A 134,218-nucleotide genomic window follows, 5' to 3' on the forward strand; every position below is an offset into this window, starting at 1 on the left:
ACAATGACAACCATGAGAAGACGGGAAAAGCGACTGCCCAGGAGTCAAGGGTCAGACACATCCCACCCACCCTCACCCCAGCGTCTCCAAGTCTTGAACTTGGGCTGATAACCGGGTAGCCTGACTCCCAGACACTGCTGCCATTCTAGACAGACTGAGCTGTGAGGCCGGCGACAGTGCCCAGTGTTGGGGTACGTGAAGAGACAAAAACACATCCCCCCAAGTTTTTGAAAATCACGCTTTCACTCTGATCAAAAGTTACTCATAAAATACGATGGTCTTAAAATTTTATTTTGCATGGTTGTATACAGTCTGAATGACTAGCTTGCAACCCAAGGCAGTTTTTACAAGCTTTGCTCTTCAAAATAGTGTTAGTGTTGTTGCAGGGCAAAAGTCCTGACACATTACATTCAGGAAACAGAATCGAGGAAGCCAAGTGGGGACCACAGATCACAAAGAGGCTCTAAGCAAGCCATGCCCCTACTTCCCACAGCAACGAGGATCAAGAGCTAAAAATATCTCAGAAAAATCAAGTGGCGCCTGCAGCACCCTCTTATATAAAGGTCAAGCTTGTAAATTATTAATCCACGGTGCTCAAAAGTGAGAGAATTAAATATAAGGCTAAGATCTGGCAAATCTTCTCACTTCCTCCTCTTCGTGGAATACAGCTTCTCTTCAAGTGGGACTGGGACGATCCCTTCACACTTTTTCACTTCCTGAGTCAGAGGGTGTTTTACAATATTCGGTCTAATCACATCAGTGTCTCGAGACAGATACTCCATTATGCCGTCAACAGTTGTTGTTGGCGCATAAAAATCCACCAAGAAATACCTGCAATAAAATAAAAATTTGTGAATATCCTGCATTCTGAAACACAGCGGTTTCACTACTTTGGTCAGTGTTTTCACTTTACTCCTCCCCAGATAAAGACATCAACCACACACACACACACAACACATCTCTGTCAAAACAGAAACCGCCGGCGGACCCGCTGACCCCCAGTGCCGCAGCGCGCCCACCTCCCTTTGTGACGGCCTTCCCCCTTACACTCTTGTGAAAATCTGGACCCAAACAAGCTCAGTGGTAGAAAAAAAGCAACGTGACGTTACATGCAGTAGGAAATACTAGAAAGATGGTAAAATTATGGTACAAGAACAGAATTTGCTATTCAGCAAAGCCTGAATTTTCTAAACCATTAGCTGATTTTTTTGAGTGTGGAAACACCTACTAATCTTCTAATTTTCCAAAGGATTTTACAAGTGACTAAATGCACCAAAGAGATACAGAAGGAACCACCGGCCGTACTTCACAAACAAGGAAAAAGAAAAGGCCTGGGACTTGTCTAAGACTACCTTGCATGGTCAAGAACTGACAGAAAACAACAACAAAATTACCTGAGTTTTGGGTAAGAGAAAGAATTTCATATTCATCCACCCAGACCAGACTAGTACAGACAGGCACCTCATACAGCTCCCTGGTCTTAAAAAAGGAAAACAACTTCACAGCGGTCTGCGGGAGGACGGCACAAAGGAGGAAGCATCTCTGGTCCCTGCCCCCACTCCGCTCAGTTCTGAAAGTTTAAGCCTCCCTTGTCCTGTTTAGTTTGGACAACAGTGCTGTTAAAGGACAGTTTTCAGTGCAGTATTTCAGAATTCTACAACGTTCCAGCTGGTTAGGATGACCTCTGACACCCCTCATTTTGTTCCAGCCACACTCTTCTCCCAAGCCTAGTCCCATCCTCGGTCTTCACTGTGCCTCTGCCGGAAGTGGTCTTTACCCACGTCCACACAGCTCCTCCCTCGCTTCCATCACGTCTCCGTCCAAAAGTCAACTGGTGAGAGAGGCCTTCTGTCCCACCCACCCAGCCATCACTCTTATCTCCCTTACTTACGCTTTGCTTTTCTCCCCCACAGCACTTTATCACCCCTGACACAGCACACGCTTGTTTACAGTCTGTCTCGCTCCACTAACAGATAGCTGCCCTAGGAAGGGCCGTGTCGCTACAGCCCCAGCACCCTGCGCAGAGGCTGACGTCCCTCCATCAGGCCCGCAGTAAATACCTGACAGCGGTGGTGCAGCATAAAAGGCGGGATTCTCATAGAAAGTAGGAAAGACAAGCTTAAAATGGACAAATTCAGCAAGAAAGTTACGACAAAAAGTACGGCATTTTGTTAATTCCATACAAAGAGGGTTCAAAACTTGAAAGAAAATTTGCCGTGCGACCATTCATAAGCCTAGTGGGAAACTCAATCTAGTAAAAATAATTAAAAGGATAGAAAAACATGTATCACGCAAAAATACCAATCAAAAGACAGTCCCAGTGGCTACAGTAATACCAGACAAAGTAGACTTTTGAGCAAAGAGAATTATCAGGGGAAAAAGAAACACTACATAGTGATGAGTTCACCAAGAAGACACAACAACCCTGACTGTGTGTGACAGATAGCAGAGTTTCAACACACAGGAAGTACACGCCAACAGAACTGAAAAGAGAAAGACACAAATCCACAATTAGAGTTGGAAACCTTCAACATTCCTTTCAGTAATCAACAGACCTGGTACACAGAAAATCAGCAAGGCTATGGAAAAAGCAAACACCACCTTCAACCATCTGGATCTGATACTTGTAGAACCCTCCACCCAAGAACAGCAGGATACGTATTTGTTCTCAGGGGCACGTAGAACATTTGCCAAGGTTGACCATATTCTGGGCTATAAAACGAGTCACAATAAATCTAAAAGGGATTCGAGCCACACAGAAAAATCTTGGGAAAATCACCAAATACTTAGAAATTAAACATACATCTCAACAACCTATGGGTCAAAGAAGAAATCAAAAGAGAAATTACAAAATACTTTAAATTGAATAAAAATGAAAACAAATCAAAATTTGAAGAATGCCACTAAAGCAGGACTTAGCAGTAAATTTACAACACTAAACGTCTATGGAAAAAAAAGAAAAAAGGCCTCAAATAAATTACCTCAGCCTCCACCCTAAGAAACCAGAAAAAGGAGAGAAAATTAAATGTAAAGTAAGACAAAAGAAAATAATAAAATCAGAGCAGAAATCCCCGAAGCAGGATACAGAAAAACAGAGCACATCAATGAAACCAAACACTAGTTCACTGAGAAGACCAACAAAAGTGATACACCTCTAATCAGACTGACCAGTAAAGAGAGAAAAAACAGAAATCACCGATACTGGGGACAAGACAGGTGCAATGACTACAAAAGTTTACAGATATTAAAAGGATAGTAAGGGAATATTATACAAAGTTTTTGCAATATATTTGACAACATAGCTGTAATTCCCTGAAAAACACAAACTGTCAAAACTCACTCAAGAAGAAACAGATAACCTGAACAGCCCTATATCTATCAAAGAAATTAAATCTGTAGCTAAAAAATCTTCCCACAAAGAGAACTACAGGCCCAGTCAGCTTCACTGGGGAACTCTACTAACTGCTTATGAAAAAAAAAGCCAATTCTGATACAAACTGGTCTGAAAAATAGGAAAACACTTTTCAACTTGTTCTATGAGGTCAGCGTTACCCTGATACCAAGACAAGACAAAGACACTACAAGAAGAAAGACCTATATCCCCCATAAACATAAATGAAAAAATTCTAAGCAAAATTTTAGCAAACTGACTATTATAATATATAAAAAGGACAGTATATCCTGACCAAGTAAGATTTAGTCCAAGAATGCAAGATTTGTTTAACATTTGAAAATCAATGAAAATCCACCATATTGACACACTAAAAAAAAAAATCTTTTGATCATTCCAGTGGATGCAAAAAGAAGCATTTAGCAAAATCTCACATCCAATCTTGATTAAAAAAAAATCTTAGCAAACTATAGAAAGAAGGAATCTTCTTCAATCTTATAAAGACCGTATTGGAAAAACCCACAACAGCATACTAACCGACCAAAGTCCGAATGCTTTCCCCCTAAGAGTGGGAACAAACAAGAATGCCTGTTCTCACCACTTCCACTCAGCATTTTACTGAAGTGTCTTCCCAGTGCGGTAAGTATGAAAAAAAGAAATAAAAGGCATCCAGATAGGTAAGGAAAAAGTAAAACTGTCTTTATTTTACAGATGTCACCATCATGTACACAAAAAAATATGAAGAAACTTATAAGATACTAGGACTCTTTAAGTTTAGCAAGGTTGCAAGATACAAGGTCAACAAAAATTAACTGTATTTCTATACACTAGCAACAAATAATCAGACCTTGAAATTGAATATGAAATACTTAAAGATAAATCTGACAAAAGATGTGTAAGACTTGTACGCTAAAAACTACAAAACATTGTTGAAGGAAACTACAGAAAACCTACATAAATGAAGAGGTATACCTTGTTCACAGGGAGGAAGATTCAATTTATTTAGATGTCAGTTCTCTCAAATTGATCTATAAATTCAAGAGAATCCCAATCAAAATCCTAACAGACCTTTTTGCCAGAAACTGACAAACTGATTCTTAAGTTCATATGGAAAGTCAAAGGATGAAGAACAGCCAAGACAATTTTGATAAAGTTGAAGGACTAATACTACCTGATTTCAAGACTTATTGTAAAGGTATGGTAATCGAGGTAGTACAGTACTTGTATAAAGATACACAAGTAGATCTACAGAACAGAATAGAGTTCAGAAATGGATCCATACACATTCGCACAACTGATTTTTGACAAAGGTACAAAGACAATTCAGTGGAGAAAGGATACTTCTTTTAACGAATGGTGTTGAAACAATTTGATATCCATATGCAAAAAAAATGAACTTTGATCCATATTTGTACTATATACAAAAATTAACTCAAACTGGAACATGAATCTAAACATAAAACATAAAGCTATAAACGTAGAATAAAACACAGGAGAAAATCTTTGTGACCTTGAGTTAATTAGGCGAAGGTTCCTTAGACATGACACCAGAAGCACAATCCGTAAAAGAAAAATCTGATCATTTAGACTTCATCAAAACCAAAAACTGCTCTTTGAAAGATATTGTTAAGATAACAAAAAGACAAGCCATATACTGGGCCTCGCACATCTCATATTTGATAAAGGACTTATTCCTGGAATATTAACAACTCAAAATTTAATTAAAAACAATTTTTTAAATGGGCATAAAATTTGAAAAGGTATTTCCTGAAGATATACAATGGTGAAGAAGCAGGTGATGAGATGCTTAATACTGTTAGTCATTAGAGAAATGTGAATTAAAACCAGAGATGTCTACTAGAATGGCTAAACAATGACCATACCAAATGTTGGTGAGGATAGAGAGGAAATGACACTTCCACACACTGCTAGGAAATGCAAGATGACACCACAACTTTGGAAAACAGTTTGGCATTCTCTTAAAAAGTTAAACATATACCTGCCATTATGATCAAGCCATCCCATTCCTAGATTTACTCCCAAAACCAAAGTATATGCCCATAAACAACTTGCACATCAATGTCGACAGCAGCTTTCCTTGTAACAACCCAAAACTGAAAGTAGCACAAATATCCATTAACATGTAAACTAATAAGCAAACTATGGTACGTCAACTAAACAGCATACTACTCAGGAATAAAAGGGAAAAAACTATTAATACAGACCACTAATGAATCTCATAATAATAATTTTGCTGAGTGAAAGACACTAGAGCAAAAAAGAGTGCATACTACTTCTATCCAAATAAGACTTTAGAAAATATAAGCTAATCTAGAGTGAAAGAAGGCAGATCAGTGGTTGCTAGGTGTGGGAACAAGTGGAAGGAAGGCTCAGAAGAGGCAGGAGGAAACTTTGGGGGTGACCAATTTGTTTCTCATCTTGACTTGGGTTTATACATCTGTGCAGTTTATTGTGTGGCACATATCTCTGTAAAGCTGTTGATTTTTAAATGCTCTATAGGAAGCTGAGAGGCCAGGACTTGGTAAATGACTTGCTGTGGGCGGTGGTGATGAGGGAGCAAGTACAGCTTGATGAAGACCCCCAGGGTTTTCCAAGAAATGAAATAAAAATGATATAAATCCCTCCACTAACTGGCAAACTTCTTGAGGGAGTGACTTGTACCTCTGCTCAAGGATGAGACCACTGTTTGGGCTTACTCTGAAAATTACGCACCAACCGGGCCAAATTTTCCTAGGTTTCATTCTACTTGTTTATTTCTACTCCACGTAGCCCATGCTAGGATTGCAACCACCCAACTTAAGAACCGCTCGTTTGTTCAACATTTAATTATTGATTACTTATCCTGAGTAAGGCTCTGGAACAGAACCTAAAAAGTAAGTGTAATCGACCTTAAATTATCTTCTCCTTGCCAACCCCCAGCCCTTTACCCACTCCTCCAGCCCCCAAATAATTATGGCCACCTGGTGGCCAGAGCACGGAACTCTCACTCAACATAGCCTCCAGTGTCCTTCTTCCCTTTTTATCCATTTGTTTTTTCATCATATTTTCGTCATTCATCAAATGTATTGCCCGGCTACTGTGGACAAGTTATGACCTCACCCTCTGTCGGCCAACATCCCACCATACTTAATTCTATAGCAGGTAGTGGTTCCTTAAACATATGCACATCCTCTCTGAGCTCCTTCCTCCTCCCTTGCCTTTGGCTAGTTTCCCAAGAAGAGTCTTCCTATTTGCCTTATTACACTTAAAGCCCTGTGCTGACGGCTGGAGGGAGGGAACATGAAATGCCATCTATTAACAGAGGGTAAGATGGAGGGAAATGCTGAGGCCCGACACGCTCAGGGCACTCAGCAACCCAGGCCACTACCACTGCCAGCCCTGGAAGTGCTCCAAGTCCCCTCCCTCCAGAAAGTCCACAGGTGTCACCTGCTCTAGTGAGGTAAGCCTGCCCTTCTTTATACTCAAGTATTCAGGTTACTCAAGTATTGTATCTGGGGTTCAGCGAGCATTGTTTCCTTTCATTTTCCATTCAACCACACCACAGAGGCATTTTTGTGGGCTAGCCTCCAAGTCTAAACATATTTCTAAGAGAGAGGGTGCTTACGGTAGCCAACAACCAGCTCAACTGCCCACAAACCAACTTCCCTTCAGTCTTCCTGAGCAGCAGCAGCCTCTCTACACTGGCTCTCACGAAACGATGCTAAGAAATACACCCAAGGCTTCTGGATATCATTTTCTGATAAGGGTAAAAAGGATACTCAAGGATGGAAACTAGAGGCCAGATATACCAGAAACCTCTTATTTCAGAAATTAAAAGAGAGTGTCTTGGAAATCTCTTTTAAACAGCTCCTGAGGAAGAGAACGAAGAGGTGGAAGCCCCACACCACGCGGCAACCCAGCAAATGGAAGCGGAGGAAGCGGGGCTGGGTGCAGGGCTGGGTCCAGCAGCCCTCTCCCCAGCAACTACTACTGTTCTAGCAGCTTTCAAAGTGGCTTCCTGCACATTACCTCCTCTGACTTTTATAATAATTAAGTCACTGATTCAAGGTCACTCAGCTACAAAGTGGTCAGTTAGGATTCTAACAGAGTGGTCTTTGACTCCAAGACAATAGAAGCCACAGAGAGCTCTGGGGCCAAAGGCTTACAGAATCACAGCATGCAAGTGCTGGAGCGGACCATGAAGACGACACAGTCCAGCTGATCTGCAACGGGCCACAAGTGAGAGGCAGGCTCCAGACCCCACAGATCCCCACTCCGTCAACCACATCTCTTGCTACTTAGCAGCCAGCATTCTGGAGGTTTCTCAAGGATAAAGAGAAGTCCTAGACAAAGGCCTGAAAAGGCCTCCCGGAGATTCTCTGTTACCATCACCCCCCTTCCCCCCGACCCCGCTAGCCTTTACCTTCTTTTACCTACCCTGCCTTCCCTGTACCGTGATGCTCATCTGGCAACCAAACCCAAACAGGACCACTGGCCAAAATGCAAATGGGCTTGTACTCACAGCCACAGCTGCGACAGTCATTTCATGCTTATCACCCTGCTGATCTATGCCTGGGGCTCGTGTGGGCAAAGACTGCTTCTACTCCCAGGCTCCTTATTACACTGTGGAAATTTCCACAAAAAGGAAGTACCATCAAAACAGAGGAGAGGAGCAGCTCAGAGGAGGGCAGCTCTTGCTGTATTCGACACTCCTGGTTGAGAGCTGAACCTCCTTCCTCTGCCTTAGTGACCCAAGCACACAGGTCAGTACCCCTTTACAGCTTTCCCACACAGGAATGCCATGACCAACTCCTGGCTGCTGCCAGCACCTACTCTTTTTCTCACCTACATATCTCAGGCAAACCCAGTCAATCAATGAACATCTACTGTGGGCAAACCTCAGAAGGAGGCTAAAAATATGAGGTACACAGAGCCTTGATCTCCTGGAACTTCAGTCCAGCTAGGGAGAGGAAGTTACCAGGGCTGCTGTGCTAGCAGAAACCGGCGTCCAGGACCTGCACACACCTCCCAGTCCTGAAGGAGACGGTGGGACTGACGTGGTGGCTGTGGACACCCGATTCCTAGCTGCGGACACCCGATTCCTAGCTGCTGGGCTTTTCTAACCACAGGTGACCTGAGGAAGGATGATGACGCTTTTTACAGATGTGAGAGACTGAATGGGGCACATCCCTGCGTCTCCATCTGAACCAGTGAAGACATGAGGCTTAGAGCAGCCTACTTGGAGCTGTAGGCTGGAGCAGCTTCAGAGGCCTGCAAGGATCCCTTTCCCTTGACAGCACAGGTCCGTGACAGACCTGGAAAAACTGGGAATTAGGTTGACAGAATGACCTTGGAATGCCCTACATCCCACTGAAAGCTGCCATGGAGAAGCCATTCTGAAATTCAGAAGAGCTGCTGTTCAAAGGAAGGGGGCCAGAAGAGGGGCTCAACGCCCCAGAGGGATCTGCCCCACTTTCGCCCCAGCCCTGAGCGAGGCGAGGACCGAGAGGATTCAACAGCCACAGTGAGGTACCAGCGTTTGCTTCTTGCCCCAACCTAGCTAGGGAGAATCCAAACACAAGCCCCAAAGTCACAACACACGTAGACGATTTCTTATCTTCATCCTCATGACAAGCTCCTCACTCAAGGTAGAAGAGTTTAGGGTTATGACTATAATCGCTACTGCCTAGCCATGGCCAAAAGCTGACATTCCAATAAAAAGTAACCAAGTTCTCCAAATAGCTAGTTTCCACTCTCCACTTTTACTCTAATCAACGATCAAATCAGTAAATGGGCAGATCATTTTGGAAAAATCCAGTTTAGCAATCTGAACTCTAATTATAGTATACACTCCCAGCCTCTTCAGCCACGTGTTTGCTGGCACCAGTGAGATGGTTCTGCACACCAGGTAGCCAGGGTTGAATGTAAGCACTGTCATCGCCTTCAACACAAAACCCAGTGGTGGTGACATTTCAAGGTGTGTTTTCCCACACGTGGTTCTAATTATAGAATCACTTCATCCACAAGGCAGACACCAGCTTCACCCAAGCATCTCTCTTTTCTATAGAAAAGCACTCAGGTTTTATGCAGCCCCAACTGTGCACAAGCAGAAGTAAGGAGATGACTGATACCAGGGAAAGAGAGAAACAAAAAAAGCTCAGCACACTAATACATTTCTCATCACAGAGTCCCATGTTCAAAAGTTGGAGGAACAGGGAACCATCTCATACGCAGAACTGCCCACGTGGTCTTGAAGGTGATAATTAACCCTCCTTTGTATTTCTTAAGACATTCACTACAAACTCTCCACTACCATGACTGAAACCCCACAGAGATTTGAGAAGACCCAGAGAAAGGGCTTCCCCAGGACAGACCGAGCCCAGTGTCACCAGGACCACACCATCCCCAGCGCGGGCTCCCGTGGGAGCCAGCAGCCCTCAGCGTCCTTTCTGCTCCTCCTCTCTCGGGCCCGAGCCTCAGTACCACTCAGTCCCCTCCTGGCACAAGGCTACGCGGGCTGCCAGCCCCCACCCCACCTGAGTGGCTGAGGGAGGAAACATGTCTTCTTGCAGCACTCCTAAATGTAAAGGCTGTATTTGGTTTTTATTCCACTTTTGTCTTAACCCTGTATTTACAAGTTTTCCATAAAAAGTGCTTGGCTGAATTTGAGTTATATTCTTTGTCTGTCTCTCTCAGACACAGTCACACACTCACTCACAGCCTCCCCTTCCCCCTAGCAGACGAGTGGAAATTTCCACTGAAGCGCTCAGTGGCTCCAGTGAGCAGGGTGGGGGAGGGGGAGAAGAGGGATTTGCAGCCATGAAGCATCTTCAAGCCTTTTTGAAGACAGGAAACAGATCCGTCTGAATGCCAGTTCCTAGCCTGTATCGGTTAAATCTTGCTGGATTCAGGCTTCGCTGAGGCAGTGAATTATTCCCCTTAAAACGAAGACACCCTCTGCATGGAAAAGCCCCATTTCTTTTTATATCTGTTGGGTCTCATACATTTTAAAAACCACTAAACCTGCTGCAGAATCCTTACAAATCTTGGGACACTGCCACCAAAAAGAAACCTGCAAGGCCATGGCAGCCTTGCCTTGAAACCCTGTCACGAAGCACCTACACACAAGAATGGGGTCAGGATGCTGGCCTGGCCTTAACGCTGGCAGGAAAGCACAAGAACATGGAAATGTTAGCTAACGGGAAAACCACAGAGGAGAATCAGTCTCCTCTAGAGAGGGTGCCAGCGCTCCCGGAGTGAGCTGCAGACACACTCGGGGAGCGAGTCAGTAAAATTCCACTGATTCACCACAGAGCCAGTTATTTTTATCATTCTGCTTACCCGTAAATAGAAGGGCATCTTATATGTAGGCCAGCAGATCTCTGCTATAAGTACCTATCCACATTTTAAAGCAGATGAGAAAAGAGAAAGAAGGGACAAAACAGGCAAGAAAAACCTCCCTCATGTCTTAAGAGCTCTTATACACACGCATTCTGAAGTCAGCCCAGTCTCACTGCAGTAAAATCAGGCGTGGTAAAAATAGTCAAAGCCAATCTGGGGCATCCTTTTACAAACAAGCACAAGCCCAACACTGAAATATGGACCACGGTTTCTTTTATAGTTCCCTCCCCTGCACCAGAAATCACTCTCAGTCTCAGTCCAGCCCCATCTAGTGGAAAGAGAGCCTTAAACCAGCCTGTGCAGCCCTGGAGGAAGACAAAGACGCCGACATAGTTCTGGCAGAATCTGCTACTATGATTCAGTAAACTGCCCATCCCTTTTTAGCAAGGGTCTAAATGAGCACTTACTCCTGCTGCTCCCTTCTGCACATGTGACACTGTCCCCTTTTAGACTCCAAGGAATACAGTAAGAATCTTCCAAGACACCAACCTTCCCTTTCCCACAGAGTCAATCAAGGTGCCAAGATGAGCATGTGACTATACAAAGGAAAGCTAATTGGGGGCCCCCAAGAGACTAGAGCAAATCCAGAGCTGAGAATGAATCCCAGGCCTTCTAAGACCACACCACTCCCCCTCCCCTCAGCTCCAAATAACGCTCCAGCGGTTGCCAGGCGCTGCCTGGTGAAAGGGGTGGCGAGTGAGGCCAGAAGCCTCCACCTGGAAAGCTGGTCTAGAGGATCCAAACTTCTCAACCAGCCCAGCCTGGCCCAGACAGCAACAGGGGCATCTGGTCAGCTCCTCCCTGTTCCTAAATGCACATCACCGGAGGGACAACTGACAAGGGAACTGACTTCCCCTGGAAAAATACTCTTAATAAGTTACAGGTATCTGAGATACTATCCCCACCCCTGATAAATAAAGGTGACTCAACCCAGGCTCTACTCTGCTGCCAGAAGGAATTCAGAGCAGCATTTTAAATCTAAGTTTTAGAAAGGTGCTCCAGCTGTACATATATAACTTCTCCAGTTCTACTGACCCTCAGAGATTCTGAGCTCAAGCAAGTTTCTGTGGATCAAAACTTAACCATTAAGTTTTTCTGATGGGAAAATAGGTTCCCAGTTATAAACATCAAACTTACAAATCCCGTATGTAACCTGGAATGTAACCTGTTTCCAAAGTCAGGACTGACCAAGTTAATATCTGGACTATAATGATTGTATTTTGGGGGCATAAACCAGTAACAGACTTGATATAATAAACACTAGGTACCACTTTCAAGGTACCCCCTCCTCTTTCTGGAAGACTTCCCAAATAACCCTAAAGTAACAGGATCTCTCCTACCTAAGCATTTTTCTACCCTCATCCTTCATTCAGGCCTACTTGCCATGTGTGTAGCCAGGGAACGGATCTGGGGGGAGGAGGTGAGGTGGTCAGCCTGGGGGGTGCTGAGCTCCAGCCTGTATACCCCCTTGGCTGCTGCCCCGGTGCCTGGGTTAGTCATACACATGCAAGCCCCTGATTCAAGTGAAAACTTCTTGAGATCAGGAACCACAATAATCACGAGAACCATCCTGAGACCTAGGAGTACCACTGGGATATGCCATTTCTTCCTGTAAAATGTAAAAGCAACAAATATGTATGACCAACAGCACCACAACGCAACGTGGGTTCTTAGAGGGCATCTCGAGCCCACTAGTTAGCCAGCTGAAAAGTTGGCTCTCACACACCAACCTAAGGATTCAAGTCAGTGCCCCACCAAAATTACAGACACCTGTCATGGCCTCCACGGCTGTTCAAAAGAGTCAAAACCTTCCAAATGCTAATAAATGCATGACAAACAAGTCCACTCTGCTTCTTCTCAACCACTTTGTAAAAGTGAGCCTTCCCAGCACCTGGCACACGCTGGGCACATCTGCTTAATACATGTTTGTAATGCCTTCTGTGGCTACATCAGTGCACAAAAAGAGCTAGCCATGTGAACAAAAGGCCTAGCACAAATGTCACTGGGGTTAGTGACTATGGGAGGACTAGTGGCAGCCAATATCAGAGTAAACTTAAGCTCCACACTGCAGACATCCGACACACCACTCAACTCTAAATCTCCAACCCCCGGAGGTAACTCCCAACTACCCTAGCCCCTCACCTCCTCATTGACCAAAAGCCACTGTGAGGAATATTAGTGAGTGTTACAAAACTAAAAGTTACATGGTCAAAGGACACTGACAAACAAAGGCATCTTACTGCAGGGTGTCTCACCATTTACACTCTACAGCGTGCGGTGAATCTCTAAAAGGAGCAGAACGTGCAAGGCTTCCCACATCTAACTGATCACAAGCACATCCCAGTTTTCGGTGGAGTATCACCACACTTTGGAAAACATTATCTCAAACAAATAAATACCAGATATTGATTTATCCCCAGAAAAGCAAGCTTAAAACATGAACCTCCCAGCCTGGGACTGGGAATTGCCTTTCTGTGTCAATGCACAATATACACAACATAATGCACTTTAACAATGTGGCTTCTCCTTTGCTGAGAAGTCTGAAAGTAAAAACAACAACACAACAAAAATAAAATCCTTAGCTACGGAGGAACTAAGTGCCTACAACACAGTCTTTGGTGGGGCACAGGTACCTTGTCAGGAATCCAGGACGTAGGGCCAGCGTTGTCAGCAGTTCTGCCTTAATTCCAGGTGGGCACTTCCTGGATCTGAATTTATTCTCTCCGTAAGAGAGAAAGAGCACCACTCCACCCCAGCATATGCACACAGAGGCCTGAAAACTAGATGAATTAACGCAGCAGTTCTCCAAGTGTGGGCCTCAGACAGCAGGAGCAGCGGCACTGCCCACACCGTGAGAAGCGGTAAGTTCTAGGATGCTGGTCACACCAGCCGCCAATAAGGTCAAATCCTGTACTTGGAAAGAGGGCAGAAGAAAGCACTCCTACTGACCTCCCTGAAAGCTGACTTCTCTCCCTGTTCAGTGCCTTACATCACGGAACCTGGCTAATAATTCTTGGCCAAATTTTACATACTCCTCTTTAAAAAAGAAAAAGAGGCAAAAGGATTCATAGCCTTGCTATTATAACCAAACCTCTTTGTGGTTAAGTTAAAAAAAAAATGTTACACACACAATCGGCATGGCTCACTGTTGTTATGATTGTGGAGAGGGAAAAAGCCACCGTGCATTTCATGTTGCCTAGCAACACCTCAGGCACGCTCTGCAGAGGTGCTCTCAAGAAGCTGAACACTAGCACAAAACAAGGTGAAGCAATCAAAAGATGCAATGTGCAGTCTGTGCCACACCTCAGCAGAAGGTTTACAGGCAGTAAGAAAGCCCAGTGTGACGCAGGACTTCACTTGAGTGCATCACTTGTATCAAAACTGCATAAGAGTGCTCGCTCCGTGTGCCTAAAAGCAGCTCACACAACACCCAGTGCTGTCCACAGAGCACATCTTCAGAGAACATCTCATTTGATCTCTGTGACAAAGCGGATGGGAGGTCATCTGAGTTCAGTACCCAAGGAAGCGGGAAACAGAGAAGCTAAGTGACTTGGTCTAGGCCACACAGCTGGGAACACAAGAGGGAGAATCCAGTCTCCGAGTCCGGGCCTCTCCCACTATGCTAAAAACTGATTCCCATCTTCCCTGTCACCTACTTCTAAGGAAGCCTAACAATGTAAGATTCTTCCTCCAAACCAGAAACGATGGGGTAAGCAAGCTACCATGAGAGCTTACAAAGCTTCAAATCAACTTGACAAACTGGCCTCAAAGAATTTCTACAAGGATAATTATCTACAAGGTACTATAAAAATCAAACCTTTGACAAATGTGAGAAAAAAAATCCCACTACAGAAATTTTGATTAAAATTGATTGGAGCAGATAAAAACATTTTCTATTATGGGTTTTAGGCTCTGGTTGTATACGGCTGTAAAAGAAGTACATTCGGCTTATTATCTCAACCTACATTCTTAAAAGGATGCACTGAGTAGGCGGACAATACATTGCTCAATGAGGTGTTTAAAGGCAAAAGTGAAAGAAATGCCAGGAGAAAACAGTGCTTAAGTTGACAAGAAACGTTTCCCACAATCAAAAGCTTATAAATGTGTTGCTCCTGGCATGACCAGTTTTTGTACCCTGATTACAGATGATTACGGGTCAGCACAAATGCATCCCATTTGCAACACAACACTGCTGGGGTACATACCTGCACACCACCTGGTAGGATGGGGATCTGACTGTTAAGAGTACAGTAACTTCTGAGCTGAAATACACAGTGTTCCCCACTGAGCCCATCAAAGGCAGCTGTCAAGTGACTCATGAAGAGACTTACCCTCCTCGGGTGTGCCGCTGACTATGCGAGGACATCTTGTAAGGAAGCGCCTGTTCGCCCAGGTTCTCCAGGTTCCTCACTACTGCCCCTCTGTCCATCAGGGCTTCTAGAGTACGTTTCAAAGCAGCAGCAGTCTCTGGCTGTTTGGCGGGTTTTGTTTTTAAAAAGAAGAAAAAACAGATCAGAATCATTATTAGAACTGGAATGATTAAGTGTGGTCAGTTCCAATCATAACAGCTCTATTGGGAGGGATCTTTGGGGAAAAACAACAGAAATTATCTTTGGCTAAGAAAGTTTAAAAAAGAGAGAGAGGTATTTATTGTAAGGATATGAGATAGCTCACAGATACGAAGGAAAATCTGAAGAAGCAGGCCTCGGAGAGTCCAGGGACCAGAGCAGCTCCAGGGATCTGGGAGGCAGGAACTAACTGAGTGGCTTCTTCAGAGCACCTTGGCCAGGATGAATCAGCGCCAGTCACTGCCAGTTCTTGTAGCCCAGGGCTCAAAATTCAAATTCCAGGGGAAGAGCATCCTATTGGCAGGACACTTTGATTGACCATCTCACCAAAACCATATACAGACAGTGGGAAAAGGGGTTGTCCCCCAAAGAAAAATTGGGAGATTGTAGCCAAAAGGGGGAAAGGATGAGTAAGACCCAACCTCTGCCCTCATGGGGCTTACAATCTAATAAAGACATGAACACAAAAACTCATGTAAGAAGACCAGAAGGCAGAGTGCAGGAAGTGACACAGGGACCAGAGAGCTCATGAAAAGAGAAAGCAGATTCAGTTGGAAGAAGGGTTTCATTAGGAGAGCCGACTTATAAGGAGCCCTGGAAAATGACAATGGGAGATGCAAAGAACAAATGAGCCAGGCGCTGAGTAAAGAAGCAAAGACAAGAAAGTATTGAGGAAATAGCTAGGAGTCCCATCGGTGACGTTCAGGACAAGGGAGGACTGAGAAGTAAGACTATAGGTTGGGTGCAAGTATATAAATAATAAATATCTGTTATGAAAAACAAAATTCAAACAAAATAGAGTCCCATCATCCAGAGATAAAATTCGTTAAACATTCTGATGAACTGCTTTCCAGATATCTCTCTATGCATATGTTTACACCAAAAACTTTAGGAAGAAAAGACACTTTACAATGGTAAACAGGAAGACACAACTAATGAAATGTAGAAAATGAGGAAGAGGTGTGGCAAAGGGGGCACTAAATATGGGGTTGTTATTAACAGCTAAAAAGAAATCTGGAGTAGCTGGCCAGGGACCACAGAAGATGAATCTGGTTTAGGACATGCTGAGTCTGAGATACCCACAGCTTCTCCAAGTTAACCTCTCAAGATGTAAACCTTAAGCTCAAAACAACAGGGCAGGTTAGTCATCTGCCGAGAGGGGCTATCTGAAACCTTGGCAGTAGGTGAGATCACTGAGGGGAATGTAGAGATCACTGAGGATGAGATCCACAGAAGCTTGGGGAGCACAAACACTTGGCGGACTGACAAGAGGACTTGAAGTAAGAGAAGCAAACAGCAGAAGGTAAATCAGATCTGCCCTGTCACAGAAACTAAGGGAAGAGGCAGCCTCCAAAACGACAGGATACAGGGTGGAGATGAAGAAAAAGCCACAGCGTGGTGACCACATGGTCACTTAGCAAGATAGGGCTAGAAGTCAGATTGCAAAGACATCCATGGTAGAGGTGTGATGGCAACGACGACCAAAAGAAAGTTCCAGAGCCTGAGGGGCAAACATATTCAAGCAAAGTGTTTGAGGAGAGAGAAAACTTAAGCAAGTTACTAGTTAAAGGGGGAATGAATCAGTCAGAAGATAAAATGTAAGATGCTTTAAACAACGTCATCAATGGCCAACATGATTTGCTGCGTGACTGCTATATGCCCAATGCTAGTCTAGTGTTCTAATGTCACATAGTTAATCTTCACACACACACACACACACACACACACAAAACAGAGTAAAGAAGGTTTACAGATTTGGAAACTGGGACCCTGAGAGATGCCATAACTTTGAGATCACGTGGCAGTTAGCAGGTGGTAGGGCCTGAGGCAAAAAAAAAAGGAACACTGACAAAAGTCAAGTCAGGGAAAGGAGGCCAGAGGACACCTGGGCAAGCAAAAGGGAACTTCTCAAAGACATAAATGAAGAAATGCAAGTAAAGAAATCGTGAAGTGCAGGGGTGAACTTATGAAAAGCCTACCTTCCAGTGGCTCATTTTAGATCAAATGAAAAGAAAACTGCAGAACAAATTTTAAGTATGCATTCCAGTAGCCCAAGAAGAATCCACAATATAGCTGTATATTTTCTTTCTGACAAATACTGCTGAAATGCTGTGAATATACTAAGTATTAGTTTAAGGTTCAGAAATAAAATTTCTCCTTTCATTCCTATTGTAGCCCACCATAGACTTCAAAAATACCTAATGAAAATTATGTGAATTTATATATTTAATCACCCTTATGATAAACGGAAATTTCATGAAAATAAAAACAGGAGCCAACTATCTCTTTGCATTAACACTAACTAGGTAAAAGTCTACAGCAATTTCTCCTTATGATTGCAAACAAACATTCTTATATAGTTCCAACAAAATGGAGACTAAATTCTCCTCATATTTCACTAGCAGGTATTTACAAATTTTGCAGAAACCTCATTCCTAACAACAGTTAATATTTCATTTCATTTAAAATACTATTTACTGATACAATTAACTGATAAGGTGGATGAACAGTCTATCCAAATAAAGAATGGGTAAAAAAAAAATACTTTGATTGATTATAGTCTTCTGATTAGCTACTCAAAGCATTAATTTTAATTTCAGTTTTGCCTGATTAAAAAGGAATATATCTCAATACCTCTTGTTTAAATTCCAAGTGAAGTGTTAACAGTGTGAAAAATGGAGCACCCTCTTCTGAAGTAAGAGCTTGTAAAATAAAAGATTTTCTTCCGTCCAAAAAAGGGTAAAGGCTACCTAACAAGAATGCAACTTAGGAAAATATCAGAACACATTTCGACCTCAGTAATGTCAAGGTCAAACTGTAGACTGCTTGAATGACCAAATTCATTTCACTGTAGCTTCAGAATACCCAGAAGTGTAAAAAGAAGAAGGGGCTAAAAGAGTCCCTGTTTATTAAGGGAGCTCAACTTGTACCTTACACCATATACCTCACCTCATCACTCTAAATCAAGGGTCAGCAAACAAAGCCTGTGGCCCAAATCTCGCTCACAACTTGTTTCTGCAAATAAAGTTTGATTGGAGCGCAGCCAGCTTATGCATTTATGTAGTGTCCGCGGCAGCTCTCGTGGTAAAAGCAGACCTGCAGTTACAGCAGAGACTGTATGGCCCACAAGCCTGAATTACTTACTATCTGGCCAGCTTCTGCTCTACCTTCTAACGGGCTGAGGGAAGCTGGCAAAGCCTCAATCCACTCACCTTAAAATGCACCATGTGAACCTGGGCCCCTGGGGTACAGACAGTGCACTCCCATGGGATCAGTCCTCAGGGAGACACGCAGGGCACCAGCCTAATAAGGAATATCAGCCTGACTGTTCAGATCATCACAGGACTCAGAAGGGATTCTGCAAAATCAGCGCTCCATCCACCAAGCTCCTAATATATCAATACAGGATTTCAAATTGCCTCATTTGGTGAAACCTACATATTTATTAATATAAAATTTTAGGCTTCAAAAAAAAAAAGTTCTGCTCAATACAGCACAATGTTCAATTTGTAAAAACATATGGTCTACAGGAAGCACATGATCTTGCTGCCGTAATTCTCATTTACAAGGTCTCTGAACCACTTAATTCCAACTATTCTAAGAGAGGTTGTGCACACGCGCTCCTTATAGGCTTCTCTCACCCCATCTGAAAGCAGCTCCCTCAGACTTTCCTCCAATCCACCATATGTCAATGAAACACAATTTTGTTACAGCACAGATTGGAGGGCGGAAATCGCTCACTTGAAAAAAATATGGAAAAGAAACAGTGAATGAATGTGAATGGGAGCTAGGAAAACTGGACTGCAGTCCCTGCTCCTCCACTAATGTCAGACAACCCTGGATAAACTATTAAAATTTATCCATTTTAAATTGTGCCTCACTTTCCTCGTGTGCTACATTAGTGATTCTCAACAAATTTTCTGTTTCTGTAAGCTTCACGTATACATTTATGTCACAATTCTCAAAATATCCTGGAGTCACCCAATGTTTTTTAAAAGTCTCTCTTTTCTTTCTGTGTTCCTCATTCTGACCTCCTCATCACCCAGAAGTGCCCCAAACCCCAACCCCAGGGACTCCTTGTGTCACCCCGTTTACTTCCACACAGCAACACTCTTTCATCACTAGAATGGAAGCTTCAGGAGAGCAAGGACTTTTGTCTATCTGGTACACAACTGTACTCCTTAAGTCCACATCACGAAGCTGGCACTAGAAATGGTTGTTGAATAAATTAATGCATCAATTGTACCTCCCAAAGAGGGTCTCTTGCTTACGTACTCCAGTTTCCCTGCTCCACCAGGAATCTGAAGCTTCCTCCTTTCTCTAATACAATTTGAAGCTACTTTTCATAAACACAAAGCTCACTATCAGGGTAGTGACTGCAATACTGAAGCAAAATTATAGTACTAGTGTTTTTATGTTTACTTCACGTAGCGCCAAAATGTTTTTTTTTTTTAAATACAAATTTGCAGTTTAAAAGAATCTAACAGAAGGAGCTCAGTGGCAGAGTGCATGCTTAGCATGCACGAGGTCTTGGGTTCAATCCTTGGTACCGACATTAAATAAATAAATAAGCCCAATTACCTACCCCCAAAAAACTTAAAAATATGTATGTATAACTAAATCACTATGCTGCACACCAGAAATTAACAAAACATTGTAAACCAACTATACTTCAATTAAAAAAAAAGAATCCAGAATTCATCCAATAGAAGTGAAACTAAATATATTTCAAAAATATAAAGTTCAAATATATATAAACATAAATGTTAAACTTAGATTGTTCTGATTATTTGCTGATAACATAAGAATTTACACTAAACAATACTTCAAGAAAATTCACCCTAAGAGAAAATTAAAACCAAATTTTGATCTTATTATTAATGATTACTCAAACTACTGGTATCCAGGCCACAAAAGCCCACCTTAGGGAAACCTCAACAGCTGACTTCAAATACTTTCAGGGCTACTATGCAAACGACAGATATGTCTTATTTTGATTGGACCCTGAGAGTTTGACTGGAATCAATGGGTAAAAATTACAGAGAAACAGAGCCTTGACATATAAAGGACACATTTCTGAAAATGACAGCTCCATGGACGTGAAATAGGCTGCCCTGTGAAGCAATGACCTTTCCGTCACTCGAAGTGCAAAGACTGGGATGACCATCGGATCAATCTTTCCACTGGGTGGGAGGTTAGACTTGCCAACTTCTAAAGCCCCTGCCAAGATTAAATTCTAATACTATTCCGGCACCATTCTGAAGGACGTTCTGAAGTGAAACTGCCTTTTAAAAAACACTACGATTGCATGGTGGTGAGAAATACACTGACTACTAATAAAGTTTGGTGCTGGTGCCTAGATTTATACTAAGACACCAGCTGTTTTACCCACTACTGCTTTTGCAGTGATCCCCTAAAAAGGTCTCTGAGAAGTCCAAGGCTTTTCAGGTCACTTTTTATTTTAATTGAAGTATAGCCAGCTTACAATGTTGTGTTAGTTTCTGGTATAGAGCAGAGTGATTCAGTTATACATATATATATTCTTTTCATATTCTTTTTCATTACAGGTTATTACAAGTTTTGAATGTAGTTCCCTGTGCTGCACAGTAGGACCTTGTTTTTCATCTATTCTATATACAGTAGTTGGAATCTGCTAATCCCACTCAGATCACATTTTGAAAACTGCAGTTCTAGGAATTCTAATGGGCAAAGTTTCTATGACAACAAGGAGACAAGGAAAATAAAAGGAAGTACATCTCCCCTTGCCCCCCAAATAAAATTCCCAATTCAGTAAGGTTATTACTAAGCTAATAATTCACAGAAGTACCACAAACATCACCATAGGTCAATGACCAGTATTTAATCTAATTCAACATATTTTCATCCCAGAAGAGAAGCATGTCAACAAAATTATCTTGTAAATTAGATTCTCTGGCCAAGACAGTTTTGAGCCAGTGGCCCTAGGGTGCACCTGGGTATCACTACAAAACCGTCACAGCCTACCAGGAAATGAAAATGACACAGAATCCACAACACATAGTGGCATGTAGCATCTACCTACCTACACCCTGCCTTTCTCATGTTACAAAGGGCCGTGCAGCAACCAGGAGCAAGTCTAAGATTTAGGAAAGCAGGAGCCAGGTCATAAAACTGTTAAAATCTGTGAAAATGTAAATGTAAAAGCCTTTCCCACTCTTTGTTGCATCTTAATTCCAAGGTTTAGCTCCTTAAGAAAATATCCTTGAAATTTGCATTTCCAAATACAGAGAAAGTCCCAGGAAAGTCTGCATTGAGATTCTCACAGCAGTTTGGAAGAGAAAATCTGTGAGTATCTTTCAACAGTAGTATTAGCTTCCAGGGAAGTTCTGTCACTAGCAGACCTTGGTGGGAAGAACAGAATGGACACCACCTACCTCAAAATGTGTGAAGTGCCGGCCCTGCCTAACACCATCTACGGTGCCCAACTCTGAGAATGATTCCATGGGAACTGTTTTATCAAATATTTTTATGACTCAAGAGAACCCCTTTACCCCACAATTTATTGAATCAAGAGCTGTAGTTCTCCTGGTAATTAAGGGCAAAAATTACTAAGTACAGAAGCTATTTTAAAAATTAGAATAAAATTCACTAAGGGCAAGTCTAGAACAGTAAAAAAAAAAAAAAACCACAAAGCTAAACAAATACATGCTGGAACATGATTATACTTACCTACAGTGGACTATTATACACTCTGTAACTTGTAGGTAAGTGACTAGAAGAGTAACTTACAGACTCTTTGAAGGTAAAAGATAGAAAACACTTTTAAGAACTAACTGCTATACTACTTTGCCCATGAATCATATTTAACAGATCATTTACCAGAAAGAGAGAATAATCATGAACAAAGACTTTACAGACTTTAAAAAGCGGGGGAGAGAATGAGGGAAGAAGAGAAGGGAACCCATCAATACACATCAAGTGTACTAGGAAAGTAACAAATACTGTAATTCAGTGAAAAACTGCTTCTTTTTATAAGCCACTGCTGTGTGCTCTGCAAAATGAAAAATACCTCAAAAATTTTAAATAATGCTAAATACTGCAGATTTACAGCTCAGATATATCAAGTGGTCATTTAACCATTAAAGCAACAGAGCTCTAAGAGTTCCTTAAGTATGTACTAAGTGAAAAGCACTCATGAATATGATATTCAACTTACACAATCACCTTTTTGAGACACAGTTATGGGAGGGGGGCACCTATAAATCCCCACTGGGGAATGATTTTAAAATAATCTTAATGGCATAAATCAGCTGTAAAAAAGAAGGTGCATACATCCACACCTGGAAATGGAGTGACAGCAAACTGAATGATCTCTTATAAACACACCAAACTCTGTGGGTATCAGAAATATAGGTTGTACTTTAAGAAACTGCCATTTGGGGGGATCAAGAACAGTCCAAATATTGACCATTTCTTAAGGCTTAACCTAATATTTATCCACAAACATTCCTTTCAAAGTGTGTCCCTCAAGACAAGTATTTCCAAGTTTCTCACTATGAAATCCACCTCTAATAGGGTAGCCATGGGGATATGAAATACAAATTCCCTGCCCTTTAGAAGTCTGTGATGTAGATATGCAGACACACGTAAGTCACTAATAAAAAGGAGGGTGAAATATTTCTGACTGGTGAGTTAGAGATGGCAGACTTCAGCCAGATCCAAAAGACTGAGCATCTCTGTAAGAGGTGGAAGGACAGTCAGTCAGCATCCTCTCAGAACAGGTTGCACTAACAGGATGACAGGAAGACGGTTCTGATAGAATTTATATTTGGGGTGGAATCGATGTGGGCACTGTGCTGGGTATAGGTAGAATCCACTGCTTTTTTCCACTCATGGCAATTTTTTGCCTACATTAAGATTTCAGTGTCTTCAAACACACTTTTGGTAAAAATGTCAACTTTCTGGAGATCAAATACGGCAATCTATATTAGTTTAAAATGTGTATACCTTCAATCTATGGCCATTTTTAGGAAATTAAGAAAACGGCCATACCGAAGTATAAGGATTTAGCTATGAAAACATTCACCACAAAGCTACCAGGACAGTGAATAGATGGAAAAGTATTTGTCCACTAACAGGAGTCTGGTTCAATAAAGTATTTTCACTGATTGAACAACTACTATGCAGCCATTAAAAAACAAGATGTTGATCCTTATACATGGACATGAAAATATTTTAAAAATAAAATTAAAAAAAATCAGCATGTAGGGTCAATCCAGTTTTTTTCTAAAAGAAAAAAAAGTACTAACGTACATGTACATTTAGAAAGTCTACATGAACATACAGCTGAATGACATTAGTTTTCCACAGGTAGTAAGATGAGAGGTGTATTCTTTCTCCTCTTTGCTTTATTATCTGATTTCTCTTACAATGAGCAATGAAAGATGTTTTAAAAATTAAACCTGGGGAGGGGGAGGGCGGATTCAGTTTTATTTTGTTTTAAGAATTTCTTCCCCTAAGTCTATGACAATATGCCATAATTTGTGAATTCTGTGTCAAAGCCCTGAAACTATGCCTCAACGTTTACAACTCATTCACTGACTCCACATCATTTACGTTTTAAATAATGTAATAAGCAGAGAGGTACAGATGGAAAGCTTTCAGTGGTTCCTGAAAGAGCCGTGCAAGCTATACTTCCAGCATCATGAGCTATTACAACTGGCTGCTCTGCCCCTTGGGAATCAGAGGGAAAACGAATCTAGTCGAAGACAGAAGCCCAGAGATCTCTGTTTCTAGAATCAGGGCAACCAAAGAGATGTTATGGGACAGGGCCAAGTTTGGCCTTGAGAACACAGCAGCCAATAAAAGCAAGATGGTAAGAAAAACAAGAAAGAGGAGCCTGCCTATTCTATGGTCATGCAACCAGGACTGAGGTTCTGGCGATCTGGGAAATGTAACAGAAAAACGTATTCTCTGAACAATGTGATGAAAATAAAAACAACCCAGGGAAGAATGCAAGAAAAGAAATCAGAGGAGTAAGGATCCAACAATTACCAAGTTTGGCAAAGATCAACGCCATGCCAAAAGCAAAGTGCAAGAAATAAAACAGAGTCATAGTTCACAGCATTGCTGAATTTGTAACTAGAAAAGCGGTAGGATGGTTGGTAAAGCACTTCAGCTGCAAGGCAGGTGGAATGCCTTTAAATCATAAACTGGACTTACTTTAAATGTAGTGGGCATCCAAGGGACCCCCTGAAACTAGTCTGTGCTGAGACATCAATATCAGTATTGATATCAAAAGATTACAAATGAATAAATTTAAATCCACTGGTTTTCAAGGTCTCAAGTCAAAGAATGTCATTCAGAGGCCATTTAAGGCCATTTAAGGGGGCTCGTCAAGGCGTTCCTCTAGAGTACATTAGAATCACCTAGGGAGTTTTAAAAGTGAGATGTCTATGTCTCACCCTCAGATATTTTTATTCAGTTGGCCTGGGGATTCATCAATCTTGGGCACTAGGATTTTTTTAAAGCTCCCCAGGTGTGGACGAAGGTGAGAACCACATTCTAGTAGGAAGTTGGCTGGCTTCTTTCTTATCACCCCTAAGATGAATGATTCTGGCTGAACTGCAGTTTATAAAGGATTTTCAGCAATGATCTCCTCCAACTCTAATTTAAGGAACATAAAAGCTCCACTTTTCTCACAGTAATAATGTAGCCCCCCGAATATGAAATGACAGTCCCCAAAGGTCACTACTTGTGGTTAATTCTACCTGAACAGCTGGAAAAATACCAAAAATAAGGTACCCAGGTTCACTGTTCTGAGAACATTCCAAAATTCACAGTCTTTTTACTGGGAAATTTCCATTTCTATCCTCCTCATTCCCTTCCAGATGCACTTACGGATGAATAAAAGATGGGAAACAGGAAGACTGGCAGGAGTCCTGGTTACTATGGCAGCAAGTGAATGAAATGCCACAGCTCATGAAACTGATAGTGAGAGCAGGCATCAGGTAGACATCATCAAGCCGTGCCTGTCCTGCTGATCGCTCTCCTTCATGCACAATTCAGTTCCCTGCCTTCACCTTATATTTCAACCTGTTCAGAGAGGAGGGGTGGAATGGAATGACAGGAAGATCAGGAAAGGTGAGAATCAGCAAAGGATTCTGATGTAGAGACAAAAGGGTTAGAAGAAATCTCTATTTAGATCATGTGAATCTTCTAAGCATTGGTGTACGGGTTTAGCAAAAGTATCAGTAAGTTGACTGGGTTAAGAGAAATTTTTTAAAACATGCCTTGATACAGTCAGAAACTTGGGCTTTGGCAAGAGAGTCAGATTTGCATACCTTGCTGAACAACAGACCAAAAGTGTGTCCACCACCAAGCCACTACAGTGGTGCTCAGTGCAAGTGATAGGATGAAGGTACCACTCTGAAAAGCAGGGAGGAGAAAGGGTATAAAAGCACAGAGGAATTAAAGGAATAAGACATCCTTCAAGATTCAGCTACCTCCTAGGAAAGTGTGCCTTTCCTCCATAACCCCATGTGTATCTCTCTCAATCCACATACATCTTGCAAGTGTAATTACGTAGAAGTACATCCCCTTCCCTAACTAAGCCTCTTCAAGGTTGCTTCTTACTCATCTTAGTAAAGATGCTGGAGATGCAAAGAATCTGGCACATACTCAATAAATGTTTGATGAACATGTATGTCAAAAGAATAAATGGAAAGATGAGAGATGGAAGTTGCCAGCTGTACTTTATTCAACTGAAAAGAGGATTAAACCAAGTAATAAAATTCAAGGAGAAATAAGACCTTCATTGCAAAAAGGAAAACAGCACCTTACATGTAAATTTTTTTCTTTTAAAGGCGAAGATGCCTAACAAATTTAAGCATATCCTGTTAGTCAAACACAGAGATGTACGATGTACAGTCAAGGAGCTAGGAGCAGGAGAAAGATGGAAACAAAGATCCAGTCAGAAACTCAAAAAGGTGCCTCCAAACTTCTAAAGATTCTTGGGACATAATTAAAAACAAAAACAAAAACAAAAACAAAAACAAAAACAAAAACAAAAAACAATGGACATTAGACTCCTACTGTGTACAGAAAATATCAAAGCAAAACTCAGACTATAAAAACCTCTGGAAGTGGAGCCAGCAAGTCCCATATAGATACAACAGTATTTTAGAGGGTATGACAATAAAAATTCATATTAGAATTGGAAGAAGAATAAAACCCAAAGGAATGGTAGCTCCCATTCTGTTTTATTTATTTCTCATTCCAGTCTTACATCAGTAACATCTCCCCTGGTGTACTGTATTCAACATGGAGGCCACACATAAAAAGGGACATCAATTGCCTCAAAGTTGCCCAGGAGAAAAAAAAAAAAAGATGGTAAAGTATCTGAAATCCATGTCCTGTGATGCACACACCAGAGAATGGAGATTAAGCCTGATTCTGAGACTGAAAATTGAAGACTGTATTTATCTTGAATATTTATCATCAGATACTCAAAGAGAAAGAAAGCTACACTTCAGGGGCATAACTTGGACTACCGAATGAAAGTCAGAGGCGAATTTGAGGTCATAAGAAAACTCTTTAAAATCAGAACTTTTACAAAATGAAATGAACATTCAGGAGTGGGGACTGATAAAGTTCTAGTTCTCATGGGTGGTGGCTGCATAGATGTCTGCTTCACAGTTACAGTGGATGCTCATTATTCGTGGATTTCAAATATGCCAATTCACCTACCAAAATGTCTGTAACCTCCAAACCAACACTCCCACTGCAGAGTGGTGAACAGTACGCACATTCCCAGCTCAGGTCCAACGTGATGCTCTCTCTTCTTGTTTCAGCCCCCACTATGAATAAGAGTTCTTTTCACGGTCTATGTAGTGCCATGTTTTTCACACTTTTCTGCTTTTTTTGCTGATTTCACTGTTTAAAGTGGCCCAAGTGCAGTACTGAAGTACTTACTGTCTAGTGTTTCCAAATGCAATAATATATGATGTCCCTTATGGAGGAAATACGTGTATTAAGTAAGCTTTGTTCAGGCATGAGTTAGGGTGCTGCTGGCCTTGAGATCAATGTTTATGAACCAACAATATATTTTAAATATGATGTCTTTAAACCAAGACACATGAAACACAATTATGTACTGACTGGTTGACCAAAATGTGGTGACCAGCCAGAGACTGGCAGGAACCTAACCATGCATTTCCCCAAGGGGCAACGACTTCATATTCACTAATTCAAGTGTTAGGCGCAACTTTATGGACTGTAACTACCACAAATAACAATAATCAATCGCATTCACTACTTTGTACACCTGTTCATGTTTCATGGACTGAGAATGTATGCCAAATTTCACAAAAATATTTTGATAGGTGGGATTTGTGCTTGGTACAGAAAAATCAAATAGACAACTTCTAAGGCCCCTTCAAAATGGGAGTAACCATTAACTTTGCACTTAAAGAGATAAACAGAATTTTGAAACTCCCGTTGTGCTTCTGGTTGTCAACATGTTCTTTTAAGATAAGACAGAAATGGGCAATAGACTCTGAAATATCAAGTTTCAAATGCTAAGTGGAGAATGGATGTCAGGATTTCCTAGTAAGTTAGAGGATTCAACACAAGCATATACAAAAGAGTTGGAGGTCTTAAAAATTAAAAACCTGATAGAAATTTAAAAGAAATTCTTTTTCAACAGAAGGGTTGGAAAATAAAGTTTAGACACACCTCTACAAAAACCAAATAAACAAAGATGTAAATTAAAAGACAAAAGACTGAAACCAACTGGACCAGTCCAGAAAGTCCAAGAGCTGGACAAAGGAGGTTCCAAAAGGGAGAAAACAGAAGAGAAAAATTATGCCAAGACTGAAGGACACAGGAATATCAAGCTGAAAGAGGCCACTGACAGCCCATACAATGAAAGAAAAGCTTTCATCAAGGCACATAATCGTGAAATTTGAGAACACAGGAATTAGAAGTGAAAAGGTGTTATGCTTAACAAATTTCTGAAGGAAAATACTCCTCAATCCAGAATTTTATATTCAGCCAACTTTCAAACAAATGAGTAGAATAAACATTTTTAGACACACAAAACTTTTTGATTCTAAGAGACTATGAAATTGTTAAAAATGAGTAACAGTGTTAGTACTATCAGATTTCTTGCTGTTGGACAAAGGAGATACCAACACAGAAGGGGGAAGGCCAAAAAGAAATCTCTAGTGCTGGTTTACAATTGGAAGCATTAGTAGATGTGCACACTGAAAAGGGCCCAGAAGTAGTGAACATGTTTACCTCTAAGAATGAGCACACCCAGACCTTGGTTTCTAAATACCATTCCCTAAGTAAATGCCTGATCCTGAATGGGGCAAGGAAATTCCATGTGAGCCTAGAACCCCTTGTTGTGCTGGAAAATAAGAAGTACTCAAAAAATAATGGAAACATGTTACAAAGAACACAAACTAGCCAGAAGGGAGACCTGCTAGATAAATCTGGAAATGTTTGAGCAAAATAATGACAGTAATGAATTATAGCCCACTAAATAAAATAATACATGAGTTCAAACTAACATATAAATGGGGAAGTGGGGAAACTCATTTCAGTAAAGTTAGAAAAAAAAAGTTAGAAAAATCACTGCTATACACCACTGTAGTAATAACTTACTCAAGCAAGAATTATCAATGGATGCTAAAAGTAGGGGTTCAAGTCTGATGAGGAATAAGTTACTTACGTAGTCTCAAATTATCTCCCCACAAATTACTTATTACCAAAGGGGCAAGTGTTAACAATACAGTGGAGAAACCTGGTATATACCACTTCAATCAAGTATCAAAGTTAATGTCAACAATTATGGGACAACACAACATCACAGGCCTCCCAACGTGAAGTTCTGGGGACATATTATTGCTTAATGTTGTAGTCCCGCCAAAAACACAGTGTGAATCTAATCACAAGGAAACAGATAACAGTAAATTGTGGAGGGGCATTCACAAAATGACTGGCCTCTAAACTTCAAAAATGTCAATACCACAAAAGACAAAGAAAAGCTGAGGAACTATTTCAGATTAAAGGAAACAGACAGAAAAGCTAAATGCAATGGACTGGGTTCTGAACTTTAAAAAAAAGAGAGAGAATGGTTGCCATAAAAGAACATTTTGGAACAGCAACATTTGAATAAAGACTTTAGATTAAAATATTGCACTACTGTTACCTTCCAGATTTTGATAATCATATTGTGATTATATGGGTGATTGTCTTTGTCTTAAGAAATATACCTCTAAGTACTAAAAGAGTAAAGAAGAATAACGCATGCAACTTAGGTTTTCAAATGGCTCAGGAAAGCATCTGATAAGAGAGAATGCCAAAGCCAACATGACAAACTGTTAACTACCATGAATCTGGGTGAAGGTGATTTCTGGGTTCATACTATTCTTACAACTTTCCTACAATTTGAAATTATTTCAAAAGTAGAAGTGAAAAAACTTAAGGATATTTTTATTTATCAATGTTATATATACAACTCAATTCTCAGTCATTACCTGCTAGTCCATGTTAACCAAGGTAAATAACAATAATCAGCAGGGTTCTCATTGGAACTATTCATGAGATGAGAGAAAAGAAACAGATACAATCTCTTGTGGGTAGACGTGTTCATACTGAAAATACTTAGTCACAGAAATGTAAATTTTTCCTTTTATTCAAAGTTGGTACAGAAGTGCTAACATTTCCATAAAATAATTAACTATACTTCAATTACAGGACAAAATACCACAGAAAGGAATATACTTTGCAAGAAATGTAGTTCATCTTAAGTTTCCAAATACTTGTAAAGGCTAATGCAGCAGCTGGCAAAATAACACACAGTACACAAAGAACAGTGTATTTTACAGAGTCAGTAATGAAAACTGACAGCTCTTTAGCAGATTTGCTTCATTTTTTTTTTCATTTTTTAAACAATAACACTTTTAAAAACACATTAAACCAAGATCATACATGTCTACAATTTTAAAAATCAGGTTGTATACAATAGGTTAGAATAGTCAAGTTAGAATTGTCACGTATGGTTAACAATCTTAAATCTACAATTTCAACTGTACTCCTTTCAATATGGAAGTAACTTGGTTTATATTCTACTTTCTGCTTGCAACTAAAACATTGTACAATGAGATGGACCTGATCAAACCTTAAAAAAAAAAAAAAAGCCGTGGACAATGAAGAGTACACCAGAAATTAGTTTACAATTCAAAAAACTCACCAATAACGCAACAACTTCATTTATAATCACATTTGGTCTACAAGGCATAACTGACAAAACGATCCATGTACACAATACAAACCCCCAGTGCACAGACTGGTCTCTCACAGAGCATCTGAACAAGCTTAAGAGGCAGGACACTGGGAGGAACATTTTTCAATGTAGACATCTTTTAAAAATGCTTTAATACATACATATCAAAATTACTAGATAAAAGCAGCAGTACTCTGCTGACATTTGGCTTAAAAATAAAGAAATGAATGAAGCAATTTCACAGGATATTAGAAAAGGAATTGATTTTCTTCTTGAAGAAGACTACTAACTTTTGCACAGCAACTATTTTTGATATCCACCTTATTAAAAAAAAAAAGAAGAAGAAGAAGCACGGAGAAGCATAACATAGTTCATATGTGATTGCCAACACAGGTCTGAGTAACAGAAAACGGGATGTCCAAGCAAAGAATGGGTAAATCCCCGCTCTATTTCTGAACTCTGTTGGCAATCTATAAACTAAAGCAATATTGGTGGGGGAAAGAAGGGCAACAGATTCCACACCATCATCTGACACTAATGTAATATGTCATTATTAAAAAAAATAAAGCTTTTGCATTTTAACAACCCCACAGAAAAGTCCATGAGCAAAAAGACTTTGTTGATCTGTTTGCCACTCAAGTTAGAGATCTCACAGTGAAATTAGAAAATTCTAATTATACATATTTACATTACTAGGACTACTTTCACCTAGACTAATTAAAGCAATTTTCCGTGGAATTATAGATGAAAGATACTCTGCCAAAGGAATCTTGAAAAGCGTTCTTTAAGGTCTTAAAAACTATTTTAAATTTAAAAACAACATTTAAAGGTACAGAACACATTCTATACAGGCCTAACAGGTTACACGGCTTTGCTTTATCACATATTGCTAAGTCAAAGATGTTCCTCAAACCTCTCCATTTTCCGGCATGTCTGGTACTCCCCTCTCCCCTCGTCCTGCCAAAGCCTGAGGTTTCACATTCTAAAAGAATGCCGTAGGTACACACCTGGTGACTTCTTGCTAGAGCGGGGAATCTCTCCCTCCAAGTGCTCAGATTAATTCTTCTAAACCATGTCCCATTAGTCTACACCAGCTATAATCTTCATTCCATATATTATTAAGAGTTGATTATCCCTACGAAGATAAATATACAAAACAGAGGAGAGTGGGAACAAAGGTTCTTCTCTCCCATTTTGAGAGTTCTATCTTTCGACATATGGGCAAAATTCAAGACACAGATACACTTATTCCTTGTTGATAAACAGGGACTATACAGGTGAAGAAAAGTGGGGAGTAAAATAAAGGCAATGCTGAGTACAAGAAAACACATTATGTCCTTCTTTTGCACTCACATTCACAGACTTCATCTAACCTAGTCTCGAAGTGGGTATTGGGACAGGCAAACGAATCCTTTAGGCTCTTACGATCATTGTGGAATGCAAAGTATAGATCATTCGGCAGATCTGTCTCAATTAGTTAGATACTCAGTACGCTTGGATCAAATTCTGCTCTATTAAAAATGAAGGGCAATCAAGCATATGAAAAAAATAACTTCATTAAGTTTAGATTTACACAAAGATTAAAGATTAGTATTTGCTCTATTAAAAAGTGAGATTTCTCCATATTTACAGGATACTACTGACAAGAGGTAAAGTTTCCTAAAGATTTAAGATTAAAAAAACAACTACAGATTCCAATGGCCCTACAGCTTAAAACAGGAGCTTGTCACAACGTCCCACCCACCAAAGCCTCGAAGTCTGCTCCTGCTTCTTTAGTTCCAGCCCACAGACCCCGTCATAGCCAGTCACCCCCTACTATGACTGCAGCATTCTTGACACTGGTGTTCTCTCCTCCATCAAAGCAACACAAATGTACTCGGATTAGCACACTGAATCACTTAGGATTTAGGACCCCCATCCTGGGTACCTCGCTGTCTGGGGATCTTACTACTGCGGTCCTCAGCCTAACAACTCCGGAGACAAACACGTGGTGGGCTTTCTATGCCTGGCACTTGTGGGATACTGAGAATACTGTTAGTCTTGTGCTTTCTACATGTGGAGACACACACATGAGGGAACACGGTTTTGTGCTTTCTACAGGCCTTTAAGCTTTTTCCTTATCATGGAATGTGAAACGGTTGTCACATATATGTTCTCAGATATGCCTATCAAACCTACACTGGAAAAATGATAAAGTTAAAACATACTCACAGAATAAGCAACCTTATACTTTTAATTAAAGATAAAAAAGAAACAAATACAGATGAATAAATAACATTTAAGCTGCAACACAAAGTAGAACTACCTGGTTTCCTTGACCCTAAATAAAGGCTGCATATAAAGTATGTAAATATAAATGTATTTTCTTCACTAGTTATAACAAAATTTAAAAAGAGAAATTGTAACAAGTAAGAGTTATCTATCAAGAAAGGGAAAGGTGTAAACTAGCATATTCAATATTGGCAACAGGAAGGCACTAATCAAAACATAAATTTCAGAAGCTGATTATATTATGGAACACCCTATAAAATGGCCTTTGCTAATTTGGGATTTCAGTAATATAGATAGCAATGAGCTTAGTTTCAGTTTCCAACTATTATAACAAAAAAGTAAGCTATTAAGGAACATTCCACTTATAGACGTTTAAGCTACTTTGATATATTGAAAAATTATCCAGACTGGTTTGTCCAGAGGCAATTTAAAAAAGTAAACACTCCTTTATCCAGCAGCACTAGCACTAGGGTACAAGGTGAATTTACCAAGATAAACATGTCTCCAATAAAGGTGTTGGTATCTACTATCAACTTGTGCTGTTGCTGAAGTCACTGCAAAATGTATTTCCCTTATCAATAAAGTTCACTGACTGTAAACTGTTTTGAACTGGGGGCGGGGCTCCATTATCCCGGGCAACAATTACATACAGTACAGTGCTTCTCCTCTGAGGACAGCGAAGCCACTGCTCCTACACTAACAAGAAACCGAGACCACTGTGCTTTGTCTTGACTTGCTCTCCAGTTGCTTATTTATTCTCACATCACTTTCTTCAAACATGCTATAAATCTAGGTAACCAAACCAAACTTTAAAAGTCATTACATAAATTAAGGTTATTGGTTAAGTCAACAGTCTCAGATTACGTCCTCCCCAAAAAAGTAAAGTGCAAGAGATGAGTAATGATCCAGATACAACCAACCATTTTTGTTTACTTTTGAGTAAAAGACTATAATGCTAATGTTTAGGGCTGTTAGTTATCAGATAAATGGGGTGCTTAACACAAAACAAAAAGCTAAATCCTATCTTTTATAAAGGATTTGAGATGGAAACAGAAACATAAATTATATCAATTCTCACAACATTCCTTTAAAGGTGAATCAGTAGTTTAAAGCCTTAATTCCCAGCTCTGGAGAGAATTTTAAATAAAAACATTTATATGACTGTGAATAATGGTGTGGGACTCAGCACTGGTAAAGCCTATTAATTATTTTGAACCTTAGCTAAATCCTGTTCTGGAGTCAAAGTAGCTGAATATCTATCTACTCTTCCAAGAGAGGTGAGTGTGACAAAAAGCATGCCAAATTAAGAGAAGTTACCTTAATGGAGGCAAAGGGGTTTGCAGCCCTGAGTTATGTCAACCAAGTCTAACCAACTGTAGTAATCAAAAGATCACTTTGTAACTTAATCCAGCTTCATATCTAACTAGTACAAAGGATTTCTCTAAATGCCAACTGACTAGTTCCAACTTTTTACCTTTAATTACTGCGAGAACAAGGCTTTTTGGCATCAAAACAAACTCCATTCCTCTCTGCACTGTGATATCATCATTTCAAAGGGGCTGGTGTGAATTTTAATTATTGTTGCCTCCTCTCTAATTTTGAAAAAGGAGTTTTGAGAATAAAATATTAATGAATTATTAGGGCTCTTATCATTAGTGAAAACAAAGTCTGAGAAAATAATTCTGGAGAATAAATGGTTTAAACTAATAGAAATTTAGTATATTTAAACACAACTATATTTAATGAATCATTATTTGGATCCAAGTCTTCAAAACTGAGGCAAAGCAGCACTTTCGCACACCATGGCAGTAAGTCTGAAAGTGAATTAAGCTGACAAAAGATCAAAATGGGAATTTGATAAGTATTGAAAGACAGAACAGGTGAATAATTAAAGCAATGTTTGAGGGCAGACAAATAAAGGGGAAGACCAGTCTCTCTGAATAGCAGGTGGACATACATACAAATAGGAATATATCGTATTTGTAAAGTCTGCTCAGGCTAACATCAACACTGAAATGACTTAAGCAATTTAAAACCTAGCTAATAAGAAATTTTATTAGCTAAAGTATCAGTATGGAATATTGTCATTTTAACCTCAAATATGTTAATAAACTCATACTTTACAATATTTAATATCAAACCAGGGTTTAACAGGCTGGATCTTATTCATTGGTACCCTAGTCTATACGGGGAGGGGTTTAAACTAGCTGATAGCAAAGATACTTCAAGTTCTAGAGTTCAATGAATATGATTCTACATCTAACACATATTAAGCTAATTTTGTCCTTTACCAACTTGTTAAGTGTGTATCACCCAGGTACTTCTCAGTATCTCTCTTAATAGTTTTTATGACTTTTTAGGACAGTTTTGTCCTGGCAAGTCTCTGTAATCACATAATTTAACGGGACTGGTACTTATATATCTCTCAACCCAAACTCAGGGAATGGTGAGGTGTAACTACTAGATACCCACGTGGTCATTTCCAGCCATCATACCTCAGAGAAAAACAATATAAGGGAGTAAAGTATAAGAAAAGCAAGTAAGGGGGGAGAGTTTAGCTCAAGTGGTAGAGTGCATGCTTAATATACACAAGGTCCTGGGTTCAATCCCCAGTGTCTCCTCTAAAAATAAATAAGTAAACCTAATTTACTGCCCCCCATAATACAAAAACAAAAACAAACCAAAAAAATTAGAAAAGCAAGTAAGCCGAACACTGCCAAATGGGAACATTGATGGGTCTAACCTTTTAGTAGCTAATAATACAGCCAGTCTACAGGGTAGCAAAAGAATGAGAATAACCTATACGCTGCATTAAATTATATGTAAAGAGAAAGGGAAAGATCCACACACCCCAAGCAGGGAAGACAGCAATGGACTGAGAAATGTAGAGGCTAACCACCCTGCCCTGGACTTTCAAGCTCTGCCTTAGGCTCAGGTTAGAGAATTGAGTAACAATCTTCCCACTCAATTCTTAAAATGTGAAGTTTCATGAAGTGATAGGTCCCTGCAAATTACTTAAAGTGCCATTCCTAAGAGCTAGGATTTTGTGACCCTGGCCAGCCTTTTTTATTCAAAAAGACAAATGATCCTTTGAGCCAAGTGAAAAGGAAGCCTTGGGGATCAAATCTGCTGGATTTAGGCCAAAGGACACAGCACCATTCCTACTGCTTGATGCTTCTCCAACCTGAAGATAAGAGTGATAACCTCACCATGAAAGAAAGGCTGGGAGGAAAGATTGGCTCAGCCGTTTCAAAAGCACTTACTATCCCAGGGTGGGAGGACAAAATATTCTACATGAACAGGGAAATTAAAGGTCCCACAAAGGAATCAATAATCATTCTGCATGTCAGGGTAATAATCTCTTCTCATCAGTTCTTAGGACAAAGATTGCCTAACAGGACAAAAATTTAAGTCCTAGGGATACCACTAACAGCAGGTAAGAATGTATTTCTCCACTTCTGAACACCAGTGTCCCCACTTCATTTTGACTCTTTTCATCAATATTATTCTTAGCCAATTCTGAACCTTAACTTGAGCCAATATGTAAATATATACATGTTAATGTCTAGATATCAATGTCATCATCTAGGACCCATTTATTGATGTAAAGTATCACTACTTTGCTAGCTTTAAGACAGATCATGTATCATTCCATGAACAATCATTCTTATGAAACACGGACTTCAGAATGGTCCCCTGAAATTAAGTTGCAATCAGGAATTCACATACTTATTCAAGCACATTATCTATTACTGGAAAGCAGTAAAAGGGCAAGCTTCAGGGACTTCAGTCTAAATAAAGTGATGTTTATACTGGCAAGAATAAACAATCCTAATGGATATGCTAATAATCATTCCTTATTTACAAACATTAGTGCTCTAAACTTGACCTAATGCTATATACACACAAATAGACATGAGATGACGTATTTTATGCATCATACTAAACAAGAGCAGAGAGAAGGCAGGGGGACGCTAGCGCTCCAAACTATTAGGGCTCAACATTAAATAAAGGGGGGGAAAATCCACTTAAACACCACCTACTTTTTTATGCTTTTAATAGAAGGGGTAAGAAAGCTGCCCAGTCATTATGTCAATTCTCCCTGTTGAGTTACACAGCAATGTGTTCAGAGTCAAAGGAAATTTTAATTCCTATAACTTAACGCCAATTTGAAAAGTCTAAGATCCTATTATTTCCCCAAATACCAAAGGTTGCCTCAAAGGAAGGACAGTTCCTTTGAGAAAAGAAGAGGACAAACCAGGAGTCCAGATTTGGACACCTGATTTTCTGCTCTTCCCAATAACCTTGTAGCCTTGGATATGTCACAGCTTCAGCCTCCACACAAGAAAAGGATGGTCCCTATTTATTTGGCCCCCAGCTTATAAACCTTAAGAATGAAACTGAGAAAAAAAATTCTACAAGGCACTCACTCTAAGCTCTCAGAAATCATGCTATTCATATATGAATTTTTAATTTTTTTTCATATACAGACTCAGTCCATCAGAAAGCCTCCTGGAGATGGGAAGACATTATGCTACCTGATAATTTCTAAAATCAACTTTGGACAAATCAAGTCTATCATAATGAAACTAGTTTACAGAATACAAAAAAAATGTAAAGTCATTAGGACTGAGTTTTGATTCAAAATCTACAAAAGTATCTAAAAAAGTAATAATTTTCCCTAAAGAATACAAGATTAATAAAATCATGCAATTTAAAAAAATATCAGAGATTATGGAAAAGTCAAAGAAAGTAGATACACAAATAGTTTCCTTCATCTGTCATGGAGGAAGGACAGTGAAGAGCACACACAAAGAACTACATATCTGTTGCGCTTTTCTCAAACATCTTTTGTACGTACCCTGTCCTCACAAAGGGGAATCAGTCTGTGAAAAACAGACTCTCATCCACAAAGGCTGCAACTGGGTACCAAGCCATGTCAAGACAGAGGGTCTTACAATTACACAAGTCCTGTAATCTCCACAAGACACACTACTAAACCCAGAAGTTCTTGTTCATGGCACCTTCTGAACATACTATCCATTCTACAGAAAGACCATCTGACAAGCTACCAATGGCAAAGCATGCACTCTTGAGTTTTCTGCTACTAATGGCCAGTTTGCACTGAAATATCCTCATGTTCTATGTCACTAGGTTTTTAAACAAAAATGTAGAGGCTGTGTACAGATGGCAAGCCTTTTGAAAAAAAGTAAATTAGGGAAAAATAACTCATCAAGGATACAATATGATCTTAAAATTAAATTTTCACTCTAAAAACTCAACCTCAATATATCATCATACAATTAAGTAGGGCAACCCAGCCAAAGGGCAGCGTTAATTTTTCTTCAAATTTCTGTACACATCTTCCAAATGGATCCACTTGGGAAAGTACCTGGCTAGTAAAGTATGTAAGTATGTTACCAATGACAAGAACAAAGCTAGAGAATTAATGGAGTATGAGTAATCACCTGTTCAGCTTAAGCTGCCTGAACACTGCTTAGGGGCTGCTAATTCCCAAACTATATAAACAATCTTAATTTGGTCAGTATTTTAAATTTGGGGGTCATCAGCAACGCTTACTTCATTTTCTCCCCCATAATCATTTCACAATACAGTCATGACACATAACTTTATAAAGACAGACTTGGTGGTCATTTGGGTATGGTTCACTTAAACTTCAAAGAAAAAAGAAAAACAAAATAACCGGAACAAAACTGTTTCCCAACATTCTATACACTGGTGGTACAAGAATAGCTACAGGAAAACATTCTTCTTTTCTTTCAGCATTCCGAATCCATAGGCTCATGCTAACAAAATAAACCTGGCAAACTAACTTGTCCTGAAACAAGTTCCCCACAAGCACATGTTAGATTTTCAGTACATAATTGATTATACAATGTCTACAAATTCACTTTTTTTGTTTTTAATGATAGTAGGGATTATAGAGACAGAAAAAACTTCAAAATGAGCAAGTCTTCTACTTCAGGGTAAGAAGGTCTACCAAGATTTGGCAGTGCAGACAGTATACCTTATTCATGACATCTTAGCATATATTCTGCTCTAAGTGATCTATGAGAATAATTGGTCTCTCCTTACTTTGGTATGAAAAATTTTAAACCACATGTGCACAATTCAGTCTGTTAAACAAGTTTTACTTCATTTAAGCTGAAATTTTACTTTCATCCATCTCTGGGAAAATAAAGTCTTGCAAATAGATGATTTTCTGCTAAGTAAAATTTGGCTAAAACCTACAGCGTAAACAATGCCTGAGAGATGCAACAGTTACATAAGGTGTTTTTTTTTTCAAAGACCAGTATTTTCTTTAAGTTAGTGTCTCATCATATCCTTTAAAGTTCATAAGGAAAAATAAACAAACATGAAAATTCCAAGGGAACACACAGCAAAAAGTCCAATATTTAGTATTAGTTTAACTTGTGGAGGTTCTTCCAACATTTGTAAACAAACAGCCTCCTCCTCCATCAGGTCTCTGAGACTCCTCTTGCTGAGGCTCTTACTCTTAAAGCCACAGAACCAATCTATGAACTTCCAGTACCGGCCTCCATCCTCTGTTTCTTTCTTTCTTTCTTTCTCACCCATGAGAGCTGCTTGCCCATTGGAATAAGCATCAACTGGTGTTTCCGCTTCTGAATGACCTAAGGAAGCCACTGGGTTGCCCTCCTCTCTGCAAGTCACCAACAGATTAACATCTTCAGGCTGCAGGCCCTTAATACTATCTTCAGATTTCCCATTGGGAATGACATTGTTGATGGCCTCACTATTCTCACTGCATCTCAGAATGCTCTTCTCTTGCATTTTGTATGGTTCGTCTTTCGGGGAGCAGCTCTCCTTCGTCACCAGGATCTTCTTAGACCAAAAGGTGGTGGTACGAATCTGTTCCTTCGTGGGAGGTGGTGTGAGAAGGCTAACAATTACAGTAATAAGTCCTGTGACCCAAAACAATGCTGTGGCCACATACATGTAATGGATGTCTTTGATGAAGCCTGGCCTGTTATCAGGTTGGTCACATTCTGGGGCACGGTAGGCAAAGGCCAGTGTCAAACGGACTGCTCCAAGAATAAAGCCAGCCATTCCACCATAGAAAGCCCCTTGTTCATTGCAGCGCTTCCAGAAAATCGCCAGAAGGAACAGGGCCGCAACTGGGGGCGTCAGGTAATCTGCTACCTCCTGAATATAAAGGTACATCTGGCCTCCTTGCATCTCCACGATGATGGGCACCCACGCAATGCTGATCACCACCATAAAAGCTACAAATATCCTCCCCACAATCATTAGTTCTCGGGAGCTTGCGCTTTTGCGTATGAGTTTGTACACATCGAGGGTGAATATGGTACTGGCACTGTTAAAGATAGAGTCCAAGTCACTCATCAGAGCTGCAATCATCACTGCCATCATTAAGCCCCGCAGGCCCACAGGAACCAGCTTCATCACCAGACGTGGGTAAGCAATATTAGAGCACCCAGCTCTGCTTCCACACACTTGCATGCAGTGCTCTGGGTTGATGCAAGCTATATCATCAGCAAACAGTATCCTGGAAATCATTCCTGGGACAACTATGATAAACATTGGCAGAAGCTTCAAGAAGCCAGCCATTAGAGTAGAGCCTTTGGCATGAGCAATGTTTTTAGCCGCTAGGACCCTTTGCACGATGACTTGGTCAGCACACCAGTACCATACTGAAGCTGGGGTCTGTCCAAGAATGAATCCAGGCCAAGGAACATCTTCATCTGTTGGATTCCGCAACATTTTCAGTGCATCTTTCTTAGGGTGGACATTACAAGAATTTGTGTTGGAAAGGTTGTACGTCAACAAGATGGAGGTGACATTGGGTGAAGCCAACATGTACCTTCTCTTAACTTCCTCAAACCCGCCAATCTCCATCATGCTAATAATCATAAGTGTGAGTGCCCCCACGATCATGAGCAGAGCCTGCAGAGTGTCTGTGTAGATTACTGCAACAAGGCCTCCGGTGACAGTCAGCAAAGCAGTCATGCCAATGAGCAGGATGACAGACACATAAAGGTTCCAACCCAAAGACTCCTGGATAAAGAGGGCACCCGAATACAAATCCACTGAGAGCTTGGTGAAGATATAGAGAATCAGAGACAAGGCTGCAAAATATACCTGAATCCTATGGCCACCAAATCGCTTGGACAAGTATTCAGGCATGGTGTATACCCCTGACCGGATGTAAATCGGGATAAAAACCCATCCCAGAAGTTGCAAAAGCAGTAAGGCATTGAATTCCCATGCGCCCACTGCAAATCCACTTGCAGCTCCAGATCCTGCCAGACCAATGAAGTGCTCACTCCCAATATTGCTCACAAACAGAGAGGCACCAATTGCTACCCAGGTCATAGAGCGCCCCGCCAGGAAGTATCCACTCACGGTGCTTCTATTAGATTTCCACATGGCAAAAAAACCAATGCACATGACCAGGATAAAATACAGGGCCACTATGGCAATGTCTGCCGTCTCCAGCACAGCCCTCATTTTGGAAACTTTGTGAATAAAAGTGTCCAATGACAGAAGTGTCCAACTTTTTATTTACTCATTAGTAACCCCAGTCAAGTCCGTAAACCATACGTGAACCGGACTATACAGAGTGACACAGCAGGTCAAAGTCTTTGTCCTTTGGTTTGCTGTCTTGATGGTGGTGGTTGTGATAAACTTTGAAGGAGACAGTTTAAATTTTCCTCCGCTTCTTAATTGGGATTGAGAACTTAGCTCGTACTCTTAATCCACTCTCCACAAGACCATCAGCATTTACTCAGGTGCTGGAGGAGAAATTCTGAGTTGCAGCTAAGTCTAGTGAAGCCTACTGTACCAACCCTGCAAGGCAGCAAAGACAAAAGACAAAGATTGAATTAGCGGAGGGGCTCACCAGGCGATGAGGAAACTTTCAGTCTAGCAAAACGGCGCAACAAGACATTCTTTATAAAAAGAAAAAAAATTTAAAAACATACGTACTTTAGTTCCACAGGAAAGAGCAATCTATACCATCACATCTGATACTTAAAGTCAGTGAGAATACTTAATATTTTTAACTAAGAACAAAAATTCATCAACCTCCTAACTAAGTGGCCTAACTTCTCTAGCAACTAAGAACCCACCATGACATTGCCCTTTCTTGTCTTACTGTGGTAGTCTCAGACTGGGGGTGGGAAAAGGGAGCGGCGACACTAATCATTCATAATAAGGGCACCAAAACGAATCTTCAAGTACTGTGACTCCTAAGAGTAATGCACTTTATAGCCAGTTAGGGGCCTGGATAGATACCAGGACAGTGGTATTCTCAGGTGTTATCATTTACCCCCAAACACAACACCAAGTTATCACTTGGTCTATGCAGACCACTGCTACAAAATTTTCCTAAATTCCTACTACAAATGTCCATCTGTGTTAGTCATTGTACAGCAACCTAGAAATTGTGAAATGACTCTTGGCCTAAAGGGAAACGAGATTCCACACAAAAAAACTAGGAACATACAACTTATAAACAATCCTAAAATTTTATTCTATTAGCTTGAAGTAAGACATTGAAAAAAAGATTTTTTAGTGTTAAAAAAAGTAACTTCCTTCCTTTCCTTTTCATCAGCCATTATTTCCAAAAGACTCCCCAAGAGGATAAAGGCACTGACTCAAGGTTTGATTTTGTTGAATATTTTTTCCTTTTAATACTTTCTTGTTGAAGGGTACATATAAAGCAAGGAGAGAGAGGAGAAAAATTTTCTGGAAGACTGAAAAATAATGTGATTATTATCACATCTTCCAAAATTAAATGAAACAGACATTTGTAAGCCATTAGATAATAAATTATCTTCAATAAATCAATCAGATTGTTTCAGTCCTAGATTAAGAAAATCAGTGACAAACAGACATTTAAATTTACCTAAAACTGAGTTTATGAATATGACAGTTTTTCTCCTGGAAGAAGACAAATTCTGAATCTTCAAAGTTAATTGTAATTGTAGCTGGAAGATCAATATGAAAAACACTTTGTTACTCAACCTAATGCCTTCCACATGGTAACTTCTAAAGCGATTTCTCCTTTTATAAGGCATCCTCAGAGTGCAATGTTTTCTATGCTTGGCAAAGCAGATGCTTTTTGATGAATCCAGACATTTTCCTTTGAGAATTAGGAGCAAACTTTTTAAGTCCTACAAATGATACTAAAAGTTACCTCTTTTCAAAACTGTTCAAAATGGACCACAGTACTAATCTCACTGGCAAAGAGCTAAAAGTAATGCCTAAAGATAAATGCTCTACCGAATGAGGTTATTAGGTCTACGTAACAATGCTATCATGTAGAAGTGACTCGAACCCATCTTTATGTCTTTTTCAAGTGTAAAGAGCTACAACAATTATACTAAAAAAGCTAAAATCCTTTCTCTTAAAAGCCAGTGTCAGTAATAACTGGCTTGAGTAAAACTGCCGCACACAAAAGCATAAAATACACTGAAAGCTGGGATTTGTATCACTTCCTATTTGCCAAATACTGAAGCTGGTCATATGTCTATGACTACTTTCCCTGCCCTCCAAAACATTCAAGTTATTAAAGAAATACTTTGGACATTATTTAGGAAGAATTGCCTAAATTTTTTATAAAATCTAATCAGATGATTAATAAACATTATTTTAAAGGATGTTTTTAATCTTTCAGTATAAGAGTCAGGTCCTCAACTACAAAGAAACCTGTACTTGGCAGTTAACGTGAGCCCTGCCTTCAACAGAGCTCTCTGCCATCCAGCACCCAAGCCATACTCTTGCCATTTTGTTCCAATTTACACAGATCTAGCTGTGTAAGCCAAGCTCAATGGTCTGAAGGACCATTTCAGGTTTCACTCTTCCCACTGGCAGTAGTTGACTATGTGTGTCCTCAAGAAGGGACAAATATGGAGTGTTTTTGTTTCTGTGTGGAGAGAAGGTGAAGTGGGATATGTGTTGTAGCGGCTGCTGCAGCAGCTTATTTGTTCAAAGAACAAAGTGCTCAGAAACAAAACCAGCCCTCCTTTCTCCAATCACTAGGAGGCACTGCCAAAATCAGTAACATTGCTCTTCATTGTCAAATACGATGCAAGTCAGATACCTAAGCCATATCCTGCTCCCGGATGAACACGCAGAGTGGTCTAACCCCTAACTTCTCTAAAACAGCAGGCAAGCTTGAGAGAAAAGATGTTCTGCCCACAGGAAAGGTAGCAGAGAGTGGCCAAAAACTAGCTCAAGGCCAAGTTCTCAACTCTTTCTGCCTCTTCAGACCCTTCAAAAGCCACTGCTGGCAATCCCCATGTCTCACTGGATACCATACCAGTCTGTGGGCAGATTTAAGATTTTTTTTCAATTTAAACAAAAAATATCCAGAGACCAGCACCTGGTAAAGACTGGAAAAGGAAAAAAAAAAACAAAACAAAACCAAAAATAGGTCAAATTAGTTTGCAGAAAGACATAAAAACACAATTCAGCCAAATTTCACATTCTAGTCATTAGTAGATTTGTCACAGCTTTGAACTTTAAGGAGAAAAACTGTGTGATTCCTAAAAATGGTTCCAAATAAAATATACAATATAAGTTTGGCATATTTTTCCTCATTTTTCTATAGAAGTAAACATTTTGACAACAAAAATAAAATGAACATTATCCAGTTTATTTTTAGGAAGAATATACATGGGAAAAATTTTTCTTCAGCTAAAAATGAAGCTTTTTAATTTATGTTTTTGTATTTCTAGGACTAAGCTGGTTCAAGTTAATGAGTGAGAAATGTGGGACAAGTAATAAAGTAGGCATAGTAATGATAAGTATGTGACTCAGTTCCACAGTAGTGTATTTTTAAGAAAACAATTATTTCTACAATGAGAATAATACCTGTAGAATGTATAAAGAAATGGTGCCCTGGTTGTGATGGCTAGTGTAATAAATTTAGCCAATTTCAAACACAAGGATGGTGAAACAGAGAGACTCCCCCAACAGGAAAGGTCTTCCTTCTCAGAAAGTAATGTTTTGTTGATAGTTCTGCACAAAATTAGAATACAATTTTGGTACCATTTGCATGTACTTGGATGAATTAAATTACAACTGTAGAATTAATCCAAACTGTAGAAGTGTACATGAATATTGGCTGTGTTTGAACAACTAGAAAGAGTAAAATAGAAGACCAAATTTAAATCAGCTATTAAACTCCTTCAGGTAATATAATCAAAATATAATTAGTTATAATCACTAAATCTAACATCTCTCTTCTATTATCTAGGGAAGTAACTAGGAAGTTACTCTGGGACAATCTGTAACATCCAGCATCACTCTAAAAAGAAGTCATCTGCCATTAAAATTCAAAAAAAAGGACAAGAAAAACAATCCCTAAAGCCATCAGGGCTCCAAGTCATAATTCACTCTATGAAGGCACGTGGACTAACAAAGGGTAGAACACAGTGACCCTCATAAAGTGACCAAACCATAATGTTTTTAGCTTTGGGGTCGACTTAGAGACCACACGACCACACACTCAAAAGGACAAGCTGAACAGGCAGAGCTTAGTACTGTCAATAGTAGGCTTGCCAAGTCTTGCTCATTTTCTGATCCAATGGAAAATACTCCCTTTACCAACTAACAATTTAAGGGTTACAGAACATACGGACACCTCCGAAAACTTATTTGGGTAGGTGATGTGATCAAGAAAGCAGACAAGCCTTGAAGGGCTGGGATCCAAGCTCTGTCACTTGTTAGCTTCAGAATCTTAGGCAAGTAACAATCTCTATGAGCCTCAATTCTCTCATTTGTAATATGAAACCACCACCTAGCTCTTAATGATTTATTAAGGAACAACACACAGTGTGTAATATTGCCTACTGCTACAGGCAGGTGCTCAGTAAATGTCACTTTACCTTCCACAACTTGGATAGACCGGAAGTCAAGGTACTGGCTTCTTTCAAATTAAACTGTCAACTATACACCAGGCATTTTAGGATCCTCATAAATGTTATTTATAGATAAAAGAACTAAAAAAAATACTGTATTAAATACGCAGTTCTCTCACAAATATTTTAAACAGGCTCCCAACCACCTCATCAACCATTAGCTTCAATTTACATCACTTCAAGTACAATACAACCCTTTCTCCAGCCCCAAGTTCACAGAAAATTCTACTTACAGACTTTTCATACTCATTTTTACTTTTGTCATCTTGATTCAAGATTCGGTAAAGCAAATTCCACTAATGGAATAGGTTGATGGTGCTTGGTATGTAGTATATACATACTCATATAAGACCTTCCTCAAACCTCACTTTAAAAATGTAGAGCTTGGTTATGCTAGCAGTGTATCAGTGACACCTGAAAGTGTTTCTAATACAACTGATATGAATTCCAGCCAATTTTAAATTACAAGCGGGCTGAAAACAACATTGTATATAATCATATGAGAAAGCAATCCTTAAAACATTTCAAGGAGTTTGCCCTTAAATCTCTTTGGCAAAATATTTCTATTATACCTCCAACCTCGACTATTCAAGTTTTCAAAAGTACGTAAGAAATGTATGAAACCTTAATTGAACTCAAACGGCATCCAAACTATATTCTGAGGGTTTCTAGTCCCCATGTACCATCACAGGGGTGAGAGTCAAGGCAGAGTGGGCAGGATAACTCCAGCATCACCCTACCAACCAGAACAGTTCTACTTTTAGCAAATCATTGCAGCAGGTGGTTGGGAGGGATAGTTTCCCATGTAAGCAAACCAGATAAAATCTTATTCACCTAGAAAAGTTCATAAACCACCAGATTTATTTTATATATATACACACACACATATATATGTGTGTGTGTATATATATATTCCCCAAGATATCTTCACTTTAATTTGTTTCTATGAATGTAGAAGTGTGGCTCACAATGTTGTGTTTTTGTTTTCTTTGTTTCATTTTTTACTTTTTAAAGATGTCTCAGAGAATGAAGACCCTTTGGCTATGGGGGCAACTTTGGAACTCCCACTGGTTTCAACCTTCATGTGGGTATCAAAACATGTGCGTGGAGCAAACTCCAATTATCTATTTTTTTGAGAGAGGTGAAAATGTGAAATAATAGAACAGTAATGCCTATGATACCGTATATTGTAATCCCAATGACTAAACATTTGTGTTAACTTTTAACGAGAAGAATTTAAGAGGCTCAGCTTCTTGAACTTTATTTGCTTCCAAAAGACTGATTATCAAAGATAAGTGAGTTACAGATAATGGAGATTAAAAAATAAAAACCTGACAGTAACCAGATCCTAACATCCTGTAGGTACTGTCCCTAGAGTGTAGAGTGCATTAATTTAATCTTCACAACAATTATGGAGTAAGTACAGTTATTATGATCATTTTACAGATGAGAAAAGTGAAACCAAGGAGGTAGTATAAGGTCCTGGACACAGTTATTTGCATTATATCAGGATTTGTACTCCCATCTATTTCTAAATAGCTTCTCTCCTTAATTGCTAGGCAATACTACCTTCCATGAAAAGGAAGTTTATTGATAGAAACATAAACAATACTAACTAATAAAGGACCATGCAACATCATCCATGTTTCAAATGTCTGTGCTTGCAGAGAAAACACCTGAGATGTATATATAACAAATTTTAACAAAACAGACTGCAAACAGTGCATGTGCATAGGATAAAATCCAACTGAAGTATTTACATATGATTATATGTGAAGAATATATTTAAGAAGAATATGAAGAGATTTAAAAGAAAAGTCCCAGGCACAGGCTTCTTAAGTAAGTGAAAACACATAGAGCAGAAAATTCAGGGCTTAGCCAGCTTCTCACCATCCAAGTCCAAGCCTTTTGCCTTCATTCTCTTTATCAGTGTGAATTAGCCCTCCCAGAGATTAAAAAAAAAAAGTCTCAAAGTCTGTTCTACACCTGACCTTGTTACCATGGGCTATATGAATCTTAGTCAATCTTCCTTCATCTGCTAACTCTCACATCTTTTTAAGACATTAGCTAAAAGAATCGGCTGTATGATGTACAGATACGAATTATAGTAAAATCCATAGACCACTGTTCTTACTGAATCAAGTGTTTGTAACCACCTATCCTTTTCTTTGAGAGTATGAGTAATTTGGCTCATCCCCCTTAAAGCTGTTCTACGCTCAATCTTTGTCGTCTCAGAGAATGGCAACTCCATCCTCACTATTGCTCAGGCCAAAAATGATCAGTCATCCTTGAAGGCTTGTTCACTTTTTCTCTCAACCCACACAGAATCAATTCATTAGCAAAGTCTGTTGGCTTTACCTCAAAAACAGATCCAGAATCAGACCCCTTAACATCTCAACTGCTAGCACCCTGGTCCAAATCACCATTCCATCTTGTCCAGTTAACTGCCCCAGCCTATCAACTTGTTTCCTAGCTCTGGCCCTTGGCGCACTACAGGGCAATAACACAGTAAGCAATCACCTCTTCACTCACAACACACAACATACCAAACACGCCTCTGGGCCTTGACACTGCCACTCCCTAGGCAGGGTACACCCTGCACCCCCAGACTTTCCCAAGACTTGCTCTCCTCTCATTGCTATCTTTGCTCAAAAGTAATTTTCCTAGCCATCTCAATCCTTCCATATCCTGTTTTACTTTTTTCCATACCACACAACAGCTTGTAACATACTACAAAACTCCCTCATGTTTACTGTCCCCTCACTACCAGAATGTAAACTCCATGAGGGCAAAGACTCTTGTCTGTGTTATTCACTGATGTGGTCTGTGTCTAGAACCCTGTCTTGAACATTTCAGAAGCTCAAGTGTTTGTTAAACGAATGAATATTAATGACTAAGTACCTGATTAAGAGTGTTAAATTTCCAATATCCTATATAATCATCAATAAAAAAGTCAGGGTTTTTTAAGCAATAAGAGATGGCAGATGAAAAGGCCAAGAAGGAGTAGAGCATTTCCTCCCCTGCCACAGTGATTAGGAGTCCCCATCAGCTCTAATTGAGAGTGTGCAGAATAGCAAAAGGCAAATCAGACTAGGCAAGAATGCTGCCCTTTATTCAGATAAAAATCTCAATCGGTCACAACACAGTAAAAACCTGTGTCTGGAGTCACTTCATCCTACCTACCAAACTACTTCCCTTCACTGTACTAATTCCATTCCAGAATGTGCTCCAGATTTTACCTCTACAATTGTGAACATCCAGTTCACAATGTGCAGTGTTACACACAGACGGTCCATACACAAGTGCTTCTTGTACTATGGCTGTTCCCATGCAGACAGAAAAGGAAAGGCTGTTTTGGGCAAGCAGCACTACCCTTCGGTTCACTCTAAACAAGTCCAAGACTCCTGCTGATGTCAACACAGGAAGACCCTCTCTCATCTCTGTCCCTCTACTACACTTGAAGAGTTAAATGTTTCCACAAAACTGAAAACATTATATTAATAACTAGCACTTACCAACACGAGTGCCAGGTACCATTTTTACACTACATGTACCAGCTCATTTAATCCTCACAAAAATCCAAAAGGTAGGCATGATAATCATCCTCAATTTACAGATAAGAAAGTTGAGGACATATCAGAGTTACTAAGAGAGTCCAGAAACATCGTCTGTGAAGTAAAGATGAAAAATGTTATCGTTTACAACACTCCCTAGGAAGAGATACATTAAAAAGTAGAAATAAATGTAAGTCAGAAAAAAATCTAGCTCATCAATACAGAAGGAATGATGCAATTAGAAAATCACCATTTGTAATCCCTACAAAAAGAAATAACATCCCCAGGCAATGATATAGTGGATGCTAGAACTCTTAGGTGAAAGGTTGATGGGGGAACTTTAGAATGGATGGATGAGGCTGACAATATTTGCACCCACCAAGACTTACTCTTATCTCTAGAAGGCAGACATATGTGTCTCCTCATGTGATGCTACACCCAGGAACACTTGTAAAACAAAATACAACCTGAATTTAATCAAATGTCTACCTGCCAGTTCACAGAAAATACCCGCAACAGAACCACACATAAAACATCAGAAAGTGATCAACCAAATTCAAAGGGAGGAAGGGTAGAAAAGCTATTATAGAGTAAGACTTAAGAGGTCATCAAGTGATTATAACCTGTGAACCTGATCTGCATTCAGATTCAAGCAAACCAAATGCAGAGAAACATGTGAGACAATTCAAGGCACTTGAACATGGATATTAGATGTTCAGGAATTACAGTTAGAGTTAGGTGTCATAAAGGCATTGTGGTTGTTTTTAAAGCCCTTACCTTTTAGGTACATACTAAATATTTACAGGTGAATTTTTATATTTGCATTTGCTTTAAAGTACTTCAGCAATTACTGATTCAGAAATATCAACAGATGCCAAAACCAGTGGAAGACTGCTGGAGAAAATATTCGGTCTCAAGTTTGTCACTCCATAAATCACTTAATAATTACTAAAGGAAAAAAGGTACATTTATAATGGAGCAATCTGGTGGATATCACCTAAACCAAATGACTACCTGACATTCCCAACAGTGGGACAAATCAACATGCCTCCTGACATGGGATACTGACATCCTTATTTAACATTCCGGCCAACAATGTTTAACCTATCTTTAATCATGAGAAAGCAACCAGACAAATCCAAATTGAGGGATGCTGCAAAGCAGCAGGACTGAACACTTCAAAGTGCCACTGTCGTTAATGACAATGGCTTGAAAACTGCTCTAGATCAAGGAGACTAAACAACTAAATGCAGGATCCTTGATTGAATACTGGATTAAAGAACTAAAGAATATCACTGGAATAACAAAGGTAAATTTGAACACAAGTTGAACATTCCATAATTATACTGTATTGATGTCAAATGCGTGTAATGGTTATGCATGCTGTAGTTAGGAACAAAGCCTTTATTCCTAAGAAAGGCACATCAACCATGCCTGCAACTCCCAAATGGTACAGATTTTTTAAAAAGAACCAAAAGGGGGGGGGGGGCACAAGTAAATTCAAACAATTAGTAATCTAGGTGAAAAGTATACAGGTGTTAACTGAACAGTTCTTATAACTCTTCTTAAGGTTTAAAATTTTAAGTTAAAGTTAATATAAAATACTCCAGCATAAATAAATGAACGAATGAATGAGAAAGGTGGTGGAGATAAAGGAAGAGTGGTAAATGTTCATTAACTGTTGAAGCTGGGTGATGGGTACAATACAGAGATTCACTAAACTAGTCAGTTTTATGTATGCTCAAGTCCATGTCTAATTCTCACTTCTACAAAATGGGAAAAACGCATACTTCAAGTCATCATCATCAAAGTAAGATTATTAAATAAAAGTCCTGTAGGAAAAAAGGAGGCATTAAACAACTGTCATATACTGCCAATTCTTTCAGGCAAGACTTGAAGACGACCTATAAAACAAAAGCCTGCTGAACTGAATGCATGTTAATTTAACTGCTCCAAGACATCTGCACCGGTCCTGCCCTTCTGCCCCCAGTTAACAGCCGTGGCACAGTCCCTCACTGAAGTCTCAGCCTTGCCTGAACACTATAACGAAAACAGAATTTGCAGTTTTGTCCCCTTATCCTGCTGTTTTTCTCTTCAGAGCATTGCCAGTGTGTCTCCCTTACTCGAATGTAAGCCCCACAAAAGCTGGAACTGTCCTAGTTTACCACTGTATTCCCCAAACACATGGTAGTGCTGGTACCTAGTAGGCACTCAAAATAGATGTGAAATACTTCCTTCAGTCTAAAGGGATCATTAGCTCCACTACCAGTATTCTGTGCACTCTTTTTCACAGATGCAGTGATCAGTTTGAGACTGCCTTTAGACTTGGCCACTTGCTGAACCGTGTGGTCCCAGGTACCTTTCTGCTTCAGTTTTTTCATATGTAAAGTGGAGATCACACTATCTACACTTCAGATGGCTGCATGTTCAAGGAAGGAAAAAATACACACACACACACCCTGCTTATTAAACCAGCCACTAAAAATTAGGTATTACAAACCGTAAGATTTATAGAGGTAGAATATCTAACCAGGTCAACTTGGTGGTTTACCTTCATGTTTTCTGTTCTCATCCTACTTGGTTTCAATTTTATGTTCCTAGAAAAACTGTTCCTAGAAGAACAGATGCCAAAAAAGTTTTTCATTTTCCCATGTGACTGAGGCCAGAAAATGTAAACACAAGAGTCTTCCTGGTAGACCAGATTCTAATTCTCCCAAGAGGCCAAGTCATAAATTAGAAGATTCTGAAATTGGGATGTTTCCTCAGGCAGATATTTTTTAGAAAATTTTAAAACTGTCTAATTTTCCTTAAGGTTGGGGAGTATAAGATTTTCAAGAAGTGAAAAATAAGACCATAAACAGGATAACTTAATAAAATTTTGAAGGACTGGTAGAAATTATGTCCTGAATTGAACCTAAGAAGTGAACATAAAACTGAGGCATGGTGCTGTAGATTCCAAATGCAGCTGGATTGTTCTCTTGCATTTCCAAGAGAGAACAAGTAGACTGGTATGAAAATCCAGAGAAGTAAGATCAGAACTACTTTCCTTGCATGTCAGAAAGTGGAAGATCTTGAAATTACAAGTGGCTTCCAATTATTTCATCCTAATCAGATAAAACATTTAATTAAGGAAATGACATTAGGAGGGATTTTTCACTTTAATCTTACACTGAATTTGCACAAACTCCTGGCCCTCAGGCCATATAAAGAATGGCATTCCTGAGACCAACAGCACTGCTAGAGTCTGTTGGACTAAAGACCATCCCTGATGGAAATCTGGTGTCTAAGGTTTTCAAGATACTATACTTCACATAACTGCTTTCTCATATAACTGCTAACAAAACAGAAGGCAAGTAGTACACCAGCAGCAAAAGGATGACAATCAAGGCAACCTATAACTGGATCATAAGTTTGCTTAATAACAGTTGAAAAGATTTTTAAAAAGGACACAAGTATAACTTCTCTGTAACATATGCCTAGCAAAGATCTTACCCTCAAATTCAGCTTTTCATTCAGCAGCAGAAACTCACCTTAAATCCTAATCAAAACCAGTACTGAACAATGTCTTATATTCATAATTTGCACATAAGATATCTGAACACAAACTGAAAACAAAGCAGGTATCTGGGACTCTGGTCCACCATCCTTCCAACAGAAGCAAATACTGCCTACTGGTTCCACACAAGGACCCTCCCAGCACCTGAAATCCAAACTGAGCTAAGGCCTGACCACCAGGCAGTGTACTTTTCATACAGAACTACATCCACAGCACTCTGGCTGTTATAGTGGCACCTGGGTTTCTTCACCTGACAAAATTAAAACATTTTAACAGCCAAGGTAGGTGTCAAGAAGACGTTTTAAACACTGAAGTCTAAACAAAGACAAAACCAGGAATTCCTGAGGCTGGGGCAGAAGCAGGCAAATGCCAGTCTATGAGCACTGAGAACTCCAGGTTGAGGTTTTGTTAGTAAGTCCCTGCTTTCACTTGCAATCCCATTTTTAAACTCTCATCAACACCAACCTCTACTGAAGTATTCCCAAAGTGGGTAGGACTCCCTTAACTAGGGCACTGTAATTATAGCAAAAATGATGGGTGGGGAGTTGGGGGAGGATGGTAGTGTACCAAACCAGATCAACTGTACCCTGGACTTGAAAGCTAGGGAAGAACAAACTGGACCTGAGTTTATTTCCAATTTGCTGTTAGATCTGGAGTGGGAGTGGGGAAGTAACAAAGACAAAAAGGGAAAGTCAGTCAAGGTAATAACTTGGCTTCCATTCTATGGAAACATGAAGCCTGGCCAAAAATAAAAATATTGTATCATCCTCTTACTCCATACTCTGACTAGAAGAGCAACTAGTTTTTTTCATAGTAATATTATATTCCAAGGATTATAGGTCATATAAGCTCATGTGAACTTCATAGACATACCCTGAGCAAAAATGTCATTTTCTAGATAAAAGTAGTCTTTTCCAGGAAGCAGTATTTCATACCTCTAAGACTTCAGTACAATGGGTATAAACCAAGCTACACTAATGCCTGCTTAAAGTGAGCAATCACCCAGACACGCAAAGTGGACTATGAAGACCAATTTCCGACAGCTTACACCAAGTCATGCTTCAGTCTTTGTGCAACTCTCTGAAATCTACACGTGTACTTTAGCCTAAATGGGCATACATAGTCCACTAGTCCAAAGCTAGAAATTGATACCACTTTTAAGAATTAAACATGTTTACAATTTACTAAGTAATTACCAGTCATATTGTAAATCAATGGCCAATTAACAAGGTGGGTTTTGTCAATGTGTAAGCAGCAATTTTTGAAACCTAAAATGCTAAAGGAGGGGTCTAAAGGTAACTAAGCATGTCTTTAAAGAACCTCAAAAGCCCTGCATCTAAATGAGAAATTACAAGATGATAGCCATATCTGACCAACAGATACATTTCATTAGGTCCATGGTGCTTAAATATTTTTAGTTACCAACATCTTAAAAATTAGACTTCTTGTAAAATCTGGATTTCTGGCTAGGAACAGAATAAGAAAAGGACAAGCTGGCAAAAACCAGGCCCACACTCCCCATGGCAATTGGACTGTAGCAGCAAGCACCAGTACCACCAGCACACACAGGCACCCTCAGCAGCTCTTCCATTTTGCCACAGGCCCACTCAACCCCTTCCAATCTTGAATTACAATACTCCAAACAATGACACAGTTATCTAAGGCTGATTCATACTTACCCATAGTATAAGAATTCAACATACAACCTGTCTATTCCTTAGACAACTTTATTAAACAGCTTGTATTAACCTATGAATACAATCATACTTCACACTGCCATCTCCAAACACAATGAAAATGATTTAAAAAGTTACCACCATTACTATTCTTCTTGGTCACATTCTTGTTTCTTCATTATACAGTCACACACACTTTTCTCAACTCTGCTTCATACAGTGCCCAATACCCTATACCACCCAGTATCTCATTATGGAGCTTCAGAGTAAAATAATCAGGTACCAAAAAAGTCACAAATTAAGTCTGAAACAAAGTTGGTTTAAAAGACTAACAGTTACATACACATGAAAAAAAATGTCTCTTTTAAATGGTCTTACTTTGGACTTGGTCACAAGTACCCCTGGCTTATAAAACAATTACTAAAAAAACAATCAAGCATGTTAATGACATATATACATTCCAGCCAACATTTGCTATAATGCAAAATAATACTATTTTATTTTAATTCTAGGAATGGAAAGAATCTTAAAATCAATTAAAAGAAAGATATAATGTTTCAATACATTGCTGCATCAAAAAATGAAAAGTAAAATACTAACTGAAAATACCCTGTAGCAGCAGAAATCGATGGGCTATAATCCATCTGCTCCATGTGTTGATTCTATCGAGAAGGGGTCATCCCTAAAGCTTCAGCAGTTTGGCAGTTAGCAATCAAACATTTACTGAATAGATTAAAATACTAAGTTTTCCCCCTACTTGCCTCAAATCACCTTGATACAGCCTATCAAAAGTAATTCTTTTTAGAGTCTTCCCATTCTTCACTTTTCCCAATCATCTCACTTAAATAATACACTAAGTCTTAACTAAGTACTACTTACACAGGGTCAGATAGGAAATGAACACAAAGCCCAGATGCAAAGAGTTTAGTTCCTGATGAGGAATCCCAGTGCACACAGCCTGGCAAAGGCTGGTAGCTGCTGAATAAACACTACTTTTCTGTCTAACAGAGAATCTGTTCTAAGAGGTGAGTTCATGGGATCCCTCACAAATACATTCTACATCTCACAGTTGCAAAACCTCGACCTTGTTCATTACTGTGCAAGTTATTATGCAGTATGCCTCCTGTCCACTGATTCAAAAATTTTTAAGCAAGCACTGTATTCCAGGTTTGACTCAGTCTTGGATTCTGGCAACTTACATGTAGTAAATTTCTTTTGGAGTCTCTTCATCAATAAAGTGGGAATAATGGAAAACTGGACCAAAAAGTTTGATAACTTGCCTGAGATCACAAAGCTACTTTAATGACATACTGAACACCTACTACTTCCAAGATCATGTTACCATTTTATCTTCAAACACTCCCCAACTGAGGAATTGCTCCCATTTTACAGATAAAGAAATGAGGATCCAGAAGTGTTAAGATTCCTAGGAGGTAGGTGCCAGGAACCAAAACCAGGTTCACTGTCTCTAAAGCTCTTTCTACTCTCCCAGTGCCAGTTCTTTGTTTATTCCAACGTAACACAGCCAGTATCTTCATTTCAGATCTTATGTTCTTCTATTCATTAAAAAAACAAAAATCAGAGCATGTACTGAAGCAGAAGCCTGTGTAGCCAAAACAATCATATCCAAAAGTAATAAGTAAAAAGGGATTAAAGCTAAAGTAAGAAATCAAGAAAATCATACATACATACCTTAAACATTTTATTTAAGTTAAACACATAAATGTATATTCATCTGCCAATCATAACATTGGGTCAAGCACTTGGAGAATGGGGTCGATGATGTGGCGCTCCTTGCTGACTGACGTTCCTTCTGCTTGATCTAAACCATATCTAAAAATGCATCATCTACAATCTCCATTCCAGCTTCATTAGAGTGGAAAGCTTTAAGAAATCCTTGTAAAGCAGTTTACATGTAGAATCATCCTGGACTACTGTTGTTATTCTTCCTCCAAAACTTTTAGTTATTGCAGCCATATCTAATTCTACAGCCATTATTTTAGTGACTCACCTTTATCAAGGTTTTCCAGAGAATCCAACTCAGTTTTCAGGGGAAAAAAAAAGTTTGCACTCATTTCTTCAGTTTACATGATATTTAAGTTATTATGAAAGCGAAATGACCTGCCATGAAATAGTCTTGGAAACCAACATAACTTCTGGTAAGCACACAACTCCCCCAAAGGGCACTGACTTGAAAGCAACTTACTAACACAAGAGACCAGCAGGCTACCTCGTATCTGAGAACTGTCTGAGAGAGATAAGAATAGTGACCCCCGTAAGGCAGGTAAGTGAGCATTGACCTATGTGCAAAGCAGAACAGAGGACAGAAATGAAAGACCTGACCCTCAAGAATATGTAACCTTGCAAAAGGAGATACGGAACATTCACTGATTAACTGTAATATAAAATAGAAAGTGGTCCCTGTGATCAGACACAGAAACACACCATGCAAGTCCAAAGGAAAGATGATGCTCCTAACAGTGCAAGTCCTCAATATTTGTTTCATGTACTAAATAGTTAAAACATGAACTTGAGGCACATTATCATGGAGATGATGGGGTAACACTGGAAAGCATTCCAAGAAAAGCAGTGTGACACAGGCAGCAAATAAAAGGGAATGGTATTTACAGGGATCTGCAGCAGCTTTCTTTACTCAGTACTATATGAAATGGAGAATGAAACAGATAGGGTTTAATAAAAAAAAAAAAAAAGGTTGGCATCATATTACAGGTGGCCTTGGATGCCATACTTTGATCTGAATTATCTTTGAAAAAGAGCATTATTTCTGAATGTGCTGTAATTTGGCAATGATGTTGACACAATCAAGTGATAGGAGAAAGTAATGAAATAATCAGAAATGGTCGCTATACAATGCTTTGTATTACTTCCTTACTAAAAACACATCCCAATTCAATAAATCAAGAACTTATATTTTTGCACCCTAAAAAGTATATTTACAGACATTAATTATCCTCCCCCTCAGCAGTATGTTAGAGAGACCAGCTAAGAAACTGCAAGAATCCAAGAAACATGAGTGGTTCAACTAGGGCAGAGAAGAGACTATACGGTATTGAGAGGGCAGCAATAAAAGAGCTGGATTTGTTCAGCCCCAGGTACCAGAAAACAGAGAAGCCATAAACAGAAGTAAGTTAGATGAAGTTTTGGAGTAGGCCACTCATTCAGTTTGAACCGCACTAAGTTTGCAGTGCCAAGGGAACATCCCGGAAGCTACCGGCAGCACAGGCGAGTACAAAGTGCCAGAGTTCTTGGCTTATTACCAAAAAAAGGCAAATCACGTGAAGGTCAAACTATATGAAGGTCAAAGGCATAGGTACTACATAAAGAAGAGTGAAAGAAGGAATCAAAGCAGCAATCTCAGAAAACAGCAGCATAAGAAGCTAAGAGAAATACTGAACCTGAGAAACCATGTGTCTCTATATACTAAATCAGGGGTCAGCAAATTTCCTCTGTAAAGGACCAGATAGTAAATACAAATAAATGAACAGGGTTATGTTCTGACACATCTATATTTATGGACTCTGATATCTGAATTGCATATAATTATCATATCATAAAATATTACTCTTCTTTTAATTTTTTTTCCTGACTAGAAGTGTAAAATCCTTAAGTTCACAGGCCATACAAATGCAGGTGACAGGTTGGATCTGGCCTATGGACCATATAGTTTGCCAACCTGTCCAAGTTAAAGTAACAACAAGGAAATAGGACTGAATTAACTGTCTTTTTCCAAATTTCTAAGGGTATTTTTTTTTTAGCTAAATTGACAACATACCACATTCGTTAAAGTTGAATGATTTCCTTAAATCTAACTAATTCCTTAAATGTGATTCCCCTAAGAGATTAATTACATGTGTTGATAACAATCCCTGTTGGTTTAGAATTGCCTTCCACTAAAAAATATGAAAACAAATATATGTATGTATATGCATGACTGTGACATTGTGCTGTACACCAGAGATTGACACATTGTAATTGACTGTACTTCAGTAAAATAATAATAAGTAAAAGAATTGCTTTCCACTAAAAAGATGTATACCGTATTTTGAACAGAAATTCTACCTGTACTATAAATACAATGAAGGTACTAGATGAAAAACATTACTTTAGAATTCCCTAATTGCTTTCAAACTCTTAGTTTTCTTTTAAATTATTTTATAATCTAAAGGTGAGAAGATTCAATATCAATCTGCATATGAAACATCTAGATTTTAAAAACCAATAAACACTGTTTTGAATGTGTGAGTTACGATTAACAGGAAAAAATATTTAGTGCAGAATGTCAAACTTCTGACAAGCAGTCTTCATACATACAAACCATGTCTGGTAAGGAAGGACTCCTTACCCCCAAGCCACTCCTGGTACCTTAGCTGTAGCTCAGGGGCAGGAACAGGACTCCTTCTTCAACCACTTGCTGCGGCAATAAGCTGTAACCCAAGAAAACTTTAGTACCAAGTGAAAGTACAACAAGGCTCAAGTCTTTCATTTCAGGATAACTATTTTAAGTTGCCTGATTTCAAGCAGACAAAACACAAAGGGTGACTACTAAAGATACAAGCTAAGCTGTTAAGGGAGGGCCCACGAGAAGGGAAAAAAAGACTAACTTAGCCAGCTGACAGCTAGAACAAAGACGTCTCCATTTGAACTTTTGTCTGCCACCACCTGAACAGAAATATCACTGGTTCCTAGTTATCGAATGTTGCCAAGCAAGCCGAGCTACATCACCTAAGGGTGGCCAGTCCCATACCTGAGTTCATTAGCGCTCTATGCCTCCGAAGAGTATCTAAAATGCAAACTTTTTTTGGTATTTCTTCCACAAGATTGTAAACTTGGATACAACTCTAGAATACACAACTATTGCCAGTTTATCTAAACAAAATGGCTTCACTGAGAAGAAATAGAAAAGACTCTTCACTGCATAATCAGAAAACCTACTGCTTTGTACGTTTTTAGGAACTAGAACTACACTTCTATTTCTAAACGTATAAAACCCAACTCATAAATTATGCTCAGTACATCGTAAAACTCTTTACTTACAAAAAACTATTTCAATGAATTAGAATTAAAAATATGATTTTCAGTGAAATTAATAATTAGAGATACTGAACATAAAATAACTTGTGAGATCTGTTTTAATGAGAAAGAATTTAAGATGTGCGAAGTAGCTATCTACTTTTATTTCTATTACAAAAATATATACAAGATATATAAATGGTATTTTATTTTATACACCTGCATTCACTTAGAATGAAACTATTATTTACATCATTAACCTTTAATTCTTCACGTAAAAATTCCTGAGTAACAATGAGAAGATTTCAGGAAAAAAATATCTTCCCAGGGCTTTCACAACTCTAAATATGCCAACTGTGATCATCCTCTGGGCAAACATAAGACATGATAATTAAAGTGCTCCTAAAGTGAGTAACCAAAGAATATAAATGTTCTGCATAAATCTTTTTTTATCCTCAAAATTCCTCTTCCTGATCCCATCCCAAACGTAAAAATTTTCTACAACGTTTACACAGCTTTTTCTAGGCTTCTCAACACAGTATGTGGCTTTAAAATTCATAAATTGGCAATTCAGTTCTATCTTCTACCTTGATAAACTAAATATCAATCTTTCAAATCTAACTTCAGAGTGAAATCAATGGACTATAAGCCATTTCTCAGACTCTGGAGAGAAGGAACCTCAGTAATCAGTGTCAGATCCTACCCCTCAAATGCATGACCCTTCCTCTATCTACCAGAACATTCTCACTGCACGAGGTCAAGAGGTGGAGAGAAAACTCGCCATCTCACAGGCAACTGGCTTAGTTTTCAGCTGTTAGGAAAGGTCTACCAACGCTGAATTGACGCCGCCTGGAACCTGCAGCTTGTGGTCTCTCCTCTGTAGCCTATGTCCTTCCATACTACAGCATTGAATACTGTGTTTGCCAGAGTGAATAAAACTCTTCTGATACAGGCACAAGACTTCCAAAATCTTTTTAATCTGGAAACTCTTCTATAAATGGTCTAAGACTGGTCTAAGCAACCACCTTTTCAAATGGCTTTAGTCATCACCTTTAAAGGCCTAATTTTGCAACATCCACTACTTCATTGAATCAATTTTCAGAATTTAACCTCATTTTTACCTACTTTTCATGCTAAATTACAAGAAGGGGGAATACCAAAATAAGACAACTGTATATATACACATTACAATAAAAGTCAAGCTAAATGGTACCTGCAAATAAATTTCTTTTTGGGAGGACTGATATCTACACTCATAAGAGCACAAACTTGAAAGTGCAACAAAAGCAGATACCCATTATAACTGACTCCCAGTTGTAAACCGAGAAAGAAATAGCACTGGAACTTCTCAGTGACTAACACACAACTGTATAGTTCAATAAGGACTCATTCTACATACTATACCCTGAAGTCTTTCAGTAGGGACTCCCACACGAGACGCTGGTACAACACAGTGGGTCTCCAACACGAAACGCTGTGAGAGCCTCAAAACAGCATCTGCATCTTAAACTTTAATACTCTTGTATGCTCAATGTTAAAGAATCAAGCTTGGAGTCAAATAAAATAAAACAGTAGGGAAGGGGAAATAATACACTTTAAAGAGACTAGAAATGCTCTTCAGGCTTATAGAGTATCACAGGAAAAAAAGACAGGAAAACCTTTCCGGAAATCCAAGAAAAGGCTGCAAAAACTACCATCTCTCAATTTCTCAATGTCTGTTCTAAAGCTGTCTAACATAGTGCATTTCCTCAATTCCAAGATACATAAATGATTTGGGAGAGGAGGAAAAGGACAATAAGCCCTTAAAGGGGTAAACTTTAAGAGGTAACACATTTTAGAATCTAAAAATATAAAAAATATGCGATGTGAAATTGAGGAGTTATGTACAATAGGCAACCTGCAGCAGAGCTACAAACCGCCGCATATTAGAAGGGAGAGGCTTCCCTAGCGCCTGCCAAAGCTCATGGTGGCATTTTTCATTCATTTTCCCTAAAGTATTGATCTTACTTTAGAATCCAATTTTCCTAAATTGAAAGCAACCAAAACTATTCAAAACCAAGTCTTTGTGATTGTTACACATTGACAACCTACTCAAAAACAAGTTTTGTCAACAATAAATTAAAAAAAAAAGTTTATTTGTTGTTTAGTCTTACTTTATTTAGGTCAAGGGGCTCTTCAACACAACTTCATCGTTGTTACAATGTTCTATCTGCAGCCATGGAGGCCTCTGCCTCCAGGGAGGATTTCACCTTGATTATCTGTAAAGGTTTCTTTTTTCCCCCTGCCCTCTTGCCAGGATTTCAAGGAAAATGAATTGAATTATTATTTTAACCAAACCGCATTTCTGTGGCTTATCTTAATTCGAGTAAAAAGTATATGCTCCACACCAAAGTTTGTGAATCCTACTTGTAACAGGATAAAAAAACAAAAACAAGAAACATAGTGGAAATACATGTAACTAATACACTTAAAGCCTTGTTAACAAATGTACAGTACTTGGCAGCTATGCTAAACACAAAGAAGAGTTCAGAGTCTTCATTTAAAAGGTTCATGGATACACTGACTCTTCAATGATACCTGTTTCATCCCTAAAACAAGGTGAAACAAAAGAAATTTCAAAAACTGCATTTCCCAGATTCTGGTATCTCCTAAAAAGTGTAAGTTAAAGGGAGGGCTTAAACAATTACCACGTAATTTAAACTGTTTCCTTTTTAGTAACGTGCACTACTTCTCTTCATTGTTCCTATTCTTTCTAAGCAGTGTCCTAACATAGAGAAGAAGGGCCAAGCTGGGGGTAATACTCAAGAGGCTAAACAATGCAGTCTTCTCCTAAATTAGAGGAGAAACAAGCTTGAGGACACAGTGGCATACCAGACCAGACTCCCAAACCTGATCAAGAGGCACTGGTGTCCTCTCCCACAACACAATGTACAAAAAAGTAAGGATTTTCCAATGTTCTGTGATTGTTAGTTTCTCAACAGCGCTTGAACCGAGACCCTAGGCTTAAGTTCAACCAAACTTCCTACACAGCTCTTCTTCAGAATTGACCCAAAGTATAAAATGTGTCCAAGCCTCTGGCGCTGTAGGAAGCCATGCATCCAAAGTTCGAACATAGGTTTTTTTGTTTTTGTTTTTAATACCTGCAAGAGGAGTTAAAAAATAAAATAAAATAAAATCATACACCACGCTCTACGTTACCCAATTCACGGAAGAACGGGGATTTCGGCGACGGCTTGAGGAGTACCTGACCCAGAATAGAGAACGAAGGGCTGCCTCCGGGCCGCGGGTCCCTGTCCTCGGCCACACCATTACCTGAAGTGAAAGGGCTGCAGGATCGCTTATCATCCCTCCAAACCTGAAATCCCCTACCTCAAGAGCAATCAAAAGCAGGGGGAGCAAAGTTTCTTCCGGAAGGCGCAAAAAAGGCCACAACTTGGATGAATGAAACTGGGCTAAGGGCACTCGGAGCAGGATTTTCGCTGAAGTCAGAAAAAGAGAAGTCAAAGATTTTTTTAACGTGAGCCGGTTATACGCGGCGGTGGTCCAGACAACTGCACAAACACGCTTGGAAGAAGGTTTTATTGAGCGCGGACGGTTCCGGAGCGGCCGGCGGGCGCTAGAGTGGAGGCGGGCGGCGGAGGCGGAGGCGGGTGGGCGGCGGAGCGGGGCCGGAGCGGGCGGCGGCGGCGGCGGCGGGGCCGGCGACGAGGCAGCTTCGCGACGGCAGAGACGGGGCCGGGGCCGGGCGCTGGCGCGTGTCCTCCCGCGGACCTTCCACTGGACTCCCGCGGGCCGCCCCGCCCCCCGTCCCCCGCCCGCCCGCCCGCCCGGCGGCCGCGTGCGAGGCACACCCTCCCGCGGCCGCGCTCCCGCGCCGGCACACCCCCGCCTCCCGCGCGCACGCGGCCTCGCCGGGCCAGCCGGCCCCACGCGCGCCCCCTCAGCCCGGACGCCCGCCGCCCGCCCGCCCGCGACCCCGGCTCCCTCCCGGCCGCGCGGGGAGGGCGGGAGGCGGCGGCCTAGAGGCTTCGGGAGCGCCCGCGCGGGAAGGCGGGCTCTGAGGGGAAGGTCACTTACCCGCTGCATGGCTTTCAGAATCAAAGCCAGCTCGTAGCGGGGCATACCCGAATGCACAGCGCGCAGCTCCGAACCGAGCCGGCTCCGGGGACGTACGAGGTCGGGGACCGCGGGGACCAGGCGGGGGACTGCGCCGGAAGGCTCCCAAGCGGCGAAAGCACGCTCCGGCCGCGCGAGCCCGGGCTTAAAGGCTCTGGCAGCTGCGCAGACGGCCCGCCACGCCCCCTCGGCTAGCCACGCCCCCGCGCCCCACGCCACGCCCCCTCCTTAAGGCGGCAGTGCCGCGCCCCCTCGACAGCCCTGCCGCCCCCGCCGGGACCCCAAGCTCTGCCCAACCCGGTAGCCACTGCGTGTGGGAGGCAATGTGGGTTCGGGCGGGAGGGAGGCCAGCCGGAGCTACACGCCCCCTCCGACCCCACCGCCGCCGCCCCTGCCGCTGCGCTACGTACGGTTCTCGAACCAGCTGGAACTTTCCATGCCTTCCGTTTCATCCTGGGCGGCGGGCGAGCGTGCGCCCCCATGTGCGCGTGCGCTGCGGTGCGGTCTGGTCTGTGCGCGCACCCCTACCCCGCGATTCCGCGGCGGTGGGGGATTTCTAGGCGGCCGAGCTGCTGGGTGCGGGGTCTCGGCCGGACTGGGGGCTCTCTCCGCCTACCACTGCACACCAGGATTTCGGAACGTTCTCGCTTGGGTCTACGCCCCCCGCGCTGGGGAGTCAGGGCTGGCGGGGGATACCCGGGACGGCCTAACCCTCGCGCCCCCAGCCCACAGCTCGTCGTCTTAGCGCGGCCGCGGGCGCAGCTGCCGGGTGCCCCCTCCCTAGCGAAGTGGGCTCAAGGCGAAGGCTGTGGGCCGCTACGTGCAGATCGGGTTGTGCCCCATCCCTGGCTGGCTGCCTGACCTTGGGCAGCCTCCCGCGAAAAGAATGTGAAGGGCACCTACTTCCCAGTGATGTGATGTCTTTGAGTGAGCTGATGCTCATAAACCGCTGAGAACGATGCCTGCACGGACGTAATGAGGGCGCAGCATGGGCATTTGTTGTACGAGCTGGGCCTTACCCACGTGTTGTTGCCAAGGGTAGGCTAATACTTTGGCTCAAACCAATATTCTTTAAATGTTTACTGGGCATTCATTTAGAGGATCAGCTGAATGCTTGGAAAGTCATTTAATAACCGTCTGGGATCGTGCGCGTGCCCTGGAAGGAGGGTAGTCTCGTCCTGCCTTTTCCTGACTCACCCGCACCCCTCGCGCGCCCTCCCCAAACATGCACACAGGGCTCACCTCTCCCTCCAGCCTTTGGCTGTACTCTCCCTGACAGTTGTACTAAATGCATTTTTCTCCAACTCCACTCTTGAAACTGTCGCCCCTGCCCATGCTTAGCCCATTCAAAGGGTCTGTAGGTGAAATGTTTGTCAGCTTTAAAGTGCTTTAATAATAGATAAAACTTACTGAGCACTTACTGTGTATCGGGCACCACGCTCCAGCTTTTACATGTGTCTCGTAAAAATCTCACAACAGCGCTATGAGGCAAGAACTATTATTAACCCCACTTTAGGGATTTAGAAATACAGGCACGCAGAGGTTATGTAACTAGCCCCAGGTCAAATAGTAATAGGACAAAATTTGGATCCAGACTATATGGAGGCTGAGCTCACACTCTTAAGTAGATTTACCATATACTCTATGTAAACCAAGAATAAAGAGTCCCTTTGTCACCTTATCCGGACACCTTACTATTTTTCATTCCTTACCACCCAGCCACCACCAAGGATAAGGATGGTTTGAACACCACCCCTTCTGTGATATCTGGGTTTTGATATTTTCTATTCTTGGACTTCTCCACCACCCGTATCGTTTCAAAGAAAGCTATACAGATATTAACACAAATTACCTGGTTAGTGTAATTTCACCTTTGGTTAAAAAGTGTAGAATATTATAAATAAATAACAGAAAGAAAAAGGAATTTCTGGACTTTCAGAAGTGAGCTACAGGTTTTCCAGGACGATCCCTACTTCAGCTGTCCCTCCTGTCATCAACCACATTTCCCAGGTTGGGAATGAGAACATAAGGACCTGGAAAAAATATGCCGAAGACCAGAGCAATATCAGGAGCTGACATCAACTTTTAGCATTTCCTCTTGGAAGTGCCATAGTTCCCCCTAATGCCCAGGGGTTAGTGAGAATCTGGCTTCTTCCTCTACTTCTAACCTGACATGTAGTGTAAGGAAATTAGCCTGATTGCACAATGCCTCAACACAGCGCGTGTGTGCGTGAGCATGTGCGCGCGCACATGCTCTCACACACACACACACACACACACACACACACACACACACACACACACACACCTCTTCCAGTCTGGTGACTGCCCTTGGGCTCATTCCATTTCTTATAAAAAGGAGAAAAAGGAAAATTATACTCCTTTAATTATTTGAAATTCTGATTAAAACATGTCACCTGCAATGAAACTTGCAAGTAACGAACTAGCCCGTATTCAGTAGCTGTTTACTGTTCCACATTTTGGGGCAAGGGGTGAGGGGGGAAGGTTGTTAATAAACCTTATACCCTTTCAATTTTTTTTTAAAACACAGCAACAAAATACTGGTGGGTTCATGAAAACATAATAATAAAGTCATAAAGAATGCTGCTGCAAATTTAGTGTCTTCCTACTATAACTACAAATCTATATTCACCGAAAAGGTTTTTTGAATTTTGTACTATGTATGGTCAGCATTTAGAATTATAAAACATTTTTGTGGCATTAATGTATTAATTTGTAAAAATTACTCTGATACTTAGGAATGTTTAACCAAGGAGTGAAATATCTGTATACTGAAAACTACAAAAATAAATAAATAAATAAATAAATAAATAAATAAATAAATAAATAAATAAATAAATAAAAATTAAAGCAGAGACAAATTAATGGATGGATATTCATGTTCACAAATTGGAAGAATTAATATTGTTTAAATGCCAGTATTACCCAAAGTAATCTACAGATTCATTGCTAACCCCTATCAAAATCCCAATGACATTTTTTAGAGAAACAGAAAAAAAATCCTAAGATTCATATGGAATTACAAAAAACCTAAATAGCCAAAGGAATTTTAAGCAAGAAAACAAAGCTGAAGGCATCATACGTTGTGATTTCAAACTATATTACAAAGTTATAATAATCAAAACAGTATGGTACTGGCATAAAAACTGACATATAGACCACAGGAACAGAACAGAAAACCCAGAAACAAACCCACACATATAAGGTCAACAGATGATCAGCTGATCTTTGACAAATGTCCGAGAATACAGAATGGAGAAAGGATAGTCTCTTTAATATATGATGTGAGGGAAACTGGATATTTACTTACAAATGAATGAAACTGGACTCTTACAACACATACACAAATCAACTTAAAATGGATTAAAGACTTATAAGACTTGAAACCATAAAACTCCTAGAAGAAAACCGCTGGGGGAAGAAGGGAAGAAGCTTAACATTGGCCTTGGTAATAATTTCTGATATGACACCAAAAGCACAGGCAACAAAAGCAAAAATAGACAAAGGGGATTGCATCAAACTAAAATCCAAAGCAAAGGAAATAATGAACAAAATGAAAAGACAACCTATGGGATGGGAGCAAATATTTGCAAACTATATATCTGATAAGGGGTTAGTATGCAAAATATATAAGGAATTCATACAACTCAATAACAATAAACAAACAAACAAACAGATTTACCCATGGGCAAAGGACCTAAACAGACATTTCTCCAAAGAAGACGTACAAATAACCAACAGATGCATGAAAAGGTGCTCAGCATCACTAATTTTCTGGGAAATTCAAATCAAAGGCACAATGAGCTATCACCTCTCACACCTGTTAGAATGACTATTACCAAAAAGTCAAGGGATAATGAGTGTTGGCAAAGATGTGGAGAAAAGGCAACCCTGTACGATATGGATGAGAATGTAAATTGGTGCAGCCACTATGGAAAACAGGATGAAGGCTCCTCAAAAAATTAAAAATAGAACTACCATATGATCCAGTAATTCTTCTTCTGGTTATATATCTAAAGGAATTAGAATCAAAATCTTGAAGAGATTAGCCAAGACATGAAAGCAATCTGAATGTCCATGACTGGATAAAGAAAATGTGGTAAATGGAACATTATTTAGCCTTTCAAAAAGGAAATTTTGCCATTTATGACAACATGGATAAACGTAAAGGGCATTCTGTTAGTGAAATAAACCAGACACAGAAAGACAAATACTATATGATACCACTTATATGAGGCATCAAAAAATAGTCAAACTCATAGAAGCAGAGAGTCGAATGGTGGTTGCGAGGAGCTGGGAGGAGGGGGAAACAGTCAAAGAGCACAAAGTCTCAGTTCTACAAGAAAAAAAATTACTCTGGAACTTTGGGTTTTTAAAACATACAATATGGTACGTGTAAGATTTGATTAACCTGAAATTGTAATTCATTTTTAAGTAAGTGTTTATGAGAGAGAATAGAAAAGTAAAAATAAGAACAGAAGTCGAAATATAATCCTATTTCAAGTAACGTCAGTGTATGCCCTGGGTCAGTTTGATCACAATTACCTTCTTATTTTATATTACTGTAAATGTGACTTGACCTTGAGCTCACACAAGATCATCAATTCTCAAAGATATCTCAAAGATAGACCTGTGTCTCTAATTACAGCCCTCAGAAAGTGAATAAGCATGAATGTTTTCAATGAACAGAGAAAATAATCTTAGGGTTGAAAGAAGTAGTATTTAGAGCTGTCAATCATCACTCTCACCAGCCTATCATCTTCTCCCTGATGAAATGAGCTACCATTTCTGGCAAATGTGAGCTCCTGGTCCTAAATCCCACCTCACAAAGACCTGGGATTGTGCCACAGCTAATTGCTCCCAGAACTTGGACCTGTGAAATCCTGTGTCTCTGCCTGGCTGCTCAGTATGTGCCTTTGTTCCTCAGCTGGTGGCGCACATCTAAGTCACATTCCAAACTTCTTTTGTTTTTCAATGTTTTACCAGTGAACCAGTGGTATTTCTTAATACCCCTACACACACCCTTGCCCCCATCTTAGATCCTTTTGACCATGTTGATTTGCCTGTGATTCTTTCTGTCTTCTCAGCAAGTCTCCAGGAAATATCTAGCCTAAGCATTACCCCCTCACTCTGTCAGTCTGTGGGTGCCGTTGGTTGTGCGTCTTGCAGAAGGATATACTAGACGCAGTATATATTATTAATTCAGGATTTGGGGAGCTCCTTAAACATTTTCTTTTCTTTTAATCTACCAATTTCAAATTATTTTTTTTAATTTTGAATAAGTAAGTTTTTGGGGTTTTTTTTGTTTGTTTTTCAGTGAGTGGGGTTCAAATTTGGGCTCCACTTATAGGGAAAAAAGAAGATAAAGCAAAGTTTGCTTAAATGAGATGTTCCCTTCCTTTCACCCCTGACTCCCCCGCAAATAAATTACGGGATGTTTGTGGGAGATGTTCTCCTGACTATAGTATCTTTTTTCAGGAAAGAAATGCTTAATGTATTTTTTAATGTTATGACTTTAAAAAGACAAAATATTTCCTGCATCTCCACTTATTGAAGCAGTTAGGTTTTCTTCTAGCATTATTATAAAGTGTCCCCGTCTGCCTATTGCGGGCCCACAACAGTTCTTAACTGTTCAATGTCTATAATGTTGGTGGTATTAAATAGCTTTGTGTTCTTTCTGCACAAGTGCAAAGTCCAGAAGAACACACTTGGAAGGATCTTAGATTTAGAAAAACGAACAAAGGCCATGAGCTGGAGAAGGTCCCCATCTACAGGGGTCTTGGAGGGACGAAGCTCCCTGGGCGTAGCGCTAAGCAAAGGCCGGCTGGAGCACCTGACAGGTAAACCAGAGGGCAGTCACTCAGGGTGAGGCTTAGGAGTTTTAAGGCTGGAGGTGAAAGGGCACAATGTCATCAGAGCCGAAAGGATTCAAAGGGGGCAAGTGTGCCCATGGCAAGCGGGGACAAGCTCAGAGGGCATGGTGCAGGGCAAAAAGGGGGCGGGGGGCTGGTGGAGGTCGTAGGAAGGAGTGTTAGGGATAGAATCTGTAGGATCTGGAGACTGGATATTTGAAGGGCAGCTAGAGAGTCAAGTGTCAACAGTGCAACAAACATTCTGGACTGACTGTCCTTTGTTCTGGTCACACCCATGTGTGGTATTTCCTCAGCTCCTAACTCATAAAGCTTGTATTACAATTCAATGTATTGGTACTTTTTTTTACCGATGTCTTATCTTCATAAGTTTTCATAGCAAGATTGTAATCTTCTGAAGAACCTAGGTGATATCTTTTATTGCTCTAAATAGTCTCCCTATTCTGGACTTTAACCAAAAGAAGGAAGGTGACAGTCCTGAAGCCTGCATAAGATGCACCACTGAAATGATCTGGCCACCCAAGGGATGCTGAAAGGTGGGTGTAATGACACCACCAGTCAACACTTCCTAGTAAGAAGGTCAACATACAAGTATCATCTCAAAGTCCAGGCGTCTATGAGGACCATCCCATGTGTTGCTGGCGCTCTGCTGATGCACATGGGGGAGAATGTCCACATTATCATCAGACAGAGTCGAATAGAGATTTAGTAATAGGAGCAAATCCCATAGGCACGAGATTACGCCCAATACCTTTGCAGCCCCACCTTGACTCAGGGTCAAGTTTGCCTTGGCAAAACAGTGTTGTGCCCTTGATCAGAATTCCATTAACTTTCCTTTTATGAAGAAAAAAGATGACAGGTAGGTAAAAGAGTTTCAGAGGCAGAGGGGATTCCGACAGAGAATATATTCAGGAGGTAAATATTTTCACTGGAGAAGCTATCTAGTAGGTAACCAAATTCCTCAAAGCAGCTATAAGATTTTATACTTAAATACATCAAATTTAGGTATAATATTTTAGTATCAGTATCCATTTTTTCAAATTGCCCATATTTTAAAAAACATAGTGGCAACAATAGCAGCTATCTAGTAGGTAACCAAATTCCTCAAAGCAGCTATAAGATTTTATACTTAAATACATCAAATTTAGGTATAATATTTTAGTATCAGTATCCATTTTTTCAAATTGTCCATATTTTAAAAAACATAGTGGCAACAATAGCAGCTATCTAGAAAGAAGGAAAAAATTGTCCTTACATGCAATTGAAATTACAAGATAATTGGGAGCCCTCAAGTGGTTCCTCCCACAATAAATCATCTTGAACTTTCAACCTACGTTTTCTGAGACCTTAGGAGAACTTGCAGGAAGTATCTTGGGAAATTGGTTCCTGAACTGAATAAAGAAGTCCACAACTGACCTTAATATTAAATACATAATCACTAAGAACACTTTAAATAACCATGTTAACCAAATGTTCATCTATAGTATTATTGCAAAGGGAACAAGTCATTTTAGTGATATAGAATCACTACGTATAGTGCTATAATTAAGTGACTTCTACAAAGGGTTAACTTTTGCAATGATCAGTTATTTACAAATCCTTTTGTTTTTTTCTTTTCCCTTCTGCACCAAAAAGTTTAGGATCTAAAAGTTCATAATTACCTAAATGAGATGGCCTTTGGGAACAAAAATGACACTTTCACCTCAATCAGTAATATGCCTGGTTGACATTAGAGGGCAACCAGATAGCAGAATCTCTTCTGGTTACTAATGAATGCTTCAGTGATTAAGAAATGACAAGTTCCCAGATGCAGCATAGCAGGGCAGTTAGTCTGATGGTGAGGAAGACCAGCCACGGGCAACACCTAGGACCAGGAACCCTTCCTCCCCCTACCTCACTGCCACTCACCTGGGTACTGAAAGGCAGATGCTCACACTGGGGCTGGTGGAAGGCTCTTTCTGAAAATGCAAATCTGATTCAGCCTCTTCACAGCTTAAATATTTCAGTGGCTCCTTATTGCCCTCAGGATAAAGTCCAAACTCCTCAACGGGGGTTTATGAGGCTCTTCCTTCTGTAGGGGCCTCCTGTATGCCTCCATCACCCTCGCCACTCCTCACCACGTCACTCCATTGCGTTTGCAAGTCCCTGAGCTCTTCATGCACTTCCCCTCCTGTCCTTTGCCCTCTGCCTGGAACACACTCCACTCCATCCACTCCCACTCCTATCCCCACCGCCTTTTTAAAAGTTATGAGATATACAGAGATTGCATGAAACACGTAAGGAGAATTTAAAGAAAAATTATTTAACAAGCATCCCAGCATCCCAGATCCCAGAATCCTCTTCTATGCCTCTCCAGAAACACAACCCCACTGCTCCCCTACTTTCCTTGCTTTTCATTATGGCCTTAGCATCTACATACGCATTCCCTAAGCTGTAGCTTATTTCTGCCTGTTCTTGAATTGTATGAGTGTCTTGATTTTCCCCCTCAACATTGTGTTTATGAGATTCAGCCAAGTCATTGAGTGTAGCTGTAAATGTATTTATTTTCGTCATTGATACTATCCCACTGTACCACAATTCATCTATTCTGTGGATGGACATGGGTTATTGCCTCTGTGGGTGGCTATTACAAGTAATACTGCTGGGAACATGTGCATATCAGTACATATATGTACGTGTGCAAAGAGTCCCTCTAAGAGCTGTCCCTATGAGTGGAATGCAAAACTTCAGCTTTTCTACATAATGCCAAATGGTTTTCCACAGTGGTAGTACCAGTTTGTGCCTCCATCAGCAGCATGTGTAAATTTGCTAATTCCCCTTCTCTGCTCAGCTCTCAGTCTTGACCACTGTGCTGTAGAATGCCTGCCGGAACCCTGAAAGTCTGGATTAGGTGCATCTCATTTGTATTCCTTTAGCATCACACTAATCATACCTTGTAGCAGGCACATGACAGATGTGAAATGACACTGCTCAGATCCACAGCTGCTGTCCCTCTGGATCCACTGCTCCATTAGTGCTGTGGCCACATGTCCCTCAGGCTGCTCCTAGTCAAGGACTGAGCACAGTGGAGGTACAAATCCAGGCTCACTTCTATGACACACAGGACTCCTCTGATGGGAGACTTGGGCTCAAGGACTTCCCAGTGACCTAGAAAATTATTTCTTGGAATTGCACTGCAATGTAAAACTCTCCCTACCCACCCCTCCTGCACAAATGTCAGATCCGTAATACAGTCTGAAATCTCTCCCCATCTTCTCTGGTTCCCTCCCTTTGTCCTTCATAGGCATTTCTTCCAAGAAATCTCTTGCATATCTAATCCTATCTTGGTAACTGCTTCTTCGAGAACATGAATTAACACAACGTAATTTCCTCTTTGTTTTGTGACCTTAGCAATTAATACATAAATTATGAGAAAATAACTCTTTTGCCCCCATTGCCTGACAGAGAAACTGGCACATGGTAGATGCTGAGTAAATACAGGTGAATGAACATTTACTTAGGAGATGCCCACTTCTGTGCTTCATATGAACATGTTCCTAGTGTCATCTCAAAGGCAGAAGAAAACTGCTTAGCCCAACCTTGAAATCTCCTTGATTTCCATGGGCCTGGCCTCAGAGTATACTTCCTGCTTAAAAGGTGTGGCCAGTGTGCGATGGTGAACAAAGGAGCTAAGATTCACTTTCTTTCCATGAGGGAAAGGCAAAGTCTCCTGTTAGGTCATTGGCTCAGGAATACTCTCCCTGGCTTCACATCCCATACTTCAGAAGCCTCTGATCACGACTCCTCTTGTGAGAGTCCTAGAAAAGGGAAGGGTTTGTCATAAGTAGCTTCTCAGATGGTCTCTTATGATCCCCACCTACTGGTATTATACTTTATACGATTCCTTGTTCTCGAGTGTGAACTGGATTTAAAGACCAGCTTCTAAGGTATTGAATACAGCAGAAATAGCAGAAATGATAGATGATAACTTCAGAGATTAGGTTAAAAAAGACTTGGGCTTCCATGATAGTCTCAGAGTTGGAGTGGAGAAGACACAGGGTTTAAAGTCAGAAGACCTTGTATAGTCTTTATCTGTGTGATGTTGGCCAAGTCATTGAATCTCTTTTCATCTTAAGTTCTCTATCTGTTAAAAGGGAATGGTAATATCTAACTAACACCTATGATTGTTATATACAGGAAATTATATGAGACAACTTTTACTGAGTGTTGCTCTACATACTTTTTTTTTTGTATCAACACGATGCTGGCAGCAATCCAATGAGTCATCATCCCCATTTTATAGATGAGTAAACTGAGGCACATAAATATCAAAAAACTTGTCCAAAGTAATACATCTAACAAGTGATAGAGCCAGGATTTGCACACAAGCAATCTGGCTCCAGAGCCTACATCATGAACACAATTCTGTTTCTATGGGTAAAAGCACTTTCTCCAAAATATTATAGGACTATAAATCATGCAGTGATATATTGGTGTAAAGACAGACACAACAATCATTAGAGCAGAATAGACAGTCTATAAATAGACTGACACACATGTGGTCAACTGATTTGCAAAAAAGTTGCAAAAGCAATCCAGTGGAGAAAGGATAGTCTTTTCAACAAATGAATCTGGAACAACTTAATGTCTCTATGAGAAAAAATGAACCTTGACCAATATCTCACATCATGCGCAAAAATTAACTCAAAATCTATCATAAACCTATTTAGGTAAGACATAAAGCTATAAAACTTTTAGAAGAAGAAAATCTCTGCTACCTGTAGTTAAAGATTGCTTAGTCGCAATACCAAAAGCACAATTCATAGAAGAAAATGTGGATAAATTGGACCTCATCAAAATTAAAACTTCTACTCTTGAAAAGACACAGTTAAGAAACAAGTCAGAGACTGTGAGAAAATATTTATAAATCATGTATCTGATGAATAATTTGTGTCCAGAATATATAGAGAAAATTGAAATTCAAAACTTGACAATAAGAAGACAACTCAATTTTAAGAAGGGGGAAAGGATATAAACAGACACTTCATCAAAGAAAATGACAAATAAGCACATGAAAAGATGCTCAACATCATTAGTCATTAGGAAAATTCAGCTTAAAACCACAGTGAGATACCACTAGATTAGAATGGTTAAAATGAAAAAGACGAGAGCAAATATTGGTGAGGAGATGGAGCAACTGCAACTCTTATACACTTCTGATGGGAATGTAAAATGGTACAATCATTTGGTAATTCCTCAAAATGATATACATAGCCTACCATATGACCCAGTCATTCCACTGCTAGGTAATTACCTAAGATAAATTAAAGCACATGTCCATACAAAGTCTTGTACACAGATGTTCATAACAGCTTAATTTGTAATAGTCAAAAACTGGAAATGACTCAAGTGAGCATCAACAGATAAACGAAATGTGATAAGTCCATGCAGAGGAATACTACTCAGCAATAAAAAGGAGTAAATGATTGGCATATTCAACAATGTGGGTGAATCTCAAAAAAATTATGCTGAGTGAAAGAAGCCAGAAGCAAAACAAAAAAAGAAAGAAAGAAAAAAGAAAAAATATACACTGAATGATTCCACTCACACAAAATTCTAGAAAATTCAAACTCTAGTGACAGAAAAAGAATCAGTGATTGCTTGGGGTGGAAGTGATAAGAGAGGTTACAAAAGGGTGTGAGGAGATAATTTTTAAAAAATACTCTTGATAAAAATAGATGGTGAATCCTATAGAGTATGTGTGGACTCCATCCAGGCAGTATTGATGTGAGTATTTACAAAAATCTATAGGTAGAATAAATACTCAAACCTACTCCACATGGTTATTTTTGACCTATAAAACATATTAGGTGTGGCAAAGGTATGAAAGACACTACTAAGATGTTGGCGCCAAATTATGAAATTTTTACTGAGTAATAAAGTGACATAGCTTTCTTGCCTTAGAAGAACTGGCCAATAAAGTTACTTTCAGATCTTACAACCTAAAAAATGTGGGGGTGAAGAAACTTTGGGAGGTGTGATACATACATTTATTTTCTTAGAGTAATGATTCACAGATCTATATATATATATATGTCAATGTTTATCAAATATGTGCCATTATTTTGTATCAATTATGACTCAAAAAACTATAAAAATATAAATCATTCACTTTATTATGCTCTGAGGGAAGTTATTTTAAATCACTGCCCAATATATCTCTAACCCTCCTCTTCCCCTGTTTCCCCTTCCCCTCATTCCTGGATGAGGTCTCAAAACCACACCCACCTCTGGTATTTGTATCAATTTTAAAAAAAAGTTCACGTGGAAAGAATTTTGTTAAGTTCTACAGGAGATGCAAAGTTGGATAAGAAATAGTTCATATTTTCAAGATGTTATAATCCAGATAGAGATAGAAGATATAAGTAAGTTTAAATTGCCTAAGAAGGTAAGACTACTAATTCTAAAAAAAAAAAATGGAAAATATATGAAAAGAGGGTGATTAACTGCTTAAAGAAGAGTACAGACAAACATTTCCAAAGAGAGTTACTTTGGGCTGGGATGGTTCAGGAATGTTTCATGTAGGATGTGGGATTTGAGCTGGAATGTGAAGAATGGATAACATTTAGATAGATAGAAGAGTAAAGAGAATAAACACAAGATGTTTGGATAGGGTCAGAGGATGGTGACATTGAATGAAAAAGTTGGATAGGAAGAAAGGTTTCTGCAGAAGAATCATAAGACTTAACTCTACAAAAGTGGGACCAGAGTTGGAAGGTGTTGAGTGACAGGCAGAGTGTCTAAACTCCCAGCCTTTATTTCATCTTAACATGAAGAATTTGTGAGGTAGTGAACCTTTCATTGTTGGAATCATTCAGCAGAGAGTGTATGAGCATATATATAGAAAGGAGATAACTTCCTTGGATGGACGAGTCCCTCCCAGTCCTGAGACTCTGGTCACAGACTCATGGGATCTAAAAGAATCATTAAAGACTACACTGGATATTTTTCTGATAGTATCTTGGTTCCTCTTGGAGTTGACGCCTGTCTCCCAAGCCAGAGTCAACAGGGTCACATTTTCCCCGACTCCACGCCACGTTCAGCCAGAGAATGGAAGATGATCTAGGTGCAACCATCAGACCCTCTTCTGTGATTTTTGTACCCTGAGTGGATGACTCAGTGACAGGAGGACCAGTGAGAAGTCATTCACCATGCTGACCAGACTCTGCTCCATGGCTGTGGCTGTTCCTCCTGCTAACCAGCCCTGTAAAGTACTCTTGGTTCTTGGTGACCACTCTGGCCTCTGGTGAATTCTGTGATTTCCCCAGATATCATTCCAATAAGTTTCATTTTTGCCTAAGACATTAGAGTCTGTTTTTGTGGCATAAAGCCAAGAACCATGACTGACATAGAGCTCTTTGGATCTTAGTCCTTCAATTCCCTTCATAATCTATTGGCCTTACTTCAGCCCCCTGGGACCTTATGAAGCAAGTCTATCCTCTCTTCCACATGAGCTCTTCCTATGTCTGAAGACAGCTCTCCAGCCTATCCTAACCTTTTCCTTCCCTGGGCTAAATGCCCTGTGTTCCTTTGGGCACTCCTCAACTCACATGACCTGGATTGCTTCACAAGCCTGGACACTTTTTCCAAGGGTGCTCAGTTGTTCACACTCAGACCTTTGTGACTCAATAAATATTTTTTGAATGAATGAATGAATTTCACCAATTTAAAGTTTTGCTTTTTGTTACAATACCTTTTGTAGAAAATAGTCATTCAGTTCTGTTCTTCCATGCAAAGACTGTGTAATAGTTAAGGTGCTGGCTCAGCTACTGAAGCAGAGGTCAGAATAACAGGGGCTTAAATAAGACCGTTTATTTCTCTTACATGGAAAGGTCTAAATGTAAGTAGGGCTGGGGAACCAGGCTCTTTCTAGGTTGTTGCTCTCCATATACAACGCATGACTTCTATCTTGTGGTCCAGCATGGCCCTTCCTGCTCCCAGGACCATGTTCACATTCCAGGAGACGGAAGGAAAAAGAGAAGAAAAGGCTTGCAGCATTCCTTTTAAGGAATGTTCCGGAAGTTACACCCATCACATCCACACATTTTCTGTGGATCAAAACTTAGTCTTATGGCCTTGCCTTGCCTTCAGGAGGGGCTGGGAAATATTGCTTTTGCTGGGAGAGAATGATGAACTAACAGTTTCAACAACAGACCATGTAATGCAATTTGGGAATCTTTGGGTAAACTACTCTAAGTATAATAGATGTTACACAAGTCACAAGTGGTTAATTGGCTGTAACTTTCTCATACTCAGTGTTTGGTATTGGTATTTTGCAAATGACTATCAGGCCAGACTTACTTTAAGAGTTGAGTTTTAGGTAAATTCAATTTCATGGACTTACCAGGGGACATACTTTGGACCAGTCTTGTACTTAGAACCCAAAGGTCAGACCTACAGCAGAAAGTTCTTCTAACTGAGGCAACCAAACAGCTATTTCTTTTTAAAATAAAAACCATGAGTTTGCTCCATATAAAGAGTTTAATATACTTTCAGGCATATTAGATTGTATTTTTTTGGTTACAAATAATAGAAACGGACTCTATTTTGTTCTGAAGGGAGAGATGAGTTATAATTAGTGTACCAGATGTCTCCCAAGACCCAAGGCAATGTGCAGCTGACTGGGCTTCTGGAACAGACTAGAACCCGGATGCTCTCCATCTTTTGTTTCTGTTTCTCGGCCATTAGCTCAATTCTTCCCTCTCTAAAACGACCCTTTTTCTCTGCTCTCCAGTCTGCAACAGTAGATGACGGCTATTCCCAGCTCTTTGGTCTGCATATGATACTTCTAGCCACCTTGATATAGTCTGAGGCTCTCTTTCAACTGGAACTCTTCTTAGTCTCGCTTGGATTAGTGGTCACTTTGGGCCAATCAGTCAACTCTAAATAGAAGGTCAAATCCTATCATTATGATAGCCAAGATACCTCTGAACCTGGTAGATTTAGGGGTTCATGACTGGGGAGGAATAATATGCAGCAAAGAGGAGGCTAGAAAGGCATCCCAACAGGTGTCTTCTCCACCCATATGTGAGTGGAGGATTGTCATGAGCAGAATGAATTTAGAAATACAGCTGTGAGATCTATGACACTGAGACAGATTAGAAACATGATGAAATGGAGTTGGGGGAGAAACTGAGTCTTCCTCAAGACACTCTTGGTCATAAGTAACAGAACCCATACAAAGGCTCTTAAACATAGCACTTGAGATTTTTAATATCTGAAGAAGACTATTACATGCAGAGCGTCACCTATAGTTATTTGTTGTAAATAATATTCAAGTTGTTAAAGTTGTAATTTTTTTTACATCCTTAGTACTTATTTATCTTATAACTGGAAGTTTGTATCTTTTGGCTACCTTCATCCAACTCAAATCCCCCTAGCATCCACCTCTGGTAACTGCAAATCTGATCTTTCTTCCTATGAGTTGACTTGTTTCTTTGTTTTTGAAGTATAATTGACCTACAAAACTATGTTATTTCCTATGAGACAACATAGTGATTTGATATTTTGATATATTTCAAAATGATCACCATGATAAGTCTAGTTCTAATCTGTCACCATACAAAGATATTGTGTAATTATTGACTATATTCTCTGCACTGTACATTTTATAACCATGACCCATTTATTCTGCAGCTGGAAGTTTATGCCTCTTAATCTCCTTCATCTATTTCTTTCCTCCCCTACCCTACCCCATGACAATCACCTGTTTGTTCTGTATAACTCTGTTTTGTTATGTCTGTTCATTTGCTTTGTTTTTTAGGTTTCACATATAAGTGAAATCATGCAGTATTTGCCCTTTTTCTGTCTAACTTATTTCACTTAGCATAATACGCTCTAGGTCCATCTATGTTGTCACAAAGGACAAGATTTCATTCTTTTTCATAGCTGTGTAATATTCCACTGTCTATATATATATGTGTGTGTGTATATTTTCCATATGTTTTTTATCCATTCATCTACTGATGAGCACTTAGGTTGCTTCCATATCTTGGGTATTGTAAATATGCTGCAATGAACATAGGGGTGCATATATATTTTCAAATTAGTGCTTTTGTTTTCTTTGGGTAAATACCCAGAGTGGAATTGCTGGATCATATGATAGTTCTATTTTTAATTTTTTGAGGGATCTCCATAGGGTATTCCATAGTGGCTGCACCAATTTACATTCCCACCAACAGTGCTTGAAGATTCCCTGTTCTCCATATGCTCACCAACACTTGTTATTTCTTGTTTTTTGATCATCAGTTGTAAGGAAATATCTCATTGTGGTTTTGATTTACATTTCCCTGCTGATGAGTAATGTTAAGCATCTTTTCATGTCCCTGTTGCTCACCTTTATGTCTTCCTTGGAAAACTGTCTATTCAGAGTCTCTGCCCATTTTTCAGTTGGGTTATTTGTTTTTTTTGATGTTGAATTTTTTTTATGTATGCGTTATTTGTGTATTTCGGATATTAATCTCCTATTGGACACATCATTTGCAAATATCTTTTCCCATTCAGTAGGCAGCCTTTCATTTTATTGATAGTTTCCTTCACCATGTAAAAGCTTCTTAATTTAATATAGTCCCATTTGTTTATTTTTGCTTTTGTTTCCCTTGCCTGAGGAGACACATCCAATAAAGTATTACTGAGACCAATGTCAAAACCATTTTCTGCATCTATTGAGATGATCGACATATTCTTCAAATTGTTAATGTGGCATATCACATTGATTGATTTGTGGGCATTGAATCACCCTGGCATCCCTGTGTATAGTCCACTTGATCATTGTGTATGATCCTTTTAATGTATTGTTGAATTCAGTTTGCTAATATTTTGTGGAGGATTTTTGCATCTATGTTCATCAGTAATACTGGCTTCTAATTTTCATTTTGTGATGTATTTGTCTGATTTTGGTGTCAGGGTGATGGTGGCCTCATAGAATGAGTTCAAAAAATTCCTTTCTTTGCAATTTTTTTGGAATAGTTTGAGAAGGATAGGTATTAATGCTTCTTTAAGTGGTAGAATGCAGGGCTGTTAAAATGCATTTGAACTTGAGAGATCATAATTTTTAAAAGACATCATAAGATAATCATGTATTCCTATATAAATACATTAAAAATTTTATATATTACTGTATATAAAACTTATGGTAACTACAGACCAAAAATCTATAATAGATAAACACACACAAAGAGAAAGGAATCTAAACATAACAATAAAAATAATCATAAGTCACAAGGAAGAGTGCAAAAGAAGAAACAAGAAAGACCTACAAAAACAATACCAAAACATTTTGCAAAATGGCATTAGGTACATGCCTATCAATAATTAATTTAAATATTAAATGCTCCAATCAAAGGACAGAGAGTTGCTGAGTGGATACAAAAACGAGACCCATATATTTGCTGTCTACAAGAGATCCACTTCAGATCTAGAGACATATATAGACTGAAAATGAGCGGATGAAAAAATGTATTCCATGCAAATGGAAACCAAAAGAAAGCTGAAGTAGTAATAGTTAGATAAAATAGAATTTAAAATAAATACTGTTACAAGAGACAAAGAAGGACACTACATAATGATCAAAGGATCAATCCAAGAAGAAGATATAAAAACTGTGAATATATGTGCACCTAACATAGGAGAACCTCAATATATAAGGCAACTATTAACAGACATAAAAGGAGAAATTGACAGTAACACAATAACAGTGGGAGAACTTAACACCCCATTTACATCAATGGACACATCATCCTGACAGAAAATCAATAAGGAGATACAGGCCATAAATAACACACTAGACCAGATGGACATAATTGATATTTATAGAGCATTCTACCCAAATGCAGCAGAAGGAAGCACACTCTTCTCAAGTGCACATGGAACATTCTCTAGGATAGACCATGTGCTGGGCGACAAAGCAAGCCTTGGTAAACTTAAGAAAACTGAAATCATGCCAAGCATCTTTTCTGACCACAGTGCTATGAGATTAGAAATCAAATACAGGAAAAAAAGTTTCAAAAACCACAAGCCCATGAAGGCTAAATAATATGCTATTAAACAACTAATGGGTCACTGAATAAATCAAAGAGGAATTCAAAAAGTACCTAGGGACAGATGAAAATGAAAACACAACAATCCAAAAACCTATGTGATGCAGAAAAAACAGTTCTAAGAGGAAAGTTTATAGCAATACAAGTGTACCACAGGAAACAATAAGTATCTCAAATAAACAACCTAACCTTATACCTAAAGCAACTAGAAAAAGAACAAACAAAATCCAAAGTTAGTACAAGGAAAGAAATCATAAAGATGAGAACAGAAATAAATGAAAGAGAGACCAAAAAAAAAAAATGAATAGAAAAGATCAATGGAACTAAAAGCTGGTTCTTTGAAAAGATAAACAAGATTGATAAACCTTTAGCCAGACTCAACAAGAAAAAAAAAGGGAGAGGACCCAAATCAGAAATGAAAAAGGAGAAATTACAACTGGCACCACAGAAATACAAATGACCGTGAGAGAGTACTATGAGCAACTATATGCCAGTAAAACAGACAACCTGGAAGAGATGGACAGATTCCTAGAATTGTGCAGCTGCCCCAGATTGAACCAGGAAGGAGTAGAAAATATGGACAGAGCAGTTACCAGTAATGAAATTGAATCAGTCATTTCAAAAACTCCCAACAAAAAGGCCCAGATGACTTCACAGGTAAATTTTTTTTAAAGACTTTATTTCTTTAGAGCAGTTTTAGATTACAGCAAAATTGAGCAGAATGTACAGAGACTTCCCCATATACTCTTATGCCCCCACACATACACAACCTCCACCATTGGCAACATCCCCCACCACAGTAGTATATTTGCTACAATTAATGAACCTACATTGATACTTTATCACTCAAAGTCTATAGTGAACATTAGAGTTCACTCCTGGTGTACATTGTATGGTTTGGGGTAAATGTATAATGACGTGTCCACTGTTATAGTATCGTAATAGAGTATTTTCGCTTCCCTAAAAACCCTTTATGCTCTGCCTGTTCATCCTTCCCTCCTCCCTAACCCCTGGCAGTCATTGATCTTTTTACTGTCTCCATAATTTTACCTTTTCCATAATGTCATATAATTGAAATAGAATGTAGCCTCTTTAAATACAACAAATACAATCTATGAAAAAAAGAACAACCTGACAGAAAAATGGGCTAAAGGCCTTAATAGACATCTTACCAAAGAAGATAAACACATGGCAAATAAGCATATGAAAACACGCTCCACATCACAGGTTGTCAGGAAAACGCTAATTAAAACAATAGTAAGATATCACAACACGTATATTAGAATGGTCAAAATCCAGAACTCCAACAACACCAAATGCTGGTGAGGATGGGGAATGACAGAAACTACCATTCATTACTGGTGGGAATATAAAATGATACAGCCACTTCGGAAGACAGTCTGGTGATTTCTTACAAAACTAAATATATTCTTACCATATAATCCAGCAATCATGCTCCTTGGTACTTACCCAGAGAGGTGAAAACTTACATCCACACAAAAAACTTCACATGGATGTTTATAGCAGCTTTGTTCATAATTGCCAAAACTTGGGGAAACCAAGATGTCCTTCAACAGGTGAATGAATAAAGGAACTGTAAAATGTGAAACAAAATGGAGTCGCTTATGTCAAGGGAGCCAAGAAGCCATTAAGGAGGTCAAACTTACACACATCCTCCAGTGGTGGAACCATGAACTTTTGAACTGGGCCAAATCATAAATACTCCAAGGACTCTGAAAGAACACCTGCAACTTGTCACAGTAATTAACTTTTTCTTCCCTCTAGTGATAGCCTTAGCAATCAATCATGTTTAGCTAAGACTAGCTTCTGCCTCCAACTCCAATTAAAATTCTTTGTAATGCAAACCTCTCATCATTGCCTTTAAATGTCCCTGACTTTTGCTCCCTAGCGGGAAACTGTTTGGGTTGCTACCTAAATCACTGTGCCCCAAACTGCAATCTTTGATCCCAAATGAACTATTTTTGCTTGGTTATTGCCTTCTAAGTTATAGTAGGTTGACAAAACTATTGTACATCCAAACAGAGATATATTATTCAGTAATAAAAAGAAATAAGCTATCAAGCCATAGCAAGACATGGAGGAAATGTAAGTACATATTACTAAGTAAAAGAAGTCAATCTGAAAAGTTGTCTCATTTTAAAACCTAGGGTTTTTTAACCCCTTATGTTTAACTTGCAGTCTTATTCTTATGTGTGGTAGTTTTTACATAAAAATGATATTAATTGCCTTCATTTTCCCCTGATTAATGTTTAACATAGTAAATCCTCCTAAATAATTAGCCTTATTTATAAACTTATTATTTAATTTCCTGAAATATTTTAAGTGCATTTAAAATTTAAAAATAATCTGTTTCTCTAAAACACTTCAAACAACTGACATGGCAAACTTATAAAACAGACAAGTAAAATCTTCCTAAACCTTTAAGCAATTATTGAAATTTAATAAATCTAACGAGTGAAGTTTCTTAAAACTCATGGTGGATGACTGCAAAGTACTTTTTGATGTTAATTCTTCCCTTTTTCCTGTTAGCTAAAACTGCTGAGTTTCAGCTGGACACATGTCCACCCAATAGTAGGCTACCTTTTTGCCGTTAGCTGTGGTCATGTGACTAAGATTGGGCCAGTGGGATATGAGCGGATATGATGTATGCTACAACCAGATCATCTCCTTTAAGACACTTGCCCTGGACACATTTCTTTCCCACCTTTCCTGGTTGTTATGATGTGTCAACATCAACCACACTGATGAAGATGACAAGTTAAGCCAAGGCAGAGTCAAAGTAGAGAAAGGCTCAATTCCCTAGAAGACCTCACATTGCAAAGCTGCTTGGCCCACAGCTCTGGACCACTCACCACTTGACTGCTACATGAACATGAAACAAACCTCTGTCATCTTTCAGGCATTGTACTTTGGGGTTAATACAATTTTCAAAGACTACATGCAAGTTTAATTAACTATATCCTCTTAATGTTTCAAATTAAAATCACAAGTCTAATATGCCAGGTTCTCTAATATGTTAGATTTTCTTCAATGTTTCAAGATTCTTTAAATAACACACGGATTATAATGATGATTAAAAACTTGTTTCTAACCTCACCAAAGAAGGAATGCTATAAAGTTGACCCTTGAGCAATGCAGGGATTAGAGGCGCTGATCCCTCTTGCAGCTGAAAAATCATGTATAATTTTCAGTCCCCCAAAAGTTAACTACTAATAGGCTGCTGTTACCTGGAAGCCTTACCAAACATAAACAGTTGACATACATATTTTGTATGTTATATGTATTTTATACTTTATTATTACAATAAAGTAAGCTAGAAAAAAGAAAATTTTATTAAGAAAATCATAGAGAAAATACATTTACAGTACTGTACCACTTTTATTGATATCTTAAGTTTATGTTGTGTGTTTACAAAATTAATTGTCAGTTCCTACCTCAATATTGTCTTCAGTGATACAAAACACTGTAGATGTTACATGTATTACTAACCCTAGATATTAAAAATGAAAAGATAATGTAAAGCAAAAATTCATATTTATTTTCATGTATAATATTTATGTACTGATAACAAAGAAGCAGCAATATATTGCCCTATTATAGCCTAGTGTAATCAGTTTGGTTGTTTCATGATGACCCAGCCTATACACTAATGGATGAATCATTATAAAGTATTTGTGGCAAACAGTATTCTAGTCATATTCATAATACAGTATTGAAAACATTGTTACATTTTTTAAAAAGCCACTTACCTGTGATGATAGGCTGATACACAGTTTCTCCAATTACAAAGGAGAGAGGTATACTGTAAAGTAATGCAATTCTTTGAAAGCAAGGTTGTAAAACAGTAAGAAAATGAATGCACTATTAACTTTATATTCACTGTGGCTCATTATGCCTATGTAAGGAGAGGCTAGCTACCTGAGTACAAGTCTTACACGTGATGTTCTACATGATAAACACTTAAGCGATGATGATGACACATAAATGTCTCACACTGTTCTCACTCTACAGTTATTCACACAGAGACTCTCACATATACACCAGGATAAGTTTATTAACTGTATGGCAGGATGATTATTTCCTATTCATTAAGTGGAATTGGATCATCATAAAGGTCTTCATCGTCATCATCTTCAGGTCGAATAGGCTCAGAGGGAGGAGGAGATAGAGGGGGTGGGTCTTGCTGTCTCGGGGTGACAGAGGTGGGGGAGGTGGAAGGCGAGGCAGGAGAGGCAGGTTCAGTTGCTGCAACTTTATGGAAATACACCATAATGTCTGACTTCTTTGCTTTTTCATTTCTCTAAAAGTGTTTCCACACGTTACCAATCCTTCTTCCACTATTTGCTTTAGTCCCAGTGCCCATATCATAGAAGGGTCCATGTCATAAAAGAAGTCAAAAGCAGTCTTGAATAATTGGAACCCTTCTGCCAGACTCTCTGATTCAGTTTATTTTCCGGCACTGTTTTTTCTATGTCTTCTTCCTCATCGTCTGGTACTGATTCAGAAGCACACACCTCCACCAAGTCATCTCCTGTTAAATCCTCTGGTATGGTGTCTATTAGCTCTTGAATTTCTTCAAGATCCATATCTTGAAACCCTTCACCCCTCACCTTTTTTGCCATATCCGCAATCTCTTTAATGATTTCCTTGATTGGCTCTGTCGTAAATCCTGTGAAGTCACGCACACCATCTGGACACAGTTTTCTCCAGCAGAAATGTATTGTTTCAGGCTTGAAGGCTTCCATAGATTTTCCTATAAAAACGATGGCATCTTCAGTGATGTAATCCCTCAAGACTTTCATGATGTTCTCTCTACTGGCATTCTTTTCCATAGCATTGACAATTCTTTCCACAGAGTACCGTCTAAGATGAGCTTTAAAGATTCTTATGATCTAGAGGCTGAATTAGAGATGTCGTTTTCAGGGGCAATTAGACCCCTTCACTGTCTTCAGTGTCGAATTCATGGGGTTTTAGTGGCCAGAGGCATCGTCTAATATCAAAAGAACTTTAAAAGGCAGGCCCTTACTGGCAATGTATTTCCTGACTTCAGGGATAATGCATCGATGGAACCAATCCAGAAAAAGTGTTCTTGTTGTCCAGACCTTCTTGTTTTATAATCAGCGGTCCTAATCACAAACCCAACTGCATTTGCACAAAACAGTAGAGTTAGCCTACCCCTTTTGCCTTAAATCTCAGTGCTCATTTCTCTTCCTTACTAATAGATCTTCTTTGTGGCATTTTTTTTTCCAGAATAGGGCATTTTATCTGCGTTTAAAACCTATTCAGGTAGATATCCTTTCTCCTCAATGATTTTCTTAATGGTATCTGGGAACCCCTCTGCCTGTTGGTCAGCATAAGCTGCTTTTCCTGCCATCCCAACATTTTCTGAGCCAAATCTCTTTCTAAAATTATCAAACCATCCTTTGCTGGCATTAAATTCTCCAGTTTTAGATCTTTCACCTACTTTTTGTTTTAAGTTGTCATGTAGGGACTATGTGTTTTCTCAAGTCATATCAAAGTCTATGGGTATACCTTTCCTATAGCAATCCACATAAAAGCTGCGTTTTCAAAAAGATATTCTACAGAAGCTCAAGATTTTCACACCTACTGGCATAGCTCCAGCAACAGCTCCGTGAATTCCCTTTTCTTTTCTTATAAGGGTCTTTACACTGGATTCATTTATCTTTAAATGGCTGGCAACCACAGCTGCAGACCTCAAGCTATGCAAGCTATGGCACATGTGAAGCAATTCAACTCTTTCTTGTAAAGTCATGACTTTTCTCTGCTTCTTGGGAGAACTTCCAGCATCACTAGTGACACTTCGTATGGGTCCGAGGGCATTCTTTGAGGTTTACAGTCTTGCACTTTAAACACAATGAAAAGTAAGCCAGAACCAAGAGAGGTCACTTTTTACTCTGAAATGCAATTTACTGGAGAGACTAACTGCTCACGCAGAGACGACGAGTGTCATGCAGCATTTTAAGCAGATATTCATAACACTTGAGCTCACTGCAATACAACAGGAGGTGGCTACGAAACTGTCACAACAGTAGAGTATGTACTACTGTTAATTTTATGCAGCTATGATTTAATATTGCATCTTTACATTTGTTTACATTTCTCTCAACAGCAAATGGCACCCTGTATGATCTGTCTGTGTAAGTAAGTTTTGATCAGTTTTGTTTATAATCAAGTTGTGTTTATTTTATGGTAATAAATAATAAAATGGACTAGCATCTACAGATATTTTGTGCATTCATGACTTATCTAACTTGTTCCTAATTTTTTTGATATTTTTAGGCCACACAGTTTGTGAGTTTTTTCAAATTGTTTCAAATCTCAAAACTTTTTTCCAATATATCCATTGGAAAAAAAATCTGTGTATAAGTGGAACTGCACAGTTCGAACCTGTGTTGTTGTTCAAGGGTCAACTGTATTTCGTGGGATCTAAGATGCCTTCAATTATAAGATGCAACATTATTTTAATATCACTAAGGAAGAAAAAATACCATTTGTTGTATGATACCACTGATGGTAGAATGCACTCCAATATCCAAGACGTTAAAATTGATAAAGTATAGCAGTACTCTGGTCTTGATTAACTCATCGTCTGTACTGATCTCTACATTTTCCTGGGGTTACAAAGTCATTTACCCAACAACCAAGAAGAGGGTATTTGCTGTCTTAGACCAATTTAGTCTAGTTGTGAAAGATTCGGGACCTTAAAAGTAGTTACAGATCCAAGTTCTTGGTAGAGATGTGAGGACTGGATGTGGATATGGATGCTTGGTTCTTCTAGAATGATCCTGCCTGAGCAGCTGTGAATACCAGGGTTGGGATGTTAGAGTTGGAGTCTATCTGCTGTGTCAAGAGGAAACTCTGTGCCCACATCTTTCATCTGGAATTTAGTTTCATATCACTGTATCATGTGTTTTGGGGTGGCTTTTGAATTTCTCCACTAGCCTATTTTAAAATTGAAGCCACTTTCCTTTGGAGAAAAGGGAACCCTCCTACACTGCTGGTGGAAATGCAGTTTGGTGCAGCCACTGTGGAAAACAGGATGGAGATTCCTCAAAAGACCAGGAGTAGACTTACCATATGACCCAGGAATCCCACTCCTGGGCATAAATCCAGAAGGAACCCTACTTCAGAATGATACCTGCACCCCAATGTTCATAGCAGCACTATTTACAATAGCCAAGACATGGAAACAGCCTAAATGTCCATCAACAGAAGACTGGATAAAGAAGATGTGGTATATTTATACAATGGAATACTATTCAGCCATAAAAACCGACAACATAACACCATTTGCAGCAACATGGATGTTCCTGGAGAAAGTCATTCTAAGTGAAGTAAGCCAGAAAGAGAAAGAAAAATACCATATGAGATCGCTTATATGAGGAATCTAAAAAACAAAACAAAACAAAAACAAAAACATAAATACAAAACAGAAACAGACTCATAGACATAGAATACAAACCTGTGGTTGCCAAGGGGGAGGAGGGTGGGAAGGGATAGACTGGGAGTTCGAGATTTGTAGATACTGACAGGCATATGCAGAATAGATAAACAAGATTATACTGTATAGCACAGGGAAATATGTACAAGATCTTGTGGTGGCTCACAGTGAAAAAAAATGTGACAATGAATTTATGTTGTTCATGTATAACTGAAAAATTGTGCTCTACACTGGAATTTGACACAACATTGTAAAATGACTATAACTCAATTAAAAATATATTTTAAAATTAAATAAATAAATATTAGTTGAATGAACAAATGAAAAACATAAAAATAAAAAAAATTGAAGCCTCTTTCAACTTTCTACCCCCTGATTTGAGTAGACATACCCTATAAATACATGCAAGCTCACATCCAGACACACACGCAGCAGATTGCAGCTCATCTCTTTTCTGTAAGATTAAGGTTCATCGAATGCTGTCTACAACACGCTTTTTCTATTTTTACCTATCTCATTGACCATCATTTTGTAATTATTACAATGAAAAAGCAAAACATAGGGATTCACTAAAGGATCTGAGAGTATATCCTAGGATCCAGGAACAGGATGTGAGGCTGAGTCTCCTGAAGAACTAGACATGACATTTTTGGTGTCTGGGACTACATGTATCTGTCTCTGCTCTGCTGTAAAAGTGTTCCACCCCCTCTTCCCCTTCCCCCCACCCTTTCTTGTCTCTCTACTTCTCCAAGCCCACTGTGGAAGATGGCTAGCCCATAGCTTGACTGCCCTGAGGACACATGCGCTGAGTTCAAGTGACTGCTGACACTGACCATCATCTTTGATCTGAAGAAGGAACCTCACTTGAGATCCAGCTCAGAAGGTACATCCACCCTAAATCCAAGAGATTGCAGCCATGAAGTAAAAGAGCTTGGTTGGCAGGGAATAGCTGTCCTTGGAGCAGATCTCACCAAAGACAGCTCTTTGGGGTCAGTAGAGCTTGGTGATAAAGGGCATGGAGCCAAAACCAGACTGTCTGGATCCAAACTCTAGTTCCATTGCTTAATGGCTGTGTGACCTTGACCAAGTAACTGAAGTCTCTGGGCTTCGGTTTCCCCATCTGTAACATAATCACACTTAAGGCATAGGGTTGTGGGGAGGATTACATGGGGAATCCTGCCTGCCATGTGGGAGGTGTTTAATAACTGCTGCATATTCTGATTGAAGAGACAGACAAGTAAATAGATGGAGGTTGCATGAATTTTCTCCCCACCTCAGGTGCTAGAATTATCGCATTAATCTGTCTATCTATCTATCCATCTATCTATCTACCTATGTATCAAAATCAGATCTTCTGGTTTGGTTCCCACCTACCAAAGCCTGACAAGGGATTCCATCTCAGTCATGATTTGCCCCTGGCCTTCCCCATCTAGAACAAAGTGATGAATCCAAAAGTAGGGAACTCCATCCCTCCAGGCTAACCATGTGTAGGGTTCATTGATTGACTCACCAAAGAGTTGTGACTATATGTGCTGGGGACTGGATACAGTGGAGACCAAAACCACACATCTTTCTGCCTCTTGAAGAAAAACTTAAAAGAAAAAGTCAGTGAGGCCTGTTGGTTGAATGGACACAGAGGGTGAGGCAGAAGAAGGTGCAACAGTGACTTCTGGACTCTTGTTCTCTGTCATTGGATGGATACTGGTGACATTTAGGGAGATAGTGTGAGAGGCAAATCACAATTTTTGTTTAGGGCAAGAAATAAGATGTTTAGTAGCAGATAGAATTAGGCTGCCCAGGTTCCAGTCCAGCTCTGTGCTCACCAGCTGCACATTGGGCAAATTCCTTAACTTCAGGCAATTTTCTTCTCTGAAAAATGAGGAGAGTACTAGGTCACAGGGCTGTCACAAAGATGAAAGACGTTTATACACGGAAAGCGTCTAAAACAGTGCCTGGCTCCGTTAAGTGTCAGCCTCCAGCACATAATGGGTTTGAGGTGCCTTCGTGACATCAGCAGAAGGTAGGCTCCCAGAGCAGGGTTTGCTCTAATTGCTGTCAGATCCTGGCCCCTGATATTACACCTGACACACAGAGGATACTGAACAAACACTTGTTGGCTAGACAAGGTAGGACTTCACCTAGAGCATGGGCTGTCCCTGTATGGGTGGTACCTGAGCCTTTAGCTCAGTGGCTCCCCTCAGGATGCAGAATAGAGGAAAAAGAAGAGCCTCAAACTTGGGGCTATGGGTTCCATTTGGACACAGGTCTCTGTAATTGGACGCCCTACATGGCCTCCCTCTAGGGAGTCCCTGCAGCATCATTCCCCTCAGGGGGCCTGAAACAAAAATATTCTAGAAGAAATTCAAAGACAGCTCAGACCTTAGGATAAATGCTGGCCTCTCCATCCTAACATCACGTGGAAAAGGGTGGCACTCTCCTTTCCTGCATCCACAGCTGTGCAAAACCACATTGCCCTGTTTCCCCCAAAGGAGTACAGCACATTAGAACTGAAACAAGGGGAAACTGAGACCCAAACAGCAAGGATCCTATGTTCTCAGTACCCAAGAAACTGTAACAAAACTTCCCTAGAACAAGGGTCAGAGGTCAGAGGATCTAGGAAGAGGAACTGGGAATGACTGGAAATGCCTGATTATGTGAAAATCAGTGCTAAGGAATATGAGTAATGAGTCTAGACGTGTAATTGCCCGCATGCTGATGCCACGCCTGGACCTCCCTCCAGCTGCCCCACCCTGAACAGTTGATTGCTCCAGTTCTAGACAGCAGAGGCTGGGTTGGGAAGAATTACGGAAGAAGTACAGGTAAAGGCCAGGATCCCAGGGACACAGTATTTAAAAAAGCCCTAATCTCCCGGGACATGGCATTGAAAGTTACGGAAACACAGAAGCTGCTCCATCACAATGGTTCCTGGAAGCCACCCCACCCTGCACCTCACCCAGGGTATCATATAAAAAGGGAGTTCCGACACCCTCTCCCTGCCTGTTCCAGGCTGCCTGCCTTGGCCCATTCCTCCTACCTCATTCCAGTCTTGATTTTATCCTTTCAACTTTCAGTCTTATTGGTCATTCTTTCATGCTTCAGTTTTGTTCAATGGCAACGTCCTTTTGCCTCTGACATTGGTTCCTTCAAACCATGATTCTTGGTCCACCACCATTTTTGAGCCAGTTGTGGGTCACCTCTCTGCTTCATCCTTTCACGTGCCTCCAGGACCCTGGTAGCCTCTGCTCTGGAGGGCTCCCTCCCTGAGCTCTCTCCTCACAGTTACATTCCATGCACTACCTAGACCCTGCTGGTATCCACTTCTTATTCCAGCCTAGATCTCTGTCTTGGGCTCCAGGCCCACGTTTTGGCTACTAGACATCTCTGCCAGGATGTTCCAAATGCAACCAAGATTCAGGAGTCCAGCTGAATCCAGTAGCTCCCTTTGGGTTCTGTGTCCTGTGAGTGGCACCACCAAACACCCAGGTCTGATGCCAGAAATTTGCAACCCTCCTAGCCTTGACCTTATCTCTTATTTCTCATCCAATCAGTCAACAAGTAACTCTCAAATCCATCTCATCCTTCTGAACCACTTCACTCCAGGGTCCTTAAATTCACTCCTGATCACCTCTCAGTGACTTGAGTCTTCCTTCTTCTACTCTCAGAATAGTCCAACTCAAATATCAATCTGATCAGTTCCCCTCCCTATTTAAAACTCTAACTGGCTCCTGGAGCAAGGGATACTCTGGGGTAACATTCCAAATTCATTCACTCATTCAGCAATTATTTACTGAGATCCTACCATCTGACAGGCACTGTGCAGGTAAGGGGTATACATTGGGAAATAGAGCAGACATGGTGATATAAAATTCAAAGAAATTCAAGGTCATCTGTGAATGATTCTTCCAAACATATCCAGTTTAATCTCTCAATACATCCCTGCCTTGTACCGTAGTCCCCCCTCAAAGCACCCTACTTCCTTGCCTTTGATAAGTCTCTTCCAGCCTTCTATAGGCTTCCTCATTTTTTTGGATAATTATTACGTTCTTCCTAACTCAGCTGCATTCTCAGCTCCTCTTGAAAGCTTTCCCTAACATCCCACCCCAAGCCCCTTTGTATTTACCTGCCCTACTCTATGCCACCAACACCTGTGTTTACCTCTATAATTGTACTTATTACACAGTGTGGTGACATCGTTCACTTGCCTGTGTTCTGTTTCCCATCCAACCCTACACACACACACACACACACACACACACACACACAAACACACACACTTATAAGCTTCTTAATTTAAGGGTAATTTTTAATCACCCATATTCAACCATGCATGGTACATGGTCAGCATTTGGTAAGTGAACTATATAAAGATAACATATCTCATTCTTGTTGCGTTACCATCATATTTAATGTACTTAAACAACATGAGTTTGAACTGTGTCAGTCCATTTATACATGAATATTTTTCAACAAATATATTAAATTTTTTGAGGTTTGCAACAGTTTGAAAAACCACGAAGATGAACTGCGTAGCCAGACTAGAAATACCTTAAAAAAATTAAGAAAAAGTTAGGTATGTCATGAATGCATAAAATATATGTAGATATACATACAACATGCAAAATACGTGTTAATTGACTATTTATGCATTTGGTAAATTTTCTGGTCAACAAGAGGCTATCAGTAGTTAAGTTTTGGAGGAGTCAAAAGTTATACACAGATTTTCAACGGCACAGGAGATCAGTGCCCTTAATCCCAGCATGGTTCAAGGGTCAACTTTATTTATTTACATAATTCATTATAAATGCAAGTAACTATCTTGGTCACTTTGGATGTCACATTTAATAAACTCTTGAGAGACTAGCATTAGGTTCATCTATTGAGGGCCTAATGAACAAAGTTTTCTTGAGTGCCTACTGTGTGCAAGGCATCATTCTAGCACTGCACAAAGTCAGACACTAAAGTCCCTCTCCGGGTGGAGCTTGTGTTCTAGTGGGGAAAGGTAGGCTGTAAACACAGAGGCAAATAGAAACCTCAGGGAGTGATAGGTGCTATGATGAAAACCCAAGAGTAATGGGACAGAGCGTTCAGGTGGATGCCGCGGAAGGACACTGCGAAATAGCTAGAGTGATTTAGCAACCTCTCTTTATCTTAACTGCCTCATTTTAAGAGCAGTTCCAGTATCAGGAAGCTTGAAGGATTGCATAAGAAAATATGGAAGCAGCCTTGACATTTCATAAAAAGTGTCCTTCTTGCAGGGTTGTAAGCCAGGGAGAGCCGTGACCTAATTTATGCTCTGAAAGCAGCAGCCAAACGCTGGTGGTGAATGGATCGCAGGGCCATGAGGGGAAGCGGGGACCACACAGGAGCCTGTCCTGATGGCAGGATGGAGCTTCTGACTTCAGTGTCTGGAAGCAGGTCCCGTCAAGTGTCCCTGTGATTTACGGACACTCCCCGCTATAAAGGCAGGTGTAAGAGACGTCTTGCCGGGTGTGAAGAACGCGTCTGTGCCTGATGGAATGTGTAAGAACAAGCCCGTGTTTCCCCCAGCTCACAGGAATCACACACTCGTCCTGCGTCAATTCTGTGTGGATCACACCTGGGCAGGCGCTCCCATCTGGTTCTCCGGGATGATTGCGTCTTTCTGCTGTTCCTTGACTGTCTCCTTGGGGTTTTATTTCCATCACTGTGTCTCTATGAATCCTTGACATTTCAACGTTCTTCCTACAGTTTCCCAGAGTTTCTAGAAGCTCCTCAGCCATTGTTACACTTTGAAAGATTTGACGAACTGAATAAGAACACGTGCAATTCTTAGATGAGGGAACTGAACACTCAGAAATGCACAGATTTCTTATAAACATGACCTACATGTCACCCGCTAAGGGTGAAGTTTCTGAATGTCATCAGGATGAGGTTGTCATACTATCATCAAATGCTTGCCCATTCAAGGGCTGGACTGAAGCATGAAAACTAGGAGAAGGTCTGCTTCAGGGAACACAATGATGTATGTTTGTTGAATGAATGCCTGAACTAATTCTTGATTAATGGCATGCCCAAGAGCAGAATTAGGAAAAAACATCTAGGAAACATTCTAAGTGAAGCTGCTCTTGGTGATCTTGGATGGCTTGGCTCAAAATTCTAGGCTTGGTCTTCCCTTCCTCCTATGCTCCCTTTCTTCTTAATTGTTTATTTTTAGTTATGAAAACCATGCATACACACCCCCCCCTCAACAAGCAGCCAGTCCTCTCCCTAGAGGTAACCACTGTTTTTAGATTTGTATGGATACTTCTGAGATTATTTCTATGTACTCTGGAAGTACGTGTGCATATATATGTATGTGTGCACCACAGAAGTGCCGGTATGAATGTATATGCAAATATATATAGTGTTGCTTTGTCTCCGTATAAATGTATCACATCGTGTGCATCATCCTGCAATTTGTTCAGTTTTCTTAATGGTAAAAATATGTCTTCAAAAACTCTCCAATGTCACTCTGTATAAATCTACTGTTTTAAAATGTTACTCAACATCTCAGCATGCCATAATTTACGTGTATCTTAATGTATTTAATCATTTTTTTTCCTTTTGTAATTGTGTGTGTGAGAGAACCCAAATACAGAAAAAGGAAGAACCAAAAATGTATAGCTTAATGTTTTATCCCAAAGTAAACATCCATGTAACTAGTTCAAAAAATAGTGTTACCAGCAGCCTAGAAATCTTCCCAATATCCCAGTCACCATCCCTCCCTGATAAAAGTAGTCACTATTCTGATTTTTATGGAAGCCACTTCCCAGATTTAAAAAATGTTACCTCCTAAGCTTATATCCCTACACGTTATAGTTTAGTTTTACTTGATTTTTGAATTTCATATAAATGGAATCTTGCAGTTAGTATTCTTTTGCACTTGGTTTCTTTCCTTCAAAGTTATATTTATGAGATTAATCCATGTTGCTCCATACAGTAGTTCTTTTACTTTTGTTGCTTATCTTATTTTATTTTATGAATATATTACAATTTATTTATCCATCCTACTGTTATAGGACGTTAGGGCTGTTTAAAGTTTAAAGTTCCTGGGAACTTTCCCTGGCATTCTTGTGCATACACATGTACTTGCATTTCTACTGGGCATAGACATAGGAGTGGAATTGTAGGAGCATAACGTATGTGTATCTTCAAATTTAATAGGTAACACTAAGCTGTTTTTCAAAATGGATGCAGGATTTAATCTCTTATTAGCTGTGTGCGACAGTTCCCTTTGCTTTGTGTCCTCACCAAATAATGTAGTATTATCAGTCTTTTTAATTGTAGCCATTCTGATGAATCTGTTGATTCTCACTGGTTTTAATTTGCACTTTTCTGATTTGTAAGTTTTTTGGCAATTTGGATAACGTTTTTGTGAATTGCCCATTCAAGTTGCTTGCCCCTTTTTCTCCTGGTTATCTTTTTCTTATTGGTTTGTAAGAGTTGCTTTTAAAAAAAATATCTTCTCTTAAACAAATATTCTTAATTTTAAACAAGCATGATTTATCCATCTTTATTTCAATGGTTAAAACATGATGTACTCTGTTTAAGATTTTTACTACCCAAAAGTAGGAAAACAGTGTCTATATTATCAACTAGAAACTTGGTTTTATCTTTCACATTTAGATGTAGAATCCATCTGAAATTAAATTTTATGTATGATATGAGTCATGGGTTGAGTTTCTTTTTTTCCCATATGGATATCCAGTTGTCCCATATCATTTATTGAAGAGAACTGTGTCAAATATCCAGTGTCCAAATATGCATGAGTCTGTTTCTAGATTCCTGTATTTTATACCACTGAAACTTTTGTCTTTCCACCCACTAATACACATTAGTTTAATCACTGTGATTTTATAAGTAGATAACCAATAGAGCAAATCCTTCTGCCTTATTATTCTTCTTAAGAATGCTTTGCTCTTCTTGGCCCTTTGCACTGCTATACCTGTAGGTTCTTTTTGACACATGCTATGATATTATTTATGAATCATGTGAGTTTTGTATTTTTCTTTCTAATTCATATATCATCCACTTCCTTATCTTGTTTTTCTTCATTGGCTAGGAGCTCCAGTACAATGTTGAATAGAAATAAGAGTGGACATTTTTGTTTTATCCCCATTTTCAAAAAGAGACCTTTCAAAATTTCATCCAGTAAGTATAATGTTTGCTATTGCTATAGCTTTTTTTTATTTTCATAGATAACACTTGCCATATTGAAGTTGTTCTCTTCCATTCCCAATTTTCTTAAAAATTTTTATGGATGATAAATTTTATCCAAATGATTTTTCTGAATGTCTGGATTGGTCATAGTTTTCTTTATTTGTTAATCTGGCAAATTACATGATTTATTTTCATGACTGATTTATTTTCTAACGTTATTCTTCGGACAAATTTAATTTAGTCACAATACTATCTTTTATATAATGCTGACTTTGGTTGGCCAGTGTTTGGGAATTTTGCTTGTGAGTTCTACATTGACTTGAATTTTCCTTTCTTGTAATGTTCTTGTTAAGTTTTGACATCAGTTGTTTTCCTCATATAACAAGTTTTTGAGAATTCCTCCTTTTCCATGTTCTGGGACCATATGTGTAAGATTGGTGTTATTCTCTAAATGTTTGTTCAAATTCACCATTGAAGACTTCAGGGAATAGTTTGCTTTGAGAAAAAGTTTTAAACAACAGATTCAGTTTCTCTAACAAATATTCAGGCAATGCTTTCTTGAATCTATTTTATTATGTGGACTTTTTGAAGGAAATTTCCATTTAATTTTTGGCATAAAATTGTTTCATAGCATCCTTTTTTTGTATACCAATGGGATCTATAGTGATTGCTCTCTTTTAATTTCTGACTCTCTCTCTGGTCTAATTTAAATATAATCAGGCCTGAGTCTTTACTGTTATACAAACACCATTTCCTTTGTTGCTTGTTCCACCTGGAAAGCCAGACTTCACTTCTCTCCTTTTCAAACGATACTCATCCATTAAGTTTCCATGCAAGTTACATGGTCTCCATGAAGAGTTTGATGATTATCTCATTCTGCACTAATTTCTTTCTTTTCTGGACACCTACATATTTTTATCTTTATATTTCTATTTGTTCTTAATTATACACTTTTTCTATTTTATTGTTGTATGCCTTCTAATCAAACTGTACATTCTGAAGGTAAGAACAAAGACATTTTCCAAGTTTCCCATAGCACTCAGATGGTGATAATTATACAGAAGGGCTCAGTTTAAAAACTACTGATTGAGAGATAATAGATTAATCCTATAGTCCATAGAAACTCAATGCTACAGAAATACCACAAAAAGAATTTAAGAAAGTATTTTGTTGATAAAACAGTAAAATAGCATCCTAAGACAGGAAGAATTAAAGCATAACTGAAACTGTTCGTATGTCAACTCTTGAATAGCAAAAGAGTATCACCCTTCCAGATTAGCCTCCACTGTAGTTTCTGTTGTCATAAAAATTAAGGTATGAATTTAATAAGCTTATGCAATAAAAGTTAAGCTATTAAGTTACTTAATTTTTTTAAAAACTGTAGAGAAGGAAATGAGCAAAATGAAACTAAAATAGAGAAGAAAACTACTTGTAGCTGGAACTAAGAAAAGCTCCAACCTTTTATTCCAGACTCTGAAAAGTATTGTCCAGATATGATGCAACATGGATTAAACTGAGAGAGAATTCCAGGAGGAACTATACGATTCCACAGTGCACAGGCCTAGTGCAGTGGGACAAGTAAACCCTTTTGGAGAGTCACTGCAGAAGGAAAAACATAAAGTCGTTGGTAATACTGCAGAAAACATGAGGGAACGTCTCCCCAAAATCTTGTTTTCATCATTGTCTTAGTCTGTTCAGACCTCTATAACAAAAATGCCAAATACCAGGGGGCTTGTAACAACAGAAATTTGTTTCTCATAATTCTGGAGGCTGGGAAGTTCGAGATTAAGACACCAGGAGATTCAGTGTCTGAGGCAGGCACACTTTCCTGCTCTTAGGAGGCTGCCATCTAGCTGAGTCATCATGCACATTTTCTAGGGTCTTTTTTTTTTTGAACACTACACATATTCACAAGGGCTCCCCCATCATGACCTAATCATCCCCCCAAAGGCCCCACCTCCCAGTCCATCACATTGGGGATTAAGTTTCAACATATGAATTTGGGGTGGGGAGACACAAACATTAAGTCTATGGCAATCCTTATTTATACTTGTGAAGATTTTACATTCATCAAGCAACCTACTATGAAAATGGAGAATATACCTTGGAAGTTTAAAAAAAAAAAGTACATCAAAGTAACTTCAGTGGGGATGCTAAATAGCAAAAAGAACATTTCTGAAATTCAATGTATGAATAACTAAAAAATTTTTCAAAAAAACAAAACCCAAAGAAATAGCTATTTTAAGACTAAGATATGAAATATGAGGAAAGATCTAAGAGAGTCGGCCACTTAAATGAGTTCCAATAGACAATAATTCACTTGGAAAAGAGCCCATAATCCAATAAATAGTAAAAGAAAATTCCCCTATGCTAAGAAAGACTTGGATCTTCACATCAAAAGAAGCCAACAAACACTAGGGAGGAATTCTAAATAGAAGACAGTCAACTAAACCTGCCACAGTGAAATGTATTTATTTTCTCCAGTTTTATTGAGGTATAATTAACACATAAAAATTATGCATATTTAACATATTAATCATTATAACATAATGATTTGATACACGTGTACGTCAAGAAACGATTACCACGATCAACCTAACTAACACATCCATCACTTCACACAGTTACCTTTTCTTGTTTGTTTTTGGTGAAAACAGAAGATCTATTTTTTAGCAAATTACATGTATGCAATACAGTAGCATTAGCTGTATTAACTGTTAACAGTATAGTCACCATGCTGTACATTAGAGTCCCCAGAATTTAGTCATCTTATAACTGAAAGTTTGTACCCTTTGACCAATGTCTTCCATTTCCCTTACCTCCCAGCCCCTGCCAACCACCACCCTGTTTCTTTAAATTCAACTTTTAAAAATTCCACATGTGTGTGAGATCAGGCAGTACTTGTCTTTCTGTATCTGGTTTATTTCATTTAGCATAATGTCCTCCAGGTTCGCCATGTTGTCACAAAAGAGACATAAAGAGAAATGTCATATTAAGTAAAAATCCCACACACTTCCAAACAAAAGCAGAAGACTGTGTGTTGAGGACCGACAGTGGCATTCTCACCTGCAGCTTTCAAATGCTAGGAGAGTGAAACAACATTGACAGAATTCTGAAGGAATTCTAGAGCCAAACTACAATTCATGTGTAATCATAAAGGGAAGACGGGCTTGGACAGACAAAGATCCAAATTACATACCATCCCCATAGTCTTTCTGAAGATTTTACTTGAGGACGTTCTCTAAAGCAATGATAATGGATCAGAATAAACATGACAAGAATAGGAAGAGTCTGTATATACTAAATGTAATAGGAAACATTTATTGAGCACTCACTGTGGATTGAACATGATAATCAAAGGAAGAGACTTTTGGAATGCAGGAAAATAGGGCATTCACATTTCCTTACCCTTTCTGAGAAAATTACTTGAGTATACTCTACCCAAATAAGAAGAATCAGAATCAAGAAAAAAGTCTAGTATGTAATAGTAATAATAATGATTGCCAACATTTATTGAAGGCTTATACTGATTGAAGTAGCACTATTCTAATCAACTTTACATTTATATCTCATTTAATTTTTTCCAGTATCACCATAGGGATGAACTGTTATTTCCCCATTATACAAAGGAAGAAACTGAGACATAAGAATAATTTGTCCAAGGTTAAACAGCCAGAATAGCGACAGAGCTGGCTCTTTGGACCCAAGAAATTGGCTACACAATTGGTAGTCTTACCCATTTCTTTACTCTGATGATGAACAATGAAACCATCTATTCGGTTATTCTAGGTGATAGAGATTAGGAGTAAATAAAACATAGTACCTATCCTTATCACATCTGCACTCTTGTGGGCATAAAGTCAACAAATACATATGTTCAATGAAGGAAAACAATGTAGGGCAAAGAGAGTGAGTGGAAGGAACTGCTATTATAGATGGGGGGTGGTCAGAGAGGGCATCGCTGAGTTGATACTGAAGCAAAGACCCAAAATAGGTGAGGGAGGCTACCATGAGGATATAGAGGGGGCGGGGCAAATGCTCCAAGCACCATGAAGGCAGAAGTGGTCTCAGAAAACTCAGGAATGAATAAGGAGGCAAGTGTGGCTAGAGTCAAGTGAAGGTAAGGAGAAGAGTTGGAGGTGGATGTGGAGAGGTACCAGGGAAGCAGATCACCTAAGGTTTGTAAACTATGGAAAGGACTTTGAATTATATTCTACTGTGATGGGAAACAATAGAAAGGATCACTCTGTCTTTGGTCTGGAGACAAGATGGAAAGAGTCAAGATAGTTAAGAGTGTATTGTGCTAATCCAGGAGAAATGTGATGTTATTTTGTGGTGATGATGTTAGTAGAGGAATTGGATATTTACTTTGAAGATAGAAACAAAAGAATTTACTGTTGGATTGAATTGGGGGAGTATGAGAGAAAGAGACAATTCAAGTGTGATTCTAAAATTCTTGACCTGAAAATTGGTCAAATTGAATTGGGTTAATAGGGTGCCATTCACAGAGATGGAGAAAAACAGAGGAAGACCAAATCTGGGGAGAGAATTAAGAGTTTGGTTTTGGACATGTTAAATTTGAGGTGCTCATTGAACATCCAAGTGGAGATGTCAAATTGGCAAGTGGAGTTTAGGATAGTGTTAAGGATTGGAAATACCAACTCGAGAATTGTCTGAAAAGTGATATTTAAAGCCTTGGAACCAGATGAGATCACCTAAAGTGTGAGGTAAGTGACGACAGAAAAGTTCTGAAGACTCAGTCTCGGGGCACTGAAATACTCAGAAGTTAAGAAGAGGAGAATCAAGCAAAAGAGAATGAGAGGGAGTCTCCTAGAAGTAAGAGAGCACTGGGATTATGTGGCGTCATGGAAGCCACAGAAGGAAAGTGGATTTAAGAAATCAATACAAAAAAAATCATTGATAGTATAATTATGCTACTTAATTTAAAACTGTTTGAAGGAGGCTTAAAATAGAAGACAATGTCTGAAAAAGAAAAATCCCTGAACAGTCTGAGGAGTAGTTTGAGGCGGTAGTTAACAGCTTGGGAAAAATGAGACAATGTGTATAAAACAAACAAGGTACCTGGCACTTAGCACTCACTAAGTAATAATTATATAACTGTTTCCACTATCATCATCAACAACAAAATCTAGGTTGCAGAGAAGTGAGTAGGGAGAGTAAGCAGAAATTAAATCCATATACTGTGGAGATAATAGAAAGGAAGGTGACTTATAAATGCTATTCAATTCCTGATGTTGATAGATAAATGTGGGTTAAAATAGGTTTGTTAAAATTTAAGAGTATCTAATAGAATACATCTTTCTCACATATCTTTTCTAAAAATTCCTTTTTTTATTTTAAAAAATTGAAATATAATTTACATACCATAAAGTTCACCTTTTTCAAGTGTCCAATTTAGACTTGTATCAGGTATATGATTTGCAAATATTTCCTCCCATACTGTGGCATGTCTTTTCACTTTCTAGAGAATGATAATACTTTAAAGCACATATTTTTTAAATTTTGATGAAATTCAATTTATCTATTTTTCCTTTAATTGTTTGTGGTTTTGGTGTCATATCTAACAAACAGTTGCCTAATCCAAGGTCATGAAGATATGCACCTATGTTTTCTTCTAAGAGTCTTATAGTTTTAACTCTTATATTTAGAGTTAGGTCTTTGATCTATTTTAAGTTAAATTTTGAATATGGTGTGAGGTAAGAGGTACAATTACATTCTTTTGCATATGTGGATATCCGATTGTCCCAGCATCATTTGTTGAAAAGTTTTATTTTCCCTCATTGAATTATGTCTGCAGTGTTGTTGAAAATCAATCTATCATAAGTCTTCTCAAAAAACTGAAAATAGAACTACCATATGACCCAGCAATTCCATTCCTGGGTATATATCTGAAAAAAAAAAAAACACTAATTCAGAAAGATATATGCACCTCAATGTTCATAGCAGCATGCTTACAATTACCAAGATATGGAAACCACCTAAGTGTCCATCAACAGATGAGTGGATGGAATACTACTCAGCCTTAAAAAAAGAATGATATTTTACCATTTGCAGCAACATGAATGGACCTGGAGGGTATTATGCTAAGAGAAATATATCAGACAGAGAAAGACAAATACCATATGATATCACTTACATGTGGAATTTAAAGAATACAACAAATTAGTAAATGTAACAAAAAAGAAGCAGATTCACAGATATAGAGAGCAAACTAGCGGTTACTAGTGGGGTGAGGTCAAAGGGGAGGGGCATTATAGGGATAGAGGATTAAGAGGTACAAACTATTATGTATAAAATAAGCTATAAGGACATATTGTACAACCCGGGGACTATAGCCAATATTTTATAATGACTATAAATGGAGTATAACCTTTAAAATTGTGAATCACTATAGTATACACCTGTAACTTACATAATATTGTACATCAGCTTCTTCAATTAAAAAAAAAAAAAGAAAAGTCAATCTACCTTAAATGTATGAGTTTATTTCTGGACTCTCGATTCTATTCTATTGTCTATGTGCCTTTCCTTATGCCAGTACCACACAACCTTGACAACTGAGCTGAAGTTTTGAAACTGGAAAATACAAGTTCTCCAACTTTTTCCCTCTTTCTCAAGATTGTTTTGGTGATTATGGATCCCTTACACTTCTTATATATGAATTTTAGGTTCAGCTTGTCAATTTCCTCAAAAAGCAGCAGCTGGGATTGTGATAGAGATTGTGTTGAACATGAAAATCTATTTGGGAAGTATTGCCATCTTCCAATCCAGTGACCATAGGATGTCTCTCCATTTTCAAAGGTCTTCTTCAATTTCTTTCACCAATGTTTTCTAGTTTTCAGTATTTCTTTTGTTAAATCTGTTCCTAAGTATTTTATGGGTTGAGTGCTATTGTAAATAAAACTAATTGTTCATTAACTTAATTTTTGTGTTTTTTTAATGGGAGTACTGGGCATTGAACCCAGGACCTCATGCATGCTAAGTATGTGCTCTACCATCGAGCTATTACCCTCCCCTCTAAAGTGAAGTGTATATTCTTTGCTGTATGAGGACACTGAAGTTTCTGATTAGTGGTCAGTTAATGATTCAGCAGACACTTCCTTAGATGATTGGAACCAACAAGTCTCCTAGTTTTTGCCAAGAAGTTCTTTGTGTGTTTTGGGAGACACCTCAACATTCTGTCAAGCACTTTACAACTCCATCTTAGCCAGTGGTGAGAACTAGGACATTCTCAGGTCTTTCCTAAACACACACACACACACACACACACACACACACACAGCCCCGGGCATGCACACAGCCCTACACATTTGCATGGCCTTCTAGACTTCCAGGAATATTTTGGAGATTTTCACAGCTCCCTATGGATATTCATTCCCCAGATTTTCCTTTTAAGCTTTTTGGTTAGCCTATTGTTTGTCCCAACTGTTATCCACCACCTCAGGCAGCCGTGATATTCAGTAATTGCCTCTGATTATTTTCAACACACATCCCTGGGGAAAAGGCTGTTTGCACTAGATGAACTCTGAGACAGATAAAATAAAGACAGCTTTGCAAATAGGGTCTTCCAAAGGAACATCAGACAGGTTAGATATTGACAATTCTCTAAAGACGTGGCTTTGAAGGAGCTCCAATTGCATTCCGCCCCCTCCAGTGGCTACTGGGCTGCTGGTTTTCACTGTGACTTCAGGCTGTAGGATTTCAAGGCTGCCATGGTGCTGGGGACAGGAAATGGGAATACAGCAGTTAAGGTGACACAACACTCATTGTTCTTACCAGGATCCAGTTCTTTTTCTTGAATAAATGCTCCCTAGATTGCTGCAAGCCTTTGGTTAACTTCCAGAGTTCTGAAAATGTTGATTCTAACTCTTTTTTTTCTTGCCAACGTTCTTGTTGCTTTTATAGAGGAGAGTTTTTGGAGGTCCTTACTTCATCATTTTTGCTGACATCCTAGAATACAATTTTGATGGACACTTTCAATCCTCTAGAAGTGTGCTGTCCAGTACAGTACCCATTAGCCACATGTGGCTACCAAACCCTTGAAATGTGGCTAGTGCAAATTGAGATGTGCTGTAAGTATAAAATACATATTGGAGTTGAAAAACAATACAATAAAAAAGAATTTTAAATATCTTCTTAATAATTTTTACTTTGAATATATGTTGAAATGATAATATATCTTGGATTAAATAACATATATTATTAAAATTAATTTCACTTTCTTAACCTTTTTTAATGTGTGAGTGGTCAGAATTCTAAGAGGATCCCCAATGAGCCATGCCTTTGGCTGACTAGAACAATTTGAATTATATATGTGGTTCTCGTTATATTTCTATTGGACAGTGTTTGTCTGAAATGAAAAAAGTGCAAAGGAAATTACTAATCTGGTAAAATAAAACCAAAATAAAATCTATTAAAAATCAGAAGGAAACAGCAAGAAAGAATACTAAACAGAAAATGTGAAACACGATTATAGGGAATGAAACTAAATATATTTGTTAGATTCTGTCTGTTGAAGATATTGATAAGATGGGGCATTGTCTCGACTGGTTCCTGTGAAACAGAGTCTGAGATGGAGGTTTGCAGGCTGGAGTTGTACCGGGAGAGGCCCTGAGGGACGACACCTGTGCAGGAGTGAAAGCAGTGGGAAAACACAAACGAAGGAGTTAAACGGAGATGCAGTTGGAACAGGGGTCTCAGTTGATCCCACAGGAGACTCTGGAGCTAAGAAGACTTTTCAGCATGAAGGCTGAGCCTTTATAGCATTCACTGACCAGCCCCTGGATGTGAACAGTCCCCTGGGAGAAGGCGTCACTTTGGCCAAGGACAATTTCACGGGAAGGATTTAGCTGTGAGCTGTCACCAGTCAACTTCCAGACAGCTGAGGAAATGAGTGTCCTGACTCTGAAGCAGGATCTGGGGACCACACCATACCATCCACTTTAGAAGATGTCTTCTGTACATTAAGTGGAAAGAAATAGATTTTAGATACTATGGTTCATATGTTAAGTATTAAAATATATGTTTATATAAGGGCAAATCACCAGCAAAGACTCTTTGGGGGAGGGCTAAAGGAAGGGTTGGCAGTGGCTAGGGTGGGGGAAAAATATATACTTTCAGGTATTCTCATTTTTTCCACAAAGATCATATATGATGGGGTGAGTGGGTGAATGTGTGGAAATTAACAAGAGGTTTCCAGTATGGGCACGCCCTATGGTAATAACTGCAGCTCAGGATTTAAAAGCTTCAAATTAGAATCCCTTTCTGAATTTTGCCTCCAACATGTCCCAAGACTACAAATAAACAACATCCTGGGTAGTTATGACATTAAAGAGAGTGATCCCGTCTTCACTGAATTCCGACTGGGCCAGATGACATCCACCCCTTTGTACAAACCTCATCTTTTTTTAGGTCATGTGTCTGCTGATTTTACCTGGTTGAATTATTCCAGGGACTTTCTTATGATAAAAAAAAAATAGCTGATATTAATTCTTCTCCTCATCAATGGAGTGTCTTCTCGCAACTTGTTTTCTCAATCACCTAAACAGAGATAATGGTTAGGGGTTCCTTTCATCCTGAAAGAACCATGGAGACTTTTCCAGGCAAGTGAATGCATGGCACCTCCCACCACCTACGTGGATGGAAATTTGTTTTAATTGCCCCATTAACTGGGATGACAACTATTTAAAAATCAGTGGAATAACAGGCATTGACCAATTAGAATGGACACAGACCCTTGGGGAGGTTGGAAAGTGTCCAGCCAATGGTTATCTGGCAACCAACAAAAAGTAGTTCAATATTTTAATAGACTGAGATGTACCTGCCAAATATCAGCCCCAATCACAGGGGCAAATGCAGGAACATAGCAGGAGAGCAGGACATTTAAGCTCACCAGGTGAATGAACGGCTCCAAATCCAAAGTGGTCTAACAACCCTTCTAACTGAAACTTTGGAACATGTCACATGGCTAGGAAAGCACACTACACGTCATTCACCTATGACTCGCCCACTTCCTCCCCATGATCCAACCTGAGTCACCAGCATCTGTAGGTTTGTCATGAACTTCACTTCAGCAAAGACAGAGGTGCCCAAATAAAGGATGAACAGTCTCCCCTTGATGGAAAATCCATGTATGTACCGCTGTCTCCAGAAGACCAGGAGTGGGAGGCAGGAAGAGGAAAGGGGAGGGCAGTTATTACATTTTAAAATTCCTCCAAACTTATGGTAAATTGAAACATTGTTTTAAGGAATTGTAGATATTTCCAGGCGGGAGAAATATGAGAGCCATTTGATCATAGTAATGTTGACTTTAACTTTAACTTGTGTTCCTTGGGAGGAAATTTAAAACCATTGCGGACAAATGGGTGTTCTAAAACACCTCCCCATGGGCAAGCACATCAAGATGTGCTGCTGCGTTTGATTTAAATGTGACGAACTGCGCAAGCCATCTCTTTCCATCTCATCTGACCTTGGTCATCAGACCTCTTTATGGGTCAGTCAGGTGACGAGCCTTGTCAAGTGTGAACCACCCCACTGAGTCCATATCTCTCTACTGAGTCTGTATCTCCTCACTGGGTCTCATCCTTCTCTTGAGTAGCAGTCTTCTCCTTAGGTACCATCCTTCTGATCAAGTGTACCTCCTCTCTGTGTACTAACCTCTTCCCTGGATCCCACCCAGGGATCCCATTTCCTGCCCAAGACAGGAACTCTTTCATGCTGCCTGAATGAGTACTGCCTCCCAACCGAGAATAATCACCCACCTCTAGGTGGCCTCAACACTTGACCAAGCACAGCCCTTCACAAGGTCTCCTCTGACCCTCACCACCCCCCTGGGAGGAAGTGAGAGCGGCACCCTCCACTTTACAGATGAGGAAGTTAGGACTCAGCACGAGTAAACGACTCCACTCACATCCTCATCTTCATATCCTAGTCCCCTGTTCTTTTCACAGAGCTCTGCTGCACTACGGCTCCTATATGGTATAGACCTCAGTGCTCACTGGCTCAGCCTGGAAAGGACAGGCAGGTGCCCATACCCCACGCTGCTCTCACATTCCAGAACCACAGGGTGCAGATGCTCGGGGAGGAATGTCTCATCTAAACCCTGTGCAGCACTTACCATGTCAAGGAGGGTTAACCAAGCAGGTCCGCGTCTCAATCATCATGAAACCCAGGGGCCTATCCAAACACCTTCCTTTGCAAGGCTGTGTACCAGCCTTCCCATGAGGCTTCCACTTCTGTGCAAGCTCATGCTTGGACCTCATGCTGGGCTTGCATTCCAGAGCTTTTATGACCGCACAGCGGGGAGAGGAATTGTACCGACCACTGCGCGCAAAGAGGGCTCCCAAGCCAACATCCGGCCAGCCTGGCATGGGAGCCCCATTCAGTCACTGCCAAAGGGCCATCCCTGAGTTCCAGGACTAACAATCAGGATGGGTCCAGCCCCAGTGATATTGTCCAAGACTGTCCTTGGCCCCAAAGGGTCCCAAATGACAGCCAGGATCTTGGGTTCCCAATGTTGGCCTGCAGACCGAGGAAAGATAACAGGGACTGTACAAATATAAACTCAGGAGTTCCAAATGTTGTCCCAGAATTTAACACAATCTCAGACGGAAGATGTGTGCTGGGAAGGTGGCATGCTGTGCAGGAACTACTACGTGGCTACTGTACATGGAAAGGATGGGAGAAGTGTTTCAGCAAGCTAATGGACCATTTTTTTCAAACATCAATGATCTGAGCAGGTTTGAGAATCATGGGAATAAACCTGCTGCCCCCCAAATTCCAGATCCTCTCAGGTGTCAAAACTCAGCTCAACACGACTGCATCTGAAAAACAACGACCTCTTTGTTCTTGAGTTTAACCTCAGAAGACTTCTGGAATCTAGAGAGATCTAGGGTTGGAAGGGGCCCCAGCAAGTTTTCTTTAGGTGAAAAAAAAAAAAAAAAAAGAAAAAGAAAGCACGAATAACAAAAACAACAACAAAAACACCAACAGATCCAGCAAGATTTGTCCCTTTTCTCTGAATGTTTTATCAGCTACTGTAGTGGGCGGCATCTGGGCTACTGGTGTTTTTCTACTTAGAGAAGCAAGAAAATTCCATTAACTGAAGAATAATACGGTTGACTGCCCCCACGGGAAAGGCATTCAGCGTGCTGCGTTCTTGCTCTCCGTGTCACTGTCAGGACCCCGAGGTCTAGACTTGCTGGCTCCTGTTCCCTGGGTCGCCCAGGCCTCTCGGGTTGTGACTCCCACCCACAGAGAAAGTACAGTACGTGCTAATCAGGCGCCCAGTGACAGAGGGGAGAGGAAAGAGGATGGGGGCAATTAGGCAGGTGAATTATTTCTTTTTTAAGAAAAGAAAAGAAAGGGAAAAAACCCAGGCATAAATCTGTCCTAGAGCTCAGGCTGAGGACTCTGGAAACACACTCAGGTCCTGGAATCATTCAGAAAGGACCCAGGAATTGACTCCCACCAAATCCTTACCTTTTGGGATGAATGACCCCAGCTTCTTTTTTGTTTGTTTGTTTGTTTGTTTTTGAAAGGATCAGATCTCATGCTGTGTTTGTGGACATGTAAAATGGTACAATCACTGTGAAAACGGAATGTTTCTTATAAAGTTAAACACACACTCGCTGTCTGCCCCAGTAATTCCATTCCTAGGTATATTTACCCAAGAGAAATGAAAACCTATGTCCACACAAGGACTTGTATAAGAATATTCTTAGCAATTTAGTTCAAAATAGCCCCAAACAGCAAATAATTCAAATGTATCAAGAAGTGAATGGATAAACCAACTCTGGTATATCCAGTCAATGGAATTATATTCATTTCCTGTTGCTGTTATAACAAATTACCATAAACTCGTGGCTTAAAACAACACACGTTTATTCTCTTACCGTTCTGGAGGTCAGAAGTCTGAAGTCACTTTTGCTAGGTTAAAATCCAGATGTTGGCATGGCTGGTTCCTTCTGGAGGCTCCAGGAGACAATCTGTTTCCTTCCTTCTCCAGCTTCTAGTCTCCATATTCCTTGGTTTACAGCTCTTTCAAAGGGCATCACTTAATCTGTGCCTCTGTGGTCACACTGCTTTTCCTCATCTGTAGTCAGATCTCCCTCTTCCTCCCTTATATTTGTGATTACATTTAGGACCTTCCTGGATATTCCAAGCTAATTTTTCCATCTCAAGATCCTTTGCTTAATTACACCCACAAAGTCCCTTTTTACAACATAAAATGAGATTCAAAGTTTCCGGGGCTGGATATCTTTGGGGCCATTATTCAGTCAACCACAGGACCAGACTTCCTAGGGAAAGGAGGGAGTGAGCTGCTAATACACACAATATGATGAACGAATCTTGAAAACAGTACATTGAGTGAAAGAAGCCAGACAAAAAAAAAAAGAACTTCTGTACGATTTCATTGACATCAAATTCTAGAACAGGCAAAACTAATCTATGTTGATAGAAATCAAAATAATGATAGCCTGGAGGGAAAGGGGCACAGAGAACTCTCTCCCGGGATGAAATGTCCTGTGCCTTGACTGCAGAGTATACATGAATGTATACATTTATCAAAACTCATGGAACTATCATGTGAGACTGAAGTATTATGCTGCACACCGGAAACTGATACAACATTGTAACTGACTAGACTTCAATAAAAAAAAAATATATATATATACACATACAAAAAAAAAAAAAACCCTCAAGGAACTGTACACATCAGATCTGTGCATTTAATTGTGTCTAAATTGTTCCTTAATGGAAAACAAGATATGGGGGGAAAGTAAATAACAACAAGAAAAAAGGAAGAAGAAAAAGAGCAGGCAGAGTCAAGCAAAGCCCAGTCTATTTAGGGAACAAATTTTCTCCCTCACTGTCACCAAGACAAGCTCCCCAGTGGGGGAGGAACTTGGACACAGAGGCGGGAGGGTCTGGAATCCAACCTGTTTGAAGTCAGCCATCCTCCAACCCCACCTAGCATTGAAGGCACCTGAAGCCATTGGTCTACCTTCGATGAATTTACAGGACAAGACACCCAATGAAAAACCTAAAATATATTGAAAACTTCCTTCTCACAAGAAGTGGGAGAATAATATTTTTTACACAGCAACGGTTTTCACTTTTTTACTCCCTTCTAGAATTTTTCAGTATATTCCTGTATATTTTGTAGATTATTGTTATCATGATAGAGGGATGATTTAACTTCTGCCTTTCTCATTTAACATCATACAAAAACATGTTGCCGTTTTACTAGAAAGTCTTCAGAAACACCCTCTTTGATCACTGGACAATATTTCTGTGAGGTGATTGTAATTTACTTAGCCTTTTCCTTTTTATTGGACACTAGGCTATTTCTTTTTTTCCATCCCCTCTATGGAAAAAGAATGGAGCACTGGTTGACGCTGCTCTTGTTTCGAATTATTTAAGAAATGAATATTGAAATAAGGACTCAAGAAGAGGAGAAAGAAGCAGCAAAGAAACCTGTAGCACAGAATTCAGAACTTAAGGAACATCCAGAATGATCTGGCCTAAAACCTTCATTTTATAGAAGCGGGAACCAAGGCCAGGGCACACACTCGAAGTGAAACACCACGTTGCAGCTGAGTCACAGAGCTGAGACCCAAGCTCAGAAGCCCTGGATTTAATTCAAACAAAATAAGCAGAAGCTACACTCTCTGCTTTTCCTCCACAGCAAGGGCCAAGGGGGACGAGTTTCTCCTGTCCAACCTTGCCATAAAATCGTGTATCCCAGGTCTGTTGTGAGAGAAGTAACTTAAACTAAAAAGAACAGTTGATCAGAGTCTACAATACAAACATGAGGTTGGAATTTAAGCTACCCTTTAGCTCAGCTGGAAAGGGAAATGCTTCCGAAAAAAAGGAGAGAAGACATTTTTCTTTGCCTTTGTGTGTCTGGGGGAGCCTCTGAACACGTGGGAGTTAAAATGAAGGATGACTGGCTCTCAATTTACTGGACAAATAGCAGGAAACCCTGTTGTATATCACACAAAGCAGAAACGAATGCAAAAATAATTTGCAAGTGCTTTACATAATTTTCCAGCAGCAGATTCACCTTCTTAATTACGTTTACCATAAAACTCGGATTTCTACAATATTCATCAGCTGGAGAACAGGGCATGGCTTGATCTATACTGTTCTTGAAGACGGAGGGGAACAGCTATTTACTATGTGCCTGTTTGGTGCCAGGCAACACACCAGACCCTTTACACAGGTTCCTTTGTGGATTTTTATCCCCAATACGTAGGAATCTGAGGCTCTGCTGAACTAAGTAACTTTCCCAAGGTCACCCAGTCACTGCATCAAAGTCAAGATTCCATTCCAGCCCTGTCTGAAATTGAAATCCACATGCTTTCAACTCTACCAGGAAAATCAGTTCACATTTTGTTCAACAAATTCTTATTTAGGGGCCACCTATGTTTCAAATCCTGTTTGCTAGGTAACAAGGGTATAAAAATAAAGAAAAATATCATTCCTGGGTAGTGCACAATCTAGCAGATGAAAATAGAAGAAATCACACGTAGCAGATTCTACATAAATGTTGGATCATTAAGGGAATGAAGTCTCTTAGAGAGGATTGTGAAGCAGCTCACGTGTGTATGGTCAGCCAATGACCGACTGTTGAAGATGCCGATTGGCAGAGTCATATGCTTGATTGTTTCTTACAGAATGTGAATTTCATGCAAATAGTCAGTCCTACTCTAACTCCAAGGCAAAAAGTATTTTCATTCTCATTTCCCAGTGGGGTTACAAAAAGAGATCAAACAAGGTGACTGTCCTGAAACCAAGACTAGCTTGTGTTCCACCACTTCACCTAAAATGAAATATAATTATCTAAGGGTAATAACTTGTTTAAGTAATGTAATTAAATTCATGGTTTCTAAATGGGAATGTTTTTGGTGGTAACAAAAAACCCAATTTGCCAATTCAAAAAAGTTTGATAATCGGAAAAGTTTATTACTTCCCATTAAAAAAAAATCTAAAGAAAGTACAGCCCCAGGTTGACTAAATCGGCTATTTGGTGATGTCAGTAAGGACTCAGTTTCTTTGCATCTCCCCTGCCCTTTCATCTTTAACACACCAGATTAATTGCCCTCATGGTTGCACTGTGGCTGCCATAATTCCAGGCATCACATACGGGGGCTGAGACTTGCTATATGCTGACCAGTTCCATTCTTTCACCTGGGCATAAGAAAGATTACATTTCCCAGATTCCCTTGATGTTAATTAAGGTCATATGACTGGGTTCTGGCCAATAGGATGTGGACCAAAAGGATGAGCCTAGCCCCACATACAATGGCCCACCCTCTTATTTCCTCTTCTCCAGAGAATAGATCTGGTAACATTACAGGGTGGAAGGAAACTGAATCCCTGAGTCTTCACTTGAGGAGGGCCGCTGACTTAATAGACAAGATATAAACATGTGTGAGGTTAGCCCACTGACAGTAGTTGGCATTAATACCCTAACCTTCGTGCAGACTTGATATCCAACAGAACAGGAGACAAGGCATCTTCCCTGAGTGGTGGGCTCCTGACACAGGGGTTCAGGCAGCAAGGAAAAGGGGGTGGGTCGGGGAGGCAACCACAACCTCTGCTAGACCCCACCTCCACCTGGGTCATCTGTGGGGCCTGGCAACGCTCCATGTCTCCCGTCAGCCCTCTTGTTCTGCCCGGTGGCTATGGCAGCCTTGTTCTCATTGCTCAAACCTCTGAGTGGCCCAACCATGCCCGCCCTCAGGATGGCCTTGTACTCCAGCCCCAAGAGAGCTGCCCGGTCCACTCCCTTGGCTTCCTGCAGCCAGACCTCCAGACCTACCAGCATCTTCACCTGAGCTCGCCAACCTCCACTCTAGAGCCCATACCGACCCCCTTAAGAGGCTTTGCTTGTGACAGATTCTTCCCTTGTATTTTCAGAAAATATTTTCCTCCCTATTGGCTCTTTCCATCAGCATTTAAATATTATCAAATGCTTGTGTTAAAAATAAAATCTCAACACCTTCTAGCGATTGCCCTCCTCTTCCTTTCCATAGACAGCCCAATTTTTGGAAAGAGTCACCTGTGCATGGTCTCTATTTCTCCCCTGTGGTTAGGTCCACCGCCCTCTGCAGCCTAGGCCCCCTCACTGCTACTGCTACCCCAGTGCTGCTCTCACCATGGTTTCTTATGACGTCCTTGTTGCAAAATCTGATGGACACTTTCCCTTCCTATATTAGTTTCTCGGGGCTGCTGTAACAAACTACCACAAAGACGGGTGGCTTAACACAATAGGAATTTATTCTCTCACAGCGCTGGAGCCAAATGTCTGAGAGCAAGATGTGGCTGGGGCTGGGAAACTTTCTTGCCTCTTCTAGTTTCTTGTGGTGGCTGAGAAGCCTTGGCTCTTGGCTTATAGTTGCATCACTCCAGTCTTTGCCTTCATCTTCACACAGCCCTCTTCCTGGCGTGTCTCCCTGGACAAACTTACCTCTTCTTTTAAGGACACTCATCATTGGATCAGGGCCTACCTTATAATCTGGTATGACCACCTCTTATCTCTGCAAAGATCCTACTTCCAAATAAGATCACCCGCACAGGTACTGGGGTAGGACTTCAACATATTTAGGGGGATGGGGAGGTGAGGGAGACCTAATTCAAACCCACAACACTTCCATATCTAAACTTGACCTGGCAGCATTCCTTCCCTCCTGAGACCCCACGTATTCCTGATCTTCTCTGAGCCTCTCTGAAATCTTTTTCTCACTTCCCTTCTTGGCCTTCTCTCTCTCTTTCCATCCTTCTATGGGCAGTGTCTCCTGGGGTTTTCTGCAGGCTGCCTCCTTTTCTCACTTTCCTGGAAGAGACTCACCACTCCTATGGCTTCAGTTACCATTGTCAGACTGACATATTTGTACAAAATGCTCGAAAAACCACACGTTCCATTGAAAAGCCCATGTGGAAAACTCACCATCTTCACCCCAAACCTGCTCTCCCCGCCGTCTCCTCCATCTCAGTGAATGGCACCCCCACTCACAAAGCTTCTTGAATCTGCCTCCACTCCTGATCACTGGGTCTTCTGCCTCCTCACCCGCCCCTGCCAACCGAGCATCACCGGCCTGTCGACGCCGCCTCCCAAGTACCTCTCCCCAAACCGCAATGGTCCTAGTTCACATCGTCACCGTCTCGCTCCCAGAACATTGTAGGCGCTTTCCCATAGTCCCTAGCTGTGTGGAAACCCAGACCTTACAGTCGCTTTCACATGAAATACTATGATTGTCCTTATTCCCCTCAGAGGAAAATCCAAACTCTTTAACTAGGTTTTCAAGCCCCTTCATAATCTGGCCTTACTGGCCCCCTCGTCTCATCTCTCCATAGTCCATTCTCCTGTATTACTACTCCAGTCAAACATATGCTGTAGACTCGATGTGTATATCTGCCCCCCAATCCCCAATTCTTATGTTTAAACCTCATCTCCAATGTGATGGTGTTTGGAGATGGGGCTTTGGGAGGGATTAGATCATATGGTTGGAGCCCTCTTGAATGAGATTAGTGCCCTTGTAAAAGAGACCCCACAGAGCTCCCTGCCATCCCAACCACGTGAGGACACAATGAGAAGACGATGGACTATGAACCAGGAAGAGGGCCTTCACCGCACCCCAAATGTGGTAGCAACTCAGCCTTGGACTCCCAGCCACCAGAACAGTGAGACGTAAGTGTCTGTCATTTATAAGCCCCCAGTCTATAATGGTCTGTTGTCGCAGCCCAGACCCCCTGCACTCTGCCTGCTGGTCCTTGCTTATGCTGATTTCTCACCTGAAATATTCTTTCCTGTTCCTATAACACTTACATTTCCCATTCATTCATTCAACAGATGTCTGCTGAGTGCCTACTATGTGCCACTGACTATTCTAGGCACTGAGGATACAGTAGGGAACAAAAAAGAGAAAAGTAAAGTTATGAGCTTATGTTTTTGGTTGAAGGGAGATGCAAAGCATAAGCAAGCAGAAATGCAGGCTGTGTCCAGTGGTACTAAGTGATATAAAGGAGCGCTAAGCAGGAGGGAGGGTGGGTGACAAGATGGTGGGGTTACGTTTCTTTTTTTAACATTTTTTACTGAGTTACAGTCATTTTACAACATTATGTCAATTTCCAGTGTAGAGCACAATTTTTCAGTTATACACGAGCATACATATATTCATTGTTGCTTTTTTTTTCACTGCGAGCTACCACAAGATCTTGTATATATTTCCCTGTGCTATACAGTATAATCTTGTTTACCTGTTCTACATATGCCTGTCAGTATCTACAAATTGCGAGCTCCCAGTCTGTCCCTTCCCACCCCTCTCTCCCTTGGCAACCACAAGTTTGTATTCTATGTCTATGAGTCTGTTTCTGTTTTGTGTTTGTTCTTTTTTTCTTAGATTTCACGTGTGATCAATCTCATATGGCATTTTTCTTTCTCTTTCTGGCTTACTTCACTTAGAATGACATTCTCCAGGGACATCCATGTTGCTGCAAATGGCGTTATGTTGTCGGTTTTTATGGCTGAATAGTATTCCATTGTTTAAATATACTACATCTTCTTTATCCAGTCATCTGTTGATGGACATTTAGGTTGTTTCCATGTCTTGGCTATTGTAAATAGTGCTGCTATGAACATTGGGGTCCAGGTGTCTTCTTGAAGTAGGGTTCCTTCAGGATATATGCCCAGGAGTGGGGTTACTGGGTCATGAATCAACAGGAAAAGAAAGTAAAGAAACAATTCCCTTTAAAATAGCACCCAAAGTAATAAAATACCTAGGAATAAAGCTAACCAAAGAGGTGAAAGACTTATACACAGAGAACTATAAAACACTGATTAAGGAAATTAAAGACTTAAAAAAATGGAAAGATACCCCATGCTCCTGGATTGGAAGAATCAATATTATTAAAATGGTCACACTACCCAAGGCAATCTACAGATTTAATGCAATCCTTATCAAATTACCCAGGACATATTTCACAGAACTAGAACAAATCACAATAAAATTTATATGGAACCACAAAGGACCTAGAATTGCCAAAGCATTACTGAAGAAAAAGAAAGAGGCTGGAGGAATAACTCTCCCAGACTTCAGACAATACTGCAGAGCTACAGTAATCAAGACAGCATGGTATTGGTACAAAAACAGACATATGGACCAATGGAACAGAATAGAGAGCCCAGAAATAAACCCACAAACTTTTGGTCAGCTAATCTTCAACAAAGGAGGCAAGAATATACAATGAAATAAAGAGTCTCTTCAGCAAATGGTGTTGGGAAAACTGGACAGCAGCATGTAAATCAATGAAGCTAGAACACTCCCTTACACCACACACAAAAATAATCTCAAAATGGATCAAAAACTTAAACATAAGACAAGATACAATAAACCTCCTAGAAGAAAACATAGGCAAAACATTATCTCACATACATCTCAAAAATGTTCTCCTAGGACAGTCTACCCAAGCAATAGAAATAAAAACAAGAATAAACAAATGGGACCTAATTAAACTTACAAGCTTCTGCACAGCAAAGGAAACCATAAGCAAAACAAAACGACAGCCTACAGAATGGGAGAAAATTTTTGCAAGAGATGAAACCGACAAAGGCTTGATCTCCAGAATATATAAGCAGCTCATACGACTTAATAAGAAAAAAAACAAACAACCCAATCCAAAAATGGGCAGAAGACATAAACAACCAATTCTCCAAGGAAGACATACAAATGATCAATAGGCACATGAAAAAATGCTCAATATCACTAATTATCAGAGAAATTCAAATGAAAACTACAATGGAGAGGTATTACCTCACACCAGTCAGAATGGCCACCATTCAAAAGTCCACAAATGACAAATGCTAAAGAGGCTGTGGAGAAAAGGGAACCCTCCTACACTGCTGGTGGGAATGCAGTTTGGTGCAGCCACTGTGGAAAACGGGATGGAGATTCCTCAAAAGACTAGGAATAGACTTAGCATATGAACCAGGAATCCCGCTCCTGGGCATATATCCAGGGGACTAAGTTTTTAAATAAGGTGGACATGAAAGTCCTCACCGAGAAGATGACATTTAAGCTCGGCTTGGACATAATTTCCTCCTAGAAGCCTTCTGGAAATCCTCCAAGCCCAGGTTAAGCACCATATTTATGAACTTCCACTTCATTGCACTCAACATGCTATAGGGCATTTTTCTGTTCACCTGTGAGTATCAGCTGTAAACTGTGGGGGCAGGGAATGAGTCTGTTATTTACTGAACAGCAGCAGCTCCTTGCAGATGTTCATTCTGTTTGTTGGACCAATGAATTAATTGACAGCTTATGTTATGTACAAGTCATGCAGATCATTTATACGGTATTTATGGTCATGCTGTTTTACAAGGCACTCTCCCACCCTCTGCCTCATGTGAGATGGGCAGGTAAACTTGTCCCCTTTTAACAGACTCTCAGAAAGGTTAAGTTTCTCGTCCAGGGTGTCACAATAAGAGGAAATTCCAGCTCAAATCCACCTCTCACGTCTCCAGAACCAATGTGCTTTCCAGAAAAATCCCACTGCCTTCCTGAATCACACTCTGTAAAAACACAAGCCAACAAGTCAAATGCATTCACCATTCTCAGCCAATGTATATTCAATTTTTTACCACACAAAGACCTCTGCTTTTCCCTTCGTTCCTATCTTCCCATCTCCCCAGAAGGCTCTCACTAGATGCTAAAACCAACATGTAAACCCCAAGGGAAGCCTTCTGGAATTCCTCCATGTAGACACTGCACGGCTTGCCTTTGTTTTCACACTATTTGTCCGAATGTTTCCTGCCCTTCTCCAAGTACACTTTTAGCAGATTCATTCAGACAACCACAGAGCGGGGATCAACTGAAGTACCCTCATCTCTGGCACCTTTGAGCCGATGTTGCCTTTGCGACGTGTTTGTTAAAGCATGTGAGGTTTGTAAAAGCTGCAGCCAGAATTGTAGGCGGGAGTCATTTAGCAATAATTAATAGCCTCTATCCCCTGCCTCCCCACTCCGCCCCCAGCTGACAAAGTGTCACTCTGTTTGGCCAAGAGGAACTGAGAAGGGGGCTGGGCATGAAAACTCACTGTTTAGCAAAATCTCTGCTACATGAGAGGGGCTGGCCCCGCTAGAGCAGTCTCAAAGGATTCCAGAGTAGGGAAGTGAACCCAAGCCTCCCTCACTTCGGTGAAGTGACTTCAGTTGCAGGCAGGGCTGAACAGTTCTTGGTAGTTTTCCACTTGCAGCTCATAAGTCCTCACTCTCTTTGGTTCTTTGTCACTTGCCCCATAAAAACGCCCACTTCGGGGAACTTGAACGCTGCCTCCTGCCACCCACCAACCCAATGGCATGTGGGGAAGAGGGTTAGAAGTTCACATACTCGTCTCCTTTTGTCTCCTCATGTTTCTTTCTGCATAAGCACCTCTAAACAAGCCAAAGGGTTGTCGTGGTTGCCACATGATTTTGTCCTGATGGTTTCCTTCCAGCCTCCCGTCCTCCAGGCGGGTGGGCAGCAGGAGAGACTTAACTCTTTGATGAACAGTTTCCAGGACGAGCGGCACAGACAACAAAGTTAGCCTGGATGCTTTGAAGTGGTTGCTTTGTCACTGAAGGGCTTATTTCTACCAGCAATATTTCTTTGCAGTTGAATAGACACTGCAAATAATAATCGCCCTTATCTTTCTCAGAGAAAAAAAAATTTGTTTTCTCAGGGAACTGGGAAATTTCTCCTGTGAATGTAAACATTTAGGGGAGAAAAGAGATAAGCTCCCTGTTTCTAGTAACTAGGGATAATGTGGGATCCTACGTTTTCACCTCCATCACTGTTCCTCTCTGAGGTTTGTGTGGCCCATATTCTGCCCCCGTTAGCTTTCAAGAAAGAAGAAGCAATCCTTCAATTCCTGTCCCCGCTTCCAGCTCAAATCGTTCAAACAGCTGGACTCTTTTGAAAAAAATGACTTTAATCATGACAAAAACATATTACTCGCAACACAGAACTGAGAGAGAAAAGAAAAACATTTTCTGTGATAGCTTTTCCTTTGCATTTCTGAAAAGTGAGGGAAATTTTCATTTAAAAAAAAAAGCCATAGAACCGTCTTAGGATGCACTCTGCATAGATGAGAGAAGACAGCCATCAAAATAAATTACAGAATGAGAAATGGCACCATTATGATCCTCTACTGCTTCTTTTCAGAAGTGTCCTTTTCCAGAAACTTCAGAACATATAATAAAAAGCAAAATGCTTTTATGAACAGCTTTTCAGAAAGGTGTCCCTTTTGGGAGGTCATAACTCAGTGGTAGAGTGCATGTTAGGCATGCATGAGGTCCTGGATTCAATCTCCAATATCTCTATTTAAAAAGTTAATTAGAAAAAAAAAGAAAAATGTTTCCTTGCGTCAATTATGACTAACAAAAATAAATAAGTCTGAATGAAAGCAAGAACTAGACCAAAATGAAATTAGCTTCCTTCTCAGCTAGACATTAGTCTAAAGGGTTGTGCTGAACCATCATTCCTGGTGATTGTGAACTGAAGTCTATGGAAGTATAAGCTTCCTGGCCAACTGGGAAACATGAAGTGTGGTTAAGAAAATGCTTGGAGTTTGTGCTTGGTTCAAATCTAGACTGAGTCATTTCCTTGTTGGAGCTCTTAAGCAAGCTACTGAGCTTTTCTCACCCGAGTTTCCTCACCTATAAAACGGAAGTAAAAATAATACAGCCTCATCCATCGTGGGTTGTCAAGAAGATTAAAAGATAAGACAAATGCTTAGAGACACTAAATGCTTACGTTGGCACCTGGTACCTTTCAAGTAATTGTTAAAAAGCAACCACCATTATTATTACCAGATGGAATAGTCAGAAAAATGATTAACCACTGCTCAACAGGATTATCCCCCATGTGTGCCAGGACTTGAAGCTAAACCAAATAGCTGGAGAACTTCCCATACGGAAGCATGTTAAGCATGGATGCAAAACCAGACTGAACCATACTCGCAAAATCAGCTAGCAAATTTTCATCATGTCAAGTCATGTGGCAAGGTTCTCAGGGTTGGAAAGAGAGTGCTATAGACTGAATTTTGTCCTCCCAAAACTCATATGTCGAGGTCCTAACCCCTAATGTGACTGTATTTGGATTCAGAGCTTTTAGAAGCTAATGAAATTTACATAGGGTCATAAAGGTGGGATCCTAACCTGATAGGATTGGCGGCCCTTAAGAAGATAGAGAGCTCTCTTGCCCCAAATGCATGCACCGAGGAAAGGCCATGTGAGAACATGGCACATGAGAAGGTGGTCACGTGCAAGTGCAGAAGAAAACTCTCACCAGGACCCACATTGGCCAGCACCTTAACCTTGGACTTCCCAGCCTCCAGACTGATAATAAATGTTTGTTGTTTAAGCCACCCCATCCATGGGACTCTTTTATGGGAGCTCGAAATGACTAAGACAGAGCAAAGGATGTCACTTTTTCTTTCCCTGCCAGCAGAAAATTGAAAACGTGCCTTAATGAACACAGAATGCCTCCTTTCCTGAATAGCCCTGTCCTAGTTTTGAAGGATGGCCAAGTGTGCATAAAATTTATAGTGGTTTCATCTGATTTCGGAAGATAACTATGTCAAACCCCATTTTTTTAGGTTAAGTAACTTTCACATGAGGAAAAAAAATTCACCTCCCACTGGAGAGCCATGGTGTGCACCAGCAGTCAGCTGGAGGATATATTTTGTTGCACGATTCAGACCTATCAGCAGGAATGAGTAAGAAATCTGCTTCAATGACTTTTGTGAGAAGCCTCCTCAAAACTAGAAGACTTAGTTCTCTCCTGACATACATTTCTGCAAACAATTCACGTCTAAAGATGTTATCATCAGTTATTGAAATTATAGTTTCCCCAAGGGAGTGGGCAGTGCCCCAGGAGAGATAAAAATGTAGATAGGAGATGAGTAAATCCTGAAACGTTCTAGTAATTTCTGCAGAAGCAAGTTCGATGGCCTCCAGTTCACTGTAAGCAAAATGTTGCACAGCCCTTTGCACTTTAAAAGGTGGCCACTGTGGGATGGTGGCAGAGGTGCCGGGCTGGGATTCAGGAAATTCCAATTCAGACCCATTAGCTCAATGACTGTTCCTTGAGGACCTATATTACATGTTATGTAAAGTGGAAGGAAACAGAGACTAAGCCAAACTACCAGGTCAAAACCTGGTCCTGCCCTTGACCAGGGCCCAGTGACCTTGGGTGAGTCAGTCACTCCCCATGCCTTAGTTTCCTGAGGTTGATGAGCTGGACTAAGAACATCACCTGAACATCATCAGAAGCCCTCAGTGTGTTTGCAGTTATCTGTCCTTCCTGCTCCCTGGACCAGGGTCAGTCTCATGTACCAGCATTTACATCCTCTCTCTGATACTTCAGAGCTCCGATCTTTTGCAAAACACAGCCTGCAAGGGCTTCAATTTCCTTGTCTGGAGAATAGAGACAGCATGCCTGCCTCACAACAGGATTAGATCAGGATGAAGTGAAATAAAATACGCAAAGGGCATGCTATACAATGATTGCTCAGGGAACGTTTTCTTATTAATAAGGTTAATATTCCTTTTTCTTCAGCTTCCATCTCCTCCTCTTCTCTCATCACCAGTTAATTATCCACCGCGGAGAGTCCTTCTCAGCCCATGGCCACAGACAAACCCTGATGAGGCTCGTGGGTGAGAGAGGTTGCTGTGATCTCTCCACGTGGACTTTCTCTCTTCAGTCACCTGTGGTCAGGGTCTTACACACACAACACATGGTGGAAATGGAAATAATGATCTAAATCAGTGGTCCACAGACTTTTTTCTATAAAAGGCCAGATAGTAAATATTTTTGGCTTTGTGGGGCATCTGGTCTCTGTCACAAAACTATTCAACCATGCTAATGTGTGAAAGCCGCCGTAGCAATCTGTAAACGAATGAGCATATTGGTTACAACAAAACTTTGTTTACAAAAACAGACAACGGGCCAGATTTTGCCTGTGAGCTGTCCTTTGCTACATCTAGACTCATCCATTCAACAGACAGATACACAGGATGGGCACATCCCGGGTGCTGAGGACATTGCTGGATATGATTTGCCTATGTTTTCTTCTAGGGGGTTTATCTTGTCTTTTCTTACATTTAAGTCTTTAAGCCATTTTGAGTTTATTTTTGTGTATGGTGTGAGGGAGTGTTCTAACTTCACTGATTTACAAGCTGCTGTCCAGCTTTCCCAACACCACTTGCTGAAGAGACTGTCCTTTCTCCATTGTATATTCTTGCCTCCTTTGGCAAAGATTAATTGACCGTAAGTCTGTGGGTTTATTTCTGGGCACTCTATTCTGTTCCATTGAGCCACATGTCTGTTTTTGTGGATACCATGCTGTTTTGATTACTGTAGTTCTGTAGTGTTGTCTGGAGACTGGGAGGGTTATTCCTCCAGCTTTTTTTTTTTTTTTTTTTTTTTACTTCAGTATTGCTTTGGCAATTCTGGGTGCTTTGTGATTCCATATTAAATCTAGGATTATTTGTTCTAGTTCAGTGAAAAATGTCCTGGGTAATTTGATGGGGATCACATTAAATCTAGATTTCCTTGGGCAGTATGGCCATTTTAACAATATTAATTCATCCAGTCCAAGACCACTGGGTATCTTATCATTTCTTTTAAGCCATTTTTAATTTCCTTAATCAATGTTTTGTAGTTCTCCGTGTATACGTCTTTCACCTCCTTGATCAGGTTCATTCTTAAGTGTTTTTTTTTTTTTTTTTTTTTTGGATGTGATTTTGAAAGGGATTGTTTCTTTACTTTCCTTTTCTGACATTTCATTGTTAGTGTAAAGAAATTCAACTGATATCTGTATGTTAATCTTGTATCCTGCTACCTTGCCAAATTCTTTTATCAGCTCTAGTAGTTTTTTTTTTTTGTGGAGCCTTTAGGGTTTTCTATATCTATAGTATTACATCATGGACATGTAGTGACAATTTTACCTCTTTTTTTCCAAGTTGGATTTTTTTTTTTTTTTTTTTTTTTTACTTTTTCTTGTCTGATTGCTATGGCAAGGACTTCAATACTATGTTGAATAGAAGTGGTGACAGTGGGCATTCTTGTCTTGTTCCAGATTTTAGCAGGATGGCTTTCAACTTTTCACCATTGAGTATTATGCTGGCTGTGGGTTTGTCATAAATAGCTTTAATTATGTTGATATTTCTGTAAATGAAATAAACTCTTTGCCCTAATGGAGCTCAGATCATATCATAAAGGCACTTGTTATTGTCTATTTCCCACACTGAAGAGGGCAAGTGAAGGCATGTTTTCCAAAAAAAGAGTAAGCATTTCTGTGAGATGCTGCTAAAAGTTTAAGTAAGCTGAGGACTGAGAATTGGCCCTTGGCTTTGACAAGGAAGAAACCACTGCATTACAAGAGCAGTTTCCATAGAACAGTGGAGACAGAAGCCTGACTGGAGTGAATTCAAGAGGGACAGGAGGCAAGAAAGTGGAATCAATGAGGCCAGAGCAGAAATGGGAAGCACAGGAGTGAGGTGGAGGGTAGAGAGGTTAGGCTCAGGGAAGATTTTGTTGTAGTTATTGTTTCAAGATAAGAACCTTCAAGCACATTTGTACAGAGCATGATCCAGAAGAGAGGAACAGGTGGACATCATGACACAGGAGAGAGAAAAGAGTGGTGTTCCAGAGTGATATTCTAGAGAGGCAAGAGGACACAGGCCCCAGAGCCCAGGTGAGGGCTTACCTTTGCAAGGGGCAGGTATAGTTCATCCCAGGTAATCGGAGGGAAGACAGTGCAAAGGGCACAGATGTCATTCTGGGAGAATAAAACAGTTCTCTTTCAATTGCTTCTTTTTTTTTTCCACTAAAATCAGATGAGAATGAGCAGAGGAAGAAGTTCTGAAGGGGGGATAAAAATATTCAAAACAGCCATCTCAGAGGCTAGGAGAGTGCATGGATCAGTGACATGGAACCAGCTTGCTGGGCAGTGCTGAGGTCACTCATGAGGAGTGACCAGCCAGCAGAGTTGTGTTTTTCTCTAACTATTGCCCCTTCGTGGGAAGAACTTTCCCACTAGGACCCTTTCTAGGCCTCTGGCAGCCTTCAGAGTGTGCTCCTTCAGGTTAGATGTCAACGTCTGGTGTAATCAGCTGAGTCCAAGAGGATGGCCTGGGGGTATGAACCACAGTGCAATATCTCTCCATAACTGTCTAGCTCTGTAAGCAGCTGTGTGTTGGCTGTGGGTCATTTCCCTAGAGTGATCTGTAAGCATCAAGCTCTAGAAGAGGTTGAGAGAGTGAGTAACAGTCTGGGGTCAGGCCTGGGAAGATCCACTTGGCATTAGGTGACTTTGATTTAGCATATGACAATGAAATCCAGGAATTTTACCATATTCAGAGTGTCCAAGACACATTGCAGCCTGATCCTGCTTTATTTTTTTTAAGTTCTTGCATCTGACAATGCACCCTATATCTATAGTGGGAGGGTACTCCAGTCTTGGGCTACCATCCATTCAGTTTTTAATACGTGCAAGGCACTGTGATAATAGCACTTACTTATTCTTTCAGATAATCCTGAAAACAATACAGTGGTCAGAACTGTTATTGAGTCCATTTTACAGATGAAGTATCCAAAGCTGAGTATCTTCAGAAGCACAGAGCAAAATATATCACTAGATCTGTCAGACCTCAAAGTCTGTACCCACAACCACTAGTGTAGACTGAATATACCTCTCATTCAGTTACACATTGGATTTGACTGCAAGTAACAGAAACTCCAAAAATATCAACTTAAACAAATTAGCGGGTTTTTCTGTTGTTGTTTTTCATGTAAAAAAGTTCAGTGGTAAGTAGTTCAGGACTGGTAGGGTAGCTGCACAACACACTCTAGAAGTGACATTTCTTCTAGCTTTCTGCATCCCTATCCTTAGTTTGCAGCCTTTGCATTCACAGTCACCTCATGGCTACAAGATGGCAACTCTACCTCCAGCATTGCATCAGCATTCCAGGCAGAAGAAAGGGAAGAACAGAGGACAAACGATGCATGTCAATTTATTCTCCCCACTCTACTTTTTTTTTTCTGTCCTCTTTTGAAGAGTTTTCCTAGAAGCCTCACTCCACAACATCTGCTCACATCTCATCGGCTGGAACTGCCACAGGGCCCTTGCATTCATGACATCTTGCATTCATGTGGTCCATTTATTACAACTGATGAGCTAATACTGGTATATCATTATTAACTGAATTCCATAGTTTAGATTAGGGCTCATTCTTTGTGTGTACATTCTATGGATTTGGATTAATGTATAATGACAATACATTAGACCCTTAGAGTATCATACAGAGTAGGTTCACTGCCCTAAAAATCCTCTGTGCTCCACCTTTTAAGCCCTCCCTTCCCTCAGCCCCTGAACACCTGTGACCTTTTTACTGCCTCCATCATTTCGCCTTTTTCAGAATGTCATACCATTGAAATCACATAGCCTTTTCAGATTGACTTCTTTCACTTAGTGATACACATTTAAGTTTCCTCTATGTCTTTTCATGGTTTGGTAGTTCATTTCTTTTTATTGCTGAATAATACTCTATTTTCTGGATGTACCACATTATGTGTTCACCTCCTGAAGGACATCTTGGTTGCTTCCACTTTTTGCCAGTTATGAATACAGCTACAATAAACATGCATGTACAGGTTTTTCTGTGGATGTAAATTTTCAACTCCTTTGGGTAAATATCAAGGGGTGGGGGTGCTGGATTGCAACTCTAAAAAAAGCTATGTGTTAGGGGAAGGAGGCAGGGCTCTCCTCTGGAGTTTCTGAGTCAGTAGGTCTGGGATGGGACCCAAGAATTTGTGTTTCTAACAAGTTCCTAGATGCTGCTGCTGGTCCTGCAGGTCCAAGAGCCACACCTTGAGCATCACTGCTCTAGAAGCTTATTAAGTGAGAGAAAAACACTAAATGGGACAGCCACAACTTCCATATTTTAATGCTTTTGGGATCTACCTAACCCAAGAGAAAGTTCATGACATCTATTCTTCACCTGCTTCTAAAAGGTCTCAAGCATCTCTGAAGCAGCTTAGTTTAGATCTTGTTTTCCTTCCAGAACAAGAAACCATTTGTTAGGCTCATCACCACCATCTGGGGGAGAAGCTCTGGGGTGGAAACCCTAGCACAAAGATCCCTTCTGGAACATCAAGCATATGTTGACACTGGAGGCTCTGCTAATGCATTTTGATAAGCTTGAATCACGGAGACTTTTTGGCAGCAGATGCCTCACCTCCCGGTGCTAGAGTTTGTGCTGAGCCACCAAATGCCAAGTGACCCCAAGCCCTCCATCGTTTATGGTTTACTTCTCAAAAACAACCTCATCTGCAGGACAGACCAGACTGTGACACCAGGAGTCAGCCCGTTCCACAGCCACTTCTTTGGCTCTGCCTTTACAACCTGTATGAATTATAGCCTTTTCTGCATCTCCGTCTTAAATATCAGCTGATACTCAAGATAGTGTTGCCCCAAGAGGGGCACCAGCTATCATTGCTGCTCTGCTTGCCAGCATCTGTTATGCCTGACTGTGCCAGACACGATGCCAAGCATTCCACATGCCTTCTGCTTAATCTCCCCAAGGCCTCTAAAGGTGGGTCCTATTGGCATCACTATCCCCAATTTACAGATGAAACCGAGGTGCAGTGCAGTTAAGACACTGGCTCCGGGTCACATAGCTAGTGAGTGGCAGAGCCAAAATTCAAACTCAGGTCAAGCTGGTATTATGGATTTTCAGTGTGGAAGGGTAGATATGAACCAAGCTACTAAGATTGACCCTAGAAGAGGGAGGTAAAGTCTAGAATCAGCAACAAAGTCATCTGTGACATAGCTCTCCAGTTAGGAATCTCCTCCCACCTTCCAATTACCATGAAGCTCTATTCATACCCCGTGGGCAGCATTTCTCGGGGACCATGGAGTAATAGAATTATTTCCACTTCATTTGTCTTGTCTGCTCCAGAGTCTTGCCCACAGTTAGCACTGGGGAAAGGTGTATGTTTAGGAAATGGATAGATAGATTAAAAGTGGTCAAACTGAGCACATCTAGCACCCAGATCTTAGTTTTTAAAACTGTTCTCCAAATAAGGATCCAGGGCTCTTTAGAGAAGTGACTGTTTCCAGGACTGGAGCAGCAAACATACAAGATGAGCCTAGTACAACACGTAGTACCAGAAACTAAGTGTAAGCAGACAGGGTAGGGGGTCCCCGGAGAAAGAGAACCAGGCCTGGCTTTCACGACATGGGTCCCATGGGAAGGAGGGGATCAGTATAGCAAATGGAAAGCTTACAATTCTCAACTTGAATTGTTTTTCCCATAAAGGATGCACTTTATAGATGAATTGTTGTTCTAATAATTGCTATATTTTCTTGACCATATTAGGTCAATATATCAGCTAGATAGTATAAGTAGGTACAGCTCTTCAAAGGCATGTTTTTCTTTGGGAAGAACCAATATAGCTTAATAAAGAGTTTCCATCCCAGTTTCACAAGCCCAGGCCAGAGGAGGATCTCTGGAAGGTGTGGTCCTCTTCTTGGTGGCTCTCAAAGGGCCTCTAATGCCACTTGAACCTTTACCAGAACCACTGCCCCAGGCAGCCGCAACGGGTAGATGGCCAAGCACAGTGGTTTCTGATAAAGGTGTGCATTTGCCTTATCTGTATTGATGATCATGGCTTATCACACTGAAGCAAACAAAAGAAAAGTTGCCCTACTGCTGTGGTCAAGCCGATGGGCTAGAGTTCCCATGGTTCAGTGAATTCCATGTTTGACAACAAAGAGGCAGTCCTGCCATCTTCCTAATGGGGTGATGTGCCAGTCAAATCCACCCCTCCTCCTTCCACCGTGCTGATCATTCGGGAACCAACCCCTGCAGATTGTGTTCTCCAGGCTTGCTGGCGAGTTTGGCTGAAGGACAGCATTAGACAAAGACTGAGTGGGAAGAAGGGAGAAGCCAGGGTATCTCTCTCCTCCCTTTGCCTCATGGGGCGTCTCAGTAGCTGTTGCATCTCTAGCAAGGCTCTGAACGCCACTACATATGACCACCGTGGGTGCTGGGTGACCCATCTCCTAGCTCTACTAACGTCCCTCCTTCCTCTGATCCCCCAGCCTAGGGGACTGGTGGCCTCCTGCTGTTGCTGACTTCTGGATTCCTTCACTGCCCTTTGTTTGGCTTCCCAGAACTTTCACCAGCTGCTTAAGCAATTCCCTCTATTAAATAGCCTCTATTTAAAATACTTAGAGTAGATTCTGGTTTCCTGATTAAACTCTGCAGTGTCTTAAGACCTGATTTTTTTTCATTCTCATCCTGATCGAGGACAGGAAACACACACACACAGATTTTGAAATCATTTTGCATCTGTCCTCCTCATTTTATATCATAACAGTTAGTGTTTATTGGAACATGGAAGCTTAACAAGGTGGATCCCTAACACTATGATCGAGTAGAGAAGTTGTAAGAGGACCTGAGAGAAGGGTCTAGGGAAGCATAACTGGACTTTATATGACCTCGTGGCCCAACAACTCCAGCAAAATCATTCAATGTATGTGCTCTAAAACCAACAAAACTTTGGCTACACACTTTCAAGACTCTCCATGGTCTCCCAGCGAAGAAAGTAACATTCTTCTTTCTTCACTAGGATGTCTCAGAGCACCACCCTGGTATTTCTAGGTTAACTAGACAAGCTGCAAAGAGCTTCCTTGATGGCCTAAAGATTCCTTTGTTCATAAGAAAGATGTTGTGGCTTCAGTTTAATGTTGGTGCCTTCATTTGGTCTTATTGGCTTCATGTGGCTGGTCCTCAGATGACATGGCTTGGGATATTTTAGAGCTAGAGTTGTTTTGCAGTAATTAAGGACTATTTGGCTGAAGATCCATTTGTTACTTTGCGGGGAGAGGTAGTCATTTGTTCTTCTTGCTTCAAATGTGATAGACTTTGGCTAAGTTAACCAAATAGTTTAAAACTAAAATTTTTGAAACTAAAACTAAATTTTTCCTAAAACAAGCAATTCAGATCCACCCAAATGTATCTGAAAATGATCAATGATCTTTTTGACTCCTTGAGATCTTGATCTAATATCAGTGTCCTTTAAACAACAAACATCATTCTAGATTTGTGCATAGTGTCAAGTCAAAAAAGTTTTTTTTTTTTTATGAGAACCAGGCAACTCAGATTTGGGTAACCCCGTATACGGGAATCAGCATATGCATACACAAGTGTATATCCATTCTGTTATGTAAGGTCATGAAGAGTAAGTTTCACTAAATTGCTTTTTTTTTATCACTTAAAGACTGTTTGCTTCAGAAAAAAATGAGAAACTCAACAAAATAGTTTTATTGTTTTTATTTTACTTTTATCAACCTGTTGCAATCACATATATTGAAGGACAAATTCTTCCCAGAAGACACACAGAAACAACTTCTTAGAACTACTGTTCTTGGGCAGATAAGGACCCATAACTGTGAAAAGACAAGATACATGTATCAATCAGCAAAAGCAAAGGCTTAGCGTGATCCCTGTCTTTTGTGGTTCGAAATTTCCCTGCAACAGACATACAGTTAAACAAATTCAAAAAGAAACCAATTTCATTCTTGGCTACCACAATTTGCTGTGATGGCTTAAAAATACAGAAAGTATATTTTGCACCCAGTGGCTCACGAACTTTGGGGTATATCAGGATTGCCTGGGGGTTGGTACAATGCAAACTCTGGGCTCTAGTTCCCAGATACTTGGTAGGTGGTGAGAAGCCCCCAAATCTGCAGTTGAAACAGACCCCCTGATTCTGATGCAAGCGGGTCTCCAGACCATCTTTTGAGGAATACTGGGATTTGAGGCACTGCTCAGAAGAAGACACGGCCCCAACCCTTGAATATAATGTATTTTTACCTTAAAGCCAATTTCCATTTTAATTTGACAGGTGCCACCAGTTGAATTAGCTAATGAGGACAGATGTCCCAGGGCTGGGACAAAACATTCTTCACTTGGTTCATGGATGGGGCGGGGTGGGGGGTGGTCTTTGATGCCATCACTTGATAAAATTCTTATGGGGAAGCCAGGAGCATCTCGAGCACTCTGATACTACATGCTCTTCTCCAAGGAGGGAAAGGTCATTTGAAGAGCAAATCACTTACCCTCCTCAACCAGACTCCCTCGGGAGACTCAGCAAGTATTTTTCAGAGCGTGGCCCGGGCCCAGAAGTACTCTTCTAACTGGTGCCGGAACAAGGTTTGACAGTCTGGGCCAATCTGGAATGGGTTCCTGAAAGCCAATATTGGAGCAGTTGTGATTGAGACCTGCCAAATCATGTGTCAGGAATGTCTAGTTCCTTCCCCGGAAAGAGTGGCAGTGTCTCATGAAAAAACACAACTCTGAAAATTGAGACATTCCATGCATTATCCACAGTCATTAAAACTGGAACAAAACCCCAGGAAACGTAGACACCTCCTGTCAGCAACACGTCACTTTTTGCCGGTGGTTATTTAATATAAACGCCACGGAAGCTCTTCCACAAGGACACACCATGTGGCGGCACCTGCTAGGCCACTGTCCCCATCCTTGTGCAGCCTGATGCTGGGCAGTGGGAGGAGAAGGGTGGGGGTGGCCAATTAGACAAAACCTTTAAAAACAAGATTCTGGCTAGGACTTCCACCGCACAGATTACCAAGTGGATAGGCATTTTATTTTGCTAAATGAAAGAGCTAGTTTATATCTTCCCCTGGATCATTTTCTAACCTAACTGCAGTGGAAACATTCTCAGAAAGAAAGACTTTCTTGTCTGTTTGCCCTTTATATTGCCACTGGGCATCCCACTCGTAGAACTTCGGCAGTGATCGGCTGCTTCTGCTTGGGAACCAAGCCAGCTAACAAACTCCTCCAGGACTTGACCAAACACCAGTGTTTCATTTGCTCACAGTCAAATCAGAAGCCCTCAGTGGTGTCATGTTTAAGGGTAGACCGCAATCCCAGCCCATCTTTTGTGGATGAAATGGTTCGTTTCCCTGGCTCCTCTAGACAGGGAACCACGTCTAACCTAAGCTGTGTAAATTCTATGGATTCATCTTTTGTTTGTTTGTTTGTGGTTTGGGGTTTTTTGCTGTTAAGCATCTAGCAGGCGTTTTCCTCTGAACGGAAGCCATGAAAAGCTGGCTCCCCAAGAATCACAGCGAATCCCCTGCATCTGGTCTGTGGCGGATCCTCTGTTACAATCAAACCCTTCTCAGAATAAGGAAAGGGAGTGCGTATGGCCAGTGTCCTGCCTCTCCTGAGATGTTACGGGGCTGGGTGCTGACTCCCTCCTGCCTGCTTTCCTCCTCCTTCCTCTGGCAGCAGCTGTCGACCAACCCTGAAAGCGTTCACATCCCAAGTCTCCTGCCCGTGACCGTTGGCAAGTTTCTGAGCAGTTCTGAGCCTTCGTTCCTCAACTGATAAGATGGGTACGGATGACACCGCAAATGACTTGGGGGGAGGGGTGGATTCAGAGAGCTAGGGAATAGAAAAGGGACAGAAAGGATGATTCTTCCTTTTTTTTTTTTTTTAATTGAGTTATAGTCAGTTTACAATGTCGTGTCAATGGTTCTTCCTTTTCGTTTTGTCTTTTTTCCACAAGAAGGAAAAAGATTCTAGGGTGGGAAGAAACTGTGGTTGTTCACTTGGTACCTGGAAAATCTCTTCAGGAGTGAAACTACAGGGCATCTTCATTGCAGCCCACAACTGGAGGGATGTGTTGGTCACCTATCTGCAGAGATCTGCCCATCTAGACCCAGGGGCATTGAACACAGTCCAGAAGAGGCCTCTGTGCAACCTCTTTGACAACAGTGATGATGAAACCATTTCCTGCCTGGAGGAACACAGTAATGGTTCTCACTAAAGTGCTCTAAGTTCACAGGAACATTCATTGTATATATTTTGAGTGTAAATGGAAAGCATCCTCTAAAATAGCCATTTTTAGAGTTTCACAGATGGAGCTTTGAGGGGTCTGCAATACCTCTGAAATTATATGACTGTTTATGTATATTGTGTACGAAATAAAATTTCCAAAGAGAACCTCTACAGCTGTGCTTCCAAGAAAAATGTAATGTGAGGGGGAGGGGGCAATGCAGGGACAGGGGACTAAGAGATACAAACCATCACATGTGAAATAAGCAACAAGGTTATATTGTACAGCACAGAGAATGTAGCCAATATTTTATAATAAGTATAAACAGAGTATAGCCATTAAAAATTGTGAGTCACTATTTTTACACCTGGACCTTACATAATATTGTACATCAACTATATTTCAATAAATATATATATATAATGTGAGCCATATATATAATTTAAATTTTTCTAGTAGCCACATTAAATAAGTAATTAAATCAATTCCAATGACATACTTCATGTAGCCCAATATCCAAAGTATTTTCATGTGAACATGTCATCAATATTTTTAAAACCTGTTAGTGAGACATTTTACATTCTTTTCTTGTTTTTATGAAGCTCACATTCTAGCGTGCGTCTCAGTTCAGACTGGCCCTGTTCCAGGTGCTCAACAGCCACACGTGGCTAGTGATTCCTGTACTGGACAGACCTTGACTGCAGTTTTTTTCTGGTTTTCACATCCCACTGATAACAAGTGGTGTCACCATGTGGCCGTGAACAGCAAGAGATGATCATTGAAAACTTCAAAATCAAGTTCTCGGTAGTCCCGATTACGATTCAAATTTCTCCTTACAAACTCAAAAGGGCTTTCAGATAAACTATCTCATCAGATCCTCATA

General features: G+C 40.1%; 2 protein-coding genes and 1 long non-coding RNA gene across 3 annotated transcripts in view; all 3 read right to left on the bottom strand.

The window, feature by feature from the left end:
* Positions 1–270: 270 nt before the first annotated feature.
* On the bottom strand, positions 271–63,909 carry MRPS6 (mitochondrial ribosomal protein S6). The gene is made up of 3 exons (XM_032472365.1): positions 63,726–63,909; positions 15,124–15,263; positions 271–831 (listed from the first exon to the last, which is right to left on the bottom strand). The coding sequence occupies exons 1-3, from the start codon at positions 63,768–63,770 to the stop codon at positions 642–644; spliced, it is 375 nt and encodes a 124-aa protein (XP_032328256.1). The 5' UTR covers positions 63,771–63,909; the 3' UTR covers positions 271–641.
* On the bottom strand, positions 30,025–63,856 carry SLC5A3 (solute carrier family 5 member 3). The gene is made up of 2 exons (XM_032472299.1): positions 63,726–63,856; positions 30,025–41,752 (listed from the first exon to the last, which is right to left on the bottom strand). The coding sequence occupies exon 2, from the start codon at positions 41,411–41,413 to the stop codon at positions 39,257–39,259; it is 2,157 nt and encodes a 718-aa protein (XP_032328190.1). The 5' UTR covers positions 41,414–41,752; positions 63,726–63,856; the 3' UTR covers positions 30,025–39,256.
* A 66,880-nt stretch (positions 63,910–130,789) lies between the features above and the next one.
* LOC116661125 overlaps positions 130,790–134,218 on the bottom strand; it is an 18,845-nt gene continuing 15,416 nt past the window's right edge. The window contains exons 4-5 of the long non-coding RNA XR_004316886.1: positions 131,591–131,717; positions 130,790–130,918 (exon numbers count right to left, since the gene is read on the bottom strand). This is a non-coding gene — a long non-coding RNA (uncharacterized LOC116661125). The remainder of the gene's footprint in view (positions 130,919–131,590; positions 131,718–134,218) is intronic.

This window comes from Camelus ferus, chromosome 1 (assembly GCF_009834535.1).
Source record: "Camelus ferus isolate YT-003-E chromosome 1, BCGSAC_Cfer_1.0, whole genome shotgun sequence".
Lineage (NCBI taxonomy): Eukaryota > Metazoa > Chordata > Mammalia > Artiodactyla > Camelidae > Camelus > Camelus ferus.

Coding starts and splice junctions, on each gene's coding strand:
- MRPS6 (XM_032472365.1), bottom strand. CDS start 63,770: ATGCCCCGCTACGAGCTGGCTTTGATTCTGAAAGCCATGCAGCGG. Junction 15,264..63,725: donor TTCTGAAAGCCATGCAGCGG/GTAAGTGACCTT, acceptor CCCGCCAAACAG/CCAGAGACTGCTGCTGCTTT. Junction 832..15,123: donor CAGCGGCACACCCGAGGAGG/GTAAGTCTCTTC, acceptor ATTTTATTGCAG/GTATTTCTTGGTGGATTTTT.
- SLC5A3 (XM_032472299.1), bottom strand. CDS start 41,413: ATGAGGGCTGTGCTGGAGACGGCAGACATTGCCATAGTGGCCCTGTAT.